The following is a 139846-nucleotide window of genomic DNA, read 5'->3' on the forward strand; positions in this document are numbered from 1 at the left end:
TCACACCCTGGGAAACAAGGTCACGCAGGCAGGCCTCTGTCACCTCCCCACTGGGGAGAAGGCAGGCAGGAAGGGCCCGAGGGCCCAGGGCTGCCTGGAGGGGAACGCTCCGCTGCTCTGAGGGGCCTGGGGAGGGTAGGCCAGGGGAAGGTCTTTGCTTGGCACTGGGCAGGGCCAAGTCCAGTGTGGGAGAGCGGGAAGGAGGGCATTCTGGTGAGAACAGCGTTTCTGGCAAGACGGGCATCCACTTCAAAATCTCGGCTCAAAAAGGGCAGCAGGGCTGTTCTCAAGCCAGGCTGGGCCCCCCAGTCCCTACGATTCTCCCCACGAGCCTTGCAGCCCCCAGGAAGGACCCTGGCGCCCCTGGTGGTCTGCTGGGAGAGACACCACCTCTATTACGAGGCAGCGGCGGGAGAGGAGATGCCCCCACGGTTCTCTGAACACAGAGGAGTGAGGGGAGTGAGACGGTGTGCAAGCAGGGCCGCCTGTTCACAGCTGGCCCAGAGCACCTCTCACCAGCCCCCCACCAGGCACCCTTCCCATCCATGTTGGCGTCACCTCGGTACCACGGTGAGGGGTGGAAGAGGAAACCAGGGCCGATGCGGGTGTACAGCACCTCAGAGAAGCTGAGATGGGAGAGAGAGAACCAAATGTAGAAAGGCCTCCGCATCACCAGAAACAAGGAGGGACTGGTGGGCTGGAGGTGGAAGGGGACCGGCCAGAAGGGGCTTCTGAGCCTGGGGGCGAGGAGGGGGCCCATCGGGGGCTGTGGACTCCCTGCTGTCCAGCCAGGCTGGGGGCAGGGAGTGGCCATGGGCCGAGCCACCTAGAGATGGGAGAGAAGTTGGTTTCAGTACAAAAATAAATACATTTGAATTCCGCTTAAGATGAGGTGACAGTTTTCCAAAGCTTGGACTGAGGGGCCTGGGGTCAGAAGGGGAGGGAGGAAAACAGACTGCGAGGGGCCTGGGAGGGCAGTGGGGAGCGGGCATTCATGTTGGGAGCCAGCAGCGAGCTGCACTTTCAGCTTATGTGGACTGTGGGGGGCAGCTGCCCCCGGGGGTCAGTGGGTCGGTGGCGGTCGGCCCCCGGGCGGGCGGGCTCCCTCCTCCTCCCTCTCACTCAGTCCAGAGACAGCATGGTTAAAGAGACAGAGGTAGATTAAAACGTCATGATTAAAAGCAGATTAGTTATCTAGGCTTCTCAGATTAAAAAACCAAACAATCAAGCAATCATTCCAAAAGGTAGCTTCGTGGTACCTCTGCTGACCCCATGTGTGACCTGGGCTGTCCCTGCCCCGTCCCCGGTGCGGCCCGGGAGAGAGTTCAGCGCTACGGGGCCCAGCCGGGGAGCCGGGCTGTCGGCTGGGGGCCGGGAAGAGGTGGTGGGTGGTGCCGGTGCCCCTGCCCGAGGCTGCTATTTCCGCAGGTAGCGCTGCGCCAGGATGGCTGCGTCCAAGGGGTTCACGGGCTGCGCGTCGTGGCCCAGCCGTCGCACGGGCGGCACGCTGCCCAGCTGCCGCCTGGGCCCCCAGCTGCGGGCCTCGTGCACGGAGCTCTTCTCCTCAGCCAGCAGCAGCTGCTGCCGCATGTAGTTCTCAAACTCGTACTGGGAGCACTCCTCTGTCACCTTCGCCTGCGCGGCAGAGAGAGACCCACAGAGCCCGGCAGAGAGAGGGAGCCCAGCAGAGAGAGGGAGCGAGAGAGGCGGAAACGCAAGAGGGAAGAGCAGGGCAGTGTCAGCTGGCCCGCCTCAGGGGCCTCCCTCCCCAGGCACCACACCCTCAGGCCCGATCTAGTGGCCCAGAGTGTGGGTCCTGGAAGCCCTCCAGCCAACTTGGACCTCACCTTGCTGGCCACCCTGGGTGTCACTCAGACCTGTGATCTCCCGTAACTCACTGCCCTTGGAAGAGGTCACATTCCCTCAGAAGGCTTAGCGTCCCACCCGCCCCCGTGAAATGGGGCAGTAGTCTCCCCTCACAGAGGCTCTCGAGGGACCGGGGCAGGTCAAGTGGTAAGAGAGCGGCCTGGGGCTGGGGTGCCAGCACCTGGGCAACCCTGTTTCTCCGTCTTGCCCCAGGCTGAGCTCCCTGGGACAGCCCAGGCACAGTCACAGGGACTGAAGTGGGCGGTCCCTGTGCTAATCATCAGAGGGGGAGAGCAGGGCTGTGGAATCAGACTTGGGTTCAAGGCTCAGCCACTACTTCCAAGCTGTGCGACTTTGGGAAAATTACTTTACCTCTCTGAACCCGTTTCCTCTTTAGTGAAATGAGATAAGAACACAGGACACATAGGCCTGTAGTGTGGATTGAATGAGGCGTACTGGGGGGGCACTCACTACATGCCAGTGATGATTATTTTTAGCTGCTGGACAGCCCTGGGAGCGGGTGGGAGCTGGGGGGGCAGGGCCTGGAACTCTCTCTTCGAGGGCCAGGAGGCTCTGCTGTAGTCCCAGGCTGGCTCTGTCCGGTCCTCCCTGCCAGTGCTTGCTGTGGGACTCCAGGGGGGCCCAGAGAGGGAGGGTCCTTACAGCTTCCCTCCCCGGGCTCGGCCAAGCCCTGCCCTCCAGGACGCACCCTAAGATCACCCGCTAGCTGCCTTGCGCCCTGGTCTCCGCCCCGACCCCAGGCCCAGCACTTTCTCCAGTGCAGGCAACAGGGGAGGAGAGAAAACTGGGAGAAAATGAATCATCTGAAAAACTAAAAGCAGGAAGGGCAAGAGAGAACCCTGTGAGTCAGAGGGGCAGACCAGTGTGACCGTTTAAAGGGCCGGCATATGGCAGAGCCAGGGCCTGGGCAGGAAGAGGAAGCTGAGGGAGGGCCAGGCTGAGCTGCCATGAGGCCTCCCCACCGTGGGGCCTCCTCCTCGACTGCCTCACAGCCCCTCTGTCAGGCCACGGAACTGCCAGCTGAGCCAGACCCAAGGCAGGCCCCAGGCAGCTCAGGCTGAGGACTTAGGTCTCTCTTTCCCAGCTCCAAGGGCTGGGGAGAGGCCAAGGAGGCCCTGGCTGGGAAAGGGACCGAGGGGCCCCTGCAGCCCTGCCCAGCCTGCCCTCCCCAACTCACCTCCTGGGAGCTGTCTGCGTTGCTCATTTGGTCGTCGATGTCAGGAACCACCTGCAAAGGCCCGCTCAGAGAGGACAGGGACTGCCTGCAGGGGAGGCCGGGAAGTCAGGCTGGTCCAGGCAGCCCGGGCCCTGCTCCCCCGACGGCCAGGTCCCCGCTGCTCAGAGACTTGGCTGGAATCAACAGACCTGGGATAGGTCCCAGCTCAGCCCCTTCCTGACATGATTGCCTCTGCTTCTCTGGGCCTCAGTTTTCTCTCTCTCTCTCTCTCTCCATATATTTTGGCCGTGAGGCTTGTGGGATCTTAGTTCCCTGATGAGGGATTGAACCCAGGCCCTCGGCAGTGAAAGCACAGAGTCCTAACCACTGGACTGCCCAGGAATTCCCTCACCCAATAAATGGGGGACAATTTCCACCTCGCAGGCTGTGGTGAGAACTCAGTGAGATAATACCCATCCCATAGTTGGCATGGACTGGCACGCAGGAGATGCTCAACCCTGAGTTCTGCCTGCACCCTCCCAACCCTGCCCATCAGGAGAATCTGGAGATCTGACTCTGCCTGGAGGAGAAACGGGCCCAACCTCAGGCTACTTTTCTGCGGAGGCAGGACAGTGCCTACAGGTGGGCAGAACCCAGCCTTGCCCCTGCCCACTCACCACGACGCAATGATGGCACTGAGGGCCTCCAGGACGTCGGCAGCAGCCAGGCGCTGCTGGGGGTCGAGGACCAGCAGTTTCCGGATGAGACACACGGTGTTCTCAGAAACCCGCCCATCCCTGATGCAGGAGAGAGAGAGGGAGAGGCTCAGGCGGGGTGGGCTGGTGCTGGGTCTCGGACCCAGGACTCTAAGCCTCACTGTGTTGTTTCCAGCCCTCAAGCCTGAAGGGCTGGACTCCAGGGAGGGAGGACTCACTCGGGGATGGTGTACTCGGCGGCCTTGATCTTGCGGAAGAGCTCCTGCGGGATGCTGTCGTAGAAGGGGAACTGGCCGTAGAGCATGGTGAAGAGCACCACGCCCAGGGCCCACATGTCGCTCGGCTTGCCCCGGTACGGCCGGCCTGCAGGGCACATGGACACATGCACACTCAGCCCAGGGCTGGTGAAGAACGGCCCTGGCGCTCCCTCGGCTTACTGGCTTCGCGCCTGAAGTCCTACCCACAGGACCCCTCCGCCTTGGCACCCTCACTTCCAGTCACCCCCGCCCCGCCACGCTTCCTCCCAGAGCAAGCCGCACGGGCCCAGTCTTTGAGCTTCTGCCATGCTCTTTCCTCCTCCGCTCCGCAGGCTGGTTCCCGCTCGTGCTCTGGAGACCCGGCTCCCCAGGGGGGTGCCCCGCCTTGGCGTGACCCCTGAGGGGAAGGGGTCACACCTGGCCTTGTGCAGCCCGCCCTCCTGGGCACGTTTCACGCCTCCTCCTCACAGCACCAGCCCTGCTCTACTGACTGCGAGCTCTCGGGCGCTGGTCCGGCCCCTGCAGCAGACAAGCTCTCCCAGGAGCTCTAACCGTCAGGTGACTTTTCCCTGAGCTTTGACTTTTGAGGGAACAGTGAACTTCAAGCTTTCCTTTTGGTAATGACAATGCCAGCTATGGTTTATTGCGCCAGACACTGGGTTATGGCCTTATTTAGTCCCACAGGGACCTAATGAAGTAGGGGCTATTATCATCCTGATTTTATAGATGAGAAAATAGAGGCCCAGAGAGGTCTGTACCTTTCCCAAGGTCACACAGGTATTAACCAGACTATGAACTGTGAGGGCAAGGCCATGACTGCCATTTCACAGCTTCATGCCCGGTGCTGAGGTCTGTGCTTGGCACACAGAGTCAATGAAAGGCAGACCTGGGATCAAAACCCACTTGAGTCACCCCACTTCATCCTCTTAACAATGTTAGGGAGGCAGGACTGTCTTCAGCTTTTAACCCACAAGGAGACTGAGGCTCAGAGAGGGGGGTTGAGGGCCAAAGTCACACAGCTGGGTATTAACAAGGCCAGTCCCAGAGCCCGGGTCTCTGGTCTCCCAGTCCAGGTCTCTTTCTGATGCAGGGGGTTCCTCTGTTTCACCCTTCAAGAATGGCATGAGTCTGGAAGAGCCAGAGACAGAGGCCGAGGGCAGCAGGTGGGAGTGACGGCACGTGGAGGCCACCCCAGCCTGGCACTGCTGAGGAGGCCTGACCAGAGGCAGCCCCTCCACCCCCAGGCCTGCATACAGTCACAGACCCCACCTCTGACACAGCTCTGGTCTGTCAACTACAGGGATGCTTTCGGGACTCTCAGGGAGGGTATCCAGGCTGGGCTGGGCTGGTGGGGGAGGGGTGCTCAGGGAGTTGGGATGCACCCCTGGCACCCAGATCTTCTAGCAGAGGCCACAGGGACTCCACCCAAAATCCCCAGGCCTGGAGAGTGGCACCACTGCCCTCTGCAGAGGTAGCCCTGGGAGGGGCCTGATGCTCCAGCAGAAGCCTCAGCTGGGAGAAGGCCTCCAAGGAGATCGCAAATGCTCGTGGCAAGTTAGAGCAGCCTGCTCCACAGGAAGACACGTGACAACTCGGGAAGAGGCTGCTTCTGCCACTGTGGGGAAGGGAGGCACATGTGTGAGTGCTGGGGATAATGGGCCCTGTAGACAACCCTGAAACCTTCGCATCGCAGGGATGGGAGCGGATGTGAGCCCTTGGTCCCCGGAGGGATCAGGACAGAGAGAGGGACCCCAATCTGGCAAAGGACAAGCAAGAAAGGAAAGAAAGCCTACAGTGAAACGGAAGCGTGGGCTTGGGCAGGAGGCAGCCCTGGGATCGAGCCTCAGTTTTCTGGTTTACTATTAGCTGTGACTTTGAACAAGAGGTCTGATCTCTCTGAGCCTCAATTTTCTCATCTGTAAAAATTTTACCTCACAGGGTAGCTGTGTGGTTTTATACAGATGATGCCTGTCATATGCTCAGTACAGCACCCAGCACTAATAGTTTATCAGAAGGTGATAGCTACATAATTGACTTATTTTGTGTATTACCTGTCTCAGCCCCACTAGAAAGTCAGCTCACCATCCATGGAGGCAGGATGTTTGTCTGACTGTTCACTGCTGTAACCAAAGTGTCTAGAACAGAGCCTCGTATGTGGCAGGCCCTCGGTAAATACCAGCAGAATGAATGAATGAATGAATGAATGAATAAACAAACAAAGGGAGTATTATCTTTGAAATGCAAGTCTCATCACGGTAGCCTCAGTGAAGACCTCTTCAGCGGCGTCCTCTCGCACTTGAATTAAAGGATGGCGTTTCTCAACAGGGCCTCCGTTAGGCCCTGCGCGGCTGGACCCCCATCCACCTCTCTGGCCTCCCCCTGAACTTTCTGAGCGGCAGCCTCAGGGGCCTTCTGTGTTTCCTCAACTATGTGGCGCCACCTCCGCCCAGTCACACCCCTCGTGGGTTCCTATTTATCCTCACAACCTCAGCTCAAACGCCACTTCCCCGGGGAGGGCCTTCAAGCACCCGTTCTTCATACTCACAGAAATCACGTTTCTTTCCTTCCAAGCACTAATCTCAGAGAGTAACTAGTGTAATGATTACCATCTTCTTCCTCCATGGGACCCCAAATTTTGTACCTGGAGGGACAGTACTGGTTTGGGCCACCACTGAAGCCCCAACACCTAGCCCGGGGCACACCCATAGATAGTTTGTTGACTGAATGAATGGCTGCAGAGCCTGGCTGTGTGAGGTCCCAGGGCCTGCTGCCTGGCACCCTGCACATACCGCTGAGCACGTCTGGACTGATGTAGGCGGGGCTCCCCCTCTGGTCCTTCAGCAGGTCCCCCTCGCTCACGAGATGCTTCCCGAGGCAGAAGTTGGTGATGGTTATCCGATGAGTCCTGGGGGCGGGAGGCAGAGAGTGAACAAACCTCGGCGTCTGTACCCACGGGCGCCCCAGCTGTCCCCACCTCTCGTCCAAGGAGCAGAGGAATCACACCCACGTCCTTTTCTGCTCCATTGGCCCTCCCGGCCTCCCCAGAGCTGCGTGGGGAGTGCCACTGGGGGTGCTGACACAGGCCAGTCACCCTTGGTTGCCACCTGCCGAGCTGTCCCCGCAGGGAGCTGAGTCACTCTGACCAGGGGAGCTTCAGGGTGCTCCCCTGAACCTGCGCCCTGGCTGAGTCTTGCGGCTACAGCTTAGGGCTTGGAAGAACTGCAGAGATTTCTGCAATCTCCACACACGTAGTATCTATCAGTAGACTGGGAGGAACTGGAGACCTAGCCCGGTTCCCTCATTTGCACAGGAGGAAGAGGAAGTCCAGCAGAGTCTTGGAGGCCTTCCTTCAGTCCCCCAGTGCTGATCCCTTGGGTCCTCACTTTTATTATTATCACAGCATCACCAACAGTACTAAAAACTAATGCTGGGTCTTCCCTGGTGGCGCAGTGGTTGAGAATCTGCCTGCTAATGCAGGGGACACGGGTTCGAGCCCTGGTCCGGGAAGGTCCCACATGCCGCGGAGCAACTAAGCCCGTGAGCCACAACTACCGAGCCTGCGCACTAGAGCCCGTGAGCCACCACTACTGAAGTCTGCGTGCTTAGAGCCTGTGCTCCGCGACGAGAGAAGCCACTGCAATGAGAAGCCCGCTCACCACAGTGAAGAGTAGTCCCTACTCGCTGCAACTACAGAAAGCCCGCGCGCAGCAACGAAGACCCAACGCAGCCAAAGAAATAAATAAAATAAAAAAAAAAAAAGGAGCAGGGAAGAAAGTTTAAACAAAAAAACTAATGCTTAGTAAGTGCAGACCCTGGCTTAAGTGCCCGATGGGGACTGTTTTCATTCACCCCTCACAACAGCCTACAAGGGAGACTTTCTCGCCGCCCACTTCACAGATGATGCAATCAGGACACAGAGAAGTGGAGAGACTTGCCCAGGGTCAGGATCCAACCCAGGTCTGTCTGACCTCGGACTCCGCGCTCTTGAGTGACACCAGTGGGGTGCCCACTGGGTCCCGGGACAATGCCCAGCACCTGACTTTCCCTTCCGTTCCATCCAAGGTGACTCACCCCTTGTCTTGTACAGCAGACTCTGCACTGGCTAGAAAACCACAGATTCCCCATCTGAGAGAGCCGTGGTGAGAGCAGCTTTGGGCTCCGGTCCTTTCTAGGAGGCTCACAACGAGAACAAAAACCGGCCCGGAGAGGACGCCGTACGCCACCCCTGGGGACGCGGGGTGAGGGTGCAGAGCTTCCTCGGCCTGTGTCGGGGGGCACAGGGAGGAAGGGCCCCTCTGCTGTGACAGCCAGCTGGCTGGGCGGAGAAGCCTGGGAGGACGGCAGGAAGGGAAGCGCCACCAGGGGCCTCGGGCGGCCTCTCCGTAGAAGAGCCTCCAGGGGGAGAAGAGGTTGGCTCAGAGGCACAGGTGTGTGCGGCTGTGCTCACGAGGCTCCGCGAGCCCTTCAGCTTTCCTGGGGAATTCTGCGGGCAAGGGCTTGGTGCACGACAAAGGCGAGTCTGTCCCCGGCGTTCCAAATGGAAACGCTGGCCCTCGCCCTCCGTACAGGCCTGCCCTGGCAGATGCCACGGAAACCTGCCTGGTGGCCCCCAGGGCAGCTAGAGTCTGAGAGGGCAGGCGAAGGGTCTCGGGCAAGGATCACGTCAAGAAGTGGGCTGCTCCCGCTCAGAACCGCCCACGTCACTGAACACGGCCTGCTCGGGCCTCTTGTCCACGAGGGCCCCACACAGCAGACGCACTGCGTTTTCTCCCTTCGTCAGAGCTGGCCACGGCAGCTGGAGGCCTGAGACGCTGGGAGGAGGACCGCTCAGGGGAGAGTCTGGTGGGCTTGGGAGTCAGGTTCCCGGGTTCTAGTCCTGGCTCTGCCACTTCCTGGCTGTGTGATCTCGGTCATGCTATTTAATCTCTGTTAAACCTCAATTTCCTCATCTGTAAAACAGGGAAAACATTAGCACCTAACTCCCAGGGCTGTGTTAGGACTTAACAAGATAAGAAGATAATCCCAGGGAAAGCACTGAATCCAGGGCCTGGCAAATAGTGACTGATTACTAAGGGCCAGCTTGGATGATATCTCATCCTCAGATGGTGGGCACAGCTGGTGGAGGTTACCGGTGGAGACCCCAGGGAACACAGCGTGCTGAGGTCGTGGGTGAGAGGAGCCACACTGTGACGACAGGCCCTGGAACACACGTGCCCGCGTGCTGGCCTTCCACTCCACTCTGCCGGCAGGACCTGCCAGCCCTCTGCCCGTGGGGCTCGAGAAAAGCTCGGCCGAGACTCTGCAGGGTGGGTGGCACGGCCGGGTTGGAGCCTCTCCCACAGGAAACCAGACGGTCAGTTCCCAGCCCTCCAGAAGCCTGGCGATGCTCCCTGCCCGCCACCATTGCCCCAGTCGGCCCGGCGCACAGATCCCTGGGAGTCCAGACCCCCCAGGCTGGTCCTGGCAGGAGAGGCAAGGGCAGCAGGGGTGCAAGGAGGGAGCTCCGCGTCAGGAGGGCCCGCTCAGTGAGTCACTCTTCAGCTATGGCCCTCTGGGCTACCACAGTGTGTCTCCTTTTCTAGGAACTGGGTGTGCAACGTGCCCACGCGGAAAAGAAAGGACGGAGAAAGAACCCACAGCCAACCTCAAAAGGGAATTTCAGATGGCAACCCTTGCCCTTTATCCACGGCAGGGGAACTTGCTGTAGCAGCTGCCTTGCAAACCCTTCTCCCTGTTTCCCTCCCTGGGAGCGCTCCGTCCTGCTGGGAGTCTCCAGCTCATCTGCTGCCTCTCCAGTTGGACTTAGGGCCTGGCCTGATGGGCAGGAAGGGGCTGGAGCTCCTCCAGGTCCACCCTTGACTTCGCAAGGATGAAAGCGAGGCCCCAAGAGGGGAGGGGTGCGCGCGTGGACACATGGGAGCAGGCACTGGGTGGCCAGCATGGGTCCCTGCAGCACCCTTGGCGCCTTCCTGGCACCCGTGACTCAAGTGAGAGGTGGCCAGAACCTCTGTCTGCCCAAGACAGACAGGGGATTATAGGGTTAAAGGATGTGCAGCCAAGACCCAGGGTCTGAATGAGGTGTGGGTGCTCTGCAATCCCAGGGAAACACACCCATGCGTGCACATGCACGCACACAGACACAGACACAGACACACACACGCATGGACACTCCCGGAAGAGCTGCCATAGCTACACTGGCGTTACTCAAGAAGGTGTCACCTTCTGACTACATTCCCAGAACCTAGGGGGGCCTGGAGAAGTGGGAGCCAGAAGCTAAGCCACCACAGAGACAAAGAGGCCTGGGGTGCTGGCCTGGTTAGCAGCGCAGGAGCCCCTGATGGTGAATGCCCATAAGCACCCTCGGGACGCTCACTTAGAGCCAATGAATGGCTGCACGGAAGCCTGGGAGACCATGGGCTCTTGCAGCCAGATGGACTTTGTGAACAGTGAGTCTGCAGCCCAGAGTGGGATGGTGACTGGCCCAACATCCCACGGAAGGCCAGGGCCCGAGCCTCCCGACATGAAGACAATACGCTCTCAGGGCCAGGATGGTCTGCACCTTCCGACACCTCCTCTCCTTGTGCAGTTCAGAGCTGGGGCCGGGGTGCCTCGGGACCTGGCCACTGGCATCCTCGTCGGCCACTCACCACACAGCAGGCCTCATCTCCAGAGGGAGCGAGCATACAGGCCCTGCAGGCCCGGCTGGCTAGCACAGGGTGCGCTTATGAGGGCCAGTCTCTGCAGGAAGGCATAATCATCTCTGCTTTCACAGATGAGGACACGGAAGCTCAGAGGAGTGCTTGGTACCACAGCAGCTTCTCAATACATGAACGGCTTAATCAACAGGTGAATAATCAAAGGAACGAGTGCTCACGGTCTCAAAGGTAATTAAGAGGCAGTGCTGTGCTGTCAGCCAGGTCTGACCCCCAGGGCCCACTCCTCCCTGGCTTTCCTAACTCTCTCTCGGCCGGTCAAGCGTTCAAGCAGCCCTGGAACTCCTGTTTCCTGCCCTCCTCCCCGTGCAGCACGACAGGGCCAGGTTTTAACCACTTCACTTTTCTCAGGCAGGCAAATCTTTACTCATCCTTCACGAACTGACTGAGATGGCCAGAGTCTCTGCCCGCTCCGTCCTCTGCACGTTGGCCCTCGTACAGTGACAGCTGCCCTCCGGTCGCCCCAGGCGGCAAGCTCCGGGAGGCTGTCTGCGGCTCCAGTGCCGGGCGGGGCTGGGGACGCGCCGAGTGCGGAGGGGCGGCAGTATCCTCCCAGTGGCATCTCGGGCTGGCACTGCAGGGTCTGGTGCCCCATGCCCCTCCCCAGAGCTCCTTTTCCTGTGACCAGTGTGGCTTTGGCCACTTCACAGGGATAGTGGGCCCAGGCCCCTCCAGCGCAGGCAACCACGTTATGGAACAAATCCCGCACCACACCGCTTCTGCCATGAGCCGTGTGCTGCCTGCCATTTGCAAGCCCTCCGACCCACTTTAACACCGGGAGGTGAGAGAGAGGTGAGGGTGAGAGGCTCAGGGAGAGCGGGTGAGGGAGGTGTGCCCTTCCCGGCCCTGCATTTCTAGTATCTTGGTGACACACAGGGTGGGCTCTCCTCCCATCGGTCCTGGGACCCTGCATGTTGGTGTCCCTCTACCATTGCCCCAGATCACTCAGAAGGGGCCCAGACCCTCTGTCTGAGTGGGGTGACAGCCTGAGGCAGGAGCCTCATGTGATCTCTCTCTGCCACTGGCTCACCGAGGGTGCTGGGGTGAGCTGCCCAGATCCCCTCCAATATCAAGGTGCTCTCTCCCTGCTGCTGGGAATGTCGGCTTCTGACCACTCACAGCTGTGTCCTTTTCCAGGAAGTCCTCTCAGCCAAAGGAAGCTGCCTTGCCCAAAGCTATGCCCCCGGGAGCAGCCTGCATTCAGTGGCTGGTCACAGTCGGGATACAGGGCCGTGTGCCCCCGGACTTGATTTGGGGCATCTGAAGGGCCACCTGGCTTTCCAGGCTGAGGCCCTGTCGTGACTGCCCAGAGTTTAACTTCTCCCTCAGCCCAATCCTGCCCCCTTCTCCCTGAGAACGCGCCTCAGTAAACTTCCTGCACGTACATCTCAGTCTGTTTCCTGGGAACCTGATCCATGACAAAGCCTTGTTTTGCTCATCTGTCATTCTGTCACCTATTGGTCTATTTTTTAATAGTCATTTACTGTGCACCCACTGGGCATGACAAATGAATGGACCAGGGGGACTGCTGAAGTCCTTCCCAGAGCTCCCCTTCTGTGGCCTTTAAGGCTCCCCTTCTTAGCAAGCACCATATTCCCATGTGGCAAAAGACAGAAGCAAGCATCCCATCCCCTGGCCCCATGAGTCAGAATCCCCATGGGGACGCTGCAGGGCTCTGGGTAGTTGCAGCACGTAGCCTGTCCCAACCCCGAGGTTACATCACGAAAGAAGAAAAGCGAAGCTTACCTCTTATTAAGCACCATGTTCCCAAGCTTCAGGTCTCTGTGCACAATGTTTTTCTGGAAAACAACAGGCACATGGTTTGCACTGTGAAGATGAGAGCCAGGGTCGGGCCCAGCCTGTAAGAGGTGGGCTCTCCAGGTGTTGGGGAAGACATGTCTCTTTAGGCTTGGGCCTTGACTTGCAAGCCAGACAGATCCGGACCACTTAGGGCCTCGTTAACCACGTGGATGAACTAGGTAACATGCGAGCCCAGGCAGTCTCTGCCCCACACAGGGTGTTTACCCCAGTTCTTTCTCCCCTTAGGGCAGCAGCCAATGGAGAAAACCACTCCTCTCTCTGCCTCTACCAAACATCCCACCAAAAAACCAAGAACCAAAAAAGCAACCAAAAAATCCCAAGCACCTGCCTAGATCTGGGGTCAGAGATGAATTCTCATGGTTCTGATGACCAAGTACTGCAGGCTTGGCCCGCAGAAGCTGTGTGTCTGGAGGAGGCCCAGCCTCTCCTAACCTGTGCCTTGGGGTTCCCGACACCCCCAGCCCTAGGAAAAGCTCAGAGACAGGCTGTGGCTGCACCCAGTGGGTATCTCCCGCTTAGCCTCTCGACTGCTGAGGCATTTCTGCACAGGGCTCTGCTGGGCTGCCCGCACCTCCCCAGGGCCGTGGGCTGAGGCCTGCAGCACCGTGTCCTCAGGTGTGCGTGTCATCCGGCCACTTTCCTTCTGGATGTTCCCAGCTGCAAAGCACACCTGGGTGAGGGCGGGACAGAGCTGCTTCCGCTGAGCAGCAGCAAGAAGGGCGGCTTTCCATGGAGAGAAGGTGGGAGCCGCAGGGGCGGAGCCTCACCTGGTGCAGGGCCTCCACCACGCGCACCACGTCGTAGAAGATGACCACGGTCTCCCGCTCGCTGAGCCTCTTCTCCTTGATGACGTAGTGCTGCAGGTTGATCAGGTCGGCGGTCTTGTCACTGAAGTCGTGTGCGCAGAGGCAGTCGAGGACGAGGCAGATGCGCTTCTTCATTTTCTTAACCATTCGGCTGGATTCTGCGTCCTCAACAATTTCACAGGTGCGGTCCTGGGAGGAAGGGGGCAGACCAGGGCTTGGCTGTGGGCCCACCAGGGCCAGGGCCAGGGGCTTGGGGCTCTCCTCTGGAGCCTGGAACAAGCCTGCATGTGTGAGAGCGGCAGAGGCCTGAGATCTGGGCAGCGTGGCCCATGGGCCGCTCAGCACTGCCCTGCTTCCCCCCGTGCCAGGCCCGGCCAGTGGCTCAGGTTGAAGCAGCTCAGGTTCAGACTTCATGCTTTGATCCTACTGCAAAGCGTTTGGATCAGGGCTGGGCACTGAAAGCCAAAGGGCCCTCTGAGCTCAGTGTGCAGGCAGCACACTCAGGGCTCTGGGGCATCCTCCCCTCCTGGCACTCCCAGGGATGCTAGCAATGACCGATGTAAACTTCCTTCCTGTGTCCAAGACGGGGGAAGCTAAGTGTTGTGCGTGTCCAAGACAACTGCTGTCACGTGGACGCAGGACTTCTGGGCAGCCGTGTAATGGTGGTTAAGAGTATGGCTCTGGCCCCTGACGGCTGAGTTCAGGCCCTGGCTCCACCTTGTCCTAGCTGCGGGATCTGGGGCGGCTCACCTAAGCTCTCCAACCCTGGTACCTCGTGTGCGAAAGGGAGCCAGCAACCCCTACCTCACAGGTTGCTGAGAGAAAAGACAACCATGCCAAGTGCTTAGTAAGCACCTGGACTCGGTATCGGTAAGCCAGGGCTCGGTAAGCGGGCACCACTACCAACCCCAAGGTTGGTAGTTCTGGACCCATTTTCCTCGCTGAAAAGGTATTTCGAGTAAGAGAAAACACAGGTGCAACATGAGGACTTTGACCCTCCCAGCTTGAGGAGGCCCTTGGTGCCAGCCCCAGCCGACTGGGGAACACCTGGGGACTGAACGCCACGTTTCTCCTCACGAGCAGGATCACACCTCTCATCCCCTCTTCCCCAGAGGCCCAGCACAGTGTCTGGCACACAGAGGACTCTAGACATACCTCTAATCGCTCCGGTTCTCTTATCCAAAATGACATACACCAGGGCCAAGCTCTGGAAGCTACCAGCGATGAAATACTAAGAAATCGTAATCACCCCCGATTTGATTTCATGTTTAAGGGACACTCTACATTTCAGAGGTGCCTCTCATTGCACATCTAAGAATAAAGACCTCGGTGGGATCTATGTGTGGGGCTGGGAGGCATTTTCCCCTTATTTTCCCTCAAGAAATCAAGCCGACAAGGAGTTCTTATTGCCTGATATAACAACGGTGATGAGCACGTATGTCCCGGGACAGCTCGGTGCTTTATACCCTCTCACTCATCTTCCCACCACCACACATGGTAGGCACGGTTATCATTATTCTCATTTTGCAGATGAGGAATCTGAGGCTTAGGACGTGACTCGTTCGAGGTCACACCACCTGAATCCAGGACTGCCCGCTCCAAAACCTGTGTGCCCTCCCTGACACCAGGCTGCCTCTAGCGTACCAGGTCCATCCAAGCATGAGTGGGCCTGGCCAGCGCATCTGGCTGAGGGCGGTGCAGAAGCTCCACGGGGGCCTCAGCAGGAACCCTCCCCCACCCTCCAGCATTCTGAACCTGGTTCTTCATTTCTGGAGACGCAATTTCAGTTCTGCCCCGGGGAGGGCTCTTTTCAGGGTGCCAGTCGCCAATTAGTACCTTTCCTAACGGACCTGGAACATCTGAGTATGGGGTTCAGGGACCCTTGCCGCAGAAGCTGAAATGCCTGGGCAGGCAGCAGGACTGGTACCAAAAGCAACTGCGGAGATCCACAGTGCCCCGGCGCCCGTCCTTCCTCACTGCCCTCCCTTCCACCCTGGCCTGGCTGATTCCTGACAACACAGCTAAAAAGAGCCCGTGTCTTTAAATAACTTCATACTTTCCTCTTTTCTCGGAAAAGCGGCTCTTCAAAGAAAGCCTGCAAGCTGCAAACCGGGTGCATTCCCGCTAGGCTGCCACCATCAGAGCAGGAGCTCGCTGGCCCAGCCAGACCTCCAGGCCACCCGCCAGGAAGTCCCGCTGTTCTGCATGTGGGAAGACTGGGGGGTCCTGTGATGTGGCCCCTGCAGTGCCAGCCGGGGTGGGGACAGGAGAGGTGCCACTCACCTGGAAGAGCCCGTGGTGGTGAACCACCCCATCCTGCGTGTGGAGGAGGGAGAGCAGGGAGTACTCGGTGTGTAACAGCATCTTGCCTTGCCTCTCCTCTTGGCTTTCTATTCCTTGGTCGCCCCTCTCCTCAAGTGTAAGGATCTTTAGGAAGGCACACACACAAAAACAAAACCCCACAACCCTTACTTTTCCAAGCAGAGTGACCAGAACAGGAGGAGCAGGGTTTCACATCCTCCCATGCAACCCTGGCACACGCACCCACACGTGCGTGGACGAAGTGAAATGGTCTTTCCCAATGTGACAGCAAAGTGATATAAGCACAGACAGAGCTCCCCGGGAAGAAGTGCACTGCTCTCGTTCACAAGTGGTGCAGAAGAAGGTGGGAGAAGGGAGGAGCCGGGCTGGTAGGATGTCCCGGGGGTCCCCAGCCCCCCACGCCTGGTGCCTCACTTACCTTCAGCTGATAGAAGTCATCCGTGCCATCTTTCCTCGCCAAACACTGCACGATGCTTGGCACTGGTGAGTTGCCCAGACGGGGACCTATGGCACAGACAGCCGCTGGCTTACTTCTCAGGAGCCTTGTCTACCATGGCACCGTGGGGCACTGTGCCACCACGTGGGCTTTTGGCTAGATCTTCTCTCCTGGAGGGCACCACGTTCACATCCACTGAACTCATGGTCTCCCCTCCAAAACTGGAGCAGTATGTGTGCATCTGCCTGAGTACACCTGGCTTTTACAGGCACATTTCTCAAGAGGGGCTCTCAACACGGGGTGCATGCTGGAATCTCCGAGGAGTATGTGTTAAAACAGAGATCCCAGCTGCAACCTGGGCCCTCTGAATCAGCAACTCCAGGCTGAGGAGCCAGGAAACTGTCCCTTTAACAGGTTCCCCTGGCGGTCTGATACGGCCACGTATCAGCTTTTGGGAACTTCTGTACTTTCAGAGATGTACACGGCTTGATGTCCTGTGACAGCACCCTGAGCTTTCAGAGCATAAATCAGGTAATGTCACAGTGTCGATGCACTGCTAAAAAACCTTAACAGCACTCCACTGCTTTTAACATGCAATCAACATTCCTTTTTTTGGCCTCCAAGGTCTTGCATGATTTGGTTCCTGTCCAGCGTTCAACTGATCACGTCTCCCCACCCCTCCTCACCACACCCCAGCTACGCTGGACTCCTCATTCCTGAGATGTGAAGCCCTTCCCTGCTTCTGGGCCTTTGTGCACCTGCTGTTCCTTCTGCCTGGAATGCTTTTCCCCTGCTTTTCACATGGCTGCTCCTCCTTATCCTTGGCTGTCAGAGCAACTGTCACTTCCTCATACATAACCTTCCTCGTCTACACTCTCTCTAGACCCTTCTTACTCTCACACCATCTTGTTTACTTCCTTCAAGGCCCTTACCCTTCCTCCCCACCCCCATGATGATCTCGTGTGTTGTTTACCCTCGGTTTCTTTTTCTAACTAGAATGTTAAGTTCCGTGAGGGCAGGAACTTGTCTTTTTTTTTTTTTTAAACTTAACGGTCTTTATTTTTAGCTTTAGAGTGTGTCTCTCTGTGTCTCCATCCAACTGTCCTGCCCAATGCCCAATTCTTTTTTTTCTTTTTTTTGGCCGCACCCCGCAGCATGCAGGATCTTAGTTCCCCGACCAGGGATCAAACCCGCGCCCCCTGAAGTGGAAGCGCCGAGTCCCAACCACTGGACCGCCAGGAAACTCCCCAGGAACTTGTCTGTCTTAATCACGGCTGTGTCCCTGACAAACAGCACAGGCCCAGCAGGTAGCAGGCTCCATGAAGTGTTTGCTGCGTGGCTGGAAATGGAACTGGAACTATCCTGTACTCCTAAGTCCAAGATGCTGTCCCAAAGCAAAATTCACACCCAGTCTCTGGCTGCTAGGAGAGTTGGGGTCCTCAGAGCGCAAACCACCTGCAACCCTACACATGCAGTCTAGACTTGCTGGGCTTCCAACATCATGCAGAAAGGCCCCGCTGCTCCTCCAGACCACTGGGAACACCCAGTTCTACAGGATTTCGGTGCCAATTTTGTAAGAAGCTTGCAGCTGTACCAAACACTTTGTGAACTTAGTTGTGCCCTCCAAGAATGGTCAAAGAAGTGCCGTGGATGAGGTACCTTGGGTTCTAAGGCAGCTTGTCTGCTTCCCGTGGGTGATGTCCTGGGGGCACACATAGGATTCTCTGGGGGAAGAGACGGTCTATCTCTCAGCTGACACTAATCTAAGGCTGGTGCGGCTACAACAGAAACAACAACTCCTGGTGCAGAGCGACCTTCCACTCTCATCAATGGACTCCGTTTAAAGTGGCCGAGGGTTGGTCAGGCTCCCATGCTGGGGTGGGCGCGGCGCTGCACCCTGCGTGTCTGCAGGTCAGACTGTGCTGCCCCGGCCCCCCACTCACCCGGCCGTCAGAGGCTTACCCAGGATGAACGGTCCAGCTCTCTTTGCATTATTTCCAGAAATCCCACTTCCTAGAGCCTTCGCCCTGGCCGACGTTTCCCCAGCTCCTCTGTCTGATGCTCTCCGCTTCATTCTCAGCTCTAGACGAGACAGAAAAGAGCCTTCTCACTGAGCAAGTCAGCGAGTTTCCTTACGCTAACCCAGCCTGCGAGTCTGCCTTGAGGACGCATCACACAGCTGCCGCTGCCACCTCCTCCCCCTCCCAGAGGAGCGTGGAAGGTTCTCGATAACAAAGGACCACGGCTCCTTTACTGGGGATTAATTAGGGGCTCAAGCTGGATGCACTGGCTACAGAGGTGGGCAGCTGGCCCACCTCAAAGGGACCAGTCAAATGCAGAGAGAAGGACACAGAGTTTTGTGCAGATGCCAACTGGGGTCCCCTGAGACAGACAGCTGGCCCTGGAGTGACTGTTCCCAAAGTGAGGCCTTCTCCCCAAATACCCCTTTCCCCTAAAAGGAAAGGGGACACAGGAGCCAGATTCTAGAAGACGTTGACCTCTAGACCTGGATTTAAACAAAACAGAAAGGAGTTGCTCCTTTCAGCTCTCTACAGTTCACGCCTCGGGAAGGCAGTGCGCTGGAGGCGGGGCGAGGAAAGACAGGTACACAGAGGAGCTCCACACACAGAGGGCAGAGGGTCACAGGGATGCCCAGGGAAGGCCAGCTGCCCAATCCCGAGGCCTCTGGCCCAGAGTGGGTGCAGGGGCTCAGGGAAAACTTCCCTGAGGAGGTGATACTGGAGTGGGCCGGGCAACAGGCAAGGTCATTCCAGGCAGAGGGGCCTGGGTGAGCAAACGTACATAGTAAGAAACGGCACGTAAGCAACAAACTCCAAGTAGTCTGTGTCGCTGGAGTGTACAGGGAGTGGTGACAGGTGACCCACAGAGGGGAGCAAAGGCTAGATCTAGGGGACCTGATGGCCACGTTAGGAGTGTAGACTTTACCCTTGCACAGGGGGCTTGGGAACACTGAACCCTAAGCTTCTATAATTTTTTCTTTTTATAAAAGTAATTGGCATTTCCTGCAGAAACATTAGAAAACACAGACGTGCAAAAATAAGCAAATAAGGTACCCATAATCTTAATATTCAAGCAGACTTTCCTGTGTGTCTGTTTGTGTGTGTGTGTGTGTGTATATGCTTACAGTTCTCGTTATTACAAAAATTCAGACCACGCTATGATACCATTTCTAAGCCTCCTTTTCTCCCACCTAAAATATATTATGAGGGTGAATTTTATGGTATGTGAAACATATCTCAATTAAGCCGTAAAAAAACAAAACAAAAAAACATTATTAACGTCCTTGCATGACAATTTTCTTTTGTAGCGTCACTTGAAATAGCTACAGTCTCCTTGGTAAGAATATAGCATGATTTATCAGACCACACCCCTATTCATGGACATCTAGATTCTTCCCACTTTTTATATTTTTTATTAGCAGTTATGCACACACATCTTGGCATACTTGCCTCTCTCCCTCAGGATAAACTCCAAGAAATGCAACTACAGGGTCAAATGGGGCACACATTTTTAAAGGTGTGTGACATACACTGCCAGGTTGCTCTCAGGAAGGCTGTGCCAATTTATATATTGATACCATCAGCAGTGTGGGAGAGTAAGTCCCAGAACTTGCACCAGGAATGAGTATTTTAAAAAGCTGCCGATTTGATGAGTAATAAAAAGTATATCATTGTTTAATTTCATAATTCTTTAATTATTCATGAAGTTGGACTTGTTTTACATGCTTACTGGCTATATGTATTATTTCTTTTATGAATTTCCAGTTCACATTCTTTTTCTATTTTTTTTACTGCTTTGTGTGTATTAGTCTTAGTGATTTTTTAGGAGCTCTTTATATATTAAGGCTATAACTGACATAGGATGTAGTTTTTCTTAATCTTTTAACTTCTTTTTAATTAAAAAAAGACTAAATGTCTATGTAGTCAAATAGACTTCTTTTCCTTTAGTTTGTTTTTGCTCTTATGCCTAGAAGGTGCCCCTACTCTGATAACAGGTGCGTATTCACTAGTTAGCTTATAACTTCATATGCTGCCATTCTGGCCCTTATTCTAAACCCCAGGAGACTGACTCCACGCAGTGAACTGGAAGGTAGGAGAGATGGCCTGATGCCCTTCTAGTCCAATCTACCAGGTTTGACTCCCATCAAGCCCTAATTTGTCTTCAGAGCTGTGCCACCAAGGAGCAGACCCATGATTTCATCCTGAGAGTAACTAGGATCAGGTAACTCAGTAGGCCCTGACAGTCCCCAGACAGAGCAGAAGCCATGGTTAGGCTCAGCTGTGACTTCTGCCAAAGAGGCTCATGCTGGAAGTAGATTCAGTCATTCACACAAAAGCAGGGAAGAACACAACTGTTTCTAGAAAAAGCCTAAAAAGCTCAGCAGTAATGTGTCTAGAACAGTGTTCCCACTCTTTGCCTGGCTAACTTCTATGCATCCTTCTCAATGTGAATATCACTTCCTCAGAGAAGCCTCCTTGACATCCCCAACACCAACGGGTCATAGCCTCACTCGGTATCCTATAATTTTCATTCATAGCACTTTCCATATTTTGTGATTATGTATTTATTTGTGTGCTTATATGCTTAATGTCTTTTCACCACCACTAGACTAAAAATCCCTCAGAACTAGAAAAAAAGAAAAAAATTACATAAAACCATTACCCCCAGTGCCTGGCCCAGCAGATACTCTATGAATGGCTGGACGCCTTCCCTCCAGTTGCTGATGGTTCCTATTGGGTCAGCAGCCGTGTGCTGGAGCTGCCCTGCCCTGGTAGATGAGTTGATTTCATTACCATTCTGGCGCTGTTCTCTGCCTTCCCTGGAGCGCTAAGACTCCCCTCTCTTCCCGGTTCCTAGGAGAGCACCACGTGGTGTCACCGTACCTGTGTAGACGCTGCCTAGGTGCCCACGCACAGGCATGGTCTAGACAGCAGTTTGCTGGGAGCAGCTGCAGCACAGACAGTGAGTGGGCTCAGCCTGACCCCGCCCACCCCACTAAGGATTCAACGCAAGCAAATGGCATGGGAGTTGCTCCAAAATGTAGGCAGACAGAAGGATGAGAGCAGATGGGCAGGGAGAGGGAAAAGATGCTGGCAGGCGAAGTGGCAGCAAGGCTGTTTCCCTTCCCGAACATCCCTTCACGCCGCCAGAGCTGGTGAAGGCGATGCAAGCAGTGTGAGGAGGCAGGTCTGGGCAACTGGAAGCTGCTGCGGGCTCGTGGGTGGGATGAGCAAAGACAAGCCCCTCCTGCCCCCCCAAATCATCCTGATGTGTCCCCCTCCAGAGACACACCTTCAAATGGCCCACAGATGCTCCCACGGGGAGGCCGCTCTGAGGGATCCTGGCTTCCCAGTGAGATCTGTGATGTGGAAGCTCTGGCTACCCTGGTTTCAGAAGGGCTTGGGGCCAGGCTGCTCCAGAGACGCTGGTCCTCAGGCTGGGGTGAAGGGCCCTGGCCCAGCCTGGCTAAGGGGGAGCCATCTGCCTGGTGTCTCCTGGGCCCACAGCTCAGCTTGCCAGGAACTCAGCAGGCCTGGTTCAGAAGTCTCTGGAACTTTAAATCTGTCTACTATTCCACGTGCTGTCCTCCCAAGTCAACGACAGTTTCTTTAGAACCTGGATTCAACAGGAAGCTCAGTGAGGCAACAATGGGTGTGAGGGGTGAGGCCAGGAGGGAGGCATCCCTGCCTGCAGGCTGCGCTCCTCCACCCTGAAAGCAGGGGATTCCCTTTGCTTGGCCCAACCTGGGGAGCAAGTTGTGGGCCTCAGCTCTGTGTCCGCCATCACAGCATGCCCAGAGGAGGGGATGCCGGCCCTACCCTGTCAGTTTGCTGTTAAGGTCACCCTACCCCAAAGCGGCTGGGCGATGTGAGCCCAGCTCTCCCAGAAGGAAACGAATGCTGGGCCATCAGCACCACATAAGGTCCTAAGGCCCATCATGGCCAGTCCAGTGCTGTAGTGTGACAGGGTACAGGACAGTTGGGCAGGGCAGAGCCAGGCAGGGCACCCTATAGCAGGGCATGGTTCAATATGGTAGACATACCACCAACCCCCAAAGGAGGTGGGCCGCAAAGAGAGAGGGTACTGAGGCGTTCCCGGCTCAGTCGGAAAGCCTGGCTGTAGCCTGACTGAAGGCTCGATCTGAAGCCTGGTCAAGGCAAGAAGGGGCCCATTACTCGCACCCAGAAGCACGCCCACAGGCCTCCACACAGGAGGAGACGCGCGGGCCCAGGTGGCGGACACTCACAAGTGCAGAGCCAGCGTGAGCCCCCAGCCCCCAAACACGAGGGGCAGCACGGGGCCCGCACACACGCGCAGAGAGTTCTGCACTCATTCTCGCTGTAGGCTTCTTGCTGCAACCTCGGGGTTCCTGAAGAGATGCGTGACCTTGCAAACCGAACAAGTGCAGGCAGAGTGCAAGGGCGGTCCCTGCAAGGAGCAAGCAACAGACCCTGGCCCAGTGCACTACTTCTGTGTATGTGTGTGATGACACCACAGCTGGTAGCCACGATTTGTCAGCAGCTTCTAATGCCTGCTAGGGGCCTAAGGACTTGTCTACACTGCAGGGTCAGGCTGAGCTGATGGTGTCAGGATTCAAGCTGTCCCTGTCAGCAGTCCCTATCCCCACCCCCATGTTTCCTGGCTCTGTGCAAACAAAACAAACAAAAAGGTCCTGAGCTGTGTAGGCCTCTGTCTTCTGGACTTTATCTCTGGTAGTGTCTACCGAAGGCAGGGACCTTGTCCCTCTGTCCAGCCCACTTGGCACATGGAAATGAGCACAGATGCTCCCACCCATCCCTGGCCTCAGTCCTATTTGCCACGCATGAGTTAAGGGTCTGTGTGGCCAGACCCGCACCAGGCCCCAGGAGGGAGGTAGAGAGGGGTCTCTGTCCACAGGACACTCAGGCAGCAGAACAATGCGGTCAGAGCAATGCATCTCGGTCTTTCTCATGCTACAGTACAGACAGAAACATCTGTACAGCACTTGGGGGTGAAAGGCCTGGGGACACCAGTTGTCCTCTGCTTAGCCTAGTCACTCTTGGGCTAAAGGGATCACCATCTTGACCTACATAACCCATACTGGCTGGGAAGCTCGGAGTCAGAGCAAGGCCTCTGGAGTAAGCCAAACCTGGTTGCAAGCCCAGCACCATCACTTAACAATGATGAGATCTCAGATGAGATACTTATTCTGTACCTACACAACCCAGAGTACAGCAACCACCTTACAAGGTTGGTCTAAGGATTAAGTGAGATAACCCACGCAAAAGGGTTAGCAAGAGTACCTACTGGCATATCATAAGCATTTGATAAATTGTGCTTTTATTAGCCTAAACACAGTAGCTTTGAATTTTTCCTCCTGCCCAAGGAGAAAGGGATAGTTAGGCACTGACTTGGGGTGGGGGGCAGAAGAAGGACGGTAACCAGACTAAAGGCTTAAGAGACCTTGAACCTGCCATCTGTCTGCTGGCCTGAGACTACAGGCGGGGTGGGGGTGGGGGTGGGTGGCCTGATGGCCAGCCCGAGTGACATGTTCAACTGGGTGTGGGGAGGACAGGAGGCCTGGGGGTTGGCTGAGCTGCTGAGGAGGAAGAGGGGTGCTGGGCAGTACCAGGTATAGTTCTGTAGTAGAGGGCAGAGTACAGTTGTTTTGTGGGTCAAGGGGAGGGCCTGTTCTTTCAGGCAGAGGCACACAGCATCTCATCCTCTTGTTCTGTTCACTGGTTTATGGGGGAGCAGAGGCTGGAGCACCAGCTGGCAATTATCAACGCAAGGCGCAGTAAGGGACGGTCCAGGATGATGGGGCCATACCACATGGGTCCTTCATCATGATCAAGTTGGGGGGCACCGAGGAGTCTGCAAGTAAGACCTAGTGCCTCTAGTCCAGGATCTCTTGCAGAGGATTGTGGGAGGGGGACAGAGCACACATACTGGGCTGTAAAACTTCTACTGTCAAAGGATATAACTCTGGGTATGTGCATTTGTCAAAATGACTGAACTGTTAAAGGACCTGTGAAATTCACCATGTGTAAATATACCTCAATTAAAAAAAAAAAACACAAGCTGCAACCTTAACCAATAATCAAAGTTATATTACTAATAACAGAACAAACTGACATCATGTTACTCCTGATATGATGCAACCTCATTTAAGTTATTTATTTGTTTTTTGTCAAAAATGCATAACCTCAATCTGATCATGAGACAAACTAAAATTGAGGGACATTCAACAGAACAGGCCTGTATGCTTCAAAAACATCAATGTCAGATAGTTAAAGAAAGGCTGAAGAACTAGTCTCACTTAAAGGAGACTGAAGACGGGACGAGTAAATGAAATGGGTGATCCTGGGAGGAAGAAGTTATACAGAACACGACTGGACAACTGGCAGAATCTGAATATGGACTGTATATTAGATAATACGACATTAAATTTCCTGAATTTGAAAACTACATTGTGGTTATACAGGAGAATGTCCTTGTTCTTAGGTGACAGATGCTAAAGTGCTTAGAGGTGAAGGGTCATGATGTTTGCAATTTACTCTCAGGTGCCCGGAGACAGAAGAGAAGGTGCAACCTGCTGGAACAGCTCCCAAGACCCTGGAAGAATCTGATGTCCAGATTTACAGGTTCAAAGGGATTTCTTGTGGGTACACAGCTCACAGTGGCAGAATTTGGAATCTCATACTTGTTGGGCGGAGCCAGCCTGGCGTGAACAGGAGTTCAGTTTTGAATGCGCCCCTTTCTCCAGGCCGAACAATGTGCTAAAGGAATGGGGGGAATGAGGTCTCTGTGCAATCTCCAGGTCTGCCACCTGGTGGCGTCTTTCTATAGCGCATCTTCTTCACAGGGTTTCTCTCTGCACCCGCTGCAAGATGGTGGGGCACTGCTCTTCACCAGGCTGGTCAGCAAGGATGCAGGAGCAACTCCATCAGCAGACTCCCACCTCAGCTGCCTGTGGAACTGGGGCTGGACAAACAGATGCCAACAGGCTACTCTTTCTCCTCTGCTCGGGGACCTGGGCCTGCAGTATCTCCATCTGTCTCTGCTGTGGGGGTCCTCCAATGCTTCCTGTGGTCTTTAAGAAGAAACCCAAACTCCTCAGTGAGCCTGGCCAGACCCAGGCTACCTATCCAGCTTCACTGCCCTTATATGCCCCATAAATCCAGCCACACCAAATGACTCACAGTTCTCTGAGTGTGCCATAAACACGCTTGCCCTGACCTCCTCTCCCTGGTTGGCTGGTCCTTCTCCCTCAGTCCTCACTGGTGTCACCTTCTGCAGCAGGTCCTTTTCTCCTCCGGCTCCCAGAGCACACTCTGTCCACTCCTACCTTGCCGTAGCCATTGTCTGACTCCCCGTCCCCACCACTCTCCAGGCTGAGCAACCCCAGTTCATCTCCACTTCCCTGCACCCACTCAGTGCCTGGCAAACTGCTGAATGAGAAAACAGGGAGTGTAGAACTGTCTGTTATGCACCCAGAAGGCACTAAAGCCCACACTGGGGCAGCGGACAGAGAGGACCCAACGAGAAGCCAGGCGCTGGGTTGGGACCCAGAAGAAAGTACGGATGGTCCACCAGCTTGTGACAGGAGCCAGACTCCAAGACCAGAGAGACAAGGGGTCACAGCTGTAGGTAACTGGGCTGCAGTGGTGCTGGGAATAGTCTGTCCAGGAAAAGTCCCAGGTCAGAAGTGCCTGGATGCCCAGGGCAGGGCGGTTCTGGGCTGATAGCCAGGGGTTGTGCTTAGACAGTGTTGGCTGCTGGAGGGCAACCTCCCCGAGGAATGAAACCCATTCACAGCATGCCTGCAGCCTCGGACCAACCCCTCACTGGCGAAGGGACAGACCAGCCCCCTTTCTGCTGAGTCCAGCAAAAAAATCTGCTTTCCTGCAGCAAAGTGTGGGAATGTGTGAGTGACAGCCTGGCCTGCCCCTCACACCAGGGACAGGTCCTCTGGGCCACTCTAGGTTTGTAGTGTGAAGGTCCTTCTGCTGGTCAGAAAAATTCCTACCACTCCTTTCCCTCAGACCTTCTGGCCCAGCTATGCATTTAGCTGACTACACCTGGAAAGAAACAACGGGATTGGAGGTGTGAAATCTCAACACATGATGCAGCCAAGACGATCTGTGGAGCCGCAGAGGCTAGGTTACTGAGACCCCCTCCCACCAGACCACAAGGCAGTGTCCTCCACCCCTCCCTGACCCAAGCACTCGGGGAGCCACTCTCACTGCACTTCAATACTCACAGGTATGTGCTGCTACTAGTGGCCCAGCTTCCCTACAGACTTGCTCTTCATCCACAAAGTCAACCCAGGGAACCAAGAGAAATTCGCAGCCCATGGAACCAGGTGTTTCAAACCATGGACCAGTTACCCAAATGCCAGTTGGGAGCGCAAGATGGATTCTGGGGTCAGGTAGGCCTGGGTTCAAACTTCAGCTTCCATCACTCACTAGCTTTATGACCCTGAACTAGTCACTACCCTCTGTGAGAGTCATTTACTGTCCGTGGGCCTCAGTTTCATCATCTGTAAAAGAGGGGTGTCTCGAGGTCTCTGCTGGATGAAAGGTGAGCGTTCCCCACTCCTTGCTGAAGTAACCTCCCTGGTGACAAGTCTCTCCAGGTGCATACCTTTTAAACTAGCATTTGATGGACACCTACTGCTTGCCAGCAACCGTTCATTCTTAGTGTTTCCTAGATTTTCTTTAATTCTCACAACTTCATAAAGTAAAGATTTCCCCCCTTTTTTGGTTTGCTGACAAACCAAAGCCTAGAGACCCTAGCCCAGCTGACTGGGCCAGAGGAGGCTGCCTGTGTCCTGTTCTCTTCTACTCCTGCTGGCTGGCTAGAAAGGGGCTCTGTTTAAGGGCTTTTCCTTTGAGTTTGAATGACAGCCATCCCTGAAGCAAGCATGGACCCTCTCCCTGGGAGCCTGAAGGCCACAAGCAACCTCCCTAGGAACCCACTGGAAGCCATATGCTTCCGTGCTCAGGATGGATGCTGGGGGGATGGGGAGGTGGATTAGTAATCCCACAGCTTTAGCTAGGACTCCCTGATGACAAAGATTCATGCACGTGCTGTCATCTCCACTGTCCCAAAACAGAGTGATGATTTTGTTCATTTTAAAATGCAGGATATGTATAGCTCCAATTTGTCAGGAATACATACCATCACATCCTTCTCTAAACGCTTGCCTTGGGGGTGACAGGTGAACTGGCTGCTACTAACCGGAGCTCCTCTCTTGCACGGGATGAACCTCACCCCCGGAAGGCTGCTGTGCTGGGCGTGTGGGAGAGTACCTGCAGCGCCAGAGAGGAAGTGACTCAGCCCAGTGGGAAGTGGGAGGGGCGGCCAGAATGAGGGCCTAGTGGCCAGCCTGCTCCCCCTCAGCACATCCGCACCAGACCCATCTAGAGCTCGGAGGTCCAACTCTAGTCTCCTCCAGAAGGCAAGATTCACACACAGGGAGATTACATAATCGGTGATGTCCCTCTTTACCCCCTGCCCTGAGCAAGCCCCACTGGGCTCCTCCGTGGCCTCCATGAAGGCTGAGGGGAGAGACGGGGAGGGGACTGGGCCTGAAGGCCCCGGGCTGGGAGGATGTATCCCGGAGTGATCCTGGGAGAAGAGACTCCAGGGCTGTGCACACAGAGGTGGACCTGGAGGCCCCTCTGGGGAAAAGATAAACAGAGTAAGAAAGCAATCCCTGGGACGGGTAAAGGGCTTCAGCAGCAGCTTTTCTGAGAGCCACAGAGAGAATCCAGGGCAGCGTCGCCAGCCCTGCCACCAGCTCACCCCTCCCAAGGGCCTCCGGAAGCAGCTGATGTGACAACAAATAATCCGTCACTGTGTGTGGGTGTTGGAAGAGGAAGGGACAGACTTAATAGCTCTTTCTCAGGCTGCGCTGCCCTGGTATCTCCTATCTAGAGAAGTATCCAGGGGAAGCGGCCAATACCCTGGCTGGGAGACCTTCCCGGTGGTCCCTCGGCTCTGTTGGGGGGGACCTTCTGCCATGTGCAGTGACGGGAGACTGAGTCACTGACAGCCCTCCCCGGTCACTCCAGCCTGCCCTGCAACAAAGGGGACCCCTCCTCAGCTCAAACCATCAGTTATTGCTCTGTTATTGCTTTGCTCAGTGGGAACAAGGCCCGCCACAGGTCCCTCGTGGAATTCAGGTTCTTTTTGTTTTTAATATTTACTTATTTATTTGGCTGCACCGGGTCTTAGTTGCAGCACGTGGGATCTTTTTTTTTTTTTTAAGTTGTGGTATGCAGGAACTTTAGTTGCGGCTTGTGGGATCTAGTTCCCTGACCAGGGATCGAAGCTGGGCCCCCTGCATTGGGAGCATGGAGCGTTAGCCACTGGACCACCAGGGAAGTCCCAAATTCAGGTTCTTGACACCCAAGATGGCCCAAGTCAGGCAAGGAGAAAGCAGCAAGTGACTAAAGAAGGGCTGGCTGAGTCTGAGAGCACCTTTGTGTCCTAGTCATGCGTTTCTCTGCTCCACGGGGTCCTCACCCAGAGGAGAGGGACAGTGTTGTACCTGCCCAGGGTCCCTGAGGACTGCGGGGAGCCAGCGTGTGGGAGGCACTAGGTAAATGTTACGTTTCCTTCCTTCCATCTCAGATTTCCAGAGCGACAGAGGGGAAAGCCTGGGCCAGGGCCAGGGCCAGGTTCATGTGATTCTCTTTCTTCATATGGTTTTTAACAGCAAAAGTCACTACAATCATCCCGTGAGAAAGGTAATTTGGATTGGGGCCAGCAAACTGCCTTTCTTTAACTGCCTCTATCAAAAATGAAATTCAATTAAATTTCACAGCCTTGCGAATGAACAATACAGTTCACTTTCTGCAGTTTTACTGAATGCTGCTGGCTGTGGCTGCTTGGTGGGCAAGATTACAGAGGCAGACAGCAGGCTTTGCCATCAGAGTGGCCCTCAGTGGGCCGTTCAGACAAGTGGACCCACACGAGGGCCTCACCTGCTCCGAGTTGCTGAGGCCAGTCACGAGCCACCCCTGACACATACTCTGCTCATGAGTGGGTGAGAGCATGCTTGCCTGTGTCTCTCCAGAGGGTGAGCTCCTGGGGGCAGGGCCTGGGGCCTTGACCGCTTCAGAATCCCCTGCACAGGCCCCACAGGTGTGCAGAAAACAAGGTGAAACCACAGCCAGCAAAGCAGAAGAAAATGCATTTGCCCCGGGCCCAGCACATCCAGTTCTAGGGATTTACCCTCCAGGTTCACTCACACAAGTTCACCAAGATGAATGTGCTCAACAAGGGTCCCTGGAGAGCCCTGGGTAGCAGGAAAAAACACAAAGACAAAACCACAGATATCAAAACGCACACACATCTCCCCCAGACAGGAAACAATCTAAATGTCCGCCAAGAGAGGACTGGTTCACTCCATCATGGTACGTCCACACAGGGGAATACAGCCTTTAAGACTAGGCCCACACCTGCTGGTAGATGAAGATGTTTAGGATACGTTACACTAAAAAGAGCAAACTGCAGGGGACTTCCCTGGTGGCGCAGTGGTTAAGAAACCGCCTGCCAATGCAGGGGACACGGGTTCGAGCCCTGGTCCGGGAAGATCCCACAAGCCGCAGAGCAACTGAGTCCGTGCACCACAACTACTGACCCTGTGCTCTAGAGCCCGCAAGCCACAACCACCACTGAGCCCGCGTGCTACAACTACTGAAGCCCACGCACCTAGAACCCGTGCTCCACAAGAGAAGCCACAGCAATGAGAAGCCCGCACATTGCAATGAAGAGTAGCCCCCGCTCGCTGCAACTAGAGAAAGCCTGCGTGCACCAATGAAGACCCAACACAGCCATAAATAAATAAGTAAATTTATGAAAAAGAAAAAGCAAACTGCAGTACTATTTGTATAAGATGATCCCATTTGGGTAAAAAAAATAAGAAAAAAGATGATTATACACACCCTTGAATATGCATAGGAAATTTCTAGAAGAAACTTAACAGTGGATACCTCCAGGTAATAGAACTAGGGGCCTGAAGGAGATGGAGAGTTTTATTTTATATTCTTCTATATTGTTTACCTGTTTCATTGTAGGCTACTATAATAATGTTGAAAAATCTAAAAAAATTTCTGAGTCCATTAGAATTATTAAGAGCGGTAATGGAACCAGGGGAGGCTGGGTCTTAGGGAAGGCACACTTGAGGGAGTATGGCATGCGAATGCCCCGAACGTGTGGGCCTGCACGTTGATGCAAGGCTGCATCAGGAGAGTGGGAGACAGAAGGGACAAACCACCACTCCGGGTACACTGAAACTCTCTCAGGTAACTTGTAAACTTGCCTATAAGGAACTTCCTGTTAACCACCCGGTTTCTATAAAGGCTGGGAAGACCACCAAACCGTTCAAACTGGAGACCTGGAAGCTCGTTCATAACGCCTCTTTCGGGACACTCAGGCCCACCAGCAAAGAGCTCACCTAGGCCTCACCGGAGCCAGCCCCTGGGTCCTGACTGCGGGCCAGGCACCAGGCGGAACCTGCCACAGACAATAACACCTTGTGTTTAATCCTCATTACTACTTTGGAGGAAACTGGGTTTGGAGATAGGAAGTGATTTCTTCAAGGTCACTCAGCTAGCAAGTGGCAGAACTGGCTTCTGAAGCCAGGTCTGATCTAAGCCTTAAATGCTGGGTGACACGGTTGAAGGTCTCCTTACCCACTACTCACAGGGCAGGAGGGGAAGGACTTGTCTACAGGCAGTGGCAGTTTCCATTCTTCTAGGAAAGAAGAAGGGACTGCTTCAGCTTTGTCAAGGTCCCTTCCAGCTCTACGGCTTTATTCCATGTGGCCTGGGCTCCCTGGGGCCAGAGCCTGGCCAGGACGGGGGAATGGGATGGCATGGGCTCTAGGGTCACGCGAGTGTGGGCTGGAAATCCGGCTCTGCCCTTGCTGGCTGAGGGTTCCTTAACCCCTCAGTGTCTGAGGGTTCTCTGTAAAACAGAGTCAAGCCCTCCTTCCTTAGATTGTGAGAAGGCCTCAATACATATTGCAGAGTACTTAGCAAAGGACCTGGAAGGTGGTGGGGATCCTTCTTTTGTGGCTGGTTTCCTTCCTGTTCCTTCAGGAGGGACCACCTTGGGAGCAGAGTTGGAGGAGAACACAGCCATGGAAGTCACACAAACATGGTAATATTAGCCAGGGGCTCCACGTCTACTACAAAAAGGGGCAGGATTCCTGCTCTCCAAAGGTGGCAATGCCAGCAGTGGGGCTCCAAAAGACCCACAGAATTTTGGGCTATGCCAGTCCCAACGTCTCCCAAGAGGCTGAACCAAGCCTCTCCCTAGAGGCACCTGCTATCCCCTGATCACACCTCAAAGCAGCTCTGCCCTAAACCCAAAGACAGGTGACAGGCATACCAGTCCTGCTCTTGCCAGTTCCCTCTACCATGTCCAGGCTACTTTCTCTTCCTTCTGGACCCTTGGGTCACAGACTCCCTAAAGCCAAAAGATCCTTGGTCTCTTTTGCCAAGTAGGTGATGGTCTGTAAACAGATGTAGAGGGGACAGCTTCATCCTAAATGATAAGAGCCCTTCTCAGTTTCTCTGGTGCTTTCCAACAACTCGAGTTTCTTTGAAACCATCAGACCTGTAGACTGCTGGACTGCGTAAGCTCTAGGGAACCCCAACTCACACCAAGACAGACCGCCAAGAGCCAGAAAAGGGTGACCGCCACTGGGGTTCTCAGTGCCCCTTGGAAAGAGGGATGTCAACCCAAAAGAGTATCTTTGCTTGCTGAGGGAAAATCAGGCTGCTCCAGTTCATTAAAAGGGGGCCAAGAAATTACTTGAAAAATAATGAACATGAAGGATACTCTTTGAAGCAGCAACTCCTCTTGGAATTTATCCTGCAGATACCTAAGGTGGGAAAAACCACACATATGCAGATAGTCACTTCAGCTTTGTGTGCAGAGCAAAAGGCCGAAAATAACCTAAGTTCATCAGCAGAGAGTCTGTTGAATAAATTACACAAACAATGATGACACAATATTGCCAAAAATGACCCAGACGTGCATGAGACAAAGTGGAAACATCTCTAAGATAGTAAGTAAATCAAAGCAAGCAACACCATCCTTTCCCTTCTCGGATCTTGATTACAGATCCCGAGAGGAGATGCAGGGCTGCTATGGGCCCAGGGCCACCTTCAAGGCCACAGTCTCACCTGAGCAGGTGGAGGAGGAAGAAATGCCCTTGTCTCAGGCCACTTTCTCTTCTACCTTCTTTACACCACAAATGCAAGGACAAATCCTGCAAAAATCTCCCCAATTCCAAAGGGTCTGTTTGAAGCCCCATCTACCAGCACATCCCTCTCTGCAGCCCAGTCTGATTCAGGCCTAGCTCTGTACTCCCGTGGAGCTCAGGGGGATAAGGGCACAAAGGCAGCTCCCTCTCACTTCCCTGATTGTTCTGAGTGAGTCCCAGGTGGCCTGGGGCAGACACCTCTCCTTCCGGAGAAGAGGGACTGAGTTGGCTGACCCAGCCTCTGGAGTAAATCCAACCTCAAGGTCTCTTTCTAGATAAGTTCTCCCCGGGAGCACTGGGAACAGCCATCTCTCCCCTGAGGGCGTGCTGCTGTCCAGGACCCATCACTTGCTGAATCAGTGTGGATGGCACCTGACTGAAGGGCTGCCCTTTAGGGCCATCTGAAGGCTGAGGAAGTCACAGAAGTTTTGCAGACTCAGCCACTTGAGTTTCTGAAATACTGAAGAAGTTCACCTCCCTGGGCAAATCTGGGCAGGGGGAAGATGAAGGAAGGGAAGCTGCCCTTTTCCCAGGCGCTGACGCAGGCAAAACCAGAGAGAAGCCTGGCCCGAAGCTGGACAGAGTGCCACAGACTTTGCAACTGACCCTCTCCCATGAGAGGGCTTACTGAATGGAGCTGGCGGATTTCACTGGCCATTATCTTCTGCCGTCTCTATATCCGCACTATCATTCACTCTGTCAGCCAAATCGGGAAGCTCGAGGTCACCTGCCATCATTGCTCCTCCCTCAATCATCACTGCCAAACACTCCCAGAGTCCAGTTGATTTCCCCCAAAACAGCTCTGATCTATGCCCTTCCTCCGCATCCCAACTGCCTCTACCCTGATCCAGGCCCCCACCAGCCCTTACTTTGATTACTGCAAAAGCCTCCTACAGAGACTCCAGACTTGTTCTATCCCCAGTCCATCCACCACCGGCAGCCAGAGGGCTCCTGGCAAGATGCAGGTCTAACGGTGTTTCCTCCCTTAAACCAAAGCATCCCATCACCAACAGAAAAAGAAGTTCAAGCATCTTAGCACTGATGCTTACCTCTCCAGCATGTCCTAAAGCCAGGTCCCTTCTCACCCTGTGCCAGAACCTCTTGTGGTTCCTACAGTGTGCACACACACCAGCCTGCATCCATGCCTGTGCCTTGCTGCTCCCCTGCCTGGAGTGCTTCATGAACCCTCAGAAAGCTCTATTCACCCTTCAAGATTCAATTTTCATCAAGATCCAGCTCAAGTTCTAAGGGCTCTCCAAAGTTCTCCCCAGTCACCTCCCCATCCCCCAGGAGAATCACTCCTTCATCTCACTCCCACTACATGCTGCACAGACTCCTATGAGACACTCACCAAACTCTATGCAAATGTCAGTTGGTTAGGAGCCTGCCTGGCCCCTGTTAGACCACAAGCTCCGCCAGGGCAGGGCGTGCCTCGCCATTCTCATTCTGCGCCTGGCTCCCAGCACATCCTCGGCCACGCTTGGGAGCTCACGTGTGTGGAACAGGGGTTCCGGATTTTAAGTCACCACATATGTCAATGTGTGCTTCCTGATGGTACTAATTCAGATACCAGACTAGGGTCACTAACAGGGACACACATGAAACAAACTCTAAATACTTTTTCTCCTAGTATACTTTAAAACATGATTTTTTTTTTTTTCTCAGCAGTCCTACTTCTATTTTAAAAAATGGTTCTTTTAAAGAGCTGAGCTGAATCATCTGCATGGCTCCCATACAGACTCGGTAAATTCCCCACAGATTTCTTTTTTGGAGAGAATACAATAAAATTCTGTGGTCTTGTGATCCCTCAGGACATTTCCGACAGCTCAATGGGACACAGTTTTAGTTGCCACTAACTGCTTCAACTAATTCTTGGAAGTCCTTTCCTGCAGCCTGTAACAGCAGCTAACACTTACCAAACATTTCTTACTCAGTGTGTGCTAAATGCCCAACCTGCCACATCTTACTGAATCCTCACAACTGCCCTACAAGGGAAGGGCTCTTACTGCCCACATTTTCCCCAGATGAGAAAGCTGGGCACGGGAAGAATAAGTCACCTCTACTGACTGGCAGGGCTGGGATGTGAACTGAGATTCTGTCTGACAGCAGAACCAAATAGGCTCTTAACCACTACAGTCTGCTGCCTTCCCAAAAGGCCAAATTAAAGGCCCCAGGGAGCAACTGACCTTATAACTAACCTTCTGAGAGGACAGCCTCACCAGCCCAGCTGCTCGAGTGACCTGCAATCTCAGGAAGAGAGGGGCACATGTGCCAGGCACTTCTGGGGCAGGCAGAGCCGCCCAGGGCAATGCAGGGAGCTTGTCACCCGCCACCAGTTGCATACAGCGCTGTCTCGGCAAAGATCCCCCACCCCACGCCATCTCTCTTCTCTCGGAGGCCTGCGGTAGCCTCTGAAGAGGTCTCCAGTGCTTTAGTCTCTCCTCTCTCCTCCCTTCCCTCCTGCTGAGGCTCCAGGGAGAGCCTTCGAAAACACGAGTCTAATCACGACACTCCTCTGCTTAAAACCTCTTCACTTGCTCCCCACCGCCCTTGGTACAAAGTCCCAAATTGTTAATGTGGCATTCCCTTGTCAACCTGTACTGCTTTACCTGGCACCACGTTGCCTTTCATACCACCATACTGAACAATCTGAGGTTTCTGGAAAAACTCTGAGTTGACATGTCTAAGTGGAGTACCTTGCCCCTTTGTTCTCACCTGGCTGATCTTTCCCATCCTTCTAGACGCAGCTCCAGCATCGTCACTTCTTCCAAGCCTCCCCAAAACCTCCCCCCACCCTGCCCAACTCAGGCTGAGCTAGAAGCTTCCTTCCCTGGGCTCCCACAGCCCTCTGTTCTTGCTGTTACTAGTTTTTCAAGACTACGTTTCAACTATTTATTTACAGGTCAGTCTCCCTTAACTGGACTGTGAGCTTCTTGAAATAAGAATAAGAATAGCTAACATTTATTGAACTCTTATTACGTGGCAGACATGGTTCTACGTGTTTTACATGTGTTAACTTTTAAAATCTTCACAACTCTATGTTATCACCCCTGTTTTATAGCTGAGAACACTGAGGCACAGAGAGGTTAAACAATGTGCCCAAGGTCACACAGCTACAAAGCTGCAGAGCTAGAATTTGAACTCAGGAATTCTGGCTCCAAAGCCCACTCTTAACCTCTATAATATAGGGTACTTGCCTCTCCAGGCAAGGACATTGCTGTTGTCATGTGGGGAATGAATGAATGAATGAATGAATGAACGAACAAGGGCTATCTCCACACTGTCTAGATCTAAGGGACAAACAACTGGCACAGCAGGGCCACCAAGGAGCACTGGCCCAGTTCACAAGCACTGTTTACAAACAGGGGTTCTTTTGGCCTGACAATTACATATCCTGCTCTTCCTTATCTCATGCAAAGCTAAGCCAAGAGGGAAGGCGCCCAACCCAGAGTGACTACCCTCTTCTTCACTGCTCTCAAAACCAAGCAAAGCCAACCGGTTTCCTCCAGTGACTTAATACAGAGCAAAGTCTATCCCGACAGCGAAGGCGGCTGTCATCTCTTCCTTCCGCCAACAAACGGGGATCAAACCTAGGAAGTGGGGGTGGCAGAGTACTCGGCGTCGGGAATCCTGATGCCCTCATCTAGTGGCTGGAAGGTGGTGCCAAGCGGCGTGGGAATGGGCGGGCCTGAGAGGGCACAGCAGGTGAAACAGTGACCATAGCAGCAGGCTCTCTCCTTGGAAAAGGGCGGCCAGACGTAGCACCGGCAAGCAGATAGCTCTGACCCGCACCTGAACACCTCCCGGGATTCGAAACTTCCCCAGCAGCGATGGTGCCCGTGCCAACGGGTGAGGGCTCCTGGAGGAAGCCCGGGCTGGTCCTATCTGGGGACTCGTTTCAACTTTCATGTCACTCTCGGGATCAGGAGGGCAGCGTGGAGAGGCAGAGGATGTCTCTTGGGAAAAACCTGGCTGGTTCAAATCCGGCGCCTTCACTGACTGACCGAGTGACTCCTGGCAAGGCTGGCAGTGCCACCTCCCAGGGCTGCGGCGGGACCGAGACTCCCCGCAGCCACCGGGTACCCGGAGCGCAGGAGCCCCCGCCCCCGCCGCCCGGGAAGGGCAGACCACAGCGGAGGACGGCACAATCGCTGTTGCCGTTTCTGTCGCAGCCGGACGGCCTCAGGCTGTCACCCCGGTCCCCGCGCTACGGCCGCTGAGGCCCGCCCCACCAACCCGCACCCCCGGCCCGGCTCCCCGCTCCCGGACCCCTGCCCTCACCTTCCCCCGGTGCTCAGCGCTGCTCGCCCATAGTCCGTAGCCCGGAGCCGGGGCTGCTCGGCGCTCCGTCCCGGGGGGCCGGGGCCGGTCCAGGGGCGTGGGAGCCGCTCACCGTCGCCTCCCGGCGCAGCCGCCCGAGCCGCCGCCGCCGCTGCCGCCGCCTCCCTCCATGGCTGCGGCGCCGCCACCTGACAACGGAAGTGACGCACCGCCCCGCCCTCTCCTCCCGGACCAGCCGCATCCCCGCCCCTTGCCCGTATCTACAGCCCACGGCGCAGGGATTGGGCGCCATCTTGACAATGGGCGGAAGCCTTCAGGCAACAGGCCAGAATCCGATTGAGGATTGGTTCAGGGTGGGGTCCGAGCCGAAACCTGGGAAACGATTGGACACCGAGACCCTAAGGGGCGGTACCTACTGCTTAGCTATGTCTGCGGTGAGGTGGGGACGGAGGCACCGCCCCCGCCCCTACTCCACTGAGCCTCGCGTGCCCTACACTCGCCCTCCCGGGTCTGGAGACGTCTGCAGCAGTTGAGAGGTCGGCTAGTTGTAGTGTATTTGTCGGAAAAGTGGCTCTTCCTTGACCCCCATTTCTCTGTTTCTGGAGCTTTGTGCGGCGAGCACTGCCGTGAGGCTCAATCAATGATAGGAATTCCTGTCATAGCCCTCACAATTCATTTCCCTCTGGGCCCCTCGCTTTTGTAGAAACCACGCTTCAATCTGAAGATCCCTAGAGTCTCGACCAGGGAGGTTAACAGTGAAGAGTTCCTGTTAGCGATTCCAGCCACCTAACCTCAGCCCCTCCTGCTGCAGTTTCGGTCCCTTTCTCCTCCTCCTCCAGCAACCACGCCCTCCATGAATCAGCTTCTTGCACCAGCAGATGAGCCCTTTAAAGGGATTGCATCAGGCTGGTGACTCACTGGGGCCCTCTGAGAGCCTGGCTTCCCTCCGCTGGCATGCAGAAGCAGCTAGAAGGGCTCCGTGGTGGCAGCACCAGCCACCATGGACCCACTCCTTTGTCTCCCAGGTGTGAGCCAGTGTGCTTGCTGCATATGACTGTCTAACTCCCGGGTGTCTTTCCAGCTGTGTCATTCTGTATCCATGTGGGCACACGTGTCCAAGCCTGTGTGCACACTGCTGGATTTTCCTAGGGTGTGTGGCCAGGCACTTACGTGTATGCACGCATTTGTCATCTCTACACAGGCAGTGCCAGGACGTGAGAGTTGGTGTGAGTGAGTCGGGCTGCTTCCTCCTGTGTCCATCTCTTTGTCTCTGAATGCCTAGTGCACACTGAGCTGATGGGACTGAATAACAGTAGTAATCGAAACAGCTCCAGTATTATGTCACACACTGTGTTAAGCACTTTAGAGACATCAACGTTAAGGAGTCTGTTCACGGATGAAGCAGCTAGAGCTCTGAGAGGGGAAGTAAACTGTCCAAAGACATATACAGCTAATAATGGCAGGGCTGTGATTTGAACCAAGTCTGGCAGATTCCAAAAAGGCTGGATTTGAGTACTTGCTGTGTCCTTTACAAGCTGAGTGACTATGTGCAAGTTATCCCCATCTGTCAACATAGGGATAACACTTCGTGGGATCACTGTGAGGATCCAGTGAGTGTGGAAAGGGCTTTTCATGGGGCCTGGCGAATAAGAGTGCTCATACCCCTCTCAGTTACCGAGCTTCAATGCAGTGGGGGACCGAAAGTCAGGCACAAAGAAGCGGGGCCCAGCCCCCCAAGCTCCTCTGTCTGACAAAGTGAAAAGCCTAGGGATTCCGGAAGCCCTGACTCTGACAGGAATGAGTGTTGGGTTTTCCAGAGCTCTAATTATCAGCTAGATGAATCACTTAGAGCTGACACCACCATCCCCACCCCCAGGAGGCTCTCAGCCAATTCAAAATATAGAATTTTAACAAAGAGGGGGAGGGGGAGGAGAAAGAGAGGAGTAGGAGAGGTAATGAATAGAAAGGAAAGGTGCCAGCCAGAGGAAATGAAAAACTGTCACCAGGACACCAACAGGAGGAGACCGCTGCATCACACACATGTGTGTGTGCACGCACGCACACACACTCACACACATACACACACACACACGGTGACATACTCTCCTGCTGGCTCTCCAACTCTAGGCATGCTGGCAGACGGCGCTGCCATAACAAAGTGACGCCTGTCACAACAGCATGAGATGGTTGCTTGAGGATGTACCAGCAGATCTGCCTATTACAGAAGGAGAGGAGGAGACCTTCAACCCCGGGGAGCTTCCTCAGGCTTCTGGAACCCAGCAAACCCTTCCTACTGGCTGACTTCTGACTTCTCTTTGTGGCCAAGCCCCTAGACCCAAGGTATGGCAAGTTCCGAGTGCCAGGCCCACACCTGGTGGCTGGGTACCACCACTGTGAGCAGAGGCACCGCTTATCTTACCCGGTTACCAGCATCAGGAGGGCTGGGCGGCAGAATAGTGTAGTGCAGTAGGAAAGATCATGGAGTTTTAGGCATACAGACCTGAGTTCAAATCCCCACCCTCCTCTTCACTGGCTCTTTGACCTTGAGCAAGTCACCTCACCTCTCTGGGCCTGTTTGTTCATCTTTAAAATGGGGCTACTAATATAAACCTCCAGGGTTGTTGTAATGATGAAATGAGATGATTCATTCATTCCACAAAGATTTATGGAGTGCCTGCTATGTGCAGAGCACTGAGCTGGATGCTAGAGATCCAGTGGGACCAAACAGACCACAGTTCTGCCCTCCTGGAGCACGTAGAGCCCCTGGCACAGGGCCTGGCACACAGTGAGATTCAACAAGCAGTAGCTATCTGTGATGACCATCTTGGCATTCTGCCATTACCTTAATCACAGGACCTGGCAGATGCCTCCACCTTCCCCCTGAGGAAAGTGGCCTCAGTTTCCTCAACTGTAAAATGACAGAGTTGGATTGGATCAGTGATTCCCAACCTTCTCACCTTGAAAGCTTCTTTTAGTATCTTCCATCCACATGAGCCTCATATCTGGTAAGATTTTGTCTCCCGTACAACCTGCATCAAGTCATTTCTTCCTTTTTATTCATTACAGCCTCGTATTACAGCCATAAGAGCTTGTGATCAGGAGGAGCAAGCCAGTGTGGCCACCACGCTGTTGGTATAACTCCAGCCCGAAGCAGAGACCAAGCTGGCTTGGGTAACCTGCACATACTATGTGCTGTTTCTCTGGGTCCCTCTGGAACACTGATAAGAACTCAAGGGACTCCTGCTGCCCTCAGGGACCCTTCAGTTGGGGATGCCAGACTGGAACTCACTGAACTGGATGCTCTCCTGCAAGTCCCATCCAGCTGAGAGCTGGAGATGTCACATCACTCGTGTGGCCCCCAAGGAGATCTGAACTTCAAGCCATAGGCCACCCAGCTCTCTTCAGAGCCCTGGGAGTCTCCTCCCCCAAATGAGAGAGCATCCTGTACTCTTCTCTCCAAGGCCTGGAGGGGAGGGAGAGGAGGGGGCACGCCATCCCACCTGAGCACTCAGAATTCCAGGGGGCTCAGTCAGCAACTGGGATCCCCACATCGGGGTATGTGCGGGCTTGAACAAAGGCTGCAGCAATGAGCACAAAACCCAAACACCGATGGGACGATGACATTTTGAAATATGTTTTTCATCTTTCCCTTGGTGTCCCTCCACCCTTCCCTTGTGCATGTAGTTAGGTTACTCTGCATACATTACGCCAGGAAACAAATGATACGACAGAATGCAGAGTTCATTTTTTGCTTCTGAATTCCAAGAGGCTTGCCTTCAGGGAGGAATGGAAAGAATATCTGTGCGGATCCAAATTTAGAAAACTGTAACAAGGGGGATCTGGGAGACTGAGACTTTAGGGGGTGGCCCCTGAGAATAGAGAAGCTTCTCCTCAGCCTCTGAGCTAGAGGGCATCAGGGCCCGGGAAACAGGAAGAGTTGTGTTCCTTTTCTTGGTGGGGCACCAAGAAGTAATAAAACCCTCAAGAAACAGCTGTGCGCTGCACTGGGGCAAACAGCGGGGCCTAACTAACCCAAGACCCTAGGAATTTCCTGGGCCGGAGTGGCCTGGAAAAAGTAGAGTAAGAATCTGAACACTCAGAGGGGGATGGGTCAGGAAGGAGCAACTCAGCAGCATCCTGAACAGGCTGAAGACAGAAAACCAGGACAAAACTAGGACATCTCAGGGGATGCTAGTGTGACTGGACCAGACACCATCAGATCAGACTACCCTGCCCAAGCTTTGGCATCTTCAAAGGAAGTGCCCTAGAATTCAACCAATTCTGAGGAAAGTGATGGGGAACTCTGAATTGACTGCAATTAAGTTTCTGCCACTCTGGCTGAGTGAAGCCAAATATGAATTCAGTTGAGTTAGAGAAAATTCAAGTTATATTTCTTACACACCTGAAATTGGAACCAGCTATACTCCTTATCCACAAGGCCCTGTATCATTTGCCTCACCCCCTTCCCATTTCTCCTGCCTCCCTCCCCTCTGTCAACAGTCACAAGGGTATTCTGTTATTGCCCCCAACCCCCAAGCTTTCTCACCTCGGGACCTTTGCACTGGTGATTTCCTCTGCCTTCCCTTGGCTCTTTAAATGGTAGGCTCCTTCTCAGTATTTTGTTTTTCTTCTTTCTTTCTCTTTTTATTAATTTTTATTGGAGTATAGTTGCTTTACAATGTTGTGTTAGTTTCTGCTGTATACCAAAGTCAATCAGCTATATGTATACATATATCCCCTCTTTTTTGGATTTCCTTCCTATTTAGGTCACCACAGAGCACTGAGTAGAGTTCCCTGTGCTATACAGTAGGTTCTCATTCGTTATCTATTTTATACATTGTAGTGTATATATGTCAATCCCAATCTCCCAATTCACCCCACCCCCCCTTCTCAGTTTAACTTCTTCAGTCCACACTTTCTGAAATAAAACCACCTATTTTCTCTCAAAGGGCCCTGTTTATTTCCTTCATGATGCCTATATGTTTACTTTTGTTAGTCTCCCCCTCCAGAACATCAGCTCCCTGAGAGCAGGACCCCTGTCTCTCTTGATGTTCCCTCAGTAGCTAGCACTGTGACTCAGATTACTTGTGGAATGAATGACCCGTGGCTTGCCATAGCTTGGCGGGCACTGAGCTCCCTCCACCCCTACACCTGGGCCCCCGCCAGCCTTTCCCAGCAATCCAGGACCAGATGCCAAGACCCATAACCTTGGGGCTTGAACACTTAGCTGTGCTCTACCCCAGGGACTCGGCATGAGTGTGTCTCAGTGGACCCTGGTTCCCTCCCTCCCACCTGTCCTCCCAGCGCCTTGCCTCAGAACCATACAGACCCGCTGGCATCTGTGCACAACGCTTATGGAACATGCCCAGAGCCCCTCTTCCCAGCAACCCGTGCTAGCCCTACCTCTTTGCTCCCTGGCCTGGGGGCTCTTCCTTGCTCTGCTCCCCATGTAAAAGCACACCATTTAAAAGCCTCAGACCTAGACCTCTCCTCCATCCTTAGGCCAGACTCCCAGCATGAGACCTCTTCAAGTTTGGGGGCATCTGCAGACACGTGGGAAATGTCTGCAAGGGAGGCTGCATGCAGACTTCCCTCCGGTTCATCATACTGGAAGGGGTGGCTCTCTCCCCACTGGCTTTGAGAACATGGACATTTCCACAGTGAGGAACCCCTTTCTGTGCCTGCCCTCTGGTTTCTCTTACCAGCTGTCTTCTTCTTGTGCTGCTCCCCTTAACTCTAGCTGTCAAAGGGGCCTGGAAACTCAGAGAAGTGGTTTTCTCCCTGCTAGGACCCAGTGTTCTCTCCGGAAGGCAAAGGGCAGAGTCTAAGTGCCTTCTGGGGCCTCTGGGCAATGAAGTAAATACAATAGGCAGAAGATTCATGGTGGGTGGGTGGGTGTTGATAATGCAGATTCTCGGGTTCCAGGTTCTGTTTCAAATCTGGGGAGCCAGGAAGGTGGCTCTTCTAGACACATCTCAGTTGGTTCTGACGAGGTGGTCCAGGGACAACACTTGGACAGACTGGGCTAGAATGTGAATGCAGTGACCGTGGGCTGCCAGCACCCGAATGAACACTCCTCTCCAGTCTCCCTCAGGAAATGATTACCTCCTCTGCTAGATTCTAAGCCCCTCTCCAGAAGGGACCAAAGCTTACTGGACGATGTGTGCTCAGCAGAAGGCCTGGCACATGGCAGCTGCTCTGTGGACGTTTGTTTGATGAAGACAAACTCTCTGGTTCCATAGGACAGAGCAGCTTTTACTGAGATGGTGGCAGGGCTGGTACGGCTGCAAGGGAGCTACAACAAAGGCTGGGGTTCTAACCCTGAGAACGCCTTCTTCCCTGAGGACCCAATGACTCTCAGAATCGGAGCCTGATTTCTTGCTGTGGGATGAGCTCCCACACTTGAGGGGAGGGCCCAGGATTACTCCAGCCTCTCCACCTCAGGAAAGAGCAATGAGACTAACAACCTCTTCAACAGGGAATCGGAACAGAAGAGCCGCTTTCCCCCTGACCAGACTGAAGGCCTCTCCTACATTCTCCAACTTTGCTGCATATTCGTATCACCTGGGAAACTTAAAAAACTCCCACTGCCCAGGCCACACCTCATACCAAGTAAATCCAAATAGGTGAGGGTGAGATAGGTGATTCCAACGTGCAGCCACGCTTGCGACCCAGCACCCTACGACACAGGACCGACAGGGAGCCCAGCGCGGAGGGGAAAGCATGAGGCACAGACCTGTTCGCATCCCGTTTAGTTTTGTGAGAAAAAAACCACAATTACAAGAGAAATGGGATGCTCAGGCCAAGCACATTTAATAATCCTCACTGGGAGAGGGTTGAAAACTATTTGACACATTCCCTAAACCAGTAAATCAGAGATTCAGATAAATAATGATCCAAAGGGGGGACTGTCATCTACCCCAAGGCCACAGACAGATAACTAGAATTCTGGGTCCCAGGGTGAGTCTGGGAGGTGGGACCCTGTGAAAGGCAGCTGTGACAGGTGATGTCTGTCAGACACCAGCTTCTGGGCTGGCCCTGCTCCCTTCCCAGGTTCTGGGCGGGGAGGGAGAGCAGGCTTTGGCTCAGTAGAACTCTGGAGGAACCTGAGTGGGGACCAGGGCTGGCTGAGGGGACAGGCTCACTTATAGTTTTTGGAGGGAAATTCCCGCCGGCCTTTCCCCTTGCCGCCAAAGTTGCGCACCCGATGGATGACCTGCAGCTGCTGCTCGATGGTCGCGGTGATGTTCACATCATCGGGGATGTGGACGTAACGGACATTCCGGCCTGTCACAAAGAGGTCATCCAGCTCGACCTGATGCCCCCAACGGTCCGTGTAGGTGACCTGGGCCAGGCGGATGTTCATGAAAGCATCAACGTTGTCTATGCGTCCGCGGGCCATGCTCTCATCCCGCAGGTCCACGGTGGTGACCTGGCCCTGGAGGCCCTGCAGCAGGATGATCAGGCTGTTCTCGGAGATGGTCCGCTCCTTCACTGAGTGGCTCACTGCCATTCTTCCACACTGCGGCTGCTCGCTCTGGGAGGGGCACACAGAGGGGAGCTGTGGCAGGCTAGCGGGAGCGGTTGCTAACTCACCTCCACCAGGTTTTTTAGCACAAAATCCCCAGCCCAGACATCCCCAAGTCTGCCCACCTCCCCAATTTCTGTGTCTATGGAGCACCCTTAGGTGCTTCATGTACACATCTCATAGAATCCTCACAACACCTTGCAAGCCAAGGATCACTTATACTCACTTTATAAATGATGAAAATATGGCCGGGAGAGGTTAAGTCACTTGCCCAAGGTCACACAGGTGATAGGCGGAGGTGCTGGGATTCAAATCCATCGCTGCCTGACTCCAAACCCCACACCAGTGGTTCTGAACCCTCACTGTATGTTAGAATCATCCGCTGAGTTTTTACCTGGCTGCCACACCCCAGAGGTTCTGATTCATTTGGTCAGGGGTGGGGCCCAGGTATCCTATTTTTTAAAAGCTCCCCAGGTAATTCCAATGTGCATCCGAGTTTGAGAACCACTGCTCTAAAGTGTAGTTTACACCCTTGCTACTCAAAGTAGGATCTGTGAACCAGCAGTTTCAGTATCAGCCAGGCACCTGTTAGAAATGCAGAATCTCCAGGCTTTCCCCGGAACTACTTAGAGAATATGCATTTTAACGTGACCCCTAGGTGAACCACCAGTTCTCAAACAATCGCCTGCATCAGAATCACCTGGAGAACGTGTTAAAACACAGATTGCTGGGCCCCCCTTTCAGTTTCTAACTCAGTCGGTCTGAGGTGGGGCCCAAGATTGGGCACTTCTAAAATATTCTCAGTTGATGCTGATGTTACCGGCCTGGGGCGCACTGAGAACGACTGGTCTACAGGATGCTGCCACCATGTAACCAGAAATTTAGATAATTGCTTGAAAAAAAGAAATGGTAGCATATACAGCACATACGTTTTGAAGGTAGAGAAATGGAGGTTCGACTCCCCACTCCACCCACACTCTGTAAACGTAGGACAGTTACTTAATGTCTCTGAACCTGTTTCCACGTCTATTAAACCGTAGGCTAAATGAGGCTAACAAGCTCTCACCACACTGAATGTATTTTCCTTTGCTTTCGATTATGCCCTGATGCTGTATTAATGTAACTTTGCCTTATCTATCCCCCATTTTCAGACCCTGAGTGCAAGTTGGTGGAACTTTCTTTTCTTTCCTTAAGACCTCACTCAGGATACCGACAGGGCTGTGCAGGGTGGCATTAAGTGTGGCAAGCTACCCATACCACTGACAAGGGGCTAGGAGCTGGGCCGGCCGACTCTAACGACCCCACCCAGGCTTCACCAGGAGTACGTGCCCAAGCAAGGGTTTGGGGCAGCACACTGACTGCAAAGAGGCAGGTCTGGTCTCGAGGACGGGCTCGGCCACTTCCTAGGAGGGCGACCTCGAGCAAGCCACTTGGCTTCTTCAAGCCTGTTAGCCAATCCCTAAAAGGGGGATGGTGATCACCCTTTACTCACAGAGCGTGGGAGTGGGCTTGGGTGAGGAGCTACGCTCAGCAATCGGGAGGAAAACGCTGGACCCGCTCCCTCCGCCTCCGCGGCTCCTGGCTCCCCAGAGTTCCGCCCCTGGCTCCCGGACACACCGCGCGCGTTCCTTCCGCTGTCCCGCTGCGCGTCGCCGCCGAAACTAGCGAGCGCCTAGCCGGCCTGCTCCTCTCCCGCGGCCGAAGTGAGAAGCCATGGCAACCGAGGGGCCGCTCTGCCCTCCCGGACCATCGAGAGCGCGGCAGCGCGCACGGCCCACGACCCCGCGGCAGGCCCAGAACTACAATCCCCAGAAGGCCTCGCGGGTGCGTGACTCGCGCTCCTGCAGCCGCGGCCTACGTCATTGGCTTCTCTCCTATTTTGGAGTCATTCTTCCGTTCAGCGAATCCGGTCGTCCCTCCTCCGTGGGGCAGTTAGTTCCAGAACCCCCGCGAATACCGAAACCAGGGCTGCTCAAGTCCCTTCTATGAAGTGGCGTCGTATAGGAGGGTTCCTCATTCGCGGATACGGAGGGCCGGCTGTATTCATTGAACCTTCACCGTGTTTCGGACACTTTCCCAGGCTCTGGTCGTAGGGGTGACCAAGGAGACAAGCTCCGTGATCTGATGACCCGACCCTTAAATCTACTCGGGGGGGGGGGGGGGGAGGCGGAGGAGTCGCCTATGAGAAAAAGAAAATTATGATAAAATTTCTTCAGAGAATTAAAACGGGTCGATGTTATAGTGACTGGGTGACCTGTTATTGGACGGTCAGGGATGTCCTGAGAAGGTGACATTTGACATCTGAGTTGAGATGAATTACATGAAGCCAAGCTTGTGAACACTAGGAGAAGAGCATTGCAATTAGAGGGAACAGTTTGTGCAAAGGACCTGGTGCAAATGAGCCTGACAATTTGGAAAAACGGAAAGGCCAGTAAGACTGGGAAGAGTAGTGTGAGAAGAAGTCGGAGAGGAAGGCAACAGCCAGGGTATTTAGGATTTTGCAAGCCAAGGTAAGGCGTTTGGATTTCTGGATTAGGAGTGCAGGCTCTGGAGGCTGTGCCTGGGTTTAAATCTGCCCCTTGTTAACTGTGTGACTTTAGACAAGTTAATTATCCTCTTTGTGCCTCAGGTTTCCTTATCTGTTACTGGAAGTGCAACAATAGGCCATCAAAGGAGAGTGACAGGATCTAATTTACAGTTTAAAAGGTCATTCTGTATAGCCTTGGAAAAGCTGCTTATCTTCCTTCAGCCTCAATTTCATTAGAAAAAAACAAAACATAATGACTAACTCAGAGAATTGTTTTAAGGTTTGAGTGACCTTCATTAATCTGTGAAAGCACCTGGCACACAGGAGAAGCTCAATAAGAGTTAGGCTTGTGTCATTCCTTTATCCTTTCATTCACTGGTTTCCACCTTCCCCAGGAGCCTTCTCTTTTTACCAGTCATCACAGCTGGTCTCTTCTTATCCTAAAAATTGAAATTGTCTTTCTCCTCCATGCATGCTATTCTTGTTTTCCTACCTTCCACAGTAGAATTTCTCAGGAGAGGCCTCTATATCAGTGGTTCTCCAGTTGCAGTCCCTTTTCCAACCTCATTTCTGTGTGAGACTGGATTTTCTTCATGTACTTCAGCCAAAACAACATAGCACAATGGGCTGAATGCAGAAGCAGATATGAGAATCCAATATCCTTCTGTTGTGATAGACATTAAAGAGATTTGCAAAACTATAAAGCAGTGTCACTCTTCTCACCATATTTTTTCTTTTGGAAAATATAGTTATTTTTAAATAGAAATATGTTAATGGGTCTGTTGTTATTTAAAAGAAAATTAATATTAAAATTTTAATTTCATATATATGTGATTGCCATATATATATATACACACATACACATACACACACACACACACATATATATATATCCCCCACATAAACAAACACGTTTGGGGGTTTTCAATAATTTTTTTTTAATAAATTTATTTATTTATTTTTGGTTGCGTTGGGTCTCCGTTGCTGCGCGTGGGCTTCCTCTAGTTGCAGCGAGCGGGGGCTACTCTTCGTTGTGGTGCGTGGGCTTCTCATTGCGGGCTTCTCTTGTTGCAGAGCACGGGCTCTAGGCGTGCGGGCTTCAGTAGTTGTGGCACGTGGGCTCAGTAGTTGTGGCTCATGGGCTCTAGAGCACAGCCTCAGCAGTTGTGGCGCACGGGCCTAACTGCTCTGCGGCATGTGGGATCTTCCTGGAACAGGGCTCGAACCCGTGTCCCCTGCATTTGCAGGCAGATTCTTAACCACTGCACCACCACGGAAGTCCCTTCAATAATTTTTAAGAGTACAAAAGTGTCCTGAGACTGAAAGTTTGAGAACTGCTGCTCTGTCCTGAAGGCTTTCACCTACTCACTCAACTCACTGTAATCTGGCTTCTTCTCGAGTATTTTGAGTTCTACTCCCGTTAACTTCTCTGAAGAAGGTTACTAATGATTTCCTTGTTCTTAAGAGAACCTCTATCTCTTTCTTAGTCCTTACTTCCATGATCCTTCTCAGTGATTGACCATATTGACCATCGTCCTCCTTGGTAATTTTTTTTCCCCCTTGGGGCTTTGTATCACTTGGTTTCACCCATTTCTCTGATTGTTTCTTCTCCATCTCTCTTTTTTTAACCCCACTTCATTCTGCTCCCTAAACATGTGTGCTTGTTCTGGGGCTGTATTCCGGGCCCAGCTATCTTCTTGGTCGAGTATCTCTTTGCCACCTACTACTACATGCTGAATTTCTTGTCTACATCTCTAGCCCAGACTACTCCACAGAAGACCTCCATTTCCCAACTGTCTGTTGCTTATTCTCACATGTGTCACTGGTACTTGGAACTCAGCGTGTCTATAGGACAAGTTCATCAAGTCTTTCCCAAATGAATTGCTACTCTGAATTTTTCTATTTCTGTGGTTGCTACCACCATTTTTCAACTACCCAAGTGGGCACCTTGAATAAGCTTGACAACTTCTATCATTTCTGGATTCACCCACACCTGTCACAGTCAGTGAACTCTGAAGATTCTATGGAATTTGTCTCCCAGCCTTCACTTGCCTTTTTATTCTGACTGCCACCATTCTAGTTGAGACCCTCTTTTTCTCATCTAATTCCTTATAAAAGCCATCTTACTGGTCTTTGTGTCCCATGATCCTTTGCGAACAGATTCAAAGTACAGTTATGATCTTATTTACCTGCTAAGAAAATAATCAGTTCACTAGCAGAAGAAAGTTTCCAGTGCTGACATTGATTTGATTCCAACTTACCTTCCAGCTGAATCTCCTTCAGGTTCTCTACCCAGACTCTCCAACCAGTGTTTCTTAAAGTGTGGTCTGGGAACCAGTTGGCCTTAAAGTTATCTGGAATGCTTGTTAAACCCAACCCCACACCTACAGACTCAGGAGTGGAGCCCGGGGATCTGCACATCTAGCAGTGTACACTACAATTGGAGACCTGCTGCCCTCCTTTCTAGTCAGACTCAGCAACCCCCAGACAAGCCCTGCACTCTTGTCTCTGCCTTTGCTGTACTGCTCCATCTGCCTGGGATCTTCTCTTTTTATCTATAGATGTTAAGTCCAATCCCTCCTTCAAAGGCTGGCTCCATTGCTGTACCTTTCTGAAGTCTTCCCTGATTACCCCAATTGGGAGTGATGCTGATAGCGTATTGCTTAGTATATGTTTGCTTGTTGCATGCAGATTCACCATAGTTATTACGTAAATCTTGCTTCTCCTGCTCGTCTCTTGGGTGTTGAGACAGGCAGAAGGTCCTAGGAGGCCCAAATGCTTCACCCTACAGACAGCAGTTGCAGGAGGGACTGGTTTTATGAATGTGGTGAGAAGGTGATGGGGATCTGAATGAATTGGTGGCAGTGGGGTGGAAAGAAGGGATGAGTGTTAAAGACTCTGAAGAGAGCTAATCAGAATCCTTGGGGGCTGATTAAATCTGGAGTGCGGTTTGCAGAGGGGGAATCAATGACTGAAATTTTAACACTGGGTATCCAGAGAGGTGGTCCATTGATAGGAATAAGAGGGTTGGGGGGTCATGCCTGTGGAGGGTATCTCATTTTTTGGCTACTCAGACACCGAACTCCTTTCCCATTTGGGGAAATCTGACATTCTATGAATTTCAGTGGGAGGTGAGGTTCTGCTTCCCACTCCAGATGATTTAAAGGCCTTGTCAGGTATGGCATGGGCTTGTGACATAAACTCAGGCATTATCAGATTCTAAATCTGGAGCAAGTGACACGAACCAGCAGGAACTGTTTAGGCTCCGTCCTGGTGTCTGTGTCATCCAGTGCCTCATTCCTGGGGGTGCTGCTGGTGCTGGAGTGCTTTCCTATGCTGCCTTCCCTTCCTCGGTTCCTGGCCATTTCCCATGGTCCTTCAGTCTTCCTGACAACTGTGAGTTGCCTGAAGCCCTTTCAGTAGAGTCCTTCTCTACCTAAGTAGCCAGAATTAGTTCCAGGTTTTTTTGCAACCTGAAACCCAGACAAGGGTCCACTTGAATTGACTTCAAGAGCCTTGAATTTCCCTGTTCCCTTTAGATGAGCTCTGTTGTGGTTCTGTATCCAGTTGTCAGAGAATCACAGAATCCTGAGAGTTAGGGTGATTCCCAGGTCACCTGCTCCAACTTACCACCCAGGGTCCACATCCCCACTCCACCCCCCGACAGATCCTCCCGTAACCACTGCCCGAGACTCCAGTGACCAGCAACTCACTCCTGTGCCAGCTGTTTTACTCCATTGTTGAGAGGTTTGGGGTAACTTCTACCCATCACTTCTGGTTCTTTTCTATGGAGAACTGTCTCATTTTGTATTATATTTAAGAAGTTTCTTCATGCCTTTCAAAAGTGAAATAAATGTCCTGAATAAATAAAAATGACGTCAGTGTCAGACACTAAGCTTAGGGTGATGGAGCATCTCAGGGAAAGTGAGTCTGCAGTCCAGGTGAGGGGGGGCGGATACAGAGATTTGTGAGTTAATAGTACTGGTTGAAAATAATGGCCTCTCTGAAAAAAGGGATGCAAAACAATTTGCAGAAGAATGCAAACTAAGCACTGCAGGGCACATAAAACATTTGGTCAGCACTGGGGCAAGAGCGCTGGGGTGAGGGTAACGGATAGGGTGAGGGTGAGAAATGGAGTGTGAGAGAGAGATGAGGTGAGAGTGAGGATGGGGGTGGGGGAAAACGCCAGGGATGAAATAAGGATCCTCCAGCAGTTGCCCTGGCCGTTCTGACAGACTTAGAAACGGCTACGTTAATGCCTGCATCAGACGGCCATCCTCAATCAGAAGCCACCGAGGGAGAGAGGGGAAGTGTGGTCAGAAGTCAGTAGGATTTGGGACTTTCCTGGTGGTCCAGTGATTAAGACTCCGCACTTCCAGTGCAGGGGGCACGGGTTCGATCCCTGGTCAGGGAACTAAGATCCTGCAAGTGGGCCTGGCGTGGCTGGTGGGGTGGGGGAAAGAAAAGAAATTAGTAGGATTGGAGCCCCCAAGGACAAGGGTGAGAGAGTTTTAGGAAGAAAAGGGTCTTGAGCAGGGCCACGGAGAATGGGGAGCAGAGAAGGTGGTGGGGTCCAGCAGAGTTGACGCCTGGAGACTTGAGAAGGGACCTACCTGTGTAGTGACAGGAGCTATATGGGGAGCAGGAGGGAGGAAGGCGAGGCGGCTCGGAAGCCCTTAGAGCTGGTGAGTGAGCTGAGGAGGCCCTGGAGGAGCAGAGGCCGTGCTGCGTGGGAGCGGGTTGGACCGAGGAGCTCCCCAGCTGCCACTTGGTGCACTTTTAAAAACATTTAATTAGTTAATTAATTAATTAATTTTTGACTGCGTTGGGTCTTCGTTGCTGCGCGCGGGCTTTCTCTAGTTGCAGCGAGCGGGGGCTACTCTTCTTTGCGGTGCGCAGGCTTCTCATCGCAGTGGCTTCTCTTGTTGCACAGCATGGGCTCTGGGCACATGGGCTTCAGTAGTTGTGGCTCGCGGGCTCAGTAGTTGTGGCTCGTGGGCTGTAGCGCGCAGGCTCAGTAACTGTGGCACACAGGCTTAGTTGGTCAGAGGCATGTGGGATCTTCCCGGACCAGGGATGGAACCTGTATCCCCTGCAGTGGCAGGTGGATTCTTAACCACCGCACCACCAGGGAAGTCCCCGGTGAACTTCTGAGGTGCAGAAAGGGGTCTCGGTAGGGAAAAAGAGATAAAAGATGTGGTGAGGTAGAGAGGAGAGGCGAGGGAGGGCATCTGACACGGGTATTATCTTCTCAGTTGTAATGGAAGCTGAGAGGCCTTCTGGATATCCAGAAAACCCAAGTCAAGCATCCTTGACCTTCCCCTTGAATACCTGAAAAAAAAGTCAGCCCCTGGGGAATTTTATAAAGAGCAGGAGGGTGGAGTGATCTGAAGCCAATGTGCACATCTAGGATTTAGGAGTCTTGGGTCTGCCCCCAGCTCTATAAAGCTTTCTTTATAATACTTATTTTATCCTTTGTGCGTTTTAAAGTTGTATGTATCAAGTAACCCTAAAATAAAGAGAAACAATATATGAAGTTTATAGACAGTGGTTTTGGATGAATTATGTAAGAGATGGGAATTTAAACAACTTCCTTTGTTGTAATTTCAGCTGTCTCTGTGACTTTCTTTTTTTTTTTTAATGTATTTATTTTATTTATTTATTTTTGGCTGCGTGTGGGCTTTCTCTAGTTGCGGTGAGCAGGGGCTACTCTTTGTTGTGGTGCACAGGCTTCTCATTGTCGTGGCTTCTCTTGTTGTGGAGCACGGGCTCCAGGCACGCAGGCTTCAGTAGTTGTGGCTCATGGGCTCTAGAGCACAGGCTCGGTAGTTATGGCGCACGGGCCTAGTTGCTTCCAGGCATGTGGGATCTTCCCGGACCAGGGCTCGAACCCGTGTCCCCTGCATTGGCAGGCGGATTCTTAACCACTGTGCCACCAGGGAAGCCCTCTGTGACTTTCAAGAAGTCACTTTTATTTTTTTCCTCTTATTTTTCTCCCAGGATACGGGACTAGTGTTAATGACCCACCCTGGCAGGTCCTTCACCTTCATAATGAAATTGGAAAAAAAAAAAAGGGCCACACCTAGTGGTGTGGCCTCGCTAAGCCTAATGCAGCTGGGGTTTCCTGTGGTTCTGGGAACTAACAGAGAAGGTAATGTTATTTTTGACATCAGAGGAGTGACTGGCCAGAAACAAAAAGAACACAGCGTGTGTATGTGGGGTGGTGGGGGGTGTTAAGGGGATCAAGTAATCCAGAATAATCTCCATCGGCCCTTGGAACGCATCTTGACATTCTCATCTGGAAAGAGGTGGCTATGATCTGAGAATTTACTTCACGTTGGATCATGAAACTGGGCAGGGAAGATTCAACTGTGAAGAGGGTTCTCCAGCCCAGTCCCTTGAAAACACTTCTTTTCACTCCCTCTGTGCCAGCTGTCCAGGAATTTGGCAGCTGAAGAGGAGTTTTCCAGGGCATAATTCAAAGGGAGGAAGGGGGAGGTAAACAGTGTATCAGTTTTTGGATTTTAATTTGGGTCTTTACAATTCGGTATTATGCAAATATATATATATTTATATATATATATATATATTTTTTTTTTTTTTCCCCCCTAAAATTTGCATTTGTCTTTCTGTGGTTTCCTGTGGCTTGAGTTGGTCTCCATGGATGTAAACCAGAGTGACAAACCAGGTGGAAGAGGATGAGGGAATCTGATCCTGTTCAGACTTGGGGATCTCCAGGATCTGGTTATGATGCTTGGATTTGTTTCTCACCTACCAGGATCTGGATCTAAGGAAAATAGTGAGTTTATCTTTTAAAATTGTTACATACTTACGTGGACTGCATGGGATGACTTTCATCCTAGAACTAAGGGCTAAATACATTTCCTCCTTTTTTTCTTCCCCTTCACTCTCAATTTTTATTACATCTTTCTTCTGGGAGCCATTAAAGTACTTTTGTTCAGAAGGCTTTTCTAGAGCTTTGCCGTGCATGTTCTACAGGGCCTTCCAACACTATGATAAGGACAAGAGCAGGACAGTTTAAAACTTAGTTGAGAAGAGGTAAGTCACAGAATTGCTGAAAGAGAGGAGATATACTCCCAAAGCATGGAGTGGGGCGGGGGAGTGCGGCGTGGGTAAAATTCCAGTTCTCAGACCCCACCTGGGGCAGGGCCTAAGAATCTGTAAACTCGGCAACTTAGCTGGGGCAAGCTGGCTTTGAGTCAGTGAACTAGTTCTTTTCCTTTCTTACAGATGAGAGAACTGAGGCTCAGTGAGGGTAACTGCCTAAGACGCCGTGGTGAATTTGGGGAAGGGATGGGGAGCACGGTGTGCCTTCCCTTGGAGCACACTGGGCACTGTTGTATGACACCCTCAGACCCCGTGGCCTGGTGTTAAATGAACAATGATGCCTTGTCAGTACTCAGTCCACATTCTTGCCAGAGTAATCCTTGCCTTCTTTTTCCTTTGCTCCCTCCCGACTCCCCTGCTTTCTTTGGGTACCCTGAACCACCATGCAAATAAACTTGTTTCTCTCAACATTTGTGCAAGTCTAGAGACATGAAACGCAAAGACTGCCTCGTCACCAGGCTGCCTTACCAGAGATCTGTATCTTGTTTATTCACTGAGAGAACAGATAGGTTGGAAATCATCAGCGCGGCTCTGGGATAGGTGGAGGGAGGAGGCGGCTTCTCAGCAGCCCGTGGCGCACCTCCAAGGCCCCAGGACAAGCTCGGAGCAGACAGTGGAGTTCAGGTTTGTGGCAGTGCGGTGGCAGCCAGACCTAGGACAGAGGCTTCCCCTTCACTTGTCATCCGGTCAGGCCACCCCAACTGGTGGCCAGATTGCTTAAAAGAGACTAAAACAGAAGGCACTTTGTGAGCCTGTAAGAAGCAGTTTACACAGCACGGTGTGCTTCTCCTCCTCAGCGGACCTTTTGGGGGCTTTGGTGGGTAAGAAAGAGCCACTTTCATGGGTAGGAAGCAACTTTATTGGGTGATTTACCCTTCTGTATCCAAACCCTATGCCTTGGGTAAGCTAAAGGACAGGCACCCTTGCATTCCAGAAGTATGTTCGCCTCAACTCTGGCTAGGGTGCAAGGGTCCTGAGTGGTCCTGGTGGCTGGCTCAATCTCAGGCAATGATCAGCTCAGCTCAGTTTCTCTCCTACCCTCTGCCGTTCTGGATATTGCTTCCAAGGAATTGAATGTACCTTGACCTCTGGATATTGGCTGATCCTGGGCCCGCCAGTTACTCAATTCGGGATGACTATGAGGTGGAGGGCTGACCCCCCTTCCTGAACCAATTGGGCAGCCCTGGCCTGAGATAGTTCTCATGGATCCCAATTAGACTTGGCATCCTGCCAAGGGAAGTCACTCATCTGGTGCACGGAAGGGAAAGTGGTACACCATGTGCACCTCCCGTACATCCAACTTAAGGCTCTGCTTGGCCACTAATGGCGAAGCAGAGGAGACAAATGTCATGGCACATCATGCTGGGTGTCTTTAGAAGGCAAGAACACTAAGTGGCAGAGGAAGACTCTGGGGGTAAGGAGGACGTATCATTCTTAAAAAGCAAACTGTTTCCTTGGTACACATTTCCATATGGGATAAGCCCACACTACATATGGATAGAGAGATGTGCGGAGAACCACAGACACCCACACGCTCTGCGCGGGGCCTGCCTGAGGATTCCCTGTCACGGCCTTGCTTCCTCTGCCTCTGAGGTGACAGTTCCCAGTGTGCCAGGGAGAGGAGGGCTGTATAAACTGGGCCCCGACTGTTTGAGGCAACTGCCTTTTCCACTTACGTCAAACTCACAAGGCAGAATACATCCCAGAAAGCGCTGAAGTTTTGTGATGATTCACAGGCATCTGTGAGCAGTAGGTCCCCTGAGCAAAGCTGTAATGAAAACGGCAACAGGAGCGCCCTCTTACTGACTCTCAGGCTTGAACCTGTGGCTCCAGATGCTTTGATTGCCATAAAACTAGCAAGAACATGGGAAAGGTCCAATTTAAAAGCCAGAATATATTTTGCTGAAAATATGAATATGTGTGTGCCTTCCAGAGACTGTGCTCCCTGAGGGAGACCCGCACAGTTCGTTAGGACATAAACAGGAACAAGAGGTAAGGAAGGGCTTCACTTAGTAGAAAACTAGCAGCATCGTTTGGCTCCCTGGGGCATCCCCCGGGGTCCTCATCAAGCAGCCTCTCTGTAGGGGGAGGGGCGTGCCTGGTCAGCACAGCTATAACTCATCCATCATGGCAAGCAAATCATCGCCCTTGCTGGCATTCCGCCTTGGCTGGTCCAAGATCTCAAACTCCCCCATGATCCGAGCCAGCTCTTCGTTCGTCTGCTGGTCCTGTGAGAGAAATGAGAGGTGGAAGGGAATGAGGAGGATGTGTGGGCACCATGGCCTCTTTGTGCAGTTGGTAGTTAATTTTCCCACCACTGTGATGCATTTCAGTTCCTCACCTGTTTGTCAGAATAGGGACTACATTACGTGCCGATTAGAGAGGAGAAGGGAGGGCCTTTGAAGTTCAGTGTTATTATAAGATGAGGAGGGGAATAAGATTTGACTTGTGTAATCCCCTGCACACACCTGAGTAGCTTGGATGTTGATAACTTCATAGGATAACTCTTCTGGCCTGGTTAGCGCTGCCTGTCTGTACAAGATGGTAGAGAAATGGGTCAAAGGTTAGGGTTTTCTCCCTGCTAGTGTGGCAAACTGGCCCTTGATAATTTGGCAACCTATTTTTTCTGCCTCACCTTCTGCCCTTTCCATTCAACTTTCTACCCTGTCCCCAACCAGTGCACCCTACACTCCAAGAAGTCCTTTTATGTCTCTGTGCCTTTGCACATACTACTGCCAAGAACGTTTTCCCCCTTCCTCTGCTTGGCAGACTCCAAGACCCAGCTCAGTTGCCAACTCCTTCAATCCGCGGGTACAAAGGCAGTCGCCGTGTCCTCCACTGGAGTGTTTATGACATGGCGCTCGAGTGACTTGTGCACGTGTTCATGCTCCTACGACACTGGGAGTGCCTGAGGACAGGTCCCAGGTTTTCCACTCCATCTGTGGGTCCCCACACGTACCACAGTACCTGCCACTTCAGTGGAGAGGGGAATAGAAGGCAACCCCCATCCCAAATATTTAGTTGAGAGGAGCATCACATGAGATAATGAAGGCAGAGGTGCTCTGTAAACTGTGAAGTGCTGTGTCAGTCTCAGTGAATTGCCACCACTATTGGTTCTGGGGGAGACTGATCCCAAAGATATCATGCTCCGACCTCCTTCTGGTTTCTTAACAGTCTTTTGTTAACATGATTATCTTGACTTCCAATTCTCTCATTGAGTTGTGCTTTGCCAAATGAAACATTAGAACTATTTTTTTGAATGAATCCACAAAATTCAGGCTATTTAATACTGGTGGATTCTTCTTTAACTAGGTTATTGAGTTTGCTGGTATTTCATTTGTGATCTTTACATCTGTGTTTATAAGTGTCATTGGTTTATAACAGTCCTTTTTCGGTTCTTATCACACTTAGGGTTTTTATATAGGTCTCTAAAGAAACAGGCTGAAAACGTACTCTTCCTCTTCATCAGTGGTGAAGAGATTCAACCGGAATCCTGGCTCAGGGCCACTGGGTTTCTTAATCTCCATGCCTCCTATCAGCCTGGCCAAGAGATTCAGCTCTTCTTTAGCAAGAGGGTTTGGAGCAATGCTTTCCTGCAGGAACAGTTTCATGATTTTTAGCCACATGAAGGTGATCACATTTTCTGCTGAGACCCCGGAGCCCCGGGGTGGTATTATAAAACAAGACAAAACGATAACAGTTTAAATTACTTCTGGGAAGGACCGGGTCCAAATGAAACATAGAAAACAGGCTTAACCAAGAGAGAAATAACCTGTGTCAGAAGCAGAGGGCCTCTAACAAGGCACAAACCAGAGATTCTCAAGATGAGGGGAGGGCCCCAGGGATCCCCATTCTCCTCAAACTACCTTCCTCCTTGAAGGAGAAGAACCGTTGCTTCTCCTTCAGGCAATCTAGTTCCCCCAGCCTTTACAAGTAGCCTGGCTGGAGGCTCCAGGTCCAAGGGCACTCATTCCACGGGAGCGACCACTCTGCGCTCAGGTGGTGACCGTGAACAACCCCTCCCCCCGTCCCCCCACCGAATCCCTTCCGTCCTGTGGCTCCCACTCTCACTGCCTGGTCCCACTGCAGCCTTCCCCCCTCCTCCTAACCGGCTCTCTCTAACCCAGCCTTCCCCTGCTGTGCCTCTTGAATCAGGCCCCATGTCCCTGCCCAGGAGAATCTCTGGCCACTGCTGCTATCGTGTTATGATCTAGCCATGTGGGAGAGACGCTGCCTCCCTGCTTCCCCCAACACTATGCCTCTGGGTGCCTTTGCTCATACTGTCACCTGGGTTTGTATGCCTGTTTCTCCCTCTGGGCTATTTAGTATCTTCTTCACTCTACAGCCTCGCTTGAATGTCATCTCCGCTGAAAAGCCTTCTTGTTCCCTGTCCCCTGCTCCCACCGCCCTGGACAGGACATGCGTTCTGACACAGCTCTTTACTCAGAATGCTCAGCGAGTGTCTTCCGCCGTGTTGTAGTTATTTGTTCCATCACTGTCTTTATAAGCCCCTTCAGGATGGGACCACATCTAAGCCAGCTCTGTCCTGGGAACCCAGCCCATAGACGTAGTTCAGTAAATGTTTACAGAATAACTGAATATTCCATGATTTGTCCTATAGCTAGCTGGTAGCTAGTTCCGTGAAAATTTGTACAACAGAATTCAGAGGACCAAAAACCCCATTTTGAACTTAGCTTCCACATCATTACACAGGGAAGCATTGAAAAGGGATGTTTGAAGGATCAGAATACACACAAGTGCTAAACTCAGCAACCACGGACCTCGCAGCACTGGTACGATGCTATTTCACATGTCCTGGTGTGTGGTTCCTGCTTAATTATGGTGGTGGAGCCAAGCTTAAAATTACCTAATTAGTCAGATCACTGGAAGTCTCCATGAGAAACTGTAATTAAAAACCTGTGTGATGTGGACTTCCCTGGTGGCACAGTGGTTAAGAATCCGCCTGCCAATGCAGGGGACATGGGTTCGAGCCCTGGTCCGGGAAGATCCCACATGCCACGGAGCAACTAAGCCCGTGCGCCACAACTACTGAGCCTGTGCTTTAGAGCCCGCGAGCCGCAACTACTGAGCCCACATGCCGCAACTACTGAAGCCCGTGTGCCTAGAGCCCGTGCTCCACAACAAGAGAAGCCACCGCAATGAGAAGCCCGTGCGCCTCAATGAAGAATAGCCCCCACTCGCTGCAACTAGAGAAAGCCCACGCACAGCAATGAAGACCCAACGCAGCCAAAAATAAATAAATAAATAAATAAAATTAAAAACCAGAAAACCTGTGTACTGGTAAGGCGGAATGGAGAAGATTGCAAACAATGAGGGAAATGTTGGCCAGCTCTGAAATCTAGAGATCCCTCCCTCTCCCCATCCAGACTCTTGTATCTAGAAATAAGCTATGAAGATAAACAAGGGAGGCAGAAGCTCACCTGTGTCTGTGCAGCTAGGTTCTCTGATGCTCCAGACATATGGGTTTCCATGGGCCGGTTCACACTGTACCTGGTGGCAACAGAAAACCACGAAAACATTGTCCAGGCCTTTTACCCTGACTTCCTTCTAACTCAATTAGTGTATAGTTTTTATTTTGAGGCATTGAAAAGTGTCCAGAAAGGTGCTGGGAATACAGAATGCAACTAAGTGGGTGTCAGCCACTCAAATTTTGCTTCTTCCCCAAACAAAATATCTGTGAAGCTGTGTGGAAATTTTTTTCTCTGGCAAAGTAATGTGTATCGCTGAAAAAAACGTGATAGGTACGTGAAGGCCAGGCACTGTCAGATCGCCACTGCAACAAAGGTTTTGGCTAGTTCTCTTGCATGGCTATTTAAAATTATTTATCTTTCCAACTTGCTAAGTTACCTTATGTTGGGAAATCTGAGGTGCCCTTTGGAAACGTCGGGGCTCTGCATGCCGTGTATCTAAGGGGAAATTCCTCCAATTGTCAGCAGGGATTTTTCATAGCAGAAGTCAAGCTGGTTTTTTAAGTGAAGGGACCTCCGTTGGACTTGAATTCATTTGGGGAAGGAAGAATTTGCTTACATATTAGTTCCCAGTTTCAGGACTCGGTCTCCATAGAGTTCAAAAGACCCTTCTTTGGGGGCAGCGACATAGCTCCCGCCGTGCTTGAATTCTGCCTTCCTCACTTCTTCGCCTTTGTTGTTGAATGTTCTACAATACAAAGTAGGACATGATGACGTGTTCTCCAAGCTTGGAGAGTCCCGGAGGCTTCTTTATTCTTGGTACTATGGGACCAAAGGGAATTCATGCACTGCTTCAAGATAAAGATGCTGGTTGATGTAATGATAGTAATATAATAATAATAATAATAATAATAATAATAATAATAATAATAATAATATTTATTGAGTACATGTTATGTGCCGGGTGCTGTGTAGCACTTTGGAGCATTACAGTATTATCTTATTCATCCTCACAGTAAACATTCAATAGATGAGATAAATCCTGGAGAACTGGGTGGTTTGCTTCAAGTGTTTGCGAGGTGACAAGCTGGGATTAAACCTCACCTCCTCACTGCTGTGCTTAACTGAAGAAAAGGAGGGGCCCCAGCAGGGCTGCACTCTACGTGGTAGCCCACATACTGGTTTCCCAGCACCCCAAACATTGGTCTGACAATTACTGTTGAGAATTCACCTGATGAGTCCGGGAACTTTGGTTCCCCAGGGAAGAGGCCCAGACACTGGCAACACAAAGCGACCGTTGGAATTCTGAACTTTGTCCTTTAGAAAAATGGACACCTGGAAAAAAAATACTTATTGTCATTTTTCTTGGTCTATTTCCATAGACATATGCATTCTGAGGATGGAAAGTGTGTAATGGCTTAAGAATGCTACCTAAGAGAGAAAAACTCACCGTAACTAACACCTGCAGAGGTGTAGTGTTTTTACATGGAACTTCTTTGGCGCCACACATCAAATCTTCCAGGTGAGTAGTGCTACCCCTGCCTTAAAGGAGGAGGCTGAGTTTCACAGAGGGAAATGACTTGCCCAAAGAGAACAGGAAGAGACAGGACCAGGATTCAAAGCCAAGGTTGACTCCAAATTCCACACCCATTCCTTGGTTCCTTGCAAGCTTTCCATACAGCTGTGAGGCTTGAGCTATAAGAACCTCATTATCTCCGTTTTACAGATGAGGAATTGGTGGCTCAGAGGTTAAGACACTTCCTCTAGGCCAGCCAGGGGCAGGGCTGAGGATTCAAACCCTTGTGTTTCTGACTCCAAGCTCTCAGCTATGTGCTGGACTGGTGGATCCAAGCTGGCATTAGAGTCTGAAGGTCTTCTCTGTGCCTGAAAACCCTACATGATGCTTACTTCTACTCCTTCCTTCGTGTGCTCTGTATTCAGGTCTTGGGCAGGTTAAATCCCATCAAGATTGTAGCAGTTAATCAATTTTATTGGGGAGTTCCCTGGCTGTCCAGTGGTTAGGACTCGGTGCTTTCACTGCTGTGGCCTGGGTTCAGTCCCTGGTCGGGGAACTAAGATCCCACAAGCTGCGCAGCACCACCAAAAAAAAAGAAAAAAAAAAAAAATCAGTTTTATTGGAGCTTAGCTTCCTCATCTGTAAAGTGAGATACATTTTTTTTTTTCATACTGTGGCCCTTTTTTTAAAAAAAATTTTTATGTATTATTTATTTATTATTTATTTTTGGCTGTGTTGGGTCTTCGTTTCTGTGCGAGGGCTTTCTCTAGTTGCGGCAAGCGGGGGCCACTCTTCATCGCGGTGCGCGGGCCTCTCACTGTCGCGGCCTCTCTCGTTGCGGAGCACAGGCTCCAGACGCGCAGGCTCAGTAGTTGTGGCTCACGGGCCTAGTTGCTCCGCGGCATGTGGGATCTTCCCAGACCAGGGCTCGAACCCGTGTCTCCTGCATTGGCAGGCAGATTTTCAACCACTGCGCCACCAGGGAAGCCCAAGTGAGATACATTTGAAGGTCCCTTGAAACTCTAAAATTCTACAAGATTACATTAGTAATATCATCAAGAGTAAGCATCTGTTGCATGCAAGGCAGTGAAAGTGCCAAGTGGTAAGGATTTGTATGCTGGCAGTTTGGCCTGCCGATGTTAGGCTGCCCAGGCTCACACCTCAGCTGGGCCTCTCCTTGGCTCTGGGGTTTTTGGTAAGTTACGCCACCTTTCTCTTTGGTAAACTGGGGATAAAAACAGAACCTATTCAATGGGGTAGTTGACCACTATGTCAGATAATGAACAAAAAGCACTTATCACAGAGCCTGACACATAGGAAGTGCTCAATGAGAGATAACTAATATTCTCAGTATCACAGTCTAATTGGGCACAGGACACAGCATAGAATGGAAAAATGACGACACTATAAAACATGATATGCTGAATGGAATATGCAGATGAGCCCACTGAGGAGAATGACCACAGGCAGAGGGGGTGGGTAGGTGCGACTGCAGGTTTGGAGCTGGGCCTGGAGGAGGAAGGTGGGTGTGAAGACACTTCAGAAGCTGAGATGGGCAGGCACAAGGCATGTTTTGGGGAAAATGTGCACACTGGGTTGGTTGGAGGGTTTGGCTTTAAGAAATTTTTAACCTTGAGATTCTGTGACCAAGGGATATGAATATAAGCATGGAGAAAGAAAATTTTGAGAGAGAAGTGAGACCATATGTAGGTACTGGACTCTCTGTTAGCTAATTCTAACAGGGTTGACTATGTCATAGATCTGAAATGTACAAATTTAAGTCAAGTGTGTGTTTGACCTGAGAATCTGTCCTTGGCTGGATGGGACTTTTGGGTCTGCCTGCTTGCCCAGCCCCTCTGCTGGCCCTCAGCTGTAGGTGTGACTCTCCCGTGCCCTGTTCCTCTCACTCCACCCTCTTTATTCCGAGGTGATCTCATCTACACCCACACGCCAGTATTCACCTCTGCGCTGATGGCTCCCAGACCTGGAGCTTCCACTCAGTCTTCCTCCCTGGGCATCGGACCCATCTACCCCATTGCCTGTTAAACGTGTCCACCTATGGGTTCCATGGGATGCACCTCCAATTCACCCTGCTCAGAACAGGGCTCAAGCTGTCTTCCCTAACTTGATCCCAGTGAATGACACCATCAGGTCACCAAGTCAGCAGTCTGAGTCCCCTGCCCACCACCTTCCCATGGCCCTTCAGTCGCCAAGCCCTGCCCACCTGGTGATCACTTCTGTGTCTGGCCCCTCCTCTCTACCCTGCTCCCTAGTGCAGACCTTCATCACGTCTAGCCTGGCCACTGCAGAGCCTCCACACTGGTCTCCCTGCCTCCGCTCTCATCTGTGTTTCATCCATCCTCCACTTTGCTGTTAGAGAGACTCTTCTAAACTCCTATCTGACCATGTCCCTCTCCTGCTTCACTGGCTCTCTGCTGCCTGGCAGATAATGTCCAGTTGGCCCTTGTTCCTCTCTGCAGCCACGTTCCTCCCTGAACCCTGTGTTCTCGCCATACTCGATTGCTTGCAGCCTTCTGGCCCCCTGCACCAATTACACCAGGTTGTTACATGCCTGTGCCTTTACTGAGATGGTGTCCTCTTAAACCCTCCTCCTGTTTTCCCATGGTCCTGGTGAAAACCTATTTCTTTTCTTTCTTTCTTTCTTTTTTTTGGCCGCACCACATGGCTTGTGGGATCTTAGTTCCCCGACCAGGGTTCAAACCCGGGCCCCCTGCAGTGGAAGCATGGAGTCCTAACCATTGGACCGCCAGGGCCCCAAAACCTATTTCTTTTAAAAGCTGTTGGATCCTCTATGAAGACTCCCTGATGCTCTTGGGTAGAGGTGGCCATGGCCCACGTTGTGTCCTGTCTCTTCATACTCTTCTGGGTCGGAACCAAACATACATAAGGTACTTAGAGCACTTTCCCTTCTCTGATGAGGTCCTGAAGGCAGGAGCCACGTTTCCTATGGAAAGAGGGGATGAAGGTCACGGAGCTGTGGGGCTGGAGTGCTGGATGAGACATCTCCATGAGCACCCACATTCCACAGGATGATGGTAGGAGTCAGGTGGCCCGGAGGAAGTGAGCCAGGGATGTAAATGCTTGGTGAATGTGGGTGAGTGACTTGGCAGTCGGTTTCAGCAGTGAGGGATGAGTGCAGGGCTTTGGATGGTGTAATGGTTGCTGGACTGGCCTTACAAGAGGAGGGCTAAGTTTGTGAGGGCAGGAAAATAATGATCGGAAGGTGAGGGGGAAGCTGGCAGAATGCTGACTCTGCTTCTCACATCCTGCCTGTGGATGAGGGAGAATGACCGGCCTCCTTCAGGTGGCCAGAAGACTTCACATACCGTCTCTCTGCTGTATGCTGAGGATTCCCACATTTACGTCTCCAGCTTGATGCTCTCCTCTGAGCTCCAGGATTAGGTATTCAACTACCTACTTGACTCTGCTACTTGGAGAGCAAATCCAATTTAAATAGAATTGATTATTTTTTCTACTCAAATACACTTCCCTTCAGTCCTTCCCCCACTCAGAAAATGGCACCAGCCACTTAGGAGTTTTTCTTTCTTCTTCTTTCCCTCATTCCCCACATCCAATCTCTTAGTAAATCTTACTGGCCCTGCCCTGAAGGTATATTCCATGTGTGTCTCCACTGCTAGCACCTAATCCAAGCGCTTTCATTTTTACCTAGATTTTGTAACTGCTATCCTACCTCTACCCTTGTCCCATTTAATTCATCTTCCAGACACAAATCATGTTGCCACTCACCTTAAGATGCTCCAGATCTTTGCTTTACTCTTAGAATAAACTCCTTTACTAGGGTCTAAAGCTAAGTCAACTGGTAGGTAGGTACCAGTTTATTCATGACTGGCATCTCTTCTGATTAGTTAGTGCCCATGCTGCACAGGTGGTTAACTTTATTTTAAATATCACCCCTGCCTAGATATGCTCCATCCTCACTGGCTTTCGCTCTGTCCAAGGAGCACATCATGCTTTTTCCTACCTAATGGCGTTTGAACCAGCTGTCCCTTCAGGTTAGATGCTCTCCCCTGAGATCTTTGTTATTACACTCTCAACTGAAATATCTGTCCTCAGAAAAGCTGCCCTTGCCTCTATCGTCTAAGGATGTACTGTCCAGTATGGTAGCTACCAGTTAAGCATGACTATTTAAATTAAATCTATAATTCAGTTTCTCTGTCGAACTAGCCATATTTCAAGTACTCAACAACCACATGTGGCTAGTGGCTCTCATATTGGACAACGCAGATACAGAACATTTCCATCACCGACAGGAAGCTCTGTTGGACAGTGCTGGTCTAAGGCAACATCCTGTCCCAGTTGCCTTCTATAACTTTACTGTATATGGCCACCTTCCTAAGAGTTATCAGAGCCATAACACGACTTACGTGTCCTCCTTGTCTCTCCCTACTAGCACGGAACCTCCTCAGGGCAGGGCCTCTGCCTTGTTCACTTCTGTATCTCAGGACTGAAAACTGCCTGGTGTAGAGTAGGCACTCAATACATATTTGTTAGACTGACTAGTTTTCCAGGGATGAACTATTTCCCAGTGGAGTGGATAATGGAGTGGAGGTGTAAGGACCGTGCTGTGAAGAGGCAAAGATGGAGTTATGTTTTCCAACAGCTGGAACAGCGGGAGCACAGGAAGAAAGTCCCTGATAGAAGACGCACGTGTGGGAAGGAGCATTGGGAAGAGGGTGGGTGACCTGAGGGCCCACCTTTTAGGAGGCGACTCTGGAGGGGCTCTGGAGAGCTGAAGGGGGTTGGGACTTGAGATGGTTGTACGTAACTGCTCAGGACTCCAAATGGAATCGGTCTTCGTGCAGCCTCTGGAGCCTGGGGCACAGGTCAGGCCTTGACCATACTAAGGCCACTTCACGTTGTTTTGTGATATCACAGAAAGCTTTGGACATTAGGATGAGGAGTCTTGCATTTGCTTTGGTTAAACAATGAGCAAGGGAGTTTTCAGAGCTGTGTTTTCTTGATTTAGTTAGTTTTGCTAACAAATCTAAAATCTATGAAGATTGTTTTGAACACGGAGAGAATCTGTATAGGCAATCATAAATTGCAGCTGAGCAGAAATACCATTAAAGACCAGATTTGGAAAAGCAGCCAGATGTTACAGATCGGTGGCTGAGTAATGTCAGGATATGTGATTCCTATTTCTCTTGATGAACATTCTGATGTTTCATTGCCTGCCCATTTAGCAATTAAAGCTTAATATATTTTGTGGTTTAATATATTTTAATGATTTTGTTATAGACTTATTATTAGGAAAGTCTTTTTATCATAATGAATTTTATCTTGCCAGAATTGAGAAATCAATATGGCTGCTTATATTACTACAATCCATAAAATAACGTCCAAATATGCAGTCTTGACAACCATATGATGCAGAGTTTTCAGTATTTTAAAGCAATGCAAAACTTAATCTTATTTGTACTTTCATATTTTTAATTTTAATTGATGACTATTAGAGATCTTAATTTATATTGATGTTATTATTGCTCCATCCATAGCAAATGAAATTATTCATAGGGGTTAAAAATAAAATTGGCCTCAGCGTTGAAATCTATTTGTCTTTCCCTGTCCATAGGAGGGAAATAACAATCAGGTCCTAAGCATATTCTATTTCTTTTTTTGTTTGAATTTTATTTTGTGAATATGTTACACATGCACATGTACACAACTTATAAGGTTCAAAGGGTGGGAATTCCCTGACGGTCCAGTGGTTAGAACTCTGTGCTTCCAATGCAGGGGGCACAGGTTCGTTTCCTGGTCGGGGAACTAAGATCCCACAAGCCGTGTGGCACGGCCAAAAAAAAAAAAAGAAAAAAGGTTCAAAGGGTACACAAGGTAAAGTCAGTCTCTCTTGTATCCCTATCCTCCATGCAGTTCCCCACTCCCAGGAGCCAACCACTGTGACCAGTTTCCTGTACATCCTTCCAGAAGCATTCTATAGCGTATACATATAGATACAAGCAAATACATATATGTTACATGTGATGGTTCACTTAATCCTCCTGAAAAACCCTAAATTAGGTACTGTGATTTCCATTTTTCAGATGACGAAACTAAGGCACCAGGGAAGTAATTTGCCCAAGGTCACGGAGCTGTGCTGTAGGTGGGATTCAAGCACAGGAGTGCCTGACTTCAGAGCCTGGGCTCATTTTGCTGTATCACCCACCCTCCCATACCAGTGTGTTAAATTCTGGGAAGGAACAAAGTCCTGTGCAAGAGAGACAGGCCCCAAATTCAGAAGCTCAGAAATGTGTTTTTCAAAGTTAGGGTGTAGAGCTGTCTGGAGGAGGCAGGGTCAACTGGGAGGCAAGAGCCAACAAGAAGCATGAAGGCCTGAGCTGGGCTGGTGGCGACAGGAACGGAAAGGAGGGTGTGGAGAGTGAAAAGGCAGACTCGATGGGCCATAGAAGCAATTAGAAGGTCAGAGAAGGGAAATCAAAGGTGTGACGCTCTGGTTCTGAGCCGAGTGGCCGAGGGATGGTGGCGCCCTGAAAAGAAACCAGGAAGTTGGGCAGGACTTGAATTGTGGAGACTAGTTTAGCTGCAGATGTTAGGTTGTGGGCGTGGGGGAGTGTCTCAGCAAAGAGGTGGAGATGTGGGTCTGGACGGCAGGGCTGGGGCAAGGGTTGGGTAGAGGTTAGATGCAGGAGTCATAGGTGGAAGGGTCAGTCGGCAGCCACAGTGGGGAGGAAAGCGATTCCTCACGAGCAGGGGGTGGGTAGAGGCAGAAGGCGGAAGGTTTGGAGACAGGAGGAGGGGGAGGAAAGAGTGAAAGGCAGAGAGATGGGAGAGGTAAGGGAAGGCCAGGACGGTATGGTGCCAGGAAACTCCATGGAAGGCGACAGTTTCATGGAGAGGAGGGCAGCCTCCTGACAGCTCAGACACTGGAGAAGTCAAGATGATAAAGGCTTAGAGAAAAGGTTTTGGAATTGAGATCAGGCTGGTGGCCTGGAACAGCAAGGGAAGAAGCCATATTTTAAAGAAACACATAAGGTAACTGGGAGGGAATGGTGGCATCACCGTCTTCCTTGGTCCATTGAAAAACTGCTGAGATTTGTTATGAGAAAATTTCTCATCATGGAGCCAAACACCGAGGATATTGCTAACTGGGCAGAATCCCAGCCTTGTCTGCCCTGAACACTTGCACCCTGTCTCCCCAGGACAGCAGTGGCAGGGTGCCCCCCGGCCGCCCACTCACTCACCCTGATGTGCAGGTCCTGGAAGAAGATGAGGAGCGTCTGCCGGATCAGCTGGAACTCCCCCGCAGAGAGACCCCCGTATGTCTGCGGAGGCAAAGCAGATAGAGGCGTTCCACTTTCAGAAGTGAGATGGAAGGTGCAGACAGGCAGGGGTGGGTGGGTGCCCAGGGATGGGAGCCAGAGAGCAAGGAGAGGACTCAGCTGCTGGGCAGGAGGGGCAGGAGGGCCAGCACTGCACCCTCGCCTGAGGGACAAGCCCCACGGCGGCACACCGAGCGGGGTGCACTTTACCTGCCCTGTTCCCCGCGATTCTATAGGGCATCCACCACCAACTCCCTTTCAGAAAAGTTAGGAGAGGACAGCTATGCTCTGTATCATTGCTTCCCCAGTTATGAAGGCAACAGTGAGAGGGTATAAGATGCTAATGTCTCTTGTGTTTCCAAAACGGATACCTGGAGATTTTGAGAGTTTTCTGGGAGAGGCAGGTTTTGTCATTCCTCACCCTGTTCTCTTTGTCATAGAATCTGCCTGTTCTTAACAGAGGAATGAGAACGAGTATTGGGGCTGAGAGGTGATAAACTGACGATACGCTTACTTCAGTCAGCTGCTGGAAAGTCTCATCCACTTGATGCAGGATGGTTGGGGAGTCTTGGATGAATCCCTTGATGGCATCCAAATGATTGAAAGTGACCAGCAACACATCCTTGGGACGAGGACACAGCAATACTTGATATTTGAAAGCCATTGTCATCAGGTCATAGAGCTGCCAACCCATACATGAATAAAAGAAATAGGACCATAAAGGCAGACATCAGAACCTCAAACAATGATTCAGTCGGCACTTACTGGAAACCAATTCTGGGCTTATCATGCAGCTCAGTGACCATATCTAGTCATCACTCAAACCAAGACACTGTTGAGAGTAAAAGGGGGTGATAGTGATAATTAAGCTGGGACAAAAGGAGTAAACCAGGATATTCCTGGGCAAACCAGGATTTCTGGCCAGCTTACATGTATTGTTGATGGAATACACATGAAACAGTACGGGCAGCTGGGGGCCCTGGACAGGGTGCTGGACGTGGAGAATGAAAACCCAAATTCAAGCCCTCCTTGCTGCTGACTTGTTGGATGGCCCTGGCCAGGTCTCTTCCCCTCTCTGAGCCTGAGTTTTCTCATGTGTAAAAAATATTCCTGGGACTCCCCTGGTGGTCCAGTGATTAAGAATCCTCCTTCCAATGCAGGGGACATGGGTTTGATCCCTGGTTGGGGAACTAAGATCCCACATGCCACGGGGCAACTAAGCCTGCATGCCAAATCTACTGAGTCTGTGCACTCTAGAGTCCATGTGCCACAACTAGAGAGCCCGTGTGCCACAACTATTGAGCCTGCATGCTCTGGAGCCCACACGTCACAACTAGAGAGCCCGTGCGCCGCAACTACTGAGCCTGTGTGCCGCAACTACTGAGCCCGTGCGCTCTGGAGCCCGTGCGTCACAACTAGAGAGCCCATGTGCTGCAACTACTGAGCCCGTGTGCTCTGGAGCCTGCACGCCGCAACCAGAGAGCCCGGGCACTGCAACTACTGAGCCCGCATGCTCTGGAGCCTGCGCACCGCAACTGCTGAGTTCGTGCGCTCTAGAGCCCGAGTGCCACAACTAGAGAGAAGCCCGCGTGCTGCAACGAAGATCCTACATGCTGCAACTAAGACCCGACACAGCCAAATAAATAAATAAATCTTAAAAAAAAATACTCCCTAATTTCCCAACATTGCAGAACGGCTGAGAGGAGTAAATGAGAAAACACATGTGAAAGTGGCAAGAATGAAGTTCCACGACTGTATGAGATGAAAAATGAAACTTAGTAAGAGATCAACAAGCCCCAAGTATGGTATGACCACCCATGAAGATCAGAGATGAGACACTGGTGAGGACCAAAGTGGTCACGATAGGCTTTGTGGAAGAACTGGGCCTGCTACAGACTCAAGGCAAGGTTCCAGATGGCTGAGGGAGGGGAAAGGCATTCTAGTGGAGGGGAACAGCATGCGTGAGGGTCTGGAGGCAGCCATAGCCGTGCTCTTTTCCTGGGAGAAAGAGTAGAGCAGCCTGACTGGAGGGGATGGTTTGTGTTCGGGGTGGTGGGAAATGAAGGTGGGTACGGCAAGGTTGGAGTATTAGAGGTTTTAGAAAGATGGACAAGATAATTTAGACTAGATGTGGTAGGAATTAGGGGGCTACTGAAATGCTCTGTGCTGACGTGATAAAAGTAGTGATTAAGTGAGATTGGTGACTCTGGCCATGATGAGATGCGAGAGAAGGGAGAGACTGGAGTGGGGAGGATTAGCTGGTGCCTGGCTCCTAAGAGGGTGGCAGTAACATCGACTGATTGTATGAGTGAAAGAAATTTTGTTGGAGTGACCCAGACGGAAGGCCTGGAATAAAGATGGTGGGGATGGATAAGGAAGGGAAAAGAAGAGCACGTGACACTCAGGAGGAAAGCTGTCAGTACATGGTGCCTGCCTGACTGGATTCGGGAGGCGATCTGAGGGCTGTCCAAAAGGACCACAGCATTTCCAACTTAGTGCCTGGGAGATACATGATGCTACAACGGAGGCAGGGGAGTTTGGGAGAGAAGGCATGGACACATCTGAGGTGGGCTTGGGAATTAAACTACAGCAACCTGAGTGCTGTGTGAGCACGTGGATACGCATGGCCTCAACTGATCCCCTTTAATTTCACAAGAACTCTATGAGGTACATATTATCCCAAGTTTAAAAATGAAGAAGCTTGCCTAATTTCACATAGCTGGTACTTAGTAGTAGGGTGAGATTTGAAACTAAAGACGGTCAGATCCTGAAGCACGTGCTAGAACCCTCTACACGATCCCCTTTCTCCAACATGCAGATAAACATCTCGCTTAGAAAGTGGCATACAGCAGGAGCAGCCTGGTGTGTGTGTGTGTGTGTGTGTGTGTGTGTGCGTGCACACACACAGGTGTGTCTGATACTAGAGATGTAGATTTAAGACTCTCCGCCATCATCATCAAACATTAAGTACCTGGGACATCCCTGGTGGCGCACTGGTTAAGAATCCACCTGCCAATGCAGGGGACATGGGTTCGATCCCTGGTCCAGGAAGATCCCACATGCCGCGGACCAACTAAGCCCGTGGGCCACAACTACTGAAACCTGTGCGCCTAGAGCCCATGCTCTGCAACAAGAGAAGCCACCGCAGTGAGAAGCCTGCACACCACAACGAAGAGGAGCCCCCGCTCGCTGCATCTAGAGAAAGCCTGCACACAGCAACGAAGACCCACTGCAGCCATAAACAAACAAACAAACAAACAAATAAATAAATTTATAAAAAACAAAAAACATTAAGTACCTGTTGTGTACAGGGCACTGTGCTAGGAATAAAGGATAAAAACAGGTATAGGATGAAGAAATGAAAGTTCAGATGAAAGAGTTATTCAGTCAGTTGTGTCTCAGAGCTATTGGTAGAAAGAAGACTTGAACCCAGGTTTTTTTATTCCAAGTTCTGTGTCCTTTCTCAGTGGAAACCTAAACTTTCTTAAAGGCAGAGGGAGAGGAACAAACAGAGAAGAGAAGATATCGAACATTTATCGAACATCTATGTGCCAGGCCTTCTTGTGTCATTATATCTATGTTTCTCACTTAATCTTCCCACTAACAGATGAAGTAGCTGTTATTATCCCCATTTTATAGATGAGAAAACGGAGGCTCAGGGAAAGAAAGTAACTTTCTAAAGGTAAGTGGCAGAAGGTAAGAGGGCATAGTTAAAGGCAGTCTGTCTCTCTGAGGTTTCCAGGTACCAGCAATGAGACAGTGTTGATTTTTGCCCAGCTGGCACCCACTGTCAGTCCTCATGATTTATAAAAATTCACATAATGAAGGGACTTGAAAAGGAATTATTATTATCATTATTTTAAAAACTAACTGAAGTCCATGTATTATTCAGATTTTATTAGTTTACCCTAATGTCTTATTTCTGTTCCAGGATCGCACATTATATTTAGTCATCATGTCTCCTTAGGCTCTTTTTGGCTGTGACAGTTTCTCTGGCTTTCCTTGTTTTTGGTGACCTTGACAGCTTTGACGACTGGTCAGGTATTTTGTAATATGACCCCCGAATGGTATTTGTCTGATGTTTTTTTCATGATCAGCCTGGGGTTGTGGGTTTTTGGGAGTAAGATCACAGAGACAAAGTGTTATCCTCATCACATCGTATCAGGGTACCACCACATGGCTTATCACTGTTGACGTTATCACCTGGTTGAGGTAATATTTGCCATGTTTTTCCACTGAGAAGTTAGCTGTTTTCCCCCTCCTTTCCATACTGTCTTCTTTGGAAGGAAGTCACCAAGTGCAGCCACATTCAAGCAGTGGGGAGTTATGCTCTCTATCCCTGAGGGCAGAGTATCTATATAAGTGTTTGGAATTCTTATGAACAGGAGATTTATCTATTCTCTGCCATTATTTATTTGGAATTATTCCTTTTAAAATCAGAGTACCCTAAAAATTGGTTTTGCAAAGAAACAGATATGTATATATTATAAATATTGGGTTGGCCAAAAAGTTCGTTTCGGTTTTTCCGTAACATCTTACGGAAAAACCCAAACGAACTTTTTGGCCAACCCAATAAAGACTGAGCAGTTTTGAATTTGCTTTTAAAAAAAAAATGCCTGGTTTGCAGAGCTGAGCTTTGTTAAGGAAGAAGCAGAATTAAAGCTTTTAGGGTTGGGTGCTTGTATTGGGTTAAGGTGTTCCTAAACATGGACATGCAAATCAGCACACTCTTTGGGTGACATAATGGAATAAACAACACAGGGGTTGGTGCAGATGACTTCTGAGGTCCTTCCCAACTTGAAACTCAAGAACAGCCCGTGTTTACATGTGCCTGTCTTTTGCCAGGTGCCACTGCATACGTCATCTCATTTGACTCCAGTCTGTGATCATCCACAAGAAATGCAGCCCAGGGGACAGAGGCAGCTGTCTGCTCACCTTATCCATGCTGGCCTGGTTTAGTCTCATGATGGAGGCGTGAGCCAGGCGGTCGTAGACTGTCCTCAGGGCCTTTTTGGAGTAGAGCTCTTGGGGTTTGAACAATTCCTCCATAAACTTTCGACTGAACATGGTTGAGATGATGTCATTCAGAACTGTAGAGACAAGAGAAGATGCAGCTTAGCAAGGTACTGGCGGAAGCTTTACTCAGGAAATGCTCCCTGTGTACGAATGGAATGGAGGAGCTGGGCCTATGTAGAGTGGGGATGTGGATGTGTTTGGTGAGATCTGCTCCCTGGGGAGAAACCACACAGGTGTCCCAGTAGAAAGCAGGGTCAGGAGTGCTTTATGAGACCATCTCAGGGCAAACACACATGTGACAATGTACAAATATGCTGTGCTTCAAAGGTTACAAACCACTTTTACATACATTATCTCACTTGGTGATAGGGGATAAGTTTCTTCTTTCTTTAAAATAGATTCCTATTAGAATCTTTTAAAAAGATTATTTTCAATTAGAGCTCTACCTTAAAATGAGAAGCAGCATCGTGCTGTTTTGTTTGTTTGTTTAGCAGGTCTATAACATTTTTACTTAAAATTAAATTTTATAAAAATGGGACCTATAATGGTAATTGACTCTTTTTTTTTTTTTTTTGCAAAACAGTTTACAAAAATAGACAAGTCTACCCACTGGTTAGAGACTAAAACTTTTCTAATGTATCTGTAAGATGTGTACTTCAGATAAATACCATTTTAGGATGCCTTAATTTCTATATATGATCTATAATATTGATATTATACTGTAGTGATATGTCTCATACTGTTGTTCAGATGGAAAATGTCCATGCAGTGAGAATAAAAGGTCCTAAGGTGTGTGCAAACCAAAGTTTCTATAATTCTAGTTTTTCATTCACTCATTCATTTAGATATTTTGTGCTGCTCAAATAACATTAGTTGAGGGCTAGGAAAACCCTTTGGTACAAGAAATAAGAACAGGTATGGTTGAACACAGATTATTCTTAATTAAGCCAGATATATTCCTGCCTAAAGGTGAGTGTATATGAATGCTGAGACTATACATTCATAGTAATTAAAATTTGAAAGAAAACTGGTTACTTAACATAATTATACAAAATCAATTATCAAATGTGGGTGATTATTGCTGAAAGATACAGATGCCTCTTTCTCTTGCCACACAGAGGACACACCAGGTGACTGGCTGTGGCCTTGTATCTTAGAGAGTGAAGGCAAGGTCATGATTTCGGGCACCCTCTCAACCTGTAAGTAACTGACAGACGTACACTGAGGGCTCAGGCCAGCATTTTAAAGTATCTCAAAGAGCAGTTTTGGGGAGAAGCGGGGAGCTGAGGGCTAGTCGTACTTAAATCTTAAATGGAAGGGCTACAGAGAGAGGGGAGAGGGGGAAGGGAAACACCTCCCTCCCCACTGCCCCCTCCCCGACACAAAAGAACAAACTGACTGTGACTCCTTCCAGAAGTATTGAACTCACACTTGACCTTTGGATTTTACTCTATACTCCATCCCATTAGTGAGGAAGAATCAGATCCATTACCAACACAGGGCATCCCTCACACTGGACAGTTCCAACCCAGGGCAGCTTACCCTCGATGTGCACTAACATTTGCCCATTGTCTCCCTAGAGACAGATGAACTCTTCTGGGTTTGCCTCAAGCACAGCCTTTTGCCTTTGACCTAACCAAGCAAGGACCTGCAATAAATTGGGCTTTCTGACATTTTTCTTACCACAGCCTATATAACATGTAGAATTTGCAAGGAACTAGCTACAAATGGAAAGACACATATAAAGCCTCAGAAGAGAGAATTTTAAGTATTTTCCATAGGTGTATGTAGGCCAGGGAGGAGTGCCAAAGAGGAAGAATTCAAGTTAAAGAATCACATCAGCTCTGATTATGTTCACGCTTACAAAGAGCTCCCATTCACCTAGGGGCTGAAATATGTCCCTAGGGTCTTTGAGCCTTTAGCAGAATCTAGGAAAATAGCTTAGACTCAAATAAATCAGCTCTAAAAGAAAGAAAATCCCAAGGTGATTGTTAGCCACTCTGGCAAAGTAAAAAGCAAAATGAAGCCTTTCCCCTGGGAAGTGAATAAGCTATGTATCACCATGGCTCCTTGCACGAGAACTTCCAGAAAGTTCTCCTGCTGGAAAGAGAGTACGACAGGCCCTGTCCCTGTGGGCAGAGCAGTGAACACAAATGCCCCCAAGAGGAAATGGCAGTTTTACGGTTGGGCCCTGGCACCCAGAGCGCCCACCTTTCACTTAATTCTTTGGAAAGAGCTTGGGGGCACAAATTAACATGCTTATACCTCACAGTGTGCTTCACCTGGCACTTGGTTGAGGTAGGCCTGCTGAGTACCAGACACTGAGATAAACATCAGGGCACAAAGAGGAAGTAAACTTTGTCCTTGCCCAAGAGTAGCAGCCCACACCGTATTCAAGTTAAACCTGAGAAATAGTTTTAACCTGATCTGTCAGTTGGTGTTGGTGTTAGTTTCTGGCACTCTCATGAGCTCTGCATACTTTCATGAGGCAGGAATGTGCTAGCAGCCAGATTTCATCAGCAGACTAAAGGCAGGGAGTGGGGTGGTTTTTCACAGGTGCACTGGAAGGGTCAATAACTGAGTTCTTAACATATCAGGCTTCTAATCCCGGGTTCAGATTATGAAGTCAGTTTCTGCTTATTATTTTTGGACACTTAAGATAAATTCCAGTGATTCAATTACTTACACGAAGAGTCTTCAAAATCCATACTTCTCACCTGAAGTTCTGCCGTGCGTCAAGAGGTGGGCCAAAAATTGCTCAAGAGAAGTGGTGAAAGATGGTTGTGAAATATTATAAAAGAGTATCAACCACTTCGATTGGGCTTTTCTTCGAGCCTGGCCTGATGAAATAATTCTCTGGGTGAAAGCAACTGAGTTTTTATCAACTACCTCTGCTGTAAATTTTATTGTTTATGGGAACATACAACTTGGAACCAAGGGTAAAACAGAGAAGCTACTACTTCAGGATGATTAGCATGTTTTGAAGCCTTATTATGTTCCAAGTACTGGGTTTAGAACTTTCCATGCATTATCTCATTTAAACCCCAGGACAACTCTGAATTATTATCCAATTCTGTCAAGGGGGAAAACTGAGCCTTAGAAAGGTTAAAGTCCAAGATCACACAGCAGATGGTGGACTTGAAATTAGAATGCGGTTGTTTGATTTTAATGCTTGTGCTCTTAAATACTGTATACATTATCTCCTCAGCATACTTGGTGTGGGGAGAGCACTTAAAATATTGAGGACGTTGGCTATGACGTGCATAAAGTATACCCAAATGTCAAATGATGGAAGATATTCGTGACAGTTAAAGGTGAGAAAGGCTAAGGTTTTATTCTGAGGAATCGACAACTTTTTCAGGTTTGCTGCTAGTTGTAGGTGAAGAGGAAACTGAAGATTTGGCATGATAAGGCCATAGTGCATGCGTGTCATGCCTTCCGCACGCAATCCTGGTGGCCATGCAGCCATAGGCTTCCATTTTTCTCGGTTGTTCAACAGATATCTCCGTGTGCTAAGCAGAACAGCTCTTAAGCTACACGATGCTATCACAGAGTTGTTTTAAGGATGACTAAATAGGACAGCCTACCCAGAAATATAGCTACTGCTCCAGCTATCCTTGCAAAGCTTGGAACTGATGAAAAGGGACAAATACCTCAGGTGCAATACGGTCCTTTGGCCAATGTTTCCTTGGTTTTCATCTTCCACTCTGTACTTATTTAAGTAAAAGATTCAAACGTATAACCGATGTCTCAGCTAAAGAGAAACTCACACCTTTTCTTTTATTTGGAAATATTTAGAGTGGTCCCACTTTAAGCCCCGCTGATGAAGGACTGGGTGAATCTGTGGATGCAGACTGAATACATGCAGCCCCGAAATAGCATACCTCGTTTTCTGTCCACCTCTGTCCATTCATCTACATGAAGCATATAAAAAGAAAACACCAGTTCGTGAAGCAAGAACGTTATTTTCAATGAGGCTTTAAAAATACCAATTCCAATTACCTGGCTTATGAAACTTTATTTTTCATGTTTGCATTAATGTTTAATGCAAATGCTCTGCCTTCCATTTGGAACTCTTAAAAGGATGATGGTTAAACAACAAGTTCCAAAAAAGCCCTAGGGAGGCTGTATCTTACAGAGGGTGGCTTAGGAGGAGAGGAAGCTCAGGAGGACTAGCTACCCTGGGGTTTATCTTGAAAGGCTCAAGAAGTCATCCCCTCTAACACTCTGAAAGTACACATCATTCAATACAAGGCTTTTAAAAACACTAACTTCCACCAGGAAGAAGAATCCCCAGAAAAGGGAGAGAAAGGATTTTCTTTCTTCACAACCAGATTTTCTTATTACTGTAAGATTTCGTTTTCTAGAGTACAGACAGAACCGCTCAAATTAAAAAACTTGAAACGTGAATTAATAGTGAAAAAAGTCTATTTGTTTCTGGTTTACTTTTTATAGAGAGAGGCATGACTTCCATGTAAAAAGAGGGAAATAACGATGGGACCACTGTACAGAAAGCTCCTGAGGACAAAGGTAGTCAGGGAGATGCCAAGAAGAGACCAAATAAGGAAAAATGTACTTGGCTAGAGAAATCTGTGAGAATCAAGACCCTTTATGGGTTGAGACCTGGCTCTACCACTTACTAGCTTGATAACTTCAGGCAGCTTGTTTAACCTCAGTTTCCTCATCTGTGAAAGGGGGATTATAACTGCACCTACCATGTAGGGTTGTTGTGGGGATGAAACAGACACATCAGGCACTTAGCTGGCTTCTCTCCTAATTCTGCTTTCTCTACTGCAGAACTCTGGACACCACCCATAAAGGATGGTGATTTTTTTTTCCTTAATTTTTTGGGAGAGATTTCAGTCTAGAAAAACCACCCACAGATAAACAGAATTCTCCGCACATCCACATTTCAAAAACATTTTGTATTTTGGTGTAGTTTGGAAACATTTGCACAGGATTGTTTGAGAGGTGATTTCTGAGGTTATAAGCAAAGCATATATGTGCCTTCAGTACACAATACCAACAGCTTCGAAGAGATTGGCCTGAAAGCACAGCCAGTGCCATGTCCTAACTAACTGCAAAGGGTTCCCACTGCAATGTCAGACTCCTCTGGGAAAATTCATCATCTTTCTCCCACAAGAGTCACAGGGTTTAGGAGAGAAAACACTGGGGAAGCAGCACCAAGAGTCTGGCCTTCTTAAAGCAGATGCTGGCTTCTTTGGCATAATGTCCGCATCTTCTATCATTTCGTGGCATTTATTTTACAGGCGGTCTTGCCTGATAGGCTCGTGGGAATTCAGAGAGAGAGAGCTGCAACCCCCTTGAAGGTGTGTTTGGGAACAGAGGGGCTGCCAGGGGCTCACCTACCCTAAGGGACAGTGATTACCTGCTGCTGACAAAACCGAGCTGGTGAACGCATGCCCAGGGCTACCAGGCACCCCTGCAGGCAGTGACAATCAGCTCCAGCAGAGGTCTCTGTCGTGCTGTGTGCTCCTGGCCCCCTTCCTCCTGAGGATCCAGGGAAGGTAAAGGATGCCCTGTTTTTCTATTATTTCTCCAGATGACTTGTTTGTGACAATTCCACTTTACTTATATTTGGAGTGGGAGGTAGGCCCAAGGATATCCAGAGCTGCCTGTTAAATTGGAACTAGAAAAATAAAAACAGAACCTCACAGCATTTGGTTGCTCAGTACTACGCTGTGATCTGCGCATCTTGGGAAAATCACTTAATGGCCCCATGCCTCAGTTTCCCCTTGTCAACTGAGGAATGTAAACAAAATGTAAGAGGGTCTTACTTATGAGTATCTTTAAGAGGGTGGGAGTGAGGCAAAGGCAGCTTTTATTATTCTCGCAATTACTTAAACATGGGACCGCATTCAATATGCAACACTCAAAAGTTGCCCCACAGAGAGAGCACTTCCTTTCTGTTGAATGCTAAACTAAGGCTGCACTGTGGGGGAAAACTGCAAGATCTGCACTGGCCTCGTGGGAGCAGGATGGCCTCCAGGAGACCAATTAGTTGTATAAGGCAGTGAAAACATTTAGAAGAAATACGATTTCCATTCAAAGCTTCAGTGAGGACTAGTTTACCGCGTCCGGTGTTTTACAGGCCTCTGTGCAGGGGCGTTTGTCACAGAGGCCCTGCTCCTGCAGCTACACCAACTCTTAAGTGGTGGAAGAGATGAGTGTTTCTCGATGTTTTGAATCCCACACCCTCTGCCCTGCTTTCTCGCTCTGTCTTCTGCAGGTCCTCATCAACCAGCTACTTTCTGTCATTTCTTTTATGAAATCAGTGGTTATACTGGGTTTTTTTTCAAACCTCTCCCCCTCCTCCCAATCTTCCAGTCCCCTCCCCACCCCACTCCCCCCACAAAGGTTCTGACACAGTCCCCTCGGGTATGGAAGTACAGGGCAGCAGTTAAGGATACGGGTGAAGAGTATGAGCTCTGGAGTCTGATGACCTGGGTTCAAATCCTTTACTCTTCCTCTTACCAGCTATGTAACCCTGGGCAAATTAGCCTACTTTCTCCATCTGTAAAATGGGGACAGGAGTATTACCTATATGATAAGATAGTTGTGGGGATTAAGGTGTTCAGAGACGTCTATGGTACATAGTAAGTGCTTAATAAATGTTTGTTGGGGCTTCCCTGGTGGCGCAGTGGTTAAGAATCTGCCTGCCAATGCAGGGGACACTGGTTCGAGCCCTGGCCCGGGAAGATCCCACATGCCACAGAGCAACTAAGCCTGTGTGCCACAACTACTGAGCCCGTGTGCCACAACTACTGAGCCCACGCACCTAGAGCCCGTGCTCCGCAAGGAGAAGCCACCGCAATGAGAAGCCCGCGCACTGCAATGAAGAGTAGCCCCCGCTCACCGCAACTAGAGAAAGCTCGCGTGCAGCAACGAAGCCCCAATGCAGTCAAAAAAATAAAATAAATAAATTAAGAAAAAATGTTTGTTGTTGTTGTTGTTGTATTAGGAAGACATATCCCCCAGGTTTAGAATCAGTTACTGGACAGACTGATCAAAAGCCCTACCTCCAGTGAATGTGCAGAAGGGCTGCTTCAGGCTCCACCCAGCATCTCACATGGCATCTGACACTCAACCCAACTGTGGAAGGAATGAGTGTGTGAAGGTAAATTACGAAAGGTGGCTGAAACTCTCTGAAGCTGTATCTAGCAAACCCAGAAGGACTGCAGCTCCTGAACACAAAGGAAGCCAGTCCCCTAGTATTCACAGGGTCTTGCCCAGACCGCCTCCTGAAAGACCACACCTGCTACTCATTGGGTTAAACGTGTTAAATACATGACCTCATTTGATCGTTACAACGTCATTGTAAGGTGCATATTATTATTCCCCTTTTATGGAGAAAGAAACAGGCTTATAGATGTTACACTCCAAGGTCACACAACTAGTTAAATGGCAAAACTGGAACTGGGACCCATATCTGCATGACTCCAGAGAGGATGCTCTTAATTGCTAATTTACACTGCCTTCCAAGATGCAGACTACCAGTCCAAGAACTACCTGTCAGCTCACTAGTGCCAACAGCCCAGATGAAATCACATAACATAGCGCCAAGGAAAACAGAACCCTCTTGAGGAAGAAATGGCAATGTCATACAAAACAGCAGTTCAACAAACATTTACTGAGCACTGATTTATTCTGTTGTAGGCATTATGCTAGGTGCTGGAATACAAAGATGAATAAGACAATCACATGGGGGAGACAGACACATATACAGACCATTTCAGTATAATGTGGCCAGCGATAAGGTGGAGAGGGACACACTGGGGTGCTATGGGAGTATGCGCAGGCCCTTTCCCATGCGGAGATGAGAAGGAGATGGTTCTTAAGGTGAATAATGCAGGATGCAAGGGGATAACTAGCATGGAAATGGGAGGTGTGGGGTAGAATGGGAATTACTAGCATGGAAACACGAATGAACATGCTTTAAATGGAGACCTACAAGCATTTTGGTATTAAGATACACAGTAGGAGGCAGGCAGTGGTGAAAGGTGGGACTGCAGAGGTGGACAGAGGTCAGATCAGGAAGGGCCCTGAAATGTCCTGCCAAGGACTTGGCCTCCATCCAGACAGCAGTGGAAAGCTGACAAAGGGTCTCAAGTAGCAGGAGGTATGGACGGATTTGCAGTTTAGAAAGCTCACTGGCAGCAGTGTACAGAATGAATGGAGGAGGTATGCTATAGGGAGTTCTTTTATCTCTTTATGCATGGACTTGGACTCAATTGCACAGATACAGTAGTGAATATCCGAATATGTATGCTTAACATCTGAATTTGTATGTTTAACATCAATGGAGCATACAGAGACTGTTGGAGAGAATAAATGTTTTAACCAGCGGCTATGTCAGTTACCTTTATACCAACTTTTCTTCCTCTACCTTGAAATATAATATCTCCTTCATAGTTAATCCAGGAAACTTGGTGAAAACAGTTGTTGGTTGAGAAGAGGGGGAAAAAGGGAGAGAAAAAGGGTGGCAGAGAGTTCTGGGTGGCCATTCCTCTGGGGTTAGATGTGCTGTGCATGGGAGGCACATTTTGCACTTCAGAAGCTTTCATATCATTACTTCCACAACTGCATTCTCTTCAAACAATTGTGAAGGGAAAAGATTTACAACTTGTCTTCTATTTTCTTATTTATCTATGTTACTTCAGAACCTCACCTTTCGAGAAATAGCTTCTGCACTTAGCAAGACTGGCCTCCAGTTTATGAAGGAAGATACCACACAGAGGAATGGAGGCTCAGAAGCTTCCCTGGGAGGAAAGAGGATGCTCGGATTAGCAGCGTGTCGCCAGGTGGTGGGCCACTGGGACTCCCACATTTGGGAGGGACCGGTTGTCAAGAGAGATTGGGAAATCATCTCCAATTTAAGGGGATGAGTAAATGGCGGAGGGATCGGTTCCCTAATAATATCCAACGGGGGTATTAAATTCCTCTGCGGTGAAACGATCTTTTGGGGACTTTCCTCATGAGGGGCTCTGCCTGGATGGGGCTGTGGGTTGTGAAAGAGGTCCCTGGCTACGAGAGAGCAGGGTGCAGGGGTGTTGGTCAGTCTGTAAAGGGGTCTGGCTGGGGAGCTCTGGCTGCGAGAGCGGGGGCGGGGGCTGGCTGTGCGGGCCTGGTCCCTCTCACCTTTTCGGGCCTTGTCTCCCGGGATGTTCTGGGCCCGCAGCCGCTGATCCAGGATGTAAAGCATCTCCCCACCCAGGTTCAAGAAGAGCAGCGGTAGCGTCCGCACCGACATGGTGCCGGAAGCGAGCGCAGCTGGTACAGAGCCCGGAGGTTTGGTAGCCAGAGGCCTGGAGGCCCGTCAGACGCGTCCCCGAAACCCGGTTGCTAGGTAACACGGCGGACGGCAAAGAAGAGCCAATCAACAGGCCGCTTGTTGGGAGGCGCCCGGGGGTGGACGCGTATTGGGCGGGGCGGCGAAGACCTACAGGGTAGATTGGTCCGAGCCGGAGGTGGGAGAGGCGTGAGACTTCGGCCCGGAGCGTCGGTTTTGAGTTTCTGGAGCCCCGGCGGATAGGTGAGGACCTGGCAGGGCTGGCGGCCCGGTTTCGTTCACGCGGTCACCCTCACCCCGCCGGGCCGCGTGCTCACGTGCCCACGTGCCCCTGAACGAGGAAAACCCAAGCAAAACTCCTTTAGAGCAGACTCCGGGCAGACAGACCTGGGTTTGAATCCCACCTCTGCAGTTTCCTCGCTGTGTGACTTGGGGCAGGTGCTTTGAGCCTGGGCTTCCTCATAGGAAAACGGAGGGGACACCCACCTCCCAGTGTTACAGAGAGGAGTCATTGCGATCAAAAAATGCCACGAAAGCACTCAATAAAATGGAAACTGATTTTTAGGTGGGGGAAGGACCAGAAATCCTTGAATTATCTGCATTTCCTCTCTAAAAGCTACTTGGAGTGTAGCCCCTCCTGTTTCATACACCGGGAAGCAAACCAGGCCTTTTCACGTCTGTCCCGCTCTCTGAAGACGCGTGCTGGGGGCTCTCCGAAGCTACCCCCCCACGCTGTTAAGCAGGCCTGGCATCCAATTCTCTGCTTTGAGGGCAGTGACCACATACTTCACCCCCATCTTGAGCTCCAGGATCACCTTCTCATCACCTGTTGCACATTTTTACTTTGATGAGCAACCATTTCCATAAATTTCAATACTTCTATGACCTACTCATCATCTTCCCCTCCAGCCAATGAGACTTGAAACCTTAGCCTTGGTTTCCAACTCCCTCCCCCTGGTCCTCTTATGTCACCAATTCTGCTTTTTCCACCAAAATCTTTCTCAAATTTACCTCTTCATTTCTTTCTGTCTGCATTACTGTTTCTCCATATTAATTGCTCTCTTCTCTTCTCCACGGGCCTGGCTGCTAGGCTAAATTTCAGAAGACACCACTTTCAGTATGACATCCCTTCAGTGGCTCTCTACTGTTTGGCAGATCACAGGTGAAATGCCTTTGCATGGCATTCAAGGCTGTCCACTCTGGCTCTAACTGCCTTTCCAGAGACTTCTTCTGCACTCCCTTAATAACCCCCCAGTCCAGCTGAAGTCAGCTCCTTAGCGTTGTCCCCTCTTTGGAGCATCACCTCCTCTTCCTCATAACCACATCCACCACTGGAAGGTCTTCCCTTAACATATATCAAGCTCAAGTCCTTCCCACACCTTCTCGAGTCTACGTTCCTTCCTTTTAAAGCCGAGTTTTTTAAAAAAATTAATTATTTTTGGCTGCATTGGGTCTTCGTTGCTGCGCGCGGGCTTTTTTCTAGTTGCGGTGCACGGGCTCTAGGCGCACGGGCTTCAGCAGTTGCGGCGCGCGGGCTCTAGAGCGCAGGCTCAGTAGTTGTGGCGCACGGGCTTAGTTGCTCCGTGGCATGTGGGATCTTCCCGGACCAGGGCTTGAACCCGTGTCTCCTGCATTGACAGGCGGATTCTTAACCACTGCACCACCAGGGAAGCCCAAAGCCCAATTTTAAAAAGAGTAGCCTAGGGACTTCCCTGGTGGCGCAGTGGTTAAGAATCTGCCTGTCAATGCAGGAGACACGGGTTCGAGCCCTGGTCCGGGAAGATCCCACATGCCACGGAGCAACTAAGCCCGTGCGCCACAACTACTGAGCCTGCGCTCTAGAGCCCGCGCGCCGGAACTACTGAGCCTGCGCTCTAGAGCCCGCGTGCCGCAACTACTGAAGCCCGTGTGCCTAGAGCCCGTGCTCCGCAACGAGAAGCCACCACAATGAGAAGCCCGTGCACCGCAACGAAGAGTAGCCCCCACTCTCCGCAACTAGAGAAAGCCTGCACGCACGCAGCAATGAAGACCCAACCCAGCCCCCCCCCCCCAAAAAAAGAGTAGTCTACACTCACAACCTGAATTTCCATAACATCCTCATTCCCCACCTCACTACCACTGGATTCAGCTCCCTCCACTCTACTGAAACTGCTTCACCATGAAGACTTTTTGGTCCTTAACTGACATGTCAGCATTGGATACTACACAGTAGTTGAAAGCCGGCAGCCTAAGGCTGATTTGATCTTGCCTGGTCTGTGCACAAAAGGGAATAGAACTAGGATGGGAAGGTAACAAGCAGCTTAGCATCATTATCTTACACCTGGCCTTCATGCATTATGCTATCTGCCTGGTTGCTAAAGGCTTTTGAGTTTGCTACAGTGTAATTACCAGAGCTTCTCAGACCACTTTTTGCCCTAGGCTGTGTGATAATAATGAACAGAACATGGGCTTTGGAGTCAAGACAGATGTGGGTTTGAATCCTTGCCTGCCTCTAACCAGCTGTGTGAATTTGGACAAATTACCTAACCTCTCTGAGCCTTAATTCTCTCATGGTAAAATGAGGGTAATAATGCAAATATGGTGAGGGGGGGCCAATAGGTAAAGGTGGCTTTAAAGATTAAATGAGTTAACGTGCCCAACGCAGCACTTAAAACAATGCCTTTCCCGAAGGGCCTGTTCCACGAATGTGTGAATGTGTTCCTTTTCTTGCCTTCTTTCCACTAGCCCCCTTACATGTCGGAACCTGGCCCTCCACACAACATCTCTCTTTTTTTAAAAATAAATTCATTCATTCATTCATTCATTCATTCATTCATTTATTTATTTATTTCTGGCTGCATTGGGTCTTCGTTGCTGCGCAGGGGCTTTTCTCTAGTTGCGGCGAGCGGGGGCTACTCTTCATTGTGGTGCGTGGGCCTCTCATTGCAGTGGCCTCTCCTGTTGCGGAGCACAGGCTCTAGGAGCACGGGCTTCAGTAGTCGTGGCATGCACGCTCAGTAGTTGCGGCGCACGGGCTTAGCCGCTCCGCTGCATGTGGGATCTTCCCAGACCAGGGATCGAACCCGTGTCCCCTGCATTGGCAGGTGGATTCTTAACCACTGCGCCGCCAGGGAAGTCCCCAATATCTCTTAAGTAGCTGTGTATACTCGAGTCCTGCCCCATAAAAGGCCTTCCCTCTTGCTCCTGGAGGTGGTATCTGAGCAGCTCATCTTCAGTTCTGACCCTCTCATCTCACTTCTGATTCCACAAGATCCCAGGCCCTCTGTTCCACCCTCACTTCCCCTTCCCCTTAACCTCCGCTGCTCCTCCTGACTCAGGCTATGCCCTCAGAGATCATTCTTCCCATCCGGACATGGTCCTTTCTTCTTTGTTCACATTCCCTCCCTGGGCAATTTCACTCACACCCATGGCTTGGGTCACTTTAAACATAACTCCCAAACCTGTCTCCAGCTGCTCTTTGGACATCACTTTAACACACCTTCCTTCCTTTCCGGCTTTCCTCAATGGCAGGGGTATTGGTGTTCAGATTGAGAATCTGATAAAAGCTACAAGTCCTGTCCCTAAAACTGCACACGTACAAAACATTGCTTATAAATTCTGGCTTCCCTTCTCACTCAGAATGAAGTCTAAGGTCTTCCCCACAGTGATATGGACTGAATATTTGTCCTTCCCGAATTCAAATGTTGAAGCCCTAACCCTCATGTGATGGTATTTGGGGGTCTTTAGGAGATTATGAGAATTAGGTCGCGAGGGTAGAGCCCTCATCATGGGATTAATGCCCTTATAAGAGGAAGAGGTTCACTCTCTCTCCCCATCCCTCCCTCCTTCCACATGTGAGGACATAGTCAGGAGGCAGCCATCTGCAAGCCAGGAAGATTCCTCATCAGAAACCAAATAGACCAGCACCTTGATCTTGGAATTCCTAGCCTCCAGAACTGTGAGAAAATAAATTTGTTGTTTAAGCCACTCGGTTTATGGTATTTTATTTATTTATTTATTTGACTGCACCGTATCTTAGTTGTGGCACACTGGATCTTTTAGTTGTGGCATGCGGGCTCCTAGTTGCAGCATGCAGGATCTAGTTCCCTGACCAGGGATTGAACCCAGGCCCCCTGCATGGGGAGTGCAGAGTCTTAACCACTGGGCCACCAGGGAAGTCCCAGTTTATGGTATTTTAAAATGGCAGCCTGAACAGACTAATACACCCCACAAGCTCCATATTACCTGGTTTCTGCTTGCTTCTCGGACCTCCTACTCTTCTCTTTGCTCACTCAGCTTTAGACACACTGTCCTCTTTGGGTTCTTCAAACATGCTAAGCATACTCAGGCTTCAAGGCCTTGGCACTTAACTTGGTGTAAGTGGGTGGGCTTTGTGGGGAAGGGCTTATCCATGACACCCCAGAATTTATAAGCAATGTTATATACATGTGCAGTTTTAGGGACAGGACCTGTAGCTTTTACCAGATTCTCAATCTGAACACCAAAACCCCTGCCCCCCAATCAATCAATTGCTCTATCTCTCCTCTCCCCCTCCCATCCACCTCCACACTTGTGCTGCTTAACTATCAAACAGCCTTGTTGCCATCATCACGCCTTTGGTTTTCAAACTGTAACCGTCTCCCCTCTCCGTAGAGGACCGTGTAGTCTCCTCAGCCAGCATATGAAACCTCTCACATCCCAGCTTCAGCTTACCCGTCAGGCTGTACGTCCAGTTCTGCTGCTCTCTGAATGCAGCATGCACCTGTACACTTCTTTGCCCCTGCACCTGCAATTCCTTCTGCCCGGGATGCCCTCGCTCCCCATTTCTGCCCGGTGAACTTCCACTCATCCTATACGGCCCCATCTAGAAGGCAGTTCCTACGCTGGCCTCCTCACGCAGCAGCCAGCCAGCCACGCTTCCCTGTGCTGCTGTGTCCTCAGTCTTGCCTCCACTGAACGGCCCCTGGAGGACAGGGGGTTGTTTCTGTGAGTGTGTGTGAGGTGTGTTATGAGAATGCGTCCCGTGGCGTGTGAGGGCAGGGACTCTGCCTCAGATACTCCCGGGACCCCAGAGTTGCATGATGGAATGAATTCTTCCTCGTCCTCAGGCCACTAAGAGCCCCACCTTCTCTACTGTTATTCTTTAAGGCAGCAAGACATAATTTTAACATTTATTGGTTTTCTCTGATTGCCTCTGGTCCAGTTTTGGAAGGGCTCTCTGGGTTCTTCTGGCCTTGTTTCCGGGCTGCTGCAGCTGCAGCTTTTAAGGCCCTTTTTTGCTTCTTCAGCTTTTGAGCCTCTTGGAAAACCTGGGGATGAGAGAGGGCAGGAAAAAACTTTGTAACGCTATGCAAAACCTCTGACTTCGAGCACCTGGGGTGGGAAATGACTCCCTCAGATGGTGGCCCTAGCCTTTCTCTATGGGCTTCGTGCCCTGGGAGCCACCTCAAAGCCTCGGGGCCAGCTCCACGCATTGCTCAGGAACAGACGACCCCTCCTTTCTGCTCTCCCCACCACGGTCCTGGAGTGGGGCCAACCAAAGCAGCAGTTTCGACTCGTACCCGAATGCACAGAGCCTTCTTGGTCACCCAGCGGCGGTGGGGTTTTCGGGAGTACAGAGGGGGAAAGGTGTACTCAATCCCCAGCTCCCTGCATGTCTTCTCAAAGACAGCATAGTTGGTCTTGCGGAGGTTTTTGAGCATCTTTTTCCTCTGGTCAATGCTCATCAGCAGACAGCGCTTGTGGGCTTTGTCCTGTACGAGAGTTGGTATTACTTTGAGTATTATGTAAGTAAGTGGTGTGCCGCTTCACAGTAACAAAGGATGTTCATTTTACCCTGGCAATGAAACTTCCCCACAATCTTAGGCAAATATTAGTGCAACTCTGAGGGAGGTAGTGTTACTGTTATTCCCATTTTACAGATGGGAAAATAAGGGCTCAAAGCTGTTAACTGATTCATCAAAGGTTCTAGAACTGCTGGGTCGGGACCGTGTGTTAGGTCAGGTCTTGAATCCAGGTCTAGTGGTCTGACTCCACATCTCACGCTCTTTCCCCTGTACCACCCACTCAGCCTCTGCACAGCTCAGCAAACTGTCAGCTGGGGTGGAGAGGAGGGAAGGCTTAGGAAAACCCCTGCCCTCAGCCAGGCACTGCTCCCTCAGTGGGGCTGGCACTCCATACCCCAACTCTGATCTCCAAGGAACAGCTCAACTAGCTTCAGGGAACACTGAGGTGCTAGGGGTGGAGCTGGGCCAGTCTGCGTTCACAACCGTGTGTTTATTAAAAATACCAGCAATTGCCTACTTATAGCAGCTCTGTGTCCGACACTGTGCTGAGATCCAGCAGAATGGTTAGGAGTGTGGGCCCTGGAGCAAGATCACCAAGTTTCCAGTCCTAGCACATCATTTCCTAGTGGGGTGCCTGTGCCTGGGGGGATAACTTAATTACGCCAGCCTAGCTCATTCTTCTGTACAATGGGATACAAAGCCAAGTATAAGGGTTAAATGAACTGATGCATGTAAAGCATTTAGCGTGAGGCCTGAATACTTTATACGCGTCATGTTGGCTGCCATTACTTCATACAGTCCTTGCAATCCTGTCGGCGGGTACTAGTATGATCCCCATTTGACAGACAGGAGAATTGAGGCTTGGACATGTAACTTCCCCAGGGCCACACAGCCAGTTAAGTGGCAGTGGCAGAGCTGGGATTTGAACTTGGGGCAATCTGACTCCATGCACGCATTCAACAACTATTTATTGAGCGCCCACTGTGTGCCACACGCTGTGCCCTTGCTCTGAAGTTTGTGTTCTTGACCATTGGTGACACTCAGCACTGCCCTGTAAGGCTCCCATTTCACCCCTGGAGGTGGGAGGGAAGTGTGTTTCCCACCGCAGCTGAGGGGTGGGTGCTCTGCTGCTCTAGCCACCTGGCTTCTCAAGCTGTTTCTCTGGACCCAGAGGCCATCAGTGCTCAAGCTCCTCTCCCCCAGCTAGCTGTGAGTGAGGCCCAAGGGTTACCTTTCGATGTTTCTGCATGTGTTCTTCATAACTGTGGATCTTGACAGTCAAGGCAACAACTGAAACCACAAACCACAGAGGATGAGAGCCGGGCACAGAGGAAGGAAGAGCCAGACTTTGGTTATGTTTTAAGACCTCAAGGAAGGGCTTCCCTGGTGGCACAGTGGTTGAGAATCCGCCTGCCAATGCAGGGGACACGGGTTCGAGCCCTGGTCCGGGAAGATCCCACATGCCGCGGACCAACTAAGCCCAAGCGCCACAACTACTGAGCCTGTCTGCCACAACTACTGAAGCCCGCGTGCCTAGAACCCGTGCTCTGCAAGAGGGAAGCCACCACAATGAGAAGCCCGCGCACCGCAGCGAAGAGTAGCCCCCACTCACCACAACCAGAGAAAAGCCCACGCGCAGCAACGAAGACCCAACACAGCCAAGAATAAAATAAATAAATTTAAAAAAAAAGAAGACCTCAAGGAATAACAATCGCCAAAGCTCTTGTACACCTCTCTATCACTCCCAGAGCACTCTGAACTTCAAGATCTCAAAAGACTTTGGATTAGCTTTCCTTTAGAAAGCAAAGCATAACGAAGGGAAGTTCCTTAATCTTATAAAGGTATCATCCCCAAACCCCAAATCCCAAATTAGCATTCTTTTTTTTTTTTTAAGAAATTCACGTTCTTTTATTTATTTATTTATGACTGTGTTGAGTCTTCGTTTCTGTGCGAGGGCTTTCTCTAGTTGCGGCAAGTGGGGACCACTCTTCATCGCGGTGCGCGGGCCTCTCACCATCGCGGCCTCTCTTGTTGCGGAGCACAGGCTCCAGACGCGCAGGCTCAGTAATTGTGGCTCACGGGCCCAGTTGCTCCGTGGCATGTGGGATCTTCCCAGACCAGGGCTCGAACCCGTGTCCCCTGCATTGGCAGGCAGATTCTCAACCACTGCGCCACCAGGGAAGCCCCCAAATTAGCATTCTTTTTTTTTTTTTTTTTCTAACATTATTTATTTATTTATTTATTTTTGTCTGCATTGGGTCTTCGTTGCTGCACGCGGGCTTTCTCTAGTTGCAGAGAGTGGGGGCTACTCTTCGCTGCGGTGCACGGGCTTCTCATTGTGGTGGCTTCTCTTGTTGCGGAGCACGGGCTCTAGGCGTGCGGGCTCAGTAGTTGTGGCTCACGGTCTCTAGAGCGCAGGCTCAGTAGCTGTGGTGCACAGTCCTAGTTGCTCCGCAGCATGTGGGATCTTCCCGGATCAGGGCTCGAACCCGTGTCCCCTGCATTGGCAGGCGGATTCTCAACCACTGAGCCACCAGGGAAGCCCCCAAATTAGCATTCTTAATGGTAAAACTTCAGAGCATTCCTGTTAAATTCAGGAATTAGTCTGGGATGGCTGCTATCATGGTTTATGATTCAATACTGCCCTGGAGGTCCTCACCAATGCAATAATTTAAGATCCCAAAACTGTCAAGGGTCTCCTCCTTGCCTCTTCCCTTCCAGCTGCCATCCTTATCTCTGTGTTTTCATTAATGAGTTTTCCGAATTATCAGCTCCCACCCATCTCCTAAAGCCCCAGAATATCCTTCTGTCAGCTACCCTCCTGTTTAACTCAAACCTATATTGCAAAGGCAAAAGCAGAAGGTGGCCCCAAGGGAGAGGCTGTCACTACAGCAGGCCCTTACCGTACACACACTGAGCTCTGGGAGCACTGTAGAGAGTGCAGTGGCAACGCTGGCCCTGACCCCATGCCCTTTCACACCACCTTAACTGCAGAGTGGAGACAGAGACAAGCTCTGGTTCCTGAGGAGCTTGGCCTGAGCTCATACAGAGGTACGAGGCAGGACCTGGGCGCTGACTACAGCATCATGGATAGAGTCCAGTTTTCACTGTCCTTGGTCCTTCCCGTCTCTCCCTTTACCAAGCCACATCTAATACCCGCGTATCTGCAGGTGAGGGGCCTGGATCAAGTACCAGCTAGCAGACTCCCCTGCACCCCCACTCCCCAAGGGCCCCCCGACCAACTTCGAGCCTCCAGGGAGCCGGTGTCCTTAGGGTTTTCCACGACCTTGTTCATCAACTGCTCTTTCTTGATTTTTAGCTTCTCTTTCTGTTGAAGAGAGAGACCGAGAATCTGTGAGGTCTGCCACCCTGTAAGAACTAGCCCTCATACCTCCAGGGCCAGGGCCACAGTCGTAGCAACTAGGCCACAAGGCTCAGGGCGTGACTTTACTCTGCTCCTCAGGGTATGGTCTCTGGCCAACCACACGGCTGTTCACATCTAGGTGAGCCCAAGGCCAATGCCACTGACAGGAGAATGTTGGATGAATGTCCCCAAACCGTGCTCACTCATTCAGGCATTAGATCTTTATCGAGTACCAACTGTTTGTCAGGTGCTAAGGGTACAATGGGAAACAAGACTGTCCTGGCCTTGGAGGTGCTCAGTCTGGGGGTATTGACAAGTGGATATAGAATGAGAGTGGGATAAGTGCTGTGACTTGAGAAGCATGGGCTGGGAGATGTTACCAGGGTAGGAGGGAGTCTCAGAGGAGAGGACTGAGAGAGGCCAAGGCTTGGCAAAGGCCACTCACCTGGTTGGCCATTTCCAAAGATAAGATTTTTTTCACGACATCATCAACCCTGTGGAAAAACCACAGCAATGAGAGACAGGTGTCGGCGGGGGTGGTGGGTGGGAAGAAGGAAGGGGAGCAATGCTGTTTTCATTTTAGTCTGAAAAGCAAGGATGAGTGAAAATTCCTTTTACAACATGAGTCTCTCTGGAAGTGGGGTGCCACTTCCCAGGGATTCAAAGTCAGCACGGATCTGATTTGCTGGGCTGAGAACATGGAATGATGTGATAACTACAGAAAATTGGGGCTGTCAGCTCAAGTGTTTCAGGCTTGTCACAGGGACAGCAAAAAGAGGATTTCCATTTTAGCTGGAATATGGTTCTATCTGTCTTGAGACACTTCAGTTCTACAATCATTGTTTCTTTCTCATGTCACACTGCACAGTGGGAGGGACTGGAGGGGCTGCCCAGCTCCCACTGCACAGGACAGGGGCTGAGCAGAGGATCCTGGTTTTGGTATCTTTCAGCCCTGGATTCAAACTCCAGCTCTGCTCCTTAGGAGCTGTATGACACTGGGCAGTCTGATAATCTACAAAATGGGGACACTATTTCTTCCCTCACAGGATCAAGAGATGAAAGATTTCTACAAACACCCGTGAGGCATGGTGCCTCCTTGGTATCTCATGGTAGAGGGTCTTCACCCAGAGCACAAAAACGGCAAGCAGGTGTGCTCCATCTGCCCCTGCTGCCCACTCATCCTCACCATGCCTGGGCTTCTAGAGTTCTCTGCCCTGTTCCATATTCAAGCTGCAGATATATCAGGCATCTACCTCGAAGGCCCCTCCTTGCCAATCCTCCCAGGGCCCCCTGCCTCATCAAGGAGATTTCTTCCTGCTTACTTCTCAATTCCAGGGATGTCCTGGTAGTCCTTGAGCAGCATAGAAGGCAGCGGGTCATCTTCATGGCTGGGCTGGACTGTCAAGTGGAGGGATGGAAAACACCCAGAGTCAACTCTCACTGCCCATCCTCCCGGACTTGGCTCTTCTCACCAACTTTGTCAGAGACATCCAGGCTCTCAAGCAAGGCACTGGGTAACCCCGGGCTCAGTTTCTCCTCTGCAAATCCTGTGGGCATCTGCCTTGATATTTCATGCTGGGAGTAGGTGGCCTTTCCCAAGACCCTGTACTGTGCCTGCACTTCTCACACACCTGTCTGGCTCTACAGTTATCAGACGTCCCGCTAGGATGGGTGCTCCTGTGGACGGACTGAGGTTGACTCCCTGTGAATCCCCCACGTCTGGTCTGTGGCCCAGCACAGAACAGACACCCAACTAATGCTCGCTGGCTGACTGCATGAATGAAATAAGGGGCTTGAGGAGGGACCCTGAACTTTAAGATGCCTGAATTGTAGACACCAAATAGAGATCACAGGAAACCCTCAGCCTTGGTGTGTGCTTGCAGGTGAGGGAGAGCCATGGGAGAGATCAATTTGTCTTCTCCAGTCAGCCCCTGCTCTGCCACTATGCAAATAGTACTAACTAAATAATACTAATATTTAGTAAGAGATCTGAACAGCTATGCAGACTGCCTGGGAATAGGAAACCAGACCCTCCCCCTCGGAAGGGCGGACACGAAGCGCTATATCCCACCCTCCACCTCCCCTCCTCTTGCCCTTCATGCAGCCTCCAGGCCCACGGCTTTGTCATAAGGTGGACGTGGGCTTCTTCGCAGGACCTCCGGCCCACCCCTGTCCCCCGCACCCCCCTCCCCCCCAGTGGCTCCACGTAGACACCTCTGTCCCCTTGGCCACCCCAAGCCTTCCAGGCAATCTAATCTCTCTTCCGCCCCAAATCCCACCCAAGAGCCCCTACCTGGTTTCTGGGTGGCATATCCGCGGGCGGCCCGAAGGATGAGACCTACACAAAAAAGAGGGGGCTGAGGACATTCTCCTTCAACAGTCCAGCCTCGATTCTCGTCTACGGCCCTCGCGTTGCCCTTCTTCCAAGGTCTCGGCCCCTCTGCGAGAACCACAGTCCCATTTCTTCCGCACCCCGAATACCCCATGCCTCTCCCACCGCGCCTTACTTCTTCCCCACTCACCACTCTTTCTCCTGCCGCTACACGCCGCCCCCCTCCCCCCTAACCTCTTCCCGCGTATCCTCTATCTCCGCCGAACCCCACTTCCCTACTTCCGCTGTGCGGCTTCTCAGCTCCTCACCTCCAGGACGTGAGGGAAGGTCCCGCTGGACGGAGAGAAGCTTGGCGCACCCTCCGCCCGGCAGCCCGAGGACTGGGGCCTGGGTCACTGCCTGGGTCCGAATCGAACTCAGCGCCCTCCACGCCGCCCTCAGCATGCTGGCTTCTGACCCCCAAGGGACCCGCCCCACGGCCGCCGTCGCCTTCGCGGTACGGCCTTGGTTATACGGGCGCCGCCATGTTGGCTCAGGCTCGACCAATCGAGTGCAGTTGCGAGACCGGAGCAGATGAGGACCGAGATGATGGATTGGCAGGCGGGACTCAGTGATGACGCGAAGTTGGGTCGAGGGGAGAGGTCTGGTTAGCAGTAGCGCGAGACTGAGGGAGCTTGGTCGTTGCCTGACATCGTTAGTGGCGTGCGGTGCTGTATAAACTCTAAGATGCCACGTTTTCTTGAGCATGCCTCCCGCCCTTAATCCTACTCCATGTTCCTGACCTTGGGCCCCGATTATCTTGGGGGCTTCCCTGGGGCCTGTCGTGTCTTCTTCCCCCAACCTAGTATTTCCACCCCCTCTCCCTCCAGAGTGCAGGATGGACCCCTGTAAGAACAACTAGGTTTCAGCCTCTTCTCTGGCAGTGTTGTAGCGTGGTGATTAAGGTCGGTGATTTTGGACAGCCCTGGGCTGGAATCCTAGCTCAGCCGTTTACTGGCTGTGTGATTCTGTGTGCAAGTCACTCAACCTTTCTGGGCCACAGTGTGCTTACTCAACCATGAAATGGGAGTGGTAATAACAGTATCTACCTTTTAGGTTGTTAGAGGATTAACTGAGGCAGTTGTGTGCAAAGCACCCGGAATATAGTAAGTATTCAAGAAATACCAGCTTTGATACTTGTGAAATGAGGGGGTGTAAGGACAAATGCCAATTAAAAGTAGGAAAAATAAATCTTAATTTTCCCCGGTGCAAAAAAGGGAAAGACTCTTCTCCCCCTTGCTTTTCTTAGAGCATTTACTTTAGAATACGTGTAACTGTGAGTTCTTTCTCTGCCCTTTTGAGATGTATGTAAATCTTTTTAAAAGCTAAATAAGCCTCTTGCCAGTTTTACAACCCAGGAATGTGTTTCTCAAGGACCTGGGAGCCATCTCTTTGAAATATCATTGAGAAAGATAGAGCCCCTGTCTCCCAGTTTCTGCTGGAGGGTGGGAGCCTAACTTCAGCTGGTGCCCAGCTCCAAGTTGCAAACCTCCCTCCTCTCATAAAGATATGAGAAATTTATTTTTCCTTTGGTTAATGGCAATTAGCAAACCCAGGTGGCTACCCCATTTCCCAGCTGAATTTAGGATGACCCCTGTGTGACAAATAGTGCTGTCACATCCCCTTGCTTGAGGACTAGTGATTATCTTGAGAAAATGTATGCAATGAGTTGTATCCGCTTGGCTGTGTAAACAGATACAATTTCTCTTCATCTTTGCAAACTCTGGAGCTGATTGCCTGTGACATTCTGGTTTAATTCTCATCCAATTAAAAAAAAAGTTTTCTTCCTCTTCTACCCTTGTGGAGAGGTTTTCTATGTTGGCAGGAGATTTTGTTTTTAATTACATTTCTGCAACAGGGATAACTCTTTTCTGAGGTCTGTTCCCCATGTCCCACAGTTCTCTGTGACTCCCTCGGTAACCCTGGCCACCGTACCCTAATGGTCATTTCTCAAGTCTCCATCACTAGAATGGGAACTCTTTTTTTTTTTTTCTGGCCTCGCTGTGCAGCATGCGGGATCTTACTTCCCCCACCAGGGATCGAACCTGTGCCCTCTGCAGTGGAAGCGCGGTGTCCCAACCACTGGACCGCCAGGGAAGTTCCTAGAATGGGAACTCATTGAGGATGGACTGAGCCTAGTCATTTTGGAACCCCCGCTGCCAGCACAGGGCCTAGATGCTAGGTGAGGGCTGGCTGAATGAAGGAGTTAAGGAAAGAATAAATAAATGAATGATTCTAAGGAGTAACCCCCCTCCCCCCGATTTCTAGGGCTCTGAAAAGAAAAAGAACAGAGATTCAGGCACACTCAAGAGTTTCTCAAAACCAGGCCAAACCAAATCAGACCATAAACCAGTTTAAGAGACTGAAATTATGGGAAACAAGTACAAAAGCCTAGTGGGCGGGGCTTGAAAAAGCATTCTCTGGCCTTTGAAGTGGGAGGCCCAGCCCATGGAAATTGGGGGGATGGGGGAGGGATGCTAGGGGCCAGAGATAGGGGGAGACTGGGAGCCTTTCTGCCTTTCCTGGGGCTGGGGGTTTTTTAGTGAAGGGCTTACTGACCTCCTCTTCTCTGGATAGCCCAGGCTTATCAAGAAGCAGGCCCAGGTGGGGAGTTCTAGGAAGCCCTAGAAGCCCCCAAGACCTTCCACCCCACTGACCCGGAGCCCCTGCAGGAGAGGGAAGTCAAGCAGTGGCTCAAAGATACAGTCATCCTCTGGGTTTGGGACTAGGGGCTCTGGGGTCCCCAGGGGGCTGGCCTGGAACCAGAGGTTCTCATAGGACTTGGGGCTGGGGGTGAGGCCCCCCAAGAGAGGCTGAGTGGAGTCGCAGCGGAGGTAGTGCCCAGGCCCTGGGCCTGTGGGGCTGCCCAGCACCTGCACGTAAAGGACCTGGTCACTGGTGCCAGACTGGGGCTGGGGCTGGGTACAAGGTACTCTTGGGTCCCCCTGGAGCACATAGGCCTGGACCAGGCTGGGGAGGCCACAGGTCCCTGAGCTGTCATTGGACTCCCAGGGTCCTGGCTTCTTCTCTTCCTCCTCCAGCACCGTGATCTTGGTGATGGGCGGCATGCTGGAGTCCCGAAGGCTGGGCAGCTGGAAGGTATCCTGGACATAAAGATGTGGGGTGAGAGCCTGGTTCATTTCAGATATCTGCCCCAGCCACTTCCTGCTGCTCTTTGCTGAAACTCAAAGGGTTACTCAAAGGATGCAAAGCATCTCATATGTTCCTGACACGTGTTATGTGCTGTTCAGACTTAGTCTGGTGAATCTCCCCAGCGCTTCTGCGTGGGATTAGTCCCATTTCACAGTGAGGTGACTGAGGCTTTGAATGGGTAGAGCAGGGATTCGCACTCAGGTCTGCTTTGCTCCAAAGAGGTGAAGTGATGGGAAGGCCCGAGTACTCATCCTCAGAGGGGTACCCCTTCACTTTGAGCCTGGGGTGGGAGCCTAACCCCCAGCCCCATTTCCCTTTCCCTCCGGTGTTCTCACCTCCGTTGTGATGGTAGGCACCCAGGAACCCAGGCTGCTGTGGGCTGGGTCTGGAACACTTGGCCAGAGGGGATTCTTCCTGCTGGAGAAGGGGGCGGGTGAAGGCTAGGTCAGGCATGCCCTCCCATCTTTCCATCCTTTCTCCCACCTACTCCCAGCAGCTGAAGGGACGACCCCTTCATGTAGAGAGGAGAAGGTGGAGGGCCTGACTCCCAGACCTGGGTCCTGAGGCCTGGCAAGGCTGAGAGGAGCCTAGACTGGCTCACTCAGGCCTGCACGTCCCTGTACGCAGGGTTCGTTGGGTGTCAGGTCTCTCAAAAGGACTCACCTGGGTCTGCAGCAGAGCTGGGCAGCCCCACAGAGGCAGATGAGCAAGACCAGGAGGCCGAAGAGGCCCAGGAGGATGTGCAGCTCAGACTCCTCTAGAGTGAGGGGAAAGCCAGAAGAGGCAAGAGTGCACGTAGGTAAGGCTGGGTCTCCTTCTTCAGACTGGGATCCAAGGGCTGGGCTGGGTCTCCTGCCTCAGACTGGGATCCAAGGGCAGGGCTGGGTCTCCTCCCTCAAATCAGGGGATCCATGCAAGGCTTATCTACTTTCAAAATGGAGATCCTTTGGGTGAGGCACCCTCCCAACAGCCTTGTCCTGCCAGCCCCCTTCTCCCCTTACCTAGGGCCAAGGTCATCAGGGTGAGGCTTGTACTGTTGGTGGCCCACGCCTGGCTGGCAGCCATGAGGTGGACATGGTACAAGGTGGAAGGCTCCAGGCCACGGAGGACAAAGCTATGGGAGGAGGCGTTCAGGACAGTGTCTGGAGGAGAGGAGAATGGTGAGTCTGGGATGGCTGCTGAGCCTCCCCAGGGCTTCTGAACCCGCCCTCCCTGGCCTTCTGGGGCTGTGGGGCACTGAGGATAGACTCACAGAAGGACTGGTCCTGAGCATTGGTCCAGAAGATAGTGTAGTGGGTAAGGGGGCTCTTCCCCAGCTCAGGGGCCTCGGGTACCCACTCCAACTGGGCCCAAGTCTTGCCAATGTGCCTTAGATGCAGTTCTGGGCCATGGGAGGGGGCTGCCGGAAGAGAGAGGTACAGGGGCTGACAGGGAGCGGGGCGGCGGGGAGAGCCCAGTTGGACTTGTTGTGGATCCCCAGACCCCAGAACTGGGACACTTTGTGGGGGTGGGTGATAGAAGAGAGTCCAGGGGGACTCACGTCCAAGCCTCATTTTCCCAGGAACTTTCCCTGCATCCCACCGACTGCTAATAAGTGGTGGAGCTGGGATTTGAACCTGCTCTTCTTTGACTCCAAAGCCTCGCTACCTGATTTCTGCCAGGCCTGATTTTGTCTGGTTCATTATTTGATTTCTGCCACTGACTCTCTAAGTTTATGCCAGGTCCTCAGTTTAATTTTTATCACACGTGACACCTGATCAGTTTTTGCCAAACTTGCTCCCTGAATTCTGCCGTGCTCACTGCCCAATTTCTATTACCCCACCACCTGACTTCTTTCCAGCTACAGGGGTCCAGTGTAAGCCAGAGGTAACCTTAGGATTGGGAGAGACCCTCTTCTGGGCCAGAGGTAGGGGAGGGAGAAAATGTTCCCTCGTATTCCTGATTTTGGGGGCCTAGACAGGCCTTGAGAGAGAGGAGGGGATTCTGAGAAAAGGCTTGGTGGCTGACAAACCCATCTCTTGGGAGTAGGCATAGATGTGCTGGGAGGGTCCTTTGGTGTCCTGGTACAGGGGGGTCACAGTGATCTTGTAGAGCTGAAAGGGCCTGATGTTCTCTGTAGAGAGAAAATAGGGTGGGCACCCTGGTTAGGGGCTAGCCTCTGATGATGGTCGGGGGCTATCCTCAGACTTCAGGGATAACCTGGACCTCATTCTGCAGGGCTGGCCTCTGCAGTCTCTTCTTCAGACCATTTGGTGCGGGTAAGGGGCAAAGAGTGGAAGAGAGAGCTAGGAAGGTGGCAGAGCCAGGGCTGGAAACAGAGGATCCAGTTAGACTGCAGGAGGGACTTTCTGATTCTGAGGATGTGAGATGAGAACAGTGAAAGAGCAGGAAAGACTGGGGAATCTGCTTCTTTAGGGTGGTTCAGCTCGCCCCTTTCCTACTGTCAGGCAGGTAAAATGTCCCCCCGTCTCCCGGGCCCTGCCCACCTGCCCAGCCCCCCAGGCCTGCCTCACCCTGCAGCAGGGTCCCTGCAATGCTTCCATTATGCTCCATCCTCCAGGTCTTAGGGCTGCCGCTGGGGCTGGGGGGACCGAGGCCCCACTCAATGACATAGCCCCGAGGCTGAGGGCTGGGGGGCTCCCAGCCCACCCAGAGGCTGTGAGGGTCTCGAGCCATGGTGTGGAGTCTGCCCAGGGGTGGGCCTGGAGACAGAGTAGGAGACGATGACATGAAGATGAAAAGAATGCAGGCCCTGGAGCCAGATGCCTGGGTTCAATCTGGCCTTTGCTACTTACAAGCTGGGTGACCTTGGGTAAGTCAACATCTGAGCCTCAGTTTCCTCATCTGTAAGGTGGAAACGATGATAAAAGTTTCTACCTCGTAGGGTCATGGTGCAGATTAAATGAGGTGGTACATGAAACAGGCCTGGCATGGAGTTGTGCTTGGTGATGATGAAAGCTAACGCTGTGTGGTTCTCGGTATGCATTAATTCACGGAGTCTGCTAACAGTCCCATTGTGGGGCACAACTACGGTCCCCATCTTAGCAATGAGAAAACTGAGACAGGGAGGGTAAGTAACTTGCCTAGGGTCACATGGCTGGGAAATGGGAATATTAGCTATTGTTATTGTGAGTCTCACTTCATGAGGACCCATGTTCAGGGGCACCTGGGGTTGGTAGTGGCTGATCCCCTGAGAATGAGCAGTTAACTCAGGGACTGTGTTCTAGCTGGAAAAACTTAGGGCTTTCTTTCCCATTTCCTTGGCAGAATAGACTGTGTGTGTGTAGGCACCACCACCGGCTTAACCTGGTTCTGGCTAATGATAATAATAATAGCTAACATATATGGAACAGTTACTTTGTGCCAGGCACATGTCTTAACTCGTAATCTTCACAGTGATGCTTTGAGTTAGACACTGTATCATCCCCATTTGCTAGATGAGTAAACTGAGGCCAGGGAGGGTAAGTAACTTGCCCAGATCACATTGCTAGCAAGTGACAGGGCTAGATTTGAACCCAGGCAGTCTAGCCTCCGAATTTACATGCTTAACCATCATGCTCTACTAGCTGCTGGCCCCCTTTACCTCCGCTCTCCAAGAAGACCACTGGGGTGGGATGAGAGGTCCCAGCTGTGTTATAGGCCTCAAGGATCACCTCCCGAGCTTCTGAAGGCAGTTGGAAGGTACAGTTTAGCTCCGTGGTGTTGCAGAGCATTGGGTCTGCCCCAGCCTGGTCTGAGGGTCTCCAGGAGACCAGGTACCCTTGGATCTGCCCGCTGTCTTCCTCCAGGGGAACTGGCTGCAGTGGGCATAGGGGGGAAAAGAGAAGGGGATGCCCAGCTCATCTGGAGTGGAGGAGAGCTTCTAGATGGGGTGGCCATGTCCCAAGAACTGAGCCCCCCAGGCTGGGAGCCAGCCCTCCTCCCTCTCTCCCTTCTTCCCTCTGCGCCAGGTCCTAGGAGGGAGGGAAGGAAAAAGCAAGTCGGTGTATGCAGCAGGCACCAAACTAGATGAGTCCTCCACTGTAGTCTCTCCAGAAGGGCACTACCCAGCTTCCTAGGCACATGCAAAGTGCATGCAAATCACCTACAAATGCATCCAAGCCTCCCAGACCTGTTGGAGTCCTGAGCCCCAGCTTGCAGGGGTCTGTTTGGGTTGAAAGAGGTGGAGGGATGGCCTTCAGGGGGGGTTACCTGCCAGAACAGCTGCACGTCCACCGTCCTGGGGTCCAGCTGCCTCTGCCGCCACCATGTGTCCAGTCTGACAATGGGGGCTGTGGATAGAGCAGAAAGAGAGGGTCAGGGAGGGCCCTGGAGGCCAGACTGGGTCCTGATGGCTGCTCCCAGCCTGTTACCACCCACTTACCCCGTTGTGTGGTGGTCAGCTCCAGGCTGGGGCTCCAGTTGCTCCAGTGGCCAGGCAGGCGCCAGCGGGTGCAGCGCATCTGCAGGGCGTAGGCTGTGGATGGGAGGAGCCCGCATAGCTCATACTGGAGGGTCCTGGAGGGCAGGGCGCCCACCTGGTGGGGGGGACGTGGCTCTGAGCCTGGATCTCTGTGCCCTTCGGTGCCAGCTCAACTTACCCTGCCCTCAGCCAGCCCCACCCCAGACTCCTGAGGTTGCCCTCCACCTCACCAGGTCCCAGCTGGCTTCTCCAAGCCGAGGCTGGTGGCGCAGCTCACACTTCTGATCTATGTGTAGACTTGGCTTCCAGGTCTCCCAGCGCAACCTCAGGCAGCCTGGCTGGGGCGGGGCCACCTCAGGGCTGGGCCCCAGGGCCCACAGTGTGGGGGGCTCCAGTTTCACTGCCAAGAGAAGGGTCGTCAGACCCTTTCTCTGATCAGTCCTGTTGGGCTCTATCCCAGCTTCCACTTGTCTCCCTGTCTGTGGTTCCATTTCTTTTCTGGGTCTCCATTTATGGGATCTGTGTGTCTTTCTGTCTCTCTCTGTGTCTCTTCATCTCTGTGTCATCCTGTTTCTGCAGGTCTGTCTCTGTATATGTGTCTGTTTCTCTCTCTGTTTCATACTCTTGCCCCAGGGCCTTTGCACTGGTTGTTCTCTCTGCCTGAAGCACTTACCTTCCGGATATCCAGTGACTTGCTCCCTCATTTCCTCCAAGGATCTTCTCAAATGTCACCTTCTCAGTGAGGCCTTCCCTGACCACCTTCCTGAAATAGCAATAGCCCTCTCTCCCCATCGCAGCCCCATCTCCCCATCGCGTCCCCCTGTTCAATTTCCTCATCATGCTTGCCATTACCCGACATTCTATTTTGTTTATTTTGCCCCCTGGAATGTAACATTTCAGGGGCAAGATTTTTGCCGTTTTGTTTACTGCCGTATCCCCAGCACCTAGAACAGTGCCTAGCGCAGAGTGGGCACGTCAAGAAATTTGCTGAAAGAATTAATGAGTGTATCTCTTTGCCTCTGTGTTTCTTCCACGTCCTTGTCTGGGTCTCCATAGCTCTGTCTACGACTGCATCCACTTTGTTTTTCTCTCTCCTCTTCCTCCACCTCTAGGTCTTCTAGCGTCTCATTGTCTGCCGCTGGGTCTGTGTTTCCCTCTCCGTGCCTCTCTGTGTCTGCCCATGGTGGGGTCGCTCCCCTCCCCCACACTCAGTGTCACCCACCGACGTCCATGGGGACAAGGCACAGCTTCGGGGACACGCTGGTTCCCAGCGCGTTCTTGGCCTGCACCCAGATGCCCGTATTCTGGTACAGCTGTAGGTGTTTGCGGGGGATGGAGCAGTGGCTCTGCCCGTCCTCAGGCACGCAGTCGGGGATGGGGTCCTCCTGGCTCTGGCAGTTGCCCCGGCTCCTGCCAACAAGCCAGGCTTGGGTGTCAAGCGGTGGAAGAAAGCGAGGCTCCCTTCTGCTCCCATCTTTGCCTCTGGCTCCCCACCCCTACAGTCCTACCCATGCTCTGTCCCAGGACCCAAAGGAACGGGGGCTGGTGTAGAGACCTCTACTCACTTGAAGCTCTTCAGGGTGAAGTTCGTGGACAGATGGGTGTTGGGGCCTGGCTCCCACTGGCAGGTGAGGCTGTTGGTTGTGAGGTTCATGAGGCAGGACAGGTTGTGGGGTGTGGCGGGAGGATCTGTGTATGGGGTGGGGAGAGTGAGGGCTTCAGGTAAGACCACTCAGAAAGCTCCTACTGGGACCACTTGGCCTCGTTTCCTTGCCCTGGGTCAGTCCCTTGTCTCCATGCAGGGTGACCCCAGAGAGGCAGCCCTGGGGGAAGCTAAGTTACAGGCACGTACAGGGATAAGTACCACAGAGTCTCCAACCCTCTCAACTCTGCCCCCTTTGACAGTAACAGTGTAGCATCTGGTTTTCATCCTGGTTCTGCCATTCATTAGCTGTGTGATCTTGAAGTCACCTAACGGCTCTGTGCCTCAGTTTCCTCATCTGAAAAATGGGGGTAATGGTAATATACCTACCCCCTAGGGTTCTTGTGAGGGCTGAGTGACTTACTATGTATACAGTGCTCAGAGCAGTGCCTGGCATATAGTGAGCGCTCTGTAGTGTTAGCTTTCACTGTTGTTGATTCTTAAATGAGAACCTTGGTCTTTCTTTGTTTTTAGTTATACATTGGCTTGGCACAAATCCATCCTTCTCAGTTTGAATAGAAGGCTGAGACTGGGGTAGGGGAGAAGCTGGGAGCAAGCCCAGCTCATAGAGAATGTTCTCCCTGGAGACACCCTCCTATGGCTGGGGGCTTGGTCTTACTCGGCAGCCATATGGAGTAGTGGTTACTATACTGGCTTTCGAGCCACACTGCCTGTTATAAATCTTGGCTCCATCCTTATTAGTTTGTGACCTTTAGCATGTCACTTACCCTCCCCGAGCCTCAGTTTCCTCATCTGCAAAATGGGGCTAAATAACACTACCCACTGGTAGGGAAGATGACATGATATTGTGCCTTTAAAGTGCTTATTGAGCAAGAGCTCAAGAAAGAATAGTTCTTATTAGTATTGGCAGGAGGGCATTGGAGACAGAGTGGGTGGATGGCTGCAGGGACTCACAGCCTGCCTGTAGCTCAGCCTGGTCCAGGATCTGCAGGCTGTTGCCCCAGTGCAGGCAGCAGGAGAGAAGGGCCCGAGAGCGGTTGAGGTGGGGCAAGGTGATGGTGGACTGCAGGGTCCCATTCGGCAGGTACTGCTGCCTCTCCCCGGGCTGAAGCTCTGCTTCCAACTTCCATACAATGTGCGATTCCGAGCCCAGGTGGCTGCAGTTCTGGCTGATGATGCAGGAGGCTGTGATGGGATCCCCCAGGCGAACGATGGGGGCTGAGAGGCTGATGTGCCCGCACTGCTCCAGGCCTGGGGTGGAAGAGAAGGGGCCATAAGTGACTCCTCTGCCTGGCAGAGCTGGGCTCCTAGATTCAGTACCCCTAGACTCTGTGCCTTTACCTTCATGCTTTACCTCCCAAGACGTGTCGCTGGAATGGGGAGGGTGTGTATGGGGACTGTGAGAGGCTCTGGGGGTGAGATCAAGATAGCGGTGTGTGGGTAAATGTTTATCAGCTGGCTATACAGAGAGAAACAGATCCTGGTTTGTAGCCTGGGCTGCGTTCCCTGGTGTAAATATTCCCACCGTGGCTGATTTCAAGCTACCAGTGTGACATCACTGAATGTGAACCTGGGAAGAGATGTACACAATCAGCGCTTGCAAGCCAACCCCAGCACACCACCAGATGGGAGACTAGTCTCCTCCCCAGCAGTGGTGAAACAATGGTTAGACTGATAGGAACCCCACAGCCACTGCAATCTTTTCAGATTTCAAATCTGATTGTTACCCCATCTTGATCATAGCACTTCAATGGCACGTTATTCCTCTGAAAGGCAGTATGGTATGATGGATAAGAGCATGGATGTTGGAACTAGACTGCCTAGGTTTAGAGCCTGGTTCTATTGCTTATTAATTATGTGACCTTGACGTGTCACTGAGACTTTCTGTGCCTCAGTTTTCTCATCTGTAAAATGGGGATAAAAAGTCCCTACCTTAGTTTTGTTGGAAGGATTAGATGTGAGAACACGTGTAAGGCACTTAGAACAGTGCCTGGCATGTAAATATTTGCTGCCATGATTAGGATAAAGACTCAGATCCTTCTCACAGCCCTTGTGGCCTGGCCCCTGCCTAACCCTCCTGGTTCCAGCTCAGACCATCCTTTTCCAGCTCCCATCACTCTGGCCTTCTTGCTATTTCTTGAAAACACCATGCTCCCTCCAATCTCCAGATCTTTGTACCTGCTGATCCTTTTGGAGGGGCTCCTTTTCTTCTCTCCCACCCCTCCTTCACCTGGTTAACATTTAGGTGTCTTGCGGGGAACCAGACCAGGTTCTGACCAACCAGACCAGGCCAAGCCCCTTGAACATTCCCAAAGCTCTTATTATCCTTCATAATTATGTAGTCGTGTGATTATCTGCTTGTTTGTCCCCCAAACTAGACCATGGGTTTTGTGAGGCCAGAGACCTTGGCTGTTTCACTCATTGCTGCATTCCCAGCACCTAGCACAGAGCAGGCCCTTGGTGGATACGTATGGAATAAACGAGTAAGCACTGCAGTTTGCCCACGATGTCTTCTCTCCTCTCCCAGGTGTTCTTCAGCCCATTTTGCTGATGGGGATGCTGAGCCCTTAAGAGGAGGAGCAATTTGTTTAGGGTCACAGAGCAAGTTCTTGGAGGTTTCTACTACTCCACAGACTCAGAATTTCAGACTAGAAGGAAACTTGCCAACTGTTTACTTCAAAACTCCACCTGATACTGAGTCCTCCACAGCACGGCTGGGATGGCCTGTTTTTGTATGGCCTGCCAGCTAAGAACATTTTTTGTATGTCTGAAGGGTTAAAAACCAAACCAAACAAAAAACAAACAAGAACATGCAACAGAGACTGTATGTGGCCTGCAAAGCTGAACATTACATCAAAGTTTGCCGACCCCTGCTGTGCCTTGGCTTGCATACCCCCAGAGATGGGAGGCTCTCCACCTATCAAGATAGAGTTTCCATAGTCTGGAGAGCTCTGCCTGGGATTCTTTTTATTTTATTTTATTTATTTATTTTTTGGCCGTGCCATGTGGCATGCGGGATCTTAGTTTCATGACGAGGGATCAAACCCGTGCCCCCGGCAATGGAAGCGTAGAGTCCTAACCACTGGACCGCCAGGGAATTCCCTGGGATTCTATATTTCAGGATTAAAGCTGCCTCCTTACGGCTTCCACCCTGATCCCTTTGCTGCCCATGAAGGCTGCACAGGACTCAGGGGTTCCTTCTGACAACACGGCAGAGATTTGCAGACAAGACCTGGGTCTTCCCCACCTTCTCCAGGCTGGCCAGCCCAGGTCCTCTCACTTTTCCTCAGAGGTGGTGGTTTGCCTACAGAGGTCTATGCATGGGAACCTGGCTACCCCACATCTGTGGCCCAGTTGATTCTTTCGGGATTCTCTGGGAATCCCAGGAGCACTGTGGCAGTGCCGGGAAAGGCCTCCCTCCTCCACCCCCAGCATCTCTCCCTGTGCTCCCCTCTCCCCTCGGCGCCCTCGCTCCTGGCCACACTCACTTCTGGGGAACAGCAGGATGATCAGAGCAGCTCCCGCTAGGTTCCAGGCTCCCAGCCCCGCCATAGTGCCGGCTTGGTGCTCACCTGGAGGCAGAGGACGATGGTTAAGGTCATGGGCTTTGCAGTCAGAGCTGAGCTTAGTCCTTGCTCTGCCACAGTGTGGCTTCGGCCAGGTTACTTGATCTCTCTGAGACTAGTTTCATTGCAAAATGGAGGTAACAACAGCCTATACTGCATAGGGTTTTGGGAGGAAGACCCAAAATGATACAAGTCAAGGGCTTCACGCAGTGCCTGGCACATAGGAGACGACTCTGTAAGTGACAGCCGCTGTTATGATTCTATCTGCCTTCCAGGAGAGAGCAGGGAAAGGAGCCACAGGGAACAGTATTCTTCTCCACTTCCGTTCTGTCTTAGCTGGGTTGCCCCCCACAAAGCAGAGCCTGAGATGAAGACTTGCATGCAGGGAGTTTATTTTGGGAAGATTCCAGGAACAGAGTGAGGGAGTGGGGAGAATGAAATGGGCAAGGAGGGAAAGCCAACACAAGGGTTCGTCATCAAGCCGGTCACATTTATGGACAACTGGGGCTCAATCCCGCTGGACCCTTCCAAGGAGCCATGTAGAACATGCCTCAGAACTGTCCACCCAAGGGACAATTCATCCCTTGGCTGGCTGAGAGAATGGGAACATTTATTCACCAATTCCTGCCCCCCGTTGGTCAAGGGCTGTCCCTTGGGGTATTAATTCTCTGGCATGTCCATGTTGCACATGCATGAGTACCAGACAGGTCCTCCTGGGTGAGCCATGCTCAAAGTCCTTTCCTCTGACGCTGGTGAGCGTCAGAGACGCTCCCTGGCAGAAAGGGACAACTCCACAGAGTAGCTGAGGACAGGTTACACCTCGGGAAGCCGGCTGCCACAGAGATGGCTAAAGGGAAGGTGGGCTGAAGGATACCCCCAATTCTGGGCACAGACCTCTGGAGGCCTTCTGGGACCAGGCATACTGTGGTCATGGCGACAGTGCCCAGATGGAGGGAGCATTAGTTCCCTCTATTTAGTTCATTAGTCTCAGGAAGTATGCATAGGTTTCTACTGCTGGAGTGGGCTTCCAGCCTTTCCACTCTGCTCCCATTGGGGTCTTGGGGCCAGACACCTGATCCTCCAGCACTAATTGACGCTCTTGGTGGCAGGTCAGTGGGAATCACCAGCCTGTACATACATGAACACATACATGTAGGTGGTGTCTCAGCTGATCCCCTGTGCTCAGAAAGAATTAAACTCCTCTCCCTTTTCTCTCCCTCCAAGAGAGAGGTGTGAATAAGAAATGCCCAGATACCCAAGGCTATTCCTGCCTGCCTGGGTCTTACTTAAACCCCTGGTCTATCCTTACATGTTGCAGTATCAGGATACCAGGTGAATGCTAGCCCATAAGTCACCTTTTTGCAAATCACGAAAAAAGCGCCCCTTCCTCTGGACAAATGCAGCCCCACACTAGGACCTGGCAACTAGAGAACAGGCTGAATTTCAACCTGCGCTTGCTGGGCAGCTTTGTGCAGTGAGAAACCTGCACAACTGTTCAGAGCACCCCAGTCTACCAATCAGTGGTTGGCAACTTTCTTCTTACAGCATGCCAGTATGATTATCCACCGTGCCCACTTGTTGGGGAAGATTTAACCTCCTTGGCCCAGATTTTGGGACACTGGTGCCCATCTCCATGTATTTTTGATCATATCCCAGCCCTCCTGCCCAGCGAAGTACCACTTCATCCCTCTCCATTGGCTCCTGTCCAGAGTGGGCAATGCAACCCCAAACCCCCAGGGGCCCAGGCATCCTTTCCCAGGGTTGCCAAGGGTTGGCACATTTGGCATCAGTCCCTGGTCCCCCACGGCAGCCCTGGGTGCTCCCTACCCCAGCTGAGTGGGATCTGGGGCCAGGTAGAGCATGGTCTCACTCTCTGGGGGCCCAGCCCTGAGTCAGACCACCTGGTCTGAACCCCGGCTCCGCCACTTACCAGCTTGGTGACCTTGGACAAGTTACTTCACTTTTCTGAGCCTCAGTTACCCCATCTGTGAAAGAGGGATAACAATAGCACCCACTTCTCAGGGTTGTGGTGAGGATGAAATGAGATGGTCCGTGATAAAAGCACTTAATACGGAGCCTGCATAGAGGAAGTACTCAATAACCATGTTATTTTCACGCGCCATAAAGCGGGACACCGCCTCGTGGAATCAGCATGGTTTAGTGCCTCCCTCCCCTGCTTACAGGCTGCGTGGTCACAGCCTCCTAGGACTGCCACCTTGCTTTTGTCTGTGTCACACCGCACATTTCAAAGCCCCATTTCTGAGTCCCCTGCTCCTTGGCCCCCCAGTCTCCCCTCTTGCTCCAGCCATCTCGGCTCACTCTCTGGCCTCTCTCTGAGTCCCAGCACACCACGCTGTCCCCTGGGGTCACTGCATCACCCCCCCTCCTTTCTGTTTTCCGCTCCTTTCCCTCCCATCACACTCAACCTTCTCCCGTTCACACCCCTCTCCCGCCTGTTCTTTCTACTCCCCTTCACGTGGAGATTCTTTCCATGGGAAGAGGGTTGGGGGGAGGAGGAGGCTGGGAATGAACAAAGGGAGAGGACTTCCCAGATGTGGTTCAGACAGAGAGAGACAGGCGGAAAAAGTAGGAAAGTGAGATACACAGACCAAAACGATGGAGAGAGACTCACAGAGATAAAGACTGAGGCAGGAGAGAGAAAAGAGCCGGAGACAAGAATGCTGATACACAGAGACCGAGGCACTCAGAGGCTGAGAAGCAAGAGATACTCGATATTTTAAGATTCAAGAGACAAAGGGAACCGTGAGAGACAAAAAGAGAGGCACAGAGGGACTCTGAGACGGACAGAGAGAAGCTCAGAGGCATGGCAAGCCAGAGAGGGGCTGAGGAGGAAAGAGAGATGGAGAGTGAAATAGACAGGGATGGAGCCCGGGAGCAGCTAAGACATAGGTTCAGAGAGAGAGACAATGAGTACGCCCTTCCCTGAGTCCAACCCTTTCTTGAGCCCAGATCTGTCCTCAAAGAGATATTTGTCTGTTTGTGACTTCCCCAATGCAAAGAAAAGTAGGGGCACCCTGGGAAAAGTAACTCAGCATCCGGGGCTCTTGGTTCCAAGGGACAAATCCTAAAGGCAGGAGCTCTGCTCCCAGGCCCCCTGCATACGGACACCCTTGACAGAGCTGGGGGAGCGTAACTGGGACTCCAGGGTCCCCTCGAGCCCAAGGCCCAGCCCTCCCTGGGGCTCCCCTACTCACGCTGGAGCCCGCGGCCGGGCACCCGCCTGGCCTCTCTGGTCTCTGCTCTCCTCTTCAAGGCAAGTTCCTGAAAACAGCCACAGCCTGGCTGCTCTCCCCAGCCCTGTCGTTAATGGCGCGGCCTCTGACAGGCGCAGGGGCTGCGGATTGCAACACCTGCCCAGCCTCCTTCCCGCCCTTGCATTGTCGAAGCTGGCACGGGCAGCCCCTTCCTCCCAGGAAGGAGCCTAGGAGGGAAGCTGGTGGGGCCCGGGCAGCCTTCCTGCCTCGGGGGTCTTAAAGGGGCAGAGGGATGTGGCAACGTTGTCCCCCTCCTCTGCCTCCGGATTTCCTGACCTCAAAGCTCGGAGGCCGGCAGGGCCCAGGCTCTAACCCGCCTGGGTGCCATTCCCATGCCCCCTCACCCCGCTGCCCTGGGGGAACATCACTTGGAGACAGACCCTGGCTCGAAGGCTCGCTGGGCCCTAAGCCCCTTTTTAGCACTAGACTTGGGGCCCTGATCCTCCCAATATTCAGAGGGGCGTCCTCCAGGTTACAGGGAACTCTGTTACACAGTACCTTCCTCCCGACTCCCTCTGCATGGCATGTTCCTTACTGTGGCCCAAAGGCCACACAGAGGAATGCGGACTCTGGCGACAAGGCAGGGGATTGCCTGTGAGGCTCCGGTCTTCACAGGCTCACTAGAGATTAGTAATGTCAACTCACAGCGATTCTGCCAAACTGAATATTTTTTCATTGAGTGAAACAGACTACATTTTATGTCTTTCACAATTCCTCTGCAATTGTTTACAAAAAATTTTCTGTGCATTTTTCTAAAGGGGGTTCAGACTGTTCACAGTTTATTGGGTTTATGATGCAATAAAGATTAGGTACCAACAGACTAGCAGAGTGTCTATAACATACGATCCTTTTTAGAAAAAGTGGGTTTCTGAGTCTGTTGTGATGGGGCAGACCTGGGCTCCAGTTCTCGTTCCAGTACGAAATATCCAACTGTCTGCAGCAACCTCCCCGAGGTGTCCCAGAAGCCTCACATGCTCAACAAATCCCACTGACTCCTCTTTCAAAATATAACCAGAATCCTGGGTAGATGGGTATTCACTGTAAAGTTCAACTTGGCCATATGTTTGGATATTTTCCTGATGAAAAATTGGAAAATATAAATATCACTTAATCCAATACCAGCCAGCTCTAAGCCATCCTTTCTCTTACCTGGATCGTTGCAGTGGCCCCCTCCCTGGTCTCCCACTTCTATTCATCCTCATCCCCCCGACCTGTCTATTGTTCCTTCAGCAGCCAGTGTGGTACTGATCAAACAGAAGTCAATTCATGTCATCCTCTGCCCCAAACTCCCAAGGGCTCTCATCTCACTCAAAGTCAAAGCCCTTTCAATGACCTACAAAGCCCTGCTCAACCCGGGGCCCGTTCCCTCCCTGGCCCCTCTCCTGTGATTACTCTCCCCCTTGCTGCTGTGCTCTAGCCACTCTGTTGCCTTGTTATTTCTTGGACTTGTTAGGCTCCCTCCTGCCTCTGGGCCTTTGCACTTGCTGTTTCCTCTGCCTGGACTCTTTTCCCCCAAATCACTCTATGGGTCACTCCCTCCCCTTCTTTGGGTTTTTTGCTCAAATGTCACTTTCTCATTGAGGCTTTCTCTGACCACCCTTTAAAAAAATTGCAACCACCCCTCACTCTCTAGCTCTCTTTCCCCCCTAATATTACCCTTTTCACCATCTGACACTGGCTGCCCCCAGCCCCACCCCCCACTAGAATGGAAGCTCCATGAGGGCAAGGGTTTTAGTCTGTTTTGTTTAGAACTTTATCTCCAGGGACTTCTTTGGTGGTGCAGTGGTTAAGAATCCGCCTGCCAATGCAGGGGACACGGGTTCGAGCCCTGGTTCGGGAAGATCCCACATGCCACAGAGCAACTAAGCCCGTGCGCCACAACTACTGAGCCTACGCTCTAGAGCCCGCAAGCCACAACTACTGAGCCTGCGTGCCTAGAGCCTGTGCTCCACAACAAGAGAAGCCACTGCAATGAGAAACCCGCACACGGTGACGAAGAGTAGCTCCTGTTCACCGCAACTAGAGAAAGCCCACGTGCAGCAACGAAGACCCAATGCAGCCAAAAAATAAAAAAATAAATAAAATTAAAAAACAAAAACAAAACCAACTTTATCTCCAGGGTCTTCAACACTGTCTGTCACATAGGGAGCCCTCAATACATAATATTCGTTGAGTGAACGATTGAATGGATGCATCTTCCCTCCACTTCACCAAACCTGTCCCCAGTCCCTGCAAACCTTATCTTGGTAAATTATATCACCCCCAAGTCCCCCAACCCAGGGACCCAGGAGTCATTCTTCACGCCCCTCCCCCACACTGTCACATCCAGTCAGTTCCTAATGAAGGAGAATGGGGCTTTTGTTCAACATTCAGAAAACTTTTTCCTCAAGTAGGTTGCAGGGCCATGATGGAGAGCAAAAGCAGCCTTAGTTTCTGCCTTGATGGAGCTCTCAGGCTTATCAAGAACTCAGAAATTCATCTCCTCTCTCTGCCTTTGTCAGGTCTCCCCACCCCTCACCTGGACACATTGCTGCCTCCCTCGGGGGCTGAGCCCCTGTCACCTCCGGCTGGCCAAGTCCTGGCCCTGCCCCCGCTTGGGCACCTTGCCTGCCCTGAGCATCTCTCCGGGCTGGGTCGGGTGCCCTCCCTCCTTGGTGATGCTGTAATGCTGCAGCGGCTGTTGGCTGTCTGCTTCCTTCATTAGACTGTGCACTCCTTGAGGGCAGAGACCACATTCTCTTCTCTGCCTGCAGCCTCAGCACAGGGCACCCAGAATTCTCAGTGCACATCTACTGGACTGTGGACTTTGGAGAAGCTGTTTACCCTCTCCAAGCCTCAGTTTCCTTACCTGCCACAGGGGTAATAACTCCTCCCAGGGGTTTTGTGAGGATTAAATGAGCTATGGGAGGTACGGAGCCTAGCATGGTAACAAGCACGTGGTAGGTGTTCAAGAAAATTCCTTTCTTTCTGCTCTGCAGAGTTCAGTATGTCAGAGCAAGACTCTACTGATCTCATCTGTGCTCCATTCTCCACTGAGGACCTGCACCAGGCAGTGGAGCTGCCGCAGCTGAAATGAAAATTAGACTTAAGGAAAAACTTTCCTTAGGTAAGAAGCATTAGCAGATAGAGAGGCTAAGAGCAGAGGTTGAGGAGTAGACTGCTTCGACTTCCCACTTAATGCCGTGTGGCCCTGGGCAAGTTGTTTGACCTCTCTGAGCCTCCGTTTCATCATCTTTAAAATGGGGATGATGTTAGTATTTACTTCAGGGGATCCTTGAGAGAAATCAGTGAACTAATGCGTGTGAGGCTCATGGGACAGAGCCAGGCTCACAGTAAATGCTCAATAAATGTATACTCTGGTGAGCTGGAAAGCAGGAGACAGCTGTGAAGTCAACCCCTCCCTCACACCTAGTGTCCGCTTTGTGGATACTTCCTCCTCCAGCTCTCCTGCCCCGCCCCCTCCTCCCTCAGACTGGGTGGCCTCTGGGGACTGGAAATCCCAGTCTGGGGGTTCTGCAGTGGATGGGGAACCCCATGCTCGGCAGCCCTACTGCGGGTGGGGTGGTTTTTGTTTCTGCGGGCAGAGGCCAGGTGGGCCAGCCAGGGTGAGTGTCCAGAGGCGGAGGCTCTGCTCCTCCGCCAGGGGCTGGTTTGGCTGGAATACAGCAGTCGGCTGAGATTGTGCAAACAGGTCATTGTGCAAACACGCCCCCGTGTGTGACCTCGATTGTGCAAACAGGTGTTTACTGGAGGCTGCCCAGCTTGGGCTGCCCGCTTACAAAAAGCGCTTGAGCTGTTGACTCAGAAGGAACCAGAATCTGGACACTCATTCTTCCTTGAACACACCCTGAACTTTCTGCCTCCCAGCCTTGGCTCAGGCTGTCCTCCCTGCCTGGAGTGCCCTCCTCCACCTCCATCTCTACTTGTTGAAATTTTACCCATTCTTCAAGGCTGAGAGAAAATGCCACTAAGTCTTTCTCCATAAACTTTTCCTTCATTTGCATACTCTGGGCATTTGATAGACCTCGAAATTCACAGGTCATGTTTTACCTTACGGCCCTTTCTAGACTCTGAGCTCCCTGAGGGCAAGGACTTTTCCTTATTTTCCTCTGAAAGGTTAGGAAACTGAGGCCCAGAGAGGGAAAGTGACCGGCCGCATGTCACACAGCCAGCTCTCTGCAGAGCTGGGCTCTAAATCAGGTCTCTGCATTTTCTGCCACACTCACTACCTCTCTTTTGACCCCCACTCCACCTCTGACCCTGGATCTTTTCTCCAGCCCCTGGGCTGTGGTGGAACTCCAGCTGGAACTTAAGGGATGAGTGGGATTTGTACAGAGGAGGGAAGGGTATTCAGGGCAGCGGAACAGCAAGAACAAAGGCATGGAGGCTGGAATAGGAAGGGTGTGTATGAAGGCTGTTAAAGAGGTAGGAAGAGGCAGCACGCGCCTGGGAATGGTGGGAGATGGTGGTGGGGTCAGGGCTGCATCCTAGACCTGGGGATGACATTGACTCTGCACCACCTTGGGCAGCATCTCACGGTCCTGCCTCTTGGACCCCCATCTCCCCCTGATACTCCACAGATGCCCCAACTAAACATGCCCCCACCTGAGCTCCTCCACTTTTTCTCCTGAAAACCTGCTTTTCTGTCCAGGCATCTGGAAACCTGGACTCGGCCTGGACTCCTCCCTGCTCCTTACGCCCCACATCTGGCCTGTCACCCTTTCCTGTGGGTTCTGCCCCTTCTCTCCCACCTCACTGCCATGGCAGGAGTCAGGCCACCATCATTACTCTTCAGAATGATGGCAACGACTTCCTCCTGGTCTCCCTGCCTTCGTTCCTGGGATACCACCCTTCTTATACGCAGCTGGAGGACTTCTTCCAAAACACAAGTCCCAGCATGTCACTGACCAACTGAAAACCCTCCATTGGTTCCTCGTTGCCCATGGGATAAAGTTCCAAGTCATCCTCACAGCCTTTGAGTCCCTTTGTCACCAGCCCCTAATCTTCCCCGATGCTGGAGCCTCATCTCTTCATACTCCCTTTCCCAACCTCCTCCTCCCCTTAGGGGCCTGAAACCCCAGCCATTCCATTTACCATCACTGTCCAATCATGTGCTGCTTTTTTGAGGCTCCAGTGCTTTCCAACACTCTTCCCTCTGCTCAGAATGTCCATCCCCCTTATTTTTGTGTCTGAAGAAATCCCTTTCATCCTTTAAAATCCAGCTGAAATGTCACCTCCTCTGTGAAGCCTCCCTGGATTTCCCAGGCTGGGTTAGGTGCTGCTCATCCAGGTTCCCAGGTGCTCTGTGAAGCCCGGGACTGGATCAGTGACCCCAGTATCCAGCATGGGCCTGGCATGGAGGAGGTGTCTGTGAAAGGGTGCTGAGCAGTTTGGATGTTGGACCTGGGTCTTCAGGCCAGAGGGATCACCAGTGGCCATCAGTTTACCTGCCAAGGGATCTGGAAGAGTCTTTTCCACCCAGTGGCAGACCATACTGCACTCTCCTGCTTCCCTGGTGCTCAGATTGGCAGGATTTTCTGCCTTTGATTGGCGGCCCAAATGACAGATAAATCAATTAGGACATAATCAATGCTGAATGCTGGAGGGCCGTATGCAGGGCCCCAACCTGCGAAGAGGCTGCGATGGCTGCCCAGATGCTCTCCTGGAGGGTCTGCTTCTAGGGAAGGAAGCAGAATTCTAGCTTCGGGTGGGCAAAAGGGAAGACCCCCCCCCCCTCCCTCCCCGGCCCCATCTGCCGCTTGTGGTCTGCTGGCCAGGAGGGCCTTATCTCTGCTCTCCCGGCCTTGGCCTGCCATGGTGTGTCTGGGTGGGGGGTATGGTCCTGGTGGTGGTGGTGGAATCAGAGGCTGAGGTGAGATAAAGCTCAGATGCTTATCTTGGCTTGGAGGAAACCTATCTGTTCTGCAACGCTGTGGCTGGCAGAGAGTCCCCAGGCAGGGCCAGCTTCTGCCCTGATCGTGGGCTTCCTTAAATGAGGTAGCTGGGTCCAGGCAGCTGGTTCATGTCCCCATGCATTGGGGTGGGCAGGTGGAAGGGAGAAGACAGGGACATTTTTGCTCAAAATCTTGCCAGGAGGAGTAGCCAGGAGAAGTCAAATAACATGGTTAAGGCAAGAGAGAGGTGAAGGCAGGTCCATAACTTCTGTGATGAGAACCTAGGGTCTGCATTCTTCTGCTGCTTCCTGGGGTACCTGGACTGGATCCTGAGAGGGAAGAGGGGTCATCAGATGTAGCCAGTCTGTTCCCTTAGTCCTGTGTCCTCTGTCCCTCCAGTCTAGACTCAGGGGCCACAGATGGGGGCTTTTGCCCCCGGGTGAGCCTTTGGGCTGGGGGCCCCCAGGGAGTAGAGGGATGGTGGCTTTTGCAACCTCCTGTGGTTATAGCTGTTCTAATGAGTGGTGTAGACTCCTGGGGCAAGGCCTGGCCTATTAGCTCTGTCACCTCTCTGACCTCCCAGGCTGTTCTGCTGTGTTTCCTGGAATGTCCAGGTCATTCAATTCATTCACTTATTTATTCACATCCCCCCGCCACCACCATGCACGTCCCACCATCTCACTCTTCTTTCCATTCATCCTCTCACTCACTGGTCCATCCATCCATCCATCTATCCATCTGCTCACTCATTTATCCATCCCCTCACTCATCTATCCATCCCCTCATCCATCCATCCACCGTCTATCCATCACACCCACCCATTCATTCACCCATCTGCCCACCCGCTCATCAATCCAGCAAATATTTTTTATAGAAGCAAAACTTCCACACCCTTAGACTCTTCACAGAACCTCTGCCCGCCTCCCATCCCTCCCACACTACCTCCCTGTGGCCCTTATGAAAGGAGGCAGCTCCTTCTCCCAAGCTCCAGGTACAATAGGGGCCAGGAATATGGTGGGATTTCCTCTTGATCCCAGGGTTGCATCCAGACGTGGCTCCTGGGCCCTCATTTGAAGCCCTTGCCCGTGGAGCCATTTCACCCTCTACCTTTCCCCATTCCTCTTTTCTACTGACCTCCACTCACTCTTGACTTGGGTGCCTGCCTCATGGTCTTCCTCTCCACGGCCACCCTGCCACCACCTGGGGGCGCCTTATCAGCCACATGGATGATTCACCCACACCTGGGTTCTTCATTTCCTTGACCAGTCACCTCGTGGCTTTTCCTTTTTAGCCACCAATGCTGTGGTCACACCACGGACCTCAGTGTCACCTGGAACTCCTCAACCTCTAAAACCTCACACTCCGTCACCTGTCTCTTTGCCCGCAGCTCTCCCTCCATCTAGCTCTCACCACTCCCCCACAGCTCCTGCCTCCTCCTCGCCTTTCTTCCTTTCCTTCTCCCTCAGCAGCCCGCAATAACTCACTGATGACTCTCTGACCTGTACCCTCAGTGCCTTTGCAGCCCTGTCCTCCCTCCTCCCTGGTCAGAAGAACCTCATGGATCGTGCTGCCATTGGCTGTCTCCCCCTCCCCAGCCCGCCCTGTCCTGGTGGCGGGCCTGGGAAGATGCTCATGGAAGATCAGGCAGGAGCCTGGTCCTGGCTCCAGTTTCTCCTGGGCCCTCAACCATCCCTCAAGCTCTGTTCTTGTCCTCTGTCCCCAAACTCTCCCTTCGATGCTTTTGGTCCCTTTGCAAGAGTTCCCCCCACCAATTCTCAACTGGCCAGTAAGAGAGTCTAACTTTGATTTTCTGACCCCCAAACATGCCTATCCTGGCCTTTTCCAAAATGAGGAATCTCTCCCATGGTCCAAAACCAACTTCTCCTTCCACCCTTCTTCCAAGTTCCTTTCACTTCCGCAGCGATCACCACCATTTCTCCCCCTGCTTTTGTACTAATAATAACTACCATAACTTCCTCTACTGAGTGCTTCCTGGATGCTGTGCTCTGCTTTAAACACTTTGCATTCATTAACATAGCTAATCTTTATGGCTGTTCTATGGGGTAGAGTTTGTTATCACTATCACCCATACCAAAGATGGGAAAACTGAGAGACAGCTGGCAAATGGCAGAGCTAAGATCTGGTTCTGAGCCCTGGAAGCTTGACTCCAGATCCTGTACGCATGCCCACTATGTCTATGCTATGCTGCTTCTGGGCTTTTCTTGCTGCATGGCTCTGCCAGCAGCACTGCACCATGATCCAGTTTCTTCCATTCCTTCAACATAATTTCCTTTTTGGTACTACCCTATCTTTCTCCTCCCATTCACAGCCAAATGACTGTAAAGAGTTGTCAGCATTTGCTGTTTCCACTTCCTTACTGCCCAGCTGAACCCGCCTTCCACCCCATCACCCCATAGGAACGTCTATCTCCGGATCACCCACAACCTTCTGATCACCAGATTCTTCCCAGTCCTCTCCAGACTCAGCTGCGCTGCTGGATTTGCCAACATCAGCCTCCTATTCCTTTTGACTTAACGGATTTTTAATTTTTAATTAATCAATTAATTAAAGTTTTAATAAATTTATTTAATTTATTTATTATTTTTGGCTGTGTTGGGTCTTTGTTGCTGTGCGCGGGCTTTCTCTAGTTGTGGCGAGCGGGGGCTACTCTTCGTTGCAGTGCGTGGGCTTCTCATCGCGCGGTGGCTTCTCTTGCCGTGGAGCACGGGCCCTAGGCACGCAGGCTTCAGTAGTTGCGGCACGTGGGCTCAGTAGTTGCGGCTCGCGGGCTCTAGAGCGCAGGCTCAGTAGTTGTGGTGCACGGGCTTAGTTGCTCCGTGGCATGTAGGATCTTCCCGGACCAGGGCTCAAACCCGTGTCTCCTGCATTGGCAGGCGGACTCTTAACCACTGCGCCACCAGGGAAGCCCCAATGGATTTTTTAAAGTAAAATTTTAATTGAAGAATAACATATATACCATTGCAAAATTGTAATTGTAACTTTTAGCCTTATTGAAAGTGTATATAATTATATATGTATGTGTTTTTAAGTTCTTAATTTTGAGATCATTTCAGGTTTGTAGAAAAGTTGCAAGAATAGTACAGAAAACTTCTGTCTCCCCTTCATCCAAATCCTTAACATTTTACCAAATTTATCATCTATCTAGCTATCTATTATGGGCTGAATTGTGTCCCCCAAAATTCATATTTTGAAGTTTCAACCCCTAGCAGAGAGTGACTATATTTGGAGATAGGGGCTTTAAAGAGGTGATTGAGTTAATATGAGGCCATTATTAGGGGGCCCTAATCCAATATGACTGGTGTCCTTATAAGAAGAGGAAGAGACACCAGGGATGCTCACATACAGTGAAAAGACCATGTGAGGACACAGGGAGAAGGCGGCCATCTGCAAGACAAGGGGAGAGGCCTCAGAAGGAACCAGCTCTGCCAAAACCTTGATCTTAGACTTCCAGCCTCTACAACTATGAGAAAGTAAATTTCTATTGTTTAAGCTACTTGATCTGGGGTATTTTGATATATACATGCATATACACATGCGATTCTTTTCCTGAACCATTTGAGAGTAAATGGCACATGATCCTGCATTACCCATAAGTATGTCCCACTGTGTATTTCCTAAAAACAAGGACATTCTCTTGCCTGGTCACAGTATGATGATGAAAATCAGGAAATTAACATTGTTACAATAGTATTATCCAATCTACAGCTCTTATTCAGATTTCACCAATTGTCCCTAGATATGTACTTTAAAATGTATTATGTAATATTTGATATGTAAGAACGCTTGAAAATTATGTAATAATAAAATAATCATCTACCCATCAATCACCCAACTAGAACAGGAGTCTAGAACAGGGGTCAACAAACCCAATTTGGCCCAGCCTGTTTTGGTAAGTAAGGATTTATTGGCTCACAGTCACATCCATTTATTTACATATGGTCTGTGGCTGCCTTTGAAGTATAACAGCAGAGTTGAGTAGTTGTGATAGAGCCCTATGTTCTGCAAAGCCAAAAAGTTTACCATCTGGCCCTTTACAAAAAAGTTTGCCAAACTCTGGTCTAGAACAGAGGTGTCCAATAGAACTTTCTATGTTGATGGAAATGTTCTGTAAATCTGTGCTGTCCAGTAGAGTAGCCACTGGCCACATGTGGCTCTTTAGCACTTGAAATTTGGCTGGCATGACTTGAGGAACTGAATTTTAAATTTTATTTAATTTTAATTAATTTAAATACACATCAAAATAACCATGTGTGGTTTATGGTTACTGTATCACTGCACAGATCTAGGACATCACCCATGTCTTTTCATCCACTTGTAAATTTCTTCCTATTCTACCTCCCTGTCTCCTCAGCCCCCAGAGGTAACCACTATCTTGAGTTTTGTTTCTATTATTTCCTTTCTATTTAAAAATATAGTTATCACATATGTATGTTTCTATAAACAATATATTATTTGATTTGATTGTTTTTGAACTTTATAACAATGCTATCATACTGAATGCAGTCTTCTGCAACTTGATTTTTTTCTCTCAACATTATGTTTCTGCCATGTTGCTATGGGTGATTGAAGTGTTTTCATTTTTTTAGTATGTAGCTATATCAAAAATTAGTTTTACCCATTTCTTATTAGATGTTAAGGTAGTTTCCATTTTTTTCCTACTAGGGATATTCTTATATATCTCTCTTGAGGCATAAGTTCATGAGTTTCTTTAGAAGAATTGCTGGGCAAGTAGGATATATAAACGTTCAAACTTACAATTGGCACAATCTTGTTTTCCAACATGCTTGTACTAAGTTACATTCCCACCAGCCGAGTGTAAAAGTTCCTGTTGATCCAGAGCCTTACCAGCACTCGGTGGTGTCAGACTTCTTCATTTTTGCCAGCATGGTGTAAAATTGTAGCTCATGTTGTCTTAATTTGCATTTTACTGATTATTAATAAGGTTGATCTTCTTTTCATACGTTGATTAGTCTTTCATGTTACACTTCTGAGAAATGCCTGTTCATGTCTTTTGCTCATGTTTTTAACTGGGTTGTCAGCTGTGTATGCTGCAAATAATTTCCCCCAGTTGGTGGCTTGTCTTTTCATTTTCTTTGTGATGTCTTGATGGATGAAATTTCTTAATTTTAATGTAATTGAATTTATGAATATTTTCTATTATGGTTGTTGCTTTTTACCTCATTGAAGAAAGCCTATCCTGTTCTGAGATCATAAAGATATTCTCTTGTATTTTCTTCTATGTGTTGAAAGGTTTTGCCCTTCAGATTTAAGGCTTTAATTCTCTTGGGACTGATATCATTTATGGTTTGAGAAAAGGATCCAATTTCATTTTTTTCTGTGTGGATATCCAATTACTCACATATTGAATAGCTCTTCCTTTCCCCAGTCATTTGCAATGTTACTTCTACCTATGTCGTGTATTAAATTTCCATGTGTTTTTGGTTTGAGGCTCTCTATTCTGTTCCATTGGTCTATTAGACCAGCCCTATGTCAATGCCATCCCATTCCAATTACTTTACCTTTGTAAGTCTTGATATTTGGTAAAGTCCCCTCACCTTATTTTTCTTTGCCAGCAGTGTCTATTCTTGGCTTTTGCACTTCTAGGGTATTTTAGAATTAGCTTGTCTAGATCCGCAAAAATACTGTTGTAATTTTGATTGGAGTTGCATTGATTTTATAGATCAATTTAGAAGGAATTGTTATCTTTAAATATTGAGCTTCCTTATCCATAACAGATTTAAAATTTTTTTATTTACTCTCTTTAAGTTTTACAATTCTTTCCATCTAGGTCTTACACATCTTTCATTAGATTTATTCCTGTTTCCTTATGTTTCTGTTGCAATTGCAAATGATATATATTTTAAAATTACATCTCCTAAATGCAATTGATTATTCCCCCATAGGAAAAGGTATCTTTCTCTTTCCTTCTTTTTTTTGTTTTTAATTAATTAATTTAATTTATTTATTTTTGGCTGCATTGAGTCTTCGTTGCTGCACGCAGGCTTTCTCTAGTTGTGGTGAGCAGGGGCTACTCTTCGTTGCGTTGCGCGGGCTTCTCATTGTGGTGGCTTCTCTTGTTGTGGAGCACCGGCTCTAGGCGCACGGGCTTCAGTAGTTGTGGCACGCGGGCTCAGTAGTTGCGGCTCGCGGGCTCAGTAGTTGTGGCTTGCGGGCTCTAGAGTGCAGGCTCAGTAGTTGTGGTGCACGGACTTAGTTGCTCCGTGGCATGTGGGATCTTCCCGGACCAGGGCTCGAACCCGTGTCCCCTGCATTGGCAGGCAGATTCTTAACCACTGCGCCACCAGGGAAGCCCTCCTTCTTATACATTGTTTAAAAATTTAGCAATGGTGTTAAATCTCTTTTTCTAACACGTCATTTGTAGATTTTTGGGTTTTCTTTGTAAATAAACATGTAATCTGTGCATGATACACATTTCTTTCCTTCTGATCTTTGTGTGTTTTATTTCATTTTCTTGTCTTACTACACTGGCTAGGACTACCAGTTTGGCTTTGAAGAGAAGCAGTGATAGTGAGCATCTTTGTCTTATTTATTATTTTAAAGGAAATAGTAATGTTTCCCATTAAGAATAAAGTTTTCTAAAGGTTTTGGGTAGATAACCTTTATTATTTAAAAATTTTCCAAGGGAAATGGAGGAAGACGGTCAAAAGGTACAAACTTCCAGTTATAAGATAAATAAGTACTAGGGGTGTAATGTACAACACATGATGACTGTAGCTATATATATAGGAAATACATAGGAAAGTTGTTGAGAGTAAACGCTAAGAATTCTTATCACAAGAAGAAAACTTTTCTTTTCTCTTTCTTTTTTTTTTATTGTATCTATATGAGAAGATAAAATTATCTGAACCTATTGTGGTAATTATTTCACAATATATGTAAATTAAACTGTCATGCTGTATGCCTTAAACTTATACAGTGATGTACGTCAATTATTTTTTAATAAAACTGGAAAAAAAGAAGTCTCCCTTATAGCCCTAGTTTAAGAGTTTTAAAAAATCATGAATAACTTATCATATCCAATGTTTCCTACTGCATCTATTGAAAAGATAATGTAGTTTTTCTTGATTAATTTGTTAATGTGATGAATAACATTTATAGATTTATAATATTAAATATATTTGCAATTCTAGGATAAACTCAAATTGGCCATAATATATTATCATTTTTATGCACTGCTAGATTTAGGTTGTCATACCCTTTTTAAGGATTGTTTTGCATCTGTGCTCTTGAGTGAATTCCTTTCTCATACCCTCCTTGTTAGGTTTTGGACTCAAGGCTCTACTGTCCCCATAGAATGAGCTGGGAAGTGCTCTGTCTTCTTCAGTTCTCTGTAAGAGTTTGTATAAGTTGGAATGATCTGTTTCCTGATACAGAATTGTTCATAATGTTCACTTTCTGTCTTTCTAATCTCTTCTGGATTTGTAAAATGTTCCTTAAAATTTTTTTTAATACAAAATTTTGGTGACCTCTGTCTTTTATTATTGATCAATATTGCCAGAGATTTGTCTTCTTCTTTTTTTATTTCTTTTTCTGTTTCTTTTTTTGGCTGCACTGGGTCTTCATTGCTGCACGTGGGCTTTCTCTAGCTCTGGCGAGCAGGGGCTACTCTTCGTTGTGGTGCGCAGGCTTCTCACTGTGGTGGCTTCTCTGTTCCGGAGCATGGGCTCTAGGCGCAGGCTTCAGTAGTTGTGGTATGCGGGCTCAGTAGTTGTGGCTCTCAGGCTTAGTTGTTCCACGGCATGTGGGATCTTCCTGGACCAGGGATGGATCCTGTATCCCCTGCATTGGCAGGCGGATTGTTAACCACTGCACCACCAGGGAAGTCCCGAGATTTGTCTCTTTATTAGTCTTTTCAAGACACCAAGTTTTTTGGTTTTTTGTTTTTGTTTTAAATTACTTGCTTTATTTTTTAATTTAAAAAAATATTTATTTATTTATTTATTTATGGCTGTGTTGGGTCTTTTTTTTTAAAATTATTTTTAAAATATTTATTTATTTGGCTGTGCTGGGTGTTAGTTGCGGCATGCGGGATCCTTAGTTGTGGCATGCGAACTCTTAGTTGTGGCATGTGGGATCTTCCCAGACCAGGGCTCGAACCCGTGTCCCCTGCATTGGCAGGCAGATTCTCAACCACTGTGCCACCAGGGAAGCCCAAGATACCAAGTTTTGATTTTTTATTTTTTTTTGCTTTGCACTAATTCTATTTTCTTTACTTTGATTTAATTAATTTCTCTTCTTAGCTTTATCATTACTTTTTTGGGGGTTTTGTTTTCTTGGGTTTATTCTATGATTCTTTTTATAACTTCTTAAGTTGGGTGTTTAGTCCATTAATTTTTTGTCTTTTCATCTTTTCTAACAGAAACTTTCAAGAATCTCCATTTTACTAGAAATATTTCTTTGGCTCTGTCCCACAATTTTGATAGGCACTGTTTTCACTAACATTCTGTTCTAAGTGTTTTAAAATTTCTATTATGATTTCTTCTTTGACTTATGAATTATTATACTTAGAAGAAAAGTTTAAAATTTCCAAATGTACGGGGATTAAAAATTTTTGTTTCTTATTGAATTCTTTTTTTTAGGTATGTATAATTTTTTTTAAGGCATGTATAATTTAATATTCAGTCCATATACAAAAATCCCCAATTGTCCCAAGAATGTCTTTTATGGCTATTTTCCCCCTCCTTCCCCTCTTTCTCTCCCCACCCCCTCTCTTTCTTCCTGTCTCTGTTACTGATCCAAGATCCTATCAAGGTTAGTGAATTCCACGTGTTTTTTATGGAGTTTACATCACTTTTAACTGATTAAACAACAGCCCCTCCCACCTTTTTGTTATTCTAACACTGACCTTTTTGAAGAATCCAGGCCAGGTATGTTACAGGTGTCTCACATTTGGGATTTGTCTGACTTGTTCTTTTTTTTTGAGAACTAGGTGTCTCTCATTTATTTATTTATTTATTTGGTTGCGCTGGGTCTCTTAGTTGTGGCAGGCAGGCTCCTTAGTTGCAGGAGGCGGGCTCCTTAGTTGCGGCTTGCAGGCTCCTTAGTTGGGGCTCACGGGCTCCTTAGTTGTGGCATGCAAACTCTTAGTTGCGGCATGCATGTGGGATCTAGTTCCCTGAGCAGGGATCGAACCCGGGGCCCACTGCATTGGAAACGCGGAGTCTTATCCACTGTGCCACCAGAAAGGTCCCTGACTTGTTCTTCTTGATTGCTTTTAATTTGTTTACATACAGTATTGTCTTTCTGTAAACCCAACATTAGATCTAGAGGCCTGATTGAATTTGGGTTAATCATTGGAAGCAAGACTATGTCACAGGAGATGTTTGCTACCTTATATTGGATAACAACACAAGGCTTAAAGCGTCGATAAAAGGTCATAAAAGGTCCATGTGTCTCACCATTGCTGATGCCAAATTTGATCACTTGGTTAGAAAAGCGAGGATCAGATTGCTCCATGTTGAAATATATTCCCCCCTTTGCAATTACTAAGTAATTTGTTTGGAAACAGTATTTTCACAGTGTGCCAAAGAATGAACCCACAGATTAGTTAGTTATTGAATTCCAATTTAAAGGCATTGCACTTAGAAAACATGATCTGTGTGATGTTGATTCTTTGGAATTGAGACTTGCTTTATAACCTAGTACGTGGCCAATTAAAATAATTTTTAAAAATTTGTGCTTGAGAAGTGTAGTTGGATGCAGAGTTCCGTAAACTTCCATTAAACCCCACTTGTTATATTGCTCAAATCCTCTTTGACTTACCAGTAATATGTATTTGACCTACCAATAATGGAGAGGTGAGTATTCAAATCTACCCCCATGATAGTGGGTTTTTCTATTTTGCCCTGCAGTTCTGTCAATTTTGCTTTCTATTTTTTGAGGGTATTTTATGAGGTACATGCAGCTTTAGAATTGCTGTGTCTTCCAGGAAGAGTGAACTTTTAAGCTTTATGTACTGACCTTTTCTATCCCTAATACGGTTTGTCATCTTAAGTTTGTTTTCTTCTTCTGATTTTAGTGCAGCTGTCCCAGCTTTCTTTTGATTAGTGTTTGTGTGCTCTTTCAACCCATCTCCTTATGTTTTAGATGTGTCACTGTAAACAGCAAAGAGCTGAATTAAAATCCAATCTAACACTTTGTCTTTTAAATGGCACATTTAATCCTTTAAAATTTATTGTGATTATTGATATCTTTGGACTTACTTTTGTTTTCCTACTTATCCTGTTATTTCCCCTATGCTTTCTCCCCTTCCTTTCTTGCTTCTCCCTGCTTTGGATTGATTGAGTTTGCTTATTGTCTTATTCTATCCTTTTCTATGCCCTTTATTGATTTGGAATTTATACACTCTACCATATTTCTAGTGGTTGCTTTTGAAATTCTATCCCGCATACCTAATGAAGTCTAAGATTATTAGTATTTCTAAACCTCTTTCCAAACCTTACAAAGAGCTTTGAAACCTTCAACTTTGATCTCCTACAACGGGTTTACATACTATTTCTGTGCAATATTTTGGTTCTTTCCTTTCCTTTCCCTTATGTTGTCATTATTTTACACAATGTTTCTGTAGACTTATCTACATGTTTATCAATTTCTTTACCCACCATTCTTTCTTCCACACAGACCTTCCTTCTGGGATAATTTCTCTTTTTCTTATAGCACATCCTTCAGAGGTTCCTTCAGTAAAAACTTGCTGATGGCAAACTCTTTCTGCTTATCTGTAAAAAAAATCTCCATTTCACCCTCAGCCTTGAAAGATAGTTTTTCTAAGTTCACAATTCTAGGTTGACAGTTATTTTCTCTCAGTGCTTTGAAGCTATTCCCTGTCTTCTGGTTTTCACGGTTGCTGTTGAGGTGTGTTGTCTAATTATCCTTCCTTTGTAGGTGGTATGTCTTTTCTACATAGCTGCTTTTAAGATCTTTGTCTATGGCGTTAATGCAGTTTCAACACACTGTGCCTAGATGTGGATTTCTTTTTATTGAGCTTGTTAGATATATGTTATGCTCTCCAGATCTGTGAAGTCATGCCTTTCATCAGTTCTGGAAAATTCTCAGCCATCGTCTCTTCAAATATTGCCTCACCTCCCCTTTTCTCTCTGAGACTTTCACTCAATCCACCATAACTTTTCAGTCTCTTTTAGATTTTCCATTTGCATGTCTTTGTGCTGAAATCTGTGTAATTTCTTCAGATCTACCTTCTAGCTCACTCCTTGTCTCTTTGGTCGTGTCTAATATGCTGTTGAACTCATTCGTTGAGTTTTCTGTTTCAACAGTTATCATTTCCATTTCTAAAAGTTCCATTTTGTTCTTTTCCAGATCTGACTAGTCATTTTTAAAAATTGTCTCTTCTTACTTAATTACTCTTATAACTTCATCTTTATTTCTCTAAAAATTTTAATCCCTTATTTCATATACTATAACAATGACAATTTCTGATATCCTTAGGGATCCAAATCTATTGTTTGCTTTTTCTGCTCACTCTCACCTTGCGTATTTGATTTTTATTTTTTTAATTTTGGGTTTATATGTATATTCCTTGGGAATTCTGAGTGTCTAAGTTGAGGATGCTGTCCTCCAGAGAGGATTTTTGCTTTTGTCTGGGGTCAAGGGACACCACTGACCTGGGGTCACTTTAGCCTCTGTTGAAGGTCCTGGGTTAATGTTGAGGCAATGGCCCCCATTTTGAATCTATCCCAGTCTTGGTCTCCTGACAGTAGAATTTGCTCTCACTCCTTTGTTTTCTTACAGCTCCCTTCCCATCCAGATGGGAAAAACTCAGTTTTTTTCTATTTCTCTGCTGATGGTGCTGGTGGGCTTAGAGCAGTCGCTTGTTCCCACATACCTAGCAATGCTTAAAAAAATTTTTTTTTTCATTTTATTGGAGTATAGTTGATTTATAATGTCATGTTAGTTTTAGGGGTACAGCACAGTGATTCAGTTAAACAGCCTAGCAATGCTTTAAAAGCCACTTTCTTTCAAGGAGCTGGTTATATGTAGTGCGAGGGCCCAATATCCACAATGTTGCTGGAAGAGGTTTTCTCCTTTTTGTGCAACTCCCTACTCTCTCTCTATGACTTGCATGTTCTTCCTGTCTCCAGGTTATTAAACCTTCCTCTGTATTGATGCTAGAGAGTAGTTCCCAGAGCAAAAATATGATCAAGTTGCTTCCCTGGTTAAAGCCTTCCATCTATCCCCACTGCCCTCAGGATAAAGACCAAGCTCCTCAAGTCTTTCCAATCTCATCTTCATGGCTTCTAGCCTCAAACTGCATGCTCTAGTAACTTCTCTGTGGCTCCTACCCTCTCACTCTGAGTCCTTTTCCATGTTATTTGCCTATTTCCTTGCCTTAGCCCAAGCTCTTTCTACTGCCTGAAATTCCCTTTCTCCCCACCACTATTTTTTCCCACCTGGATACACCTTACTCATCCTATAAGACTCATCTCATGTGCTGCCTTCTTCCAGAAGCCTTCCCTGATCCTCTTCCAGGTTGGAGGACTCTTCTGTCCTCCAGGGAAGACTCCTCTGTCTTCCCAAAACCCCTGGGCTTACCTCACTCTTAGCATTCGTCAAATCATGTTGAAAGTTACTGTTTGTATATTTCCTTCTCCACTAGACTGGGGGTGCTTCTGGAGGTCAGGCTTCTCACTGGGTATTCACACTGCTTGGTACAAGTCCTGGCTTGGAGAAGCTGGTCCATAGATGTTTGTTTCATTGAACAGAGGCCCTTTTTCTCATCCTGAAATTTCTCATGCCTGAAATTACTTGTTGATTTGGAGCATTTTTATACGTGAAGACATCAGTTAATGTTGTTGATGTGCCGCTCTCCATCAGGGCTCGGAATAAGAAAGTTCCTTCAACCAGATGAGGTCTTTTGGACATGCAGAGGCTGATGGGTCTTTGGCCTCCTTGTTTGGGCACGTGCCATTGTGTGGAGTCCAGTACTTTGGGCTTGGTAATAATAATACTTATTGTATAGGTTTGTTAGAAATATTAAATGAGATGCTATATGCAAAGCACCCATCTCAGTGTTTGACATATAGTAGGTATTAAAAGAAAATGTTCTTTTTCCCGTTAATGATTGAATTCCTTTAGGTTAGGAAACTTGCATATTTATTTCATTGGTTCTCACTCCACCGAGAGCAAAACCTGGCACAAAAAGGACACAATAAGTATCTGATAAATGAATACGTGCCTGAAGCCTCAACTTTCAGAGAAGAACTACCCTTCTTGGGCATCTCTGGTTTCCATAGCCTGTGGCTCTGCCCCACCCTCACTCCATAGTACTTTGGGACCTTTCAGAAAATCAAATGCAGCTTTCAGTTCTCAAAAGACAAAACCCAACAATAGCTGAGACACGTGGGGGGAAATTCTAGCTTTTCTGAGCTCTAGCCTACAGTCAATCCACATGCTGGAGCCCCTAAGTCTGTCGTTTCCAAGATTGCATGATGCCCTCTCCGTTCATACTAAAAGTCCTCCACCTGCTCTTGCATCGTTTAGAAGATTGCTTTTTTATTATGTCACACCATGTACCCGACATGAGGCCCCATATGGGAAGCCTCTTTCAGAATTACTTCCTGGAAATATCTGTCCCTGTGGAGGAACTGATCTGCTTCCTCCTTTCCGATAATAAGAGTGTCGGAACTCAGTGTTTCGTTTTTTGCCCTGGCTGCCAGGAAGCTCAAAGCCGAATTTCAGGATCAATCACAGCACCTATGACAACCCTTAAGATTGTTGTTGTTGTTGTTGTTTCTTGAGCAATATGAATCTGTTGAGTGAATTAATCTTTCCTGTTATAAAGCCATCTCATGTCCTTTTGGGAAAAAGATGAAGCACACGTGAGTTTCAAAACTATGACAGCAGCAGTAGCAACAACAGCAAGAGGATGTGAGGGGGCAGGGGAAGAATTGGCCATCAATGGAGCCGTGTAGGATGCTGGTGTGGAGCGGGGGTTCTGGGGCCAGACTGCCTCCATACACACCTTAGCTCTCCTTATCACCCGCTCAGGACTCTGGTACAAATTACATAACTTTTCTGAATTTCCTTAGCTGTGAATAAGGATCTTCATTGTATCTACTTTAAAAGGTCACCATAAGGATTAATGAACACAATTCCTGTAAACTCCGTTGCGTGGGGTCTGCCCCAGAGTAAATGTTCAATACATGTGAGCTGTGTTTTTTTAAAATTTTTATTGCAGTATAGTTGCTTTACAATGTTGTGTTAGTTTCTACTGAATCAGCTATATGCATACATATATCCCCTCTTTTTTGGGTTTCCTTCCCATTTAGGTCACCACAGAGCATTGAGTAGAGTTCCCTGTGCTGTACAGTAGGTTCTCATTAGTTATCTATTTTAAAAAAAATAAATTTATTTATTTAATTCATTTTTATTTTTGGCTGCGTCGGGTCTTCGTTGCTGCGCGCGGGCTTTCTCTAGTTGCCGCGAGCGGGGGCTACTCTTCGTCGTGGTGCGCGGGCTTCTCATCGCGGTGGCTTCTCTTGTTGCAGAGCACGGACTTTAGGCGCGCCGTGGGCTTCAGTAGTTGTAGCACGCGGGCTCTGTAGTTATCTATTTTATACATAGTATCAATAGTGTATATATGTCAATCCCAATCTCCCAATTCACCCCACCCCCCCTTTCCCCCTTGGTATCCATACTTTTGTTCTCTTACGTCTGTGTCTCTATTTCTGCTTTGTAAATAAGATCGTCTATACCAGTTTTTTTTTTCAGATTCCACATATATGTGTTAATATACGGTATTTGTTTTTCTCTTCCTGACTTACTTTGCTCTGTATGACAGTCTCTAGGTCCATCCACATGTGAGCTGTTTTGAAAATAGCACTGAGCCTGGGTGGCTGGTCAAAGAGACAAGAGCCTCATTGAAAGAATGATTTGGTTTTAAGGGACTCGTGATGTTGGCGGTGGATGGGAACTTTGTGTAGAGTCTCCTTCAAGGCCTCACCAGCCCGGGAAGGTATCAGTGGAGTCACCTTAATAGACACGACCTGTCCTTGGCTGACTTCTATTCCCATCTGTTCACCGGGATTTCTGGAAGCCTGCAGTTCTTGTCCAGTTATTTCTGGAAGCCTCCAGGGGAGTTTGCATGGTGTTCATAAAAGAGCCAACCAACGTGAGTTACCTTGTGGCCTCCACTGTGTCCTCTGGCTCCTGCTTCTGCTTCCCGCCCCCTCGATGTCCACCATCAGTGAGGTGGCCTGAGACTGCCTCATCACTCACAGCTGCCAGGGCCCTCTGAGGGGCACCTATGCCTGCCGTGCCATGGGTGCTTGCCCTGGACACTCCCCAAAGCCAGAGTGGCATCGACATTCCTGCAGACTTCAAGGCATCAAAGTTATATTGGCTCCTTGAAGAAGTAAGGAGCCTGGCCCTCGCCCTGGGTCTGGGTCACACCTTGTTGCATGGGTGCTAAAGCCAGGTTGCTTCTGTCCCCGCGTATCACAGAAATCCTGGAGAAAGTTGCTCTGTTAGTAACCCTTGCGGCCGCTCTCAGCTCCGATGTGAGTCCCTGGGACAGACCTGGGGACGGGCAGGCTCAGCACGACACCCCCCTGAGGCCCCTCTCTCCTGCAGCCCAGGCTCCTTCTGCTTCGCGCACATGTCTCAGGGCGGCTGCCCCCTCCCTCTCCCCTTGGGAACCCTCAGATGCATCCGAGCCCCAGGGGAGGACTGAGCTCAGACATAAGCTAGTGTTGGTTACTACTAACAACCCCAAGGTCAGGAAGAGGTGACTTCGGGAACGACCCAAGGTCAGGGAGAGTAAAGGGCTGGAGTTGAGCTTTGGGGACCCTTTGCCCAGAGGGAGGGGCTGAAGGGAAGGAAGTGGATGAAATCAATGGGAGAGAGAGGAGCAGAGTGTGGATCCATGATCCCTGGGCAAGACCCAAGGAAAAACCTGTGAAGGAGACAGAGCAGTAGCTGCTGGGGAGGTGGGGGACACCAAGGGAGCACTGACCGGCAGAGGCCAAGGGAGGAGAGAATTTGGAGGAACAGGAGGCGGTCACGTTGTCTCACCTGATGGATAAAGCCTTTGGGACTGTGCAAGTGTCCGTGGGACCCCAGCTCTTTAGCTAATGAACCAGGGGGTCCACGACTAGTTGTAGCTCTCTCTGGGCCTCAGCTATTACATCTGTAAAATAAGTGCATAGAATTCTGAAGACAAGCATAGGAGAATAAAGACAAGGGCTGTTTCCAGGCATGGAAGAGAAGAGGAATCCCAGGTCACCGGGCTGACCTCCGGGGTGCGGGAGGAAGGGGAGAGGAGGGGGAAGAGAAAAGTCCAGAACTCCTGCTGGGTGGGGCAGAGGGGAGGGTGGGCCCTGGGAATGAACTGCACTTTGTGGCTGGGTCTCTCTCTCTCTCTCTCTCTCTGTGCGGGGGAGTCCTATTGATGGAGGCTCCACCAGAGTCACACCCCTCGTCTTGTCCTGGGTCTGGTCTTCCGGTGGTGGCACCAACAGCTTGTTCAGCGGTGTTTCCGAGATATGTGGAGGTGAGGGTGAAGGGGATGGATCTGGGAGAGCAGGTATGTAGAAAGGTGGAAAGATAGTCATTGCCCTTGAGGGCAACTACTGGGCGATCTTACTGGGCCAGACACGCAGTCACAGGAGGAGCCAGCGTCAGGTGCCATAGGCTGAGTCGCTAAGTGTCCAGGGGGTTTGGGGGAGAGGAAGCAGCCGGGCAGAGCTGGTTTTCTCCAGGAAGCCTTCCAGTGGAGGTGATTTCAGAGGTGGGAAAGGACATGGGAGAGTAGGATGAAGACGAGTGGTCCATGCCAGACTCAGAGGGGACAGAGAAGCTGTGGGTGATGGGGACAGCTGACTTGTTTCAAGGGCAGTTTGGGATGTGGCCCCAGTACAGGGCTCCCCCTCCCCCCTATGTGTGTGGCCCAGAGTAGGCCCCCGGCAAACCTGGCTGAGTGCTGAGATGGAGGATGGGGACCCCCAGGAGCTGGTTTATTAGAAGGATCGCTGGCAGTGAGGAGGGGGAGCTGAAGGCTGATAGAGAGGGTCGGACCCCTGCCTTTCTGCTTGTGCTTCATTAGTCCCCAGCTCCACCATACTGCTGATGTCCCTGCAGCACTGGGACAGCCAGAGGTGTTCACTACTAGGCCCCAAACTTTCCCATGGCTCCTGTGGTCTGATGGCCGGATGGGGTCCAGGAAATCCAGCACCAGCCACTGCTGTTAGTGGTAGCATGGGGCCTGAGAAATCCAGCTTAGGATCGGGAGTCCCTTTGGGCCCAACCCCGGTACTTAGGACGCAGAATTTTTCCAACAGGTGACATGGGGAACGAAACAATCAGAGAGGTCATTGCCTGGGGCAGAGATTGGATGCTCCAGGGCTGGCCAAAAGGGGAGAAGGAAACGAGCTGGTGTCAGAGTGGATCTGAGCAGGAAGGCCGCTGTGAGCCACTACCCTGCAGAAAGGGTATGAGGCGGAATCTGGGAAAGGGGGTAGAACAAGAGGGGAACTTCAGCCCTGGGACTTCCCCAGAGAAATATGGGGGCAGGGATACCATAAGAGCTGTTACCCTTCTGGTTGGAATTTTCCATAATATAAAGCTTTTTGGAAAGAAGGAGTGCACAGTCGTTTGGCTACAATCACTAAGGTGTTATTGCTGGGCCCCGAGACCTTCCATAAGCCTCCAGAGTGTCCTGGGGCAACTCCCCTGTAGTATCTTGGTAGCCTGTCTGCCCCAGACGGGGTTCAAGTCCCTCCTCTGGACCTGGATCTTGAAAAGTGTCTCCTTGGCACAGAGAAGGCCTTCCTAAGCAAGGCACACAGCTCAGAAGCTGTGAAGGAAAACACCGTGAGGTTTTTACCTCATAAAAGTAAAAATCTCCTATAAAACAAATGACATCATCAACAAAATTAAAAGATAAGCAACAGACTGAGAGTTGAAGGGGAAAAAAGAAAATAGTCTCAACATTCCCTCCAAACGTCTCAGTATTAGGAGGGAAGGCAGGAGGAATGATTTCTCTGAGGCTGGGTCTTGGTGCTGGTGTCTACCCAGTGGGCTTGACTCTGACAAAATTTTATCAGCCAGAGATGAGATCACCCTTTCTAAGAGGACTGCATCGAAAGGGAAGAGTCTGTAGTTCATTTTCATGGCCCATTAAATAGATTCGTGGGTGGGCCAGTAGCCTGACACACCTCACATGAGGCCCCATGCCACGAACCACACAAGCTTCCCCTAGTTCTAGTTGAGGTTTTGAGCTGTCTGTCTCCTCCCCCAGCCCTGATCCTAACCAGTCGGTTCCCCACAACCAGCAGAGCATGAATGGCGCCACCCCCATTCCCTGCCCCAGTCTCCTAGCTTGCCGGAGGCAAGGAGGACGGGAGAGCTGCGACTGGGTCTCTGCTGGGGATGCTAACGGGCAGGATAAGGGGCTGCAGCAAAATCTTCATGTTCATGGTAATTTGCATGGGTCCAGGTACCAGAGGCATCCAGCCTCTCACCTGGCTCAGGTGTACTAACAGCCGAAGTCTGGGGCCAGTGATGGATCCAGGGGAACCTCCCCCATAACCATCCTGCCAAGTGGCCGCTGATACCCTTAAGGTTATGAGCGCCCGAGGAGTACCACAGGGTGTCCTCTAGGGAGGCCAAAGAGCTTAAGAAGCAGAGATGTGACAACCGTGGATTCCACTCAGGTGAGGTCTAGAACGATGGGTGGGTGAGGTCTCAAAACATGGAAGGGGGGACTTCCCTGGTGGTCCAGTGGTGAAGAGTCCGCCTTCCAGTGCAGGGAACACGGGTTCGGGCCCTGGTCGGGGAACTAAGATCCCACATGCCGTGGGGCAAGTAAGCCCGCGTGCCAGAACTACTGAGCTCGCACGCCTCAACAAGAGAGCCCGTGTGCAGCAACTACAGAGCCCACGCACCCTGGAGCCCGCATGCCACAACTAGAGAGAGAAAACCCGCTGCCACAACTAGAGAGAAGCCCGCACGAAACTAAGACCTGACGCAGCCAAAAATAAATAAAGAAATAAAATAAATATTAAAAAAAAAAACACAAAACAAACAAACAAAAAAACATGGAAGGGTGATGGGCCCACTCACGTGATGGGCAGCCTGAGACCGAGGTCAGTTCTATGTCCAGCAAGTTCTGGGCTTTCAAACATGTTGAAACAGGTTCAGGAATGAGGATGCTTTGTCCTGAGGGACTTGTTTACAGGCCACAGAAGTGAGCCCCAGGGTGAATGGGACCCTTGAAAGAGTGGGAGTTTCATAGGTGGTGAGGAACAGCAGCTTTTCACCACGTGGTGCCTAGGCCCTTGTCTGCACCTTCCTTCTAGGGGGAGGAAGGAACAGTGGGCTGATCAGGCCCCTGGCTGAGAGCGGGGGTCAAAGGGAAGAACAGGGGGCCTGGCTGGAAGGAGCAGGGCCCTCCCCAAGGCTCCTCTGTGTTGTAGTGGGGACTGGGGTAGGCAGACTCACTAATGAGAAACTGCCAAGGGCAGTGGGAACCATCAGAAAGACCTGGTTGCCTCCAAATACTGCCGTTTGCCCTTCTGAGTCCCGCAGGATGGTTTTGACCACCTGAAGAGGGACAGAACTCTAGTTAGTAGGGCTTGGTTTTTCTGGTCCAAGGAGGCAGAGGATGTCAAGGACCAATGGGAAACCTGACTTCTGCTGGAGGAAGCCTGCATGAGAAGCTCATCAGAGATCCTTCCAGGAGCTGAACCTCAGAAGTTAATGTACTTACATTTCTTGCCTGTGAGAGTTAAAACCTCTCGGCTGGGATTGATCAATTTCCTACAACACCTGGGCTTGTCCTTCTGGGTGGGGATCAGAAGGCACCCCAGTGGCCTCAGGGGTGTGAGCGAGGCATCCGTCAGCATGTGGGTTCCCTGCTGGAACTGACTTGAACTGGGAGGTTTTCGAAGGCTGCTGACTGTGAGAAATGCTTTTCCAGCTGGAATACCGAAGTCCAGGGCCCCTATTTCCATCTACATGGCAACTGGGAAAGCGTATTTGTTTGTTTTGGGGGCTTAAACATGAGAGAAATTTCTCTGTCATGTAGAGGTGCAGGGCTGGTGAGGGGCTCTGGGGTGTTCATGGAACAGGAGTCTTACACCTTATTGCTCCCCATCCCCAGGGAGCGGCTCTTTCCCTCATGGTCCAAGATGGCAGATCCATGTTTTAGGAAACAGATTGGAGGATGGGGTGATGGGCTGCAAAGGGCAAGCTCCAGCTTTCTTTCAAGGAAAGTCCCAGAAGCTGCCACACCACACTTCAGAGCATGGGCATAGTGACACGCCAGACCTACCTGCAAGGGAGGCTGGGCCATGTGGGTTTTATTTTGTGGGGGAAGGGACATGTGTCAACTGGAGGTGGTGGTTAATGGAACCTGTATACGTATGTGGAGACATCTCGACTTGAGCAAAAGGACAGTGGAACCAACTGATAGCATTTTTGATTGATGTCATGTTCATATACGGCTTGCTATGTTCCAGTCACTATTCTAACTGTTTCACACGTACTAACTCGTTTAATCTTTACGAGAATTGATGAGGCAGCTACTAGCAATATCCCTGTTTTATAGATGAACAACAGAGGTTAAGTAACCAGCTTGGGGTTACCCAGAAAGTGGCTGAGCCAGGATGAGAACCCAGGCAGCCTAGCTTTAAAGTTCGTGCTCTCAGCTCCTGTGCTATTCTGTCTGTCACCGGCATGGGGCTGCTGCCATGGGGTTCCCCTCCTGCTGCCCTTCACTTGGGGGTAGGGTGGCTTAGCAGGGCCACCAACCTCAGGAGTAAGTTAAAGGTTGGAGCAAGCTGGCTGCAGGTACCGTTTGCTGCATCCTAAACAGGACAAGCCCTGGGTGATGCTGGGCCCTCCTCAGCACTCAGCGTTGCCTCAGCTCAAACCTGGGGCTGGAAGCATAAAGCAGCCCAGCGCTGGAAGCTGCCTCTAATCCCACGGCGGGGAGGCGGGATTTTGCCATTGTTCAAGGGACGGGTTGGGGCGAGCCACAGAAAAAGCGACAGACTGCCCCGAGGATGAGAAATTTCCCCTGTGCAGCTCAAGGTGGGTGAGGACCATCACGGCAGACAACGGGGGAACCCATAGATTAAATCTGAGGACCGTGACCCCAAGCCCCTAGGGAGCGAGAGGTGAGGACAGGCCAGCAAGAGTCAGGTGTGCTTTGGGGGTGGTGACTTCTCAGGCGGGGCATCTGATTCTGGCCCTCTTTGAGAATTACTCACCGAGGGGCTTGGGGAAAATGAGGGAACTGGCATCTTTCCACACAGTTGAGGACCCGGGGGCGTGCAGAGGCTGTCACAGGTGGCCCAGGCCATTGGGATAAGAGAAAAGCATGGACTTGAGAGATTTCAAGGAGGGAGAATTAAGAGGACTTGGACACTGATTGGATGTGACCAGGGACATGTGACACAGGACACATTTTCTTTACAATGGGAGGAGGAAATAACGATGATCCCAAGCGTGATGCGAGCGGCCACACCCTATGGGGGCTTTCTGAGGGCAAGTCCCCATATTGCAGACCATGCCATGGTTCAGAGAAGGCATCCAGGGAGAGGCAAGGGATGAGCAGGCTCTGCCGGAGGTCAGTGGGGCCGTGGAGGCTGCCCCCTGCCCTCTTTCAGGCTGCCAGATCCCTGGAGTCAGGTGGCATGTTGGGGTGCCCAGAGGAGCCCCACACCAGGTGGGAGGGTGTGAGGGAGTCCTGGGAGCTCTGGGGCCCCAGTCTGCTAAGGGCAAGTTCTCCCACTCAAGTCCTAGCCTAAGGACAGAGGCTTCAGCAGGCCACAGGCCTGTCCATCAGGCCGGTCCTGGAAGCTCTCCAGGGTCCTGGGACACCCTGACCCAGGCTCCTCGGTCACAGAGACCAGACCTGCTGGTCTGACAGCTGTGAGCCTCTGCTTCCTGGCCTGAGGATATGCTGGTCACTTACTCCTGCCCTCGCTCAAACCCTGGTCTGATGGACATCGGTGCCCCCTCTTCCTGCCCAGCTTCGGAGTTCACTGCTGGGCTTGCCTGCCATTCCTGGGAAAGAGGAATTACCAGCAGGTCTCAAAACAGCACGGCTTCCTCCTGGACATGAGAAAGCAGAAATCAGAAGTGGCACCGTTGGGCTGTGAGCCCTAAGCTCAGGATACAGACCTAGGCACCCCCTCCTCATCCCATTTCACAGACGGGGAAACACAGAAGCCCAGAGAGGGGATGACATTTACAGTCACTGGGCAGAGCTGGGAATAAGCCTGTCCACTTGCCTGGTCCTTGGAGGAAATGAGTCTCACCAGGTTAATGAGAGTCATGATGGGGTTCCCCTCACTTCCAGAGCCCCCAGCTGCACCCCAAGCTCCCCAGGCTCTTTCTCACCTGCAGACCTTGGCTTGTGCGTCCCTGTCTAGCCTGCCTCCCAAGCCCACCCCACTGCAGGTTCTGCTTTCAGCCACTTCACACCAATGAGACTGTGGCTCCCCCAAGGCGGGAACTGGATTCCCTCTTCCCTGAGACCCAAGTCCACAGCAAAGCCTTGCAAACTTGAAGAATATTCCTTTCCCAGGGCTGGGCCCAGCTGCTGGGGCTTGGAGGGAAATGTGCCATTTAGACATTGGAGCTGTCTCTGCTGTAACGCCCAACTTGGAGAGCTGTGCCCTGGTCACCACCTTCTTCTCAGCCTGCCAGGAGATCTGGGTGGGCCCTGAGGACCCAGTCTGGGTCGGTTCTCCAAAGCTGGTGCCCAAGAGGGCTGCAGAAGCCCCTTTCCTCTCTCCAGCACATCTCTTGTGTCTTTCCCATAATGGCCAGCAGGTGACACCATAACCCCAGCTTTGCCCACCTCATGTGGCTTTGTAATTCTCCTCTATGCTGGGGGCAGGGCTGCAGCCCAGGAGGGTCCCATGAATCCTGCCAAGGCCCCTTTGTGGCTCTCTTCCTGCCTCTGCTGGTGGTTTCTGGTGGAGTGGAACGTCTCCCAGGGCTGGCAGAGTCAGTCTGAACACGAGTTCATGGCATGCCCCTTGCTCCAGCTCCTTGCTATCCTGAGAGGCCTCTTGGTTGCCCAGGCTGTCTGCTCTCTGTGGCCTGGGCTTCATTTCCCACCTATTTCTATGTGCTGTGCACTACCTGGGGTGCGGCACACACCTCAGCTCATGTATTCATCACACAACGGTGTGAAGTATGTACCCATTGTATAGATGAGAATATCAAGGTCAGGAAAGAGTAGTCAACTAGCAAGTGGCAGAGCTGGGCCTGCGGCCTGGCATCTGTCTGACCCACTCCTGTGTTCTTGCACTGGACTGTAGCCATGTCCTGGAGGAATTACTGATCTTAGGCAAAGGGACCCAAATCTAGGACACTCCTCGCATCCTCCTCCACCCCAACCCTGGGGCACTTTGCCCATCCACATGAAGCCCTAAGCTGAGTGAGAAAGGAGATCCCAAGAGAGCAGTCCGGGCCTGCCTGGTTGGGGGTGTCCTATCCTGACCACCCCATGACTGCTGTGGGTGCAAAGGGTGGGGGTCAGGCCAGGGAGCAGCCATGGGAACCTCAGGGCAGAAAGGGTGCTCTCCCATTCTGCTGCTTCCTCACCTGCTTCTCCCTGCCCGCCCCTCTCCCTCTCCCGGACTGTGTTCCTGTTCTCAGCTCTCTGGATGCCTCTCCCTCCCGACTTTCTGCTCTTAGTTCTTCCTTTTACTCTGTCTCTGCGGCTCAGTTAGCTTGTCTTTCTCTCTTTTCGTGTCTCTGTCTCTCTCCAACAGAATTGGAGTTAAGTGACAAGAAAAAAATGATCCCCTCCTGCCAGGGTTATTAAAATCATGTTCTACAATTGAGCCGCCAGAAGCGGCCCGGTTAATGACGGATGATGAGGCCACAGCTTCCCTGCAGCTGGAAGTGAGGCGATAGGCTGGC

General features: G+C 50.6%; 5 protein-coding genes across 12 annotated transcripts; all 5 read right to left on the bottom strand.

The window, feature by feature from the left end:
• Positions 1-1157: 1157 nt before the first annotated feature.
• STK40 (serine/threonine kinase 40) lies at positions 1158-36861 on the bottom strand. Of its 5 annotated transcripts, none has more exons than XM_068539521.1 (12): positions 36684-36861; positions 27299-27429; positions 18077-18196; positions 16097-16182; positions 15640-15783; positions 13318-13545; positions 12476-12528; positions 6806-6921; positions 3978-4122; positions 3721-3840; positions 3065-3149; positions 1158-1635 (listed from the first exon to the last, which is right to left on the bottom strand). In XM_068539521.1, exons 3-12 carry the CDS (start codon positions 18186-18188, stop codon positions 1417-1419), a joined length of 1308 nt encoding a protein of 435 aa, XP_068395622.1. In that variant the 5' UTR covers positions 18189-18196; positions 27299-27429; positions 36684-36861; the 3' UTR covers positions 1158-1416. The 5 variants fall into 5 exon arrangements, with proteins under 5 accessions (XP_068395622.1, XP_068395624.1, XP_068395621.1 ...); XM_068539523.1 differs by lacking the exon at positions 36684-36861 and adding an exon at positions 29377-29395; XM_068539520.1 differs by lacking the exon at positions 27299-27429.
• A 6611-nt stretch (positions 36862-43472) lies between these two features.
• LSM10 (LSM10, U7 small nuclear RNA associated) lies at positions 43473-46001 on the bottom strand. The gene is made up of 2 exons (XM_068537874.1): positions 45704-46001; positions 43473-44220 (listed from the first exon to the last, which is right to left on the bottom strand). Exon 2 carries the CDS (start codon positions 44194-44196, stop codon positions 43825-43827), a length of 372 nt encoding a protein of 123 aa, XP_068393975.1. The 5' UTR covers positions 44197-44220; positions 45704-46001; the 3' UTR covers positions 43473-43824.
• Positions 46002-54702: 8701 nt separating this feature from the next.
• OSCP1 (organic solute carrier partner 1) lies at positions 54703-82493 on the bottom strand. Of its 3 annotated transcripts, none has more exons than XM_068539538.1 (10): positions 82306-82493; positions 73066-73220; positions 68645-68752; positions 68053-68133; positions 60527-60630; positions 59915-60043; positions 59308-59377; positions 57320-57459; positions 56335-56398; positions 54703-56094 (listed from the first exon to the last, which is right to left on the bottom strand). In XM_068539538.1, the coding sequence occupies exons 1-10, from the start codon at positions 82415-82417 to the stop codon at positions 55978-55980; spliced, it is 1080 nt and encodes a 359-aa protein (XP_068395639.1). In that variant the 5' UTR covers positions 82418-82493; the 3' UTR covers positions 54703-55977. The 3 variants fall into 3 exon arrangements, with proteins under 3 accessions (XP_068395639.1, XP_068395637.1, XP_068395640.1); XM_068539536.1 differs by having other exon boundaries at positions 68645-68812; XM_068539539.1 differs by lacking the exon at positions 82306-82493 and adding an exon at positions 80187-80254 and having other exon boundaries at positions 68645-68812.
• Positions 82494-87594: 5101 nt separating this feature from the next.
• On the bottom strand, positions 87595-94453 carry MRPS15 (mitochondrial ribosomal protein S15). Of its 2 annotated transcripts, none has more exons than XM_068539541.1 (8): positions 94226-94453; positions 93879-93923; positions 92908-92983; positions 92031-92079; positions 91465-91549; positions 89453-89511; positions 87997-88188; positions 87595-87744 (listed from the first exon to the last, which is right to left on the bottom strand). In XM_068539541.1, the coding sequence occupies exons 1-8, from the start codon at positions 94359-94361 to the stop codon at positions 87607-87609; spliced, it is 780 nt and encodes a 259-aa protein (XP_068395642.1). In that variant the 5' UTR covers positions 94362-94453; the 3' UTR covers positions 87595-87606. The 2 variants fall into 2 exon arrangements, with proteins under 2 accessions (XP_068395642.1, XP_068395641.1); XM_068539540.1 differs by having other exon boundaries at positions 93879-94025.
• Positions 94454-96580: 2127 nt separating this feature from the next.
• CSF3R (colony stimulating factor 3 receptor) lies at positions 96581-106726 on the bottom strand. Its single transcript, XM_068537875.1, has 15 exons — positions 106663-106726; positions 104129-104425; positions 103077-103200; positions 102734-102921; positions 101742-101911; positions 101473-101626; positions 101301-101380; positions 100693-100906; positions 99623-99811; positions 99121-99222; positions 98362-98508; positions 98111-98251; positions 97773-97866; positions 97445-97526; positions 96581-97060 (listed from the first exon to the last, which is right to left on the bottom strand). Exons 1-15 carry the CDS (start codon positions 106724-106726, stop codon positions 96581-96583), a joined length of 2526 nt encoding a protein of 841 aa, XP_068393976.1.
• Between the last annotated feature and the right edge of the window lie 33120 nt (positions 106727-139846).

This window comes from Eschrichtius robustus, chromosome 3, assembly GCF_028021215.1.
Source record: "Eschrichtius robustus isolate mEscRob2 chromosome 3, mEscRob2.pri, whole genome shotgun sequence".
Classification (NCBI taxonomy): Eukaryota; Metazoa; Chordata; class Mammalia; order Artiodactyla; family Eschrichtiidae; genus Eschrichtius; species Eschrichtius robustus.

Bases quoted from the DNA above. Each gene is read 5' to 3' on its own strand.
- MRPS15 (XM_068539540.1), bottom strand. From the start codon at position 94,361: ATGCTGAGGGCGGCGTGGAGGGCGCTGAGTTCGATTCGGACCCAGGCA. The intron at 92,984-93,878 runs GTAGGGGCTCTT...TCCACTTGACAG, and splicing joins ATATGCCACCCAGAAACCAG to TCCAGCCCAGCCATGAAGAT. The intron at 88,189-89,452 runs GTAACCCTTGGG...ACTCTCGTACAG, and splicing joins ACATGCAGAAACATCGAAAG to GACAAAGCCCACAAGCGCTG.
- STK40 (XM_068539520.1), bottom strand. From the start codon at position 18,188: ATGAAGCGGAGAGCATCAGACAGAGGAGCTGGGGAAACGTCGGCCAGG. The intron at 12,529-13,317 runs GTGAGGCTCCGC...GTTGTTTTCCAG, and splicing joins TGGTGGAGGCCCTGCACCAG to AAAAACATTGTGCACAGAGA. The intron at 3,841-3,977 runs GTGAGTCCTCCC...CTCCTGCATCAG, and splicing joins GCCGAGTACACCATCCCCGA to GGATGGGCGGGTTTCTGAGA.
- CSF3R (XM_068537875.1), bottom strand. From the start codon at position 106,726: ATGGCGGGGCTGGGAGCCTGGAACCTAGCGGGAGCTGCTCTGATCATC. The intron at 102,922-103,076 runs GTGAGTAGAGGT...GCTTGTTGGCAG, and splicing joins TTCACCCTGAAGAGCTTCAA to GAGCCGGGGCAACTGCCAGA. The intron at 98,252-98,361 runs GTGAGTCTATCC...CCTCTCCTCCAG, and splicing joins TGCTCAGGACCAGTCCTTCT to ACACTGTCCTGAACGCCTCC.
- OSCP1 (XM_068539536.1), bottom strand. From the start codon at position 82,417: ATGTCGGTGCGGACGCTACCGCTGCTCTTCTTGAACCTGGGTGGGGAG. The intron at 60,044-60,526 runs GTGAATTCTCAA...TTTGTATTGTAG, and splicing joins AAAGTTCCCGGACTCATCAG to AACATTCAACAACAAAGGCG. The intron at 57,460-59,307 runs GTGAGCTTCTGC...CTGTTCCTGCAG, and splicing joins ACCTAGCTGCACAGACACAG to GAAAGCATTGCTCCAAACCC.
- LSM10 (XM_068537874.1), bottom strand. From the start codon at position 44,196: ATGGCAGTGAGCCACTCAGTGAAGGAGCGGACCATCTCCGAGAACAGC.